At 33.8% G+C, this 113,114-nt stretch overlaps 5 protein-coding genes and 1 non-coding gene across 6 annotated transcripts; all 6 read right to left on the bottom strand.

Annotated features, from left to right (window-relative positions):
- Nucleotides 1-5,933: 5,933 nt before the first annotated feature.
- Nucleotides 5,934-6,005, bottom strand: Trnaw-cca. The gene has a single exon. It is a non-coding gene; the product is annotated as a tRNA-Trp (tRNA).
- Nucleotides 6,006-52,633: 46,628 nt separating this feature from the next.
- On the bottom strand, nucleotides 52,634-55,433 carry LOC124353820 (sarcoplasmic reticulum histidine-rich calcium-binding protein-like). The gene is made up of 2 exons (XM_046803875.1): nucleotides 55,390-55,433; nucleotides 52,634-54,992 (listed from the first exon to the last, which is right to left on the bottom strand). The coding sequence occupies exons 1-2, from the start codon at nucleotides 55,431-55,433 to the stop codon at nucleotides 52,634-52,636; spliced, it is 2,403 nt and encodes an 800-aa protein (XP_046659831.1).
- Nucleotides 55,434-57,957: 2,524 nt separating this feature from the next.
- LOC124353740 (sex-determining region Y protein-like) lies at nucleotides 57,958-69,710 on the bottom strand. The gene is made up of 4 exons (XM_046803761.1): nucleotides 69,526-69,710; nucleotides 58,576-59,741; nucleotides 58,346-58,485; nucleotides 57,958-58,278 (listed from the first exon to the last, which is right to left on the bottom strand). The coding sequence occupies exons 1-4, from the start codon at nucleotides 69,708-69,710 to the stop codon at nucleotides 57,958-57,960; spliced, it is 1,812 nt and encodes a 603-aa protein (XP_046659717.1).
- Nucleotides 69,711-72,530: 2,820 nt separating this feature from the next.
- LOC124353665 (filaggrin-2-like) lies at nucleotides 72,531-78,035 on the bottom strand. The gene is made up of 5 exons (XM_046803654.1): nucleotides 78,032-78,035; nucleotides 75,470-75,664; nucleotides 75,221-75,415; nucleotides 73,205-75,100; nucleotides 72,531-73,144 (listed from the first exon to the last, which is right to left on the bottom strand). The coding sequence occupies exons 1-5, from the start codon at nucleotides 78,033-78,035 to the stop codon at nucleotides 72,531-72,533; spliced, it is 2,904 nt and encodes a 967-aa protein (XP_046659610.1).
- A 1,004-nt stretch (nucleotides 78,036-79,039) lies between these two features.
- Nucleotides 79,040-89,482, bottom strand: LOC124353587 (histidine-rich glycoprotein-like). The gene is made up of 4 exons (XM_046803532.1): nucleotides 89,390-89,482; nucleotides 84,671-84,738; nucleotides 79,602-79,837; nucleotides 79,040-79,479 (listed from the first exon to the last, which is right to left on the bottom strand). Exons 1-4 carry the CDS (start codon nucleotides 89,480-89,482, stop codon nucleotides 79,040-79,042), a joined length of 837 nt encoding a protein of 278 aa, XP_046659488.1.
- Nucleotides 89,483-104,901: 15,419 nt separating this feature from the next.
- LOC124358722 (histidine-rich glycoprotein-like) lies at nucleotides 104,902-110,502 on the bottom strand. The gene is made up of 3 exons (XM_046811358.1): nucleotides 110,449-110,502; nucleotides 107,009-107,076; nucleotides 104,902-106,510 (listed from the first exon to the last, which is right to left on the bottom strand). The coding sequence occupies exons 1-3, from the start codon at nucleotides 110,470-110,472 to the stop codon at nucleotides 105,079-105,081; spliced, it is 1,524 nt and encodes a 507-aa protein (XP_046667314.1). The 5' UTR covers nucleotides 110,473-110,502; the 3' UTR covers nucleotides 104,902-105,078.
- Nucleotides 110,503-113,114: the final 2,612 nt, after the last annotated feature.

Genomic DNA, 113,114 nt, shown 5'->3' with positions numbered 1-113,114 from the left:
AAGCGAATTTTATATTTCCGACGACAGAATAGAATTGGCCTTTTAGCCACTATAAAGAAAATATCTCAAAAAGTGTATATTTATGGTCATTGTAATTTATTATGGTCTCAGTATTTGTTTATGCCTAAACAGGCTATATTTTTTTATTTACCTAATGTTTTACCGTGCATTTTACGAAACGTTAATAGTTATTCTGCTAATCGAGGCGATGACGAATCCAACAAATCAGAGATTACTATATACTTACTGTACAGCCTTTCCTGAATTATAAAAAGCGTAACCGACCCGACTTTGTTTTATTTATAAAGATTCAAAAACAAGAAAAAAAATAATTTGTGGTTAAAGTGGCTGGCTGGTGGTCAGCAGTTTGTGAAGACACAAAAAAATGTGCGTCAGACAACCTTTAAATAACATATGAACTTCTTGCTTGTCAAAGTTAGTAAAATGTTTCACTGAACTGCATGACTGTAATATTCACAGTATATAAAGCACACACAACTGTAGCAGCAGGTTCCAAGAAGGAGACGCCGTTAATTAGAGTCATGTAAAATGAGTAGGCACAGAATGAGAAACAAACACACAAGCAAATAATTGTAGTACTATAATTAACGGCTACTCCTTCCTGGATCTTGCTATTCTAGTAGCAGGAGCCAGGAGGAAGAAGCCGTTAGTTGTAATCCTGTAAGATGAGTAGCCACAAAATATGAAACAAACACACACAAGCACATAATTGTAGTACCAGTACTATAATTAACGGCTACTCCTTCCTGGATCTTGCTATTCTAGTAGCAGGAGCCAGGAGGAAGAAACCGTTAGTTGTAATCCTGTAAGATGAGTAGCCACAAAATATGAAACAAACACACAAGCACATAATTGTAGTACCAGTACTATAATTAACGGCTACTCCTTCCTGGATCTTGCTATTCTAGTAGCAGGAGCCAGGAGGAAGAAGCCGTTAGTTGTAATCCTGTAAGATGAGTAGCCACAAAATATGAAACAAACACACAAGCACATAATTGTAGTACCAGAACTATAATTAACGGCTACTCCTTCCTGGATCTTGCTATTCTAGTAGCAGGAGCCAGGAGGAAGAAGCCGTTAGTCGTAATCCTGTAAGATGAGTAGCCACAAAATATGAAACAAACACACAAGCACATAATTGTAGTACCAGAACTATAATTAACGGCTACTCCTTCCTGGATCTTGCTATTCTAGTAGCAGGAGCCAGGAGGAAGAAGCCGTTAGTCGTAATCCTGTAAGATGAGTAGCCACAAAATATGAAACAAACACACAAGCACATAATTGTAGGACCAGAACTATAATTAACGGCTACTCCTTCCTGGATCTTGCTATTCTAGTAGCAGGAGCCAGGAGGAAGAAGCCGTTAGTCGTAATCCTGTAAGATGAGTAGCCACAAAATATGAAACAAACACACAAGCACACAACTGTAGCAGCAGGATCCAGGAAGGAGTAGCTGTTAATTAGGAGTTCTGTAAGATCCACTTATAAGGAATCAGTTTAGTCCGTAGTGACCACGTGATCGAGCAATGAGGTAAGGTATAACGCCCGAGGAAGATCGGAGAAAGTGGGGTGAAAGGTCGTCCCTAGTTGTCGCTTGCACGGTCACCAGCCAGAGAAGACGTACGGCCGCTGACCTCTGGCCCTGTACACTACCGGGCAATGATGAATCACCAGGGTTTATTTCAAAATCACTTGTAATAATTTAACACTTCAACTATTTCAACTAGTCATTACATCATAATTTGGGAAAGTAATCATTAATTTTGTTTGTGACGAACATCTTGTGTGTGGTTGTTTGTACATCTTGACGTTCTACTCGAATGTTAACTGTCGTTAGTGATGTGTTGATTAACTGTCTAACTGGAAAAGATCAAATTACAGGCGTAGGTAACCTGTATATAAATTTATGATATAAGGAACAAACACTTTTACGTGTGAAAAAAGTCGGTAAAATATTAACAGTGCTGTTAAATTGAACTGTATCCTACACATAAAGTAGCTTCGGTGCGAAAGGATAATTCATTGTGAATGTTATAATAATAATAATGTATTTATTGCAGTAAAAGAATTGACAAAATTTTATTGCAAACTTTATTTCATGATATTGATTAAAAGAGTTAATAACTAAACGTATCTTAATTTAGTAATGGCACAGACAATTTCACACACTTATATTTGAACCTAAAATATATTTGTATTTTGCATGTATCGGTTATCAAAAAAGAAGAAATAAAATAATAATAAAATGCCAATTTCCATCTCAGCGGCCCATTGTAAACTCATCAACAGAGTAAAATGCCTTTGACAACAAAAAGTGTCTTACTCGAGATTTGAATTGTTTGGGTTCATTGATTCGATTGAGATCTCCAGGGAGCTTATTGATGATCTCCACTCCAAATTGTCTCGAGAAAGCAAGTGTTCGAACATAATCGTTCTATGCTGTTCATTTCAGAAGTTCTCTCTGCCTCTGGTCTCGTACTGGAGGACGTCCTTGCCCTGAACCAGTTCAAAGTACAGGGTGACATCGAAAATATAGAGGTTGGGTAAGGTCAAAAATAAAAATTCCCCGAAGGCAATTTCACACGACTCTCTGAGTTCTGATTTCCAAATTATTATTATAGTTTTCCTTTGTGTTCTAAATACTCTATCGAATTTTTATTCAGTATGTTGACTTCAGCTTCATTTCAGCTTTCGCTTCGTGCAGACCTAACGCTGTATCAGACCTAACTATTGGAATCTGGAGCCTACGTAAGTCTGAAGAGATCCAAGAAAAGACGGCAACAAAGAAAACCTAGACGAACATCGTTTCGACATCAGAGTCACCCAGGACTACAAATATAGTTTAATCTAGGTGAAGAGATAATCTCATTGTCTCATCTGGTGCACAACTGAGTGCTCTACAATGTTGTAGATATGATTGGATGTATTAAGCATTAGCATTAAACTGAATTACATAAAACAAATAAACTGTAATTGTAAGAAAGTTTATGAGATTCAATATTTCAAATAGTTGAATCAGTATTATCACTATCCACTGTCTTCATGCAAAAAAAATATTGTAAAACTGTAAAATGACTTATCTCACTCCAAAATATATACTTTACTTTAAAATCTTTCTTAGCCCTTGTTACAACTAGTATTACTGTACTTTTTTTATTTTGTATTCTTCTTTATATTATACTGTAAAATATTTACATTACATATTGAAATAATTTTTAATAACATAAAACTAACAATAATGTCGTCTTCAGAGCAGCATTTCCGGAGCTACTACAAATAAACTATAAATAAACAAAAACTTTGCCAATGATTGATAAATTTACTGCAGCTAAAACAAATGATGAAAATACACGACGGTGATTCTGAAGGACAGAATAAACAAAGTACAAAAATGTACATAGACGAACAATGGAAACATCTACACAATTGAGTACTATGTAGCCAGAACAAAAAGATAATTGTATGCTGTATACTTTTGTAAAATTGAAAGTACGGGTACCACTGAGAATTATTATTCACAGCCTAATCGATAAGTAGATAATTTATAACAATTAAACAAACTCTGAGTAGTTACTTTTAATGAAGTTTTCAAACGTGAGTGTCAATAAGGCCAGTATAAAAGACTATATTTGATACATTTTTTAATCTATTGTAATGTGTTCTATTGTATTCTCTATTGCATTGCATTCTTATTGTATTGTATTATACAGGGTGTCAATTAAGTCTGGAACCTCTTTTTTAATTTTTAAACCATAATAGAAAGAAATACCAAAGTTCACACGTGCTTACTGGTGATAGTAACGCACACATCTGCCCAATTACCGACCGGATAATCCCTTTGGGGGACGGTCCACAAGGAGTCAGACAAAATTCTTAAATAGCAGGCAGCATAGGTCAAGTTTGATATCAAATTAAAGGTCTTACTTAGCAGAGTACAATGCCGCAAACCGGACTTCTAAAGGTGGATTCATTCAGTATTTATAGCTATTTGAATTTTAAAACAATTGAACAATGTAAATTACTAAGTATTACAAGTAAACACCAATTTTTAAGTACCTGTGATCAAAGTAAGTGTTCAAAATGTTCCCCTTGAACATGAAGTCTGGTTTGCGGCATTGTACTCTGCTAAGTAAGACCTTTAATTTGATACCAAACTTGACCTATGCTGCCTGCTATTTAAGAATTTTGTCTGACTCCTTGTGGACCGTCCCCCAAAGGGATTATCCGGTCGGTAATTGGGCAGATGTATGCGTTACTATCACCAGTAAGCATGTGTGAACTTTGGTATTTTTTTTATATTGTGGTTTAAAAATTAAAAAAGAGGTTCCAGACTTAATTTACACCCTGTATATATATATATATATATATATATATATATATATATATATATATATATATATATATATATTACACTGTATTGTACTTTGTATTGTATGTATTTACAAAACTAGCCGATTACAAACTTATGATAAAGCTTTAAATTATAATGAAGCAGAAGTAGGCCTGTAAAAGGATTGGCAGCCCATGCATATTCAGTAATTGTACATCGTCGCATTACAAATCAAGCGTAATGACGGTGAACCTAAAGTTAGTGAAAATTGTTGTTGTTTACGATTATCTTATAAGGATATTGTGGTTATTTTGTAATTTGGACTAGTCTGACTAGACTTACAAAAGAGTAGGAATATTTTGCCTGGTTTACTTTATTAAATGGGTACATTTTTTGTATGTCCCCTATTTATTAATTAAAGTCAAACAACTTAAATTTAAACTTAAAAGTAGGTGCAAAACTTAATTGGCACGATTATTGAAATAAAATTTTAATTGACCAATAGCTGTTTCTCGCAGTTACAACAAAACGCATCTTCTAATGTATGACCTCTGATATATGAATCTGACGTGTATTTTATTTTCTGTATTCCCAAAATGCTGATACTCTATACGGGTTTGACTTATTTGAAAATAAACTTACTCGAAAAACCAATTGAAAAAAATTATTTGTATTCATTCAAATTAAATTACTAACAATGCTGAGGATTCCCGTATTTCCAGTAAGATTCTGATGTTCTAAAGAAAGCCCGTAGAAAAATATATAAATTTCAATATAATACGTTACATACTTCTTACTCGAAATATATTTGGGGAACAAATTTCATTATTTTTGGGTAAAAACATTTTCTTGCTCCTGATGTTTAGAACATGTTACTGCTCATTTATGGTACTTACAAATATCAAAAAAGGTTTTTTATTGGAAATGTTTGGTTTTGCTCAGTATATGTTTGTGTCTAAGAAAATTTTAGAATTTCGTTACAAATTCAGTTACTCACTAATAATGTTATAATAGTTGATAACAGACATCTAACAAAAATACGTAGATGTTATAAGCTTCAAGAAAAATTAAAGAGAACTCTATTCCTAGCTTACTAAAAGAATCTTAAGACTAATTTACTAATATGGACCCATCTTGTGTATTTATTTCACACGACAAATGTTTTTAAATTCAAATTATTTTAAAGCTTTTTAACCGTATAGTTAGGACAATAATTCTAGATAGTTATTTTTTAATGTCAGGTTTACTTTTTGTTTTATGATAATTTACAGGCATTATGGCTTGTATAAGTTTGACTATAAGTTTAAGCTACTTTTTTTACCGATGTTCATTTATTAGTTTCACTTTTAGAACAAAGGTTCTAAAGCTTCAAAAACGAATTGTAGGTTTTTGATTGGCTTTCAACATTTTTAGAGTTAAATTACATTTTCTAAAAGTTGTTCTTTTTGTAAATAATACAATATGGCCAAAAAGGGTAAAAATAAAATAATTTTGTAAAATAAAATTATTTTTATTGGTCAAGTTGTTATTATAAATCTTACATAACCTATAATATTGTATTACATAGTTACAAAAAGTAATGTGACCCCGACGTGATTTGAACACGCAACCTTCTGATCTGGAGTCAGACGCGCTACCGTTGCGCCACGAGGTCGCTGAAGAATACTGCGGCTCTCATACCTGTTGATGGAGTTTCTTTTCCTTTTTGTAAATAAATACAGTAAAGTAATACATGCATATGCAATGCACTCTATTCATTGATAGTTTTATTAAATGTATCGTTACTAAGGTGTGCGGTATGTTGTCTGAAAAAAATATATAATTTCTCGATCAGTTTGGACTGATATTTTCAGGCAATTCTCTCATAATCTACAAAGGATTGGTGGCTTGGCATTGTGTGTGGTTCAACTATTTGGGCGGCCGTGAACTTTGATAATAACTGTTCAAGTACATTATTTCGCAATAACCACTAATTTGTACAACTCGAAATCCCATTGATCAGTATAATGTTTAATCATTTATTATAATTGATTTTTTAACTATAATTGATTATTACACATCATCTTTCATTGAATTATTAATTTTATTATCTTTGGCCAAGCTTGTTGTTACAGTTACATTTATAATAATCCTTGAATATGTTTAAATAACTAATAAGCTACTAAACCTAGCTGTAAGAGGAGTTTTTATTGGAGATAAAATAATTGTCGACTTTATGAAAAGTGTTACAATTTTCACTTAAGACATGTATTAATAAACCCTACCATTTAACAAATTATTCCGCTTTTTCTATTCCTGAAAAACAGAAACATGGAAGCGAGACATAAGTAAGACAAAACAATATGTTTTATTTTTTTCCGTTATCACATTGGTAACTTCAGGATGTTATGTTATTTAAATATATATGAAAAACATAAACTTATAATCTTATAAAATTATAAGAATCAATATATGGATTGTAATTTAACACCTGTGTAATGTAACCTGTTATACAAATAAGAATAAATACTACAGATTTTAACTAACTACAGAATGGCTTCAGTTGCTATTTTAAAACTCGTGCCGAATTTGATGGAAACTGTAAAAATAAAATATCATCCGCGAAAACAGAAATAGATTACATAAAGATAAATAATTTGTAAAAGTCCAGAAGACGAAAGCTATTTGCAGTGTATAAATAGTCAACCTACTTTTTATTGAAGAAGGTGGAGAAATGATCCCTGAGGGAGGAATCAACCACTAGCACAGGTTTTTGTGGAAGTCGAAACTTTAGGGCACCAAAAGGGTTAAAAATATGAAAGGATATTTTTTTCTGATAATATTTTTCTTAGCTTTATACATTAAAAAACCTACCGTCAACCACGTAAATAAATGTCAAAGCTGCGTCAGATAACTACCGTATAGAGGTCCTTACTGTGCTTAAGTATCAATATGTTATCTACAATAGTTTAACTATATGTATGTTTGGCGATAGATTAAGGAAGTGTATTAAGGAAGGAAAAATACAATGTGTTGAAACAATTATTTTTTTGTATGTTTAACCATTTTAATACCATGGCATTTCGACCTTCATCTAAAATATTGCTGCTGGTGATCAATTTCTTTCTTAGGTAACATTCCTCTATTTATTTCAAGATAAACAAGATTGTGTTAGTAAATTGACTCTCAGCTCCTATTATCTTATACAATGCAATGTTACTTCTCTTGTGGTATTTACATAAGATTTAAGTTTATTTCAACACTTCATTCATTTTTTGACCTATCCTAATAAATTAAGTATTATTTTTGTCTTTTTACGCACTAGATTTTAGTTGTGCGGATACAATTTGTATTATTACATATCTTGGTTTATGCTCAGTTTTTGAGCACAGTTCTCATTTTAAAAGTTATGGAAATTGTTTTTTATTTTTACGAGTAACCTAGTATATAGCAAGATAACACCAAATTGCAACTCTATAAGCTAACTAAAACAGTTTTCTGATGTGTCTGACGAAGATAGCCTTGCTATCGAAAGGCCTCACAAAAATAAAAGTATTAAATATTGGTTTAATGTTTTAATGTAATTAAGTTAACTAAACAGTATAAGAATTTTCAGTTTTATTTATGTAAAACATACATTGGTAGATGAAAAATCTAGCAAGATAAGACCATATATCATTTGATATTGCGTGTTTATTTTTACCTAAAAACTCACACGGTAGAGTTAGAGCGAATAATGTTTGGAAATACGTTGTAGTAATAATGGCAAATAAAATCAAACTTTCCGAAGCGACTAATCTGAACATTTATTTACATAGGTCGTAATGTGTTGTCAGTCGCTTTCACTTTGTTTGTAATCACTGAATATGTAAAGAAGCCTAAAGGGATGCAGAGAACATAAGTATTCAATGCAGATTAGATCGTGGCCAAGGAAAACTACTTTACTATCACATTACGTGAGGTATTGTAATTACATCAGTACTTAGTTCCTGATAAATATTTCTACAATATTCTCCATTAATTGTATATAAATGCTTACGAATACGCAAGTATTGACTCATTTTCGGTGACCTGAGTTTTGAAAAATGGATAATAAATAAAAGTTAATTTAAAATAAGTATGGCTATATGATGAAGTACGGTAAAATATATTATACTTTTATGAAAAACAATCACTAAATAACACTAGTCAACAACAATAAGTCTTATTGCATCTATATTATTGCGCAACCACGCGTTATTTTATCGAACGCCTTCAATCGTGATAATACTAACAACTGTATTCCAGAGCGTACTACAGCGCCTTCGTTTCATTGCGGTTCCTCGCATCAATATCATTGTTGTTTGTAATAACACAAATCATGTAATTAAACATAATTCAGTAATTACATTATTTATGTTGTACTTTAAATATTCATTAATTTTATATATTTTGACTTTTAAACTGTAGTTTACTAGTGTTTCACGTTGAACAAAAGAAAACGGGCTTCAATATGTTATATGCCCTAACCCTGCAAGTATTCCTATAGACCCTAAACATTACACAACGATGTTTTATAACGACCCTCTAGAATTTTATTCTATTACGATGTTTTTCGTTTGTCACTATCAGTGTAATACTGTTATAAAGCTAAAAATACTTTCTAATCTTGTTAAAACAAGCATAAACTATCTGTCAGTAATTTTAGATATGACACTAATGCATCTCCCTCGAGGCATTGCATATCAAGTAACAGAATAAAATTCTAGAGAATCTGATCAGAAAGAGAGCTATCAAAATGTTATCGTTTCATTTGGAAAGATACTCTACAGGAGAAAGCTGAAGTTCGAAGTGCAGTTGTCCAGCTCCAAGTTCGTTATCTTTGTAGCAAAAATACACTTGATAGATTAACTGATAACGCCTTAAAATTGATTCTCAGTAATTATTATCGAAGTAAAACAATGTATGCAATTGTTTGAAAGTTAAATAGCTGTATTGAAAAAGTTATGTTGTAGATTATCAATAAACATTGAAAATTACTAAGTTCTCTGTTTAATTTGTTCAATTATTATGCATTTAATTTATAAATAGGTTTTTATAGTAAATACAAAGATATTAATAAGTGTTTTAAAAGTGTTGAAATTGAATCTTTTTTATTAATACACAGCATTGCATTGTAACATTAAGTTTATTATTACGAGTATGTATCTTGGAAGAATTTTTATACTTTCCCAAACCTAGATCCTTAGGTAGTTACATTGTAGTCTCAATATTTTTTACTATCTAAAGATAATAAATCATTGGTTTCATTTTACATAACACAGATGAGAAAGTCACTGAGGTGTGTTTTTATGGGAGTACAACTAAACATGTATACACCGTCCGTAACTGAGAAATCATTTACATTTAATACTACAGTTCAGTATTATCACATTAGATGATTTTTAAATGTTCAAATGTACCTTATGACAACATCTGTTGTAACTATAAAATTTCTCTAACATCTTCGGGAATCAATCAATGTTCATTTTACAAACTTCTAGCATTTCACTTTTCGATGCATATTTAATGGTTGGTACACAGCTGTTTTGGAAGTATTATTAACAAATACTTCCAGTTTTGTCAGATTTGTTCCTTATTGTTATTAGTTCCCTGTTTTCAATTTTAAAACAGAATTGTTTTTTAATGGTTTATATTATCACATTTGGAATGGTTCGCTGATTGCTATAATACTTTGAGTGATATATATTATTTTTCCTAGTTATGTTTGTTCTTATTATTTCTTGTCTAACGTCATTTCATTGTTTTATATACATATATGTTGTCAATGTTAGTAATGTTTGGCTTATTTGGTAAAAATTAAACATACTGTTTCTTCTTCTGCTGTGATAGGCATGGCTTAGCATGTATTTAACATTTGTTTGTAAAATGGTGTATACATATATAAATAAATAAATTTAAAAAAAATAAAAACATCAAGTAGATTATGTTAAAAGTATTAATTTATTTAATTTTAATTTTAATCGTTATAATTTAAGATGCTTGGTTTAGAATTGCTGCTTATTTTAGTCTAATAGATGTCAACTCTAAAACTTAAATTTTAAATGTCATAAAAATTAAAAATAAATATTTCTTTTTGTTCTTTGACAATTCAATTAAGTTTTACATAAATCACAGTCTCAGCGTAAGTTTTATTAATTTTATTAGCCACCACAAAATTGTTTTACAATTTACAATTTGTTAAAATTTTTTGTTATAATGAAATTGCTTAACTTGAAACAATAATATTTTAAAAGCAGCACTTTTCGGTTTTTAATGTTATTTAATATAATTTTAAACCCAATAGATCATCCAATCCGCTCAATACGTCTTAAGGTTTTTCCTTACCTAATGTCTACCGTGATGTGGGAACCTTCCCAGTGCACTTGCAGTATTATAATTGTATAACCAGTGACTCAATGCATGTCGGGAAGTATCGATGTGGGCGGTACACTTGCACTTCGCGCTAGCTTGGCCTACATTGACTATTCTCACCGGCAAAAACCTGCTGAGAGACTAGCCTTAGACCACCAACCGGTTCATATTGGTTGTAAAAACCGTGCGAAACCGAGCAATACCACTACCTTGCGGTGTAACCACTGACGTTCAACTTCGATAATCTAGTTCAGTAACCATCGCCCTCCTTCTGATCTGGAATTTCCCATTGTATAAGTGTAATCAGCAAACCTCAATTGAGGAAAAATTGTTGATCTTATACCTCAGGTCCTCTAAAAGTTTTACACTTGAAGGAATACCATCAATAGTGATACTTTTTTGGTGTTAAATAACAATAAAGCTTTACCACTTATGGTCTGTTATTTTTTACAAAAATGTACAGTACGGTAATTAAATCAATACAAACGGGATAACAATCATAACAGAAAAGTAAAGGAATAAAATCAAGGATGCTTCTCCTACAGTACTTGATCCATATTCGCACTCCCTCCCATACAGCCCTCGTAGATTTGGTGGCCATCTTATTCCAAGTAGAGAAATCCATATTTTAAAAGAAACATAACTCAACCTAATGACGTGTACCAAGAACAGTAATGGGTCAAGGATAGACCCCTGAGGGACGCCACGAATCATTCGAAATTTTCTTGAACGTTTTGAGACCTGTACGCACTGTAAGAAGTGTAATGATTTGATGAGCAAGACCCTGGCTCTTATTCTAACTTTATGAATTCATATAGCTGGCTCGGAGAACCAATAGTACTAATTCCTCAAGTATTCCTTAGTAGTAGTAGTAATTCCCTAAGTATTCCCCAGATCAGCCGCGAGAGGCCCAAACTTTAACCGTACGTTCTGAGATGAACACATTTCTCTCCAAGTTATCGTACATTACAAGAAGGCGACGGCCCTCTGCAGCACCCCCGGTTTGTCATCAGCCCAACCATGGCATATAAGCCACTTGAATCAGGAACTCCACTATCTCACTGAGTGTCAATAAACTAAAGGTCATCGTATCTTCTCGTCAAGGTCAAGGGAACTTATTGTGCCACAGATCAGTAAGGATATGATATTGAAGGTTTGTGATAAATGTGTTGCATAGATTGTAACGGTGCTTAATTCGACCACTTATGCGACCGTTCTTTGCAGACTTGCATTAGTTGCGCAGCAATATCCAAAGCGTAACGAACTGCAGTTAACGATACAGAAATATAATTACTATCCTCTTGTAATCCTTATTCTTCAACTAAGACTGTTGATTAAACCGTGGATGAATGTACAAAATTCTCAATCTGAGATTCCAAATTAATTTACTTGGGTGTATTCCGAGGTAAGAAGAGGCACATATGGACTTTCCATGAGTTCAAAACTGTCCATCTATTTGTGATTTGTAACGCCACCGACCACTCTAGTTCCCCATTATCGTAAATACGGGTATATCGAGCCCAACAAGATAATTTTTTTTAACCCACCCGGAACGGATAACTGTTCTAGCAACAGGTGTTGATGACTTCTACACGATTAAGAACCAGTAAAATATCAAACCGGGCATCAAAGCTGAAAATCAGACAGAGGAAGACTATAGAACATTGTTGCGCACTGTAACGCGTTTTCTTGACATCTTTGGGCAGACATCAGCCATCACCGTACCGAAGCTCAAACAGAAAAATCTAACACATATTTAGCATAAATACATAACACTGTTATACTGACAGAGGCGGAAATAGAGATGATAGAATTGCAAGCGCTGCGAGCGTTTCAATAAGGCCTTTGTTATCCAATCAAGATAAAAAGGAACTCCTTCATTCATAGTACGATCTCGATTCGACTTTAAAGTCCAAGCATAGTAATGTAATTCCGAGGAGCAGATGTCTAGGTAATAAACACAATGTTGATCACCAGTCATATAAGCTTGACACGTACCCCTGAAACCCATTTGGCACTCTGTTGTTCTACGTTGTAAAATGCATTATGCACTGTCAGGACTCACTGGCTGCCCTGGTGTATGAAACTCTTACCCACTAAAACCCATCGTTCCTGGCAGACTTACTTCTCAGAAGCATGGTTAGCATTTCTTCCAACAGGTGCCAAGTCAAGCCAAGCACAAGACTCCTTGTGTTTGCACTTTAAGTCCAGTTACGACGATTCAATGTTGCTACGATTTTTTGATCTTCAGAATCCTCTTTAAATAAGAGAAAACTTTATCTTACGAAGGTTGTAGACTTCTAAGCATCTTACGGATAATTCTGTTCGTCTAGAACCAGACGATATCTTCCTAAAGCCACCTACTGTCGTTTTCCCTTTTTCCGTGGCAAAAGGAGAGAAGGATTTTGAAATTCCACATTTTCATTCTGACCTGTTTGCCTTGTCTACCTTAGTGGCATGTAAACTCCATAGCCGGTGAGGTACAAGGTGGAATGTTTTTTTTTCTCTCCATGTGGCGATCCAGCCACTCTCTAAGGTCTCTAAGCATATCCAACCAGATGCAGATCAAAAATGAATCGTACTAATGGGAACCTTTTCCTGCATCACTGGATTTCAAAAAAGGCATCCAAATCCTCAAGGTTCGTAAAATTTGCTGGTACAGGATTTAAAGGCTGACTAACAAAGAGAGTCCATTGCTCCACCATTAACAAAAGTCGCTGAACCAAGTCTGCCACGCTCTTTTCCTTACAATTACGCAAGACGTCGTTCCGTAGTCAATAAAAAAGATCTGTGAGCCAAGGATGGTGAACATGCAGTTTTATTTATAGCTGATTGATGATCCTTTTGCATGGAAAAGGTCAGGTCTGAAGCAGATGTCTAGAAATGGAGAAGGTGTGCCGAAGGAGCGAGAGAGATATCTGCAGTGCAGCTCCGAAGAGCATGCAACGGGTATACCACGATCACTTTCATCTTCTTTTTACTTTCGAACGTTGCTCCCACGACTGTTCTGAAGTTGAAGACCCCCTATCACGATGTCAAACTCCTTGTTCCTGATTCTTGCACTGTAACCTGACGTAATGTGTATAATTCTGGCAAATGAAGACTTCGACTTTTCGTAATCGTTGTTCTTCATTTTCTGTTTTTAGACCGCGCATTCAACATGAAGACCTCTCGTACTGCAGATATCCTAATTATCAATTTTTCTGCTGTACAAGCTAACTTTTTTCCGAATATTTCAATGTACTCTTCCCCATATGCTCGAAACAGCCTTGTTTTAAGCTGAAAGCCTTTTTTGGGATTTTGGTGGAAATATATATTATTAGCTTCAACTTTAGCCATACATATTCACATCCAGTGGTAATAAAAATTGCTGTAATTGCAAATACTCAAAACTAACATTTTCCATGGAGGTCTAACCATTTCCTCGGTCAAAGAACCAAGTTTTTTTAAAGACTCATATGAAATCTTATCGATTTATATTTTGCTAAATAGTTTCATAAAATTAAACTTGCAAAAGCAGTGTCCACGCGATCTGTGAAGAAACTCAATGTTTTTAGTCTAGGTTCTGTGATCAACTTGCACTGTATAAGAAGACAATCTGGTATTTTAATCGATAGTACAAAAATGTAATTACCAAACGGGATAATTTTGGTGGTGGTCAAAATGGGATGGTATCAAAAGGGTTAACATGTAAAATTTAATATTTTTTCTCAGAACATATTTTCTTAGAACACACAACAAACCGTAAGACAAGTAAATCAATTTTAGATTGTTAACTAACCATATTCATACCCTTAAATTAACGACTTTTAGACTCTTTACCTATTGGTCTGACGATTAAGTCACTATTAGTTAAATATGTCTGATAGTTAAGTTTGAATTTTATACAGCCAGAATAAACAGAATCTGAGAAAACATTTTCGCTTAATATTTTTAACCTTTTTGATATCCTCCCATTTCGACCACGACCAAAACTAGCGCGGCTGATTTCTATCAAGTTATGTGCAAAACATTGCAATAGTCTCCTAGACTATTTTATCATCTACAACTCAGAAACAGTTTAAAAATCGGATCTACCTGCTGTAACAATTTTTTGGAAAATAAGTTGATAATAATATAATTTGATGATGTGATACTTTCTCAGTAATCTTACGCGTTAAGTTTTCTGGTCCAGAACGCGTCAAAAATGGCGTCAAAAACATAATATTAATCACACTATTAAAATATTTCATACTCACTACAGAGAGCCTGTTAAAGTCAACAAACTGTATTTTTTTGCCGACGCTCAAACACTGTCCTTTGTAATGGATTCTTCTTGAAGTAAGAACTCATTAAAAAAATTAACCTTATCAATAAAAAACACAAAGGCTTCAAAACGTGCTTTTACAACTACGTGTGTCAAACATATAACACTATATAGTGGTTAAGAGATTTTTGAATATGGTGTGTATAGTTTTTGTTTGAAACTATTTGTTTATTTGTTTTAATTTTCAAATTGAATAGGTCTAGGTCACTACTGTTGTACGTATCTCATGAATGAGTTGCCTTCATTCAGAGTCTGACTTTCCTCTTGACCTCAACAGGCCGGTCAGCCTATAAAATTACTCGACCCACAATAGTTCTCTGATCTAAACTAGTCTTAGCTTTACAAGAATATTAAAAAGCGTCGATATTTATTGTTATATTTAAAGTGTAACGCTACAAACCATTTTAGGACATTAAGAACACATAGAATACTTTGATTTTACACGACCATGTAATTAGGTGACTCCAAACATATTACACTATATAATAAAATAAAAATAAAAAAAGTTTATTTAGAAAGAATATTTTCGTAGTGAATGCACTGCTGCATTATTTTTGTGAATCAAAATATTCACCTGATTATTTAAGTATGATTCCATGATTGCAGATTTCTGCATCAAATAGTCGAGTTTTAAATTAGTTGAATACTCAATTTGTCAATATTGATAATTTTAAAAAAATCAGTATTACTGTATTTATTATGTTTGTGAGTATCTACGTAATATTTATAAGTCGAACAAAACATAAGTCAAAAATAGATATTTAAACGTGTGGTTTAGTTATTACTATTTAATAATTTCTGTGGTACACTTTTAAGTCTGACCTATCACGCGTGTTTCATGTTGTTCTAGACATATTTTGTATAATATTCTTATTATTCAATCAGTAAACAGTACAATTCTATTTTTAATATTTGTAGTTTGACCTACACCGTAGCGTAGGGGTAAGGTGCTGCTCTCTAACTGAGAGGTCACGGGTTCGATTCTCTGGGAGGTCAATAAATATTTGTAAGTAGGTTAGTACCGTTTTCCCTTAAAAACGTTTAGTATTCACATTTAAAATGTCATTAGCGTAGAAAGAATCCCCATAAAATAACCAAAACCAATTAAAATCGTAAGATTTGAGTTCACCACAATAGGTGCCAATAAATTACTTGAAGAAAACAGTGATGAATTAGGAACCGTAAGTGAATTAGCGCTGCCACATAAATTGGCCCAAGATATAAAACATGCTGATCGTAACACATGCCTATTCTAATAACAGTTATAGAGCCTATAGCTTATCGGCCGTGGGCGGAGTGAATGTATCCTAGGAGATGGAACCGCCTACATCCCACATTTTGTCTTCTGTCGCAGCTACGATTAGTGTTGTGGTTATATAACAGTGGCTTGATTCGCTTCAGAGGGGACCGGGTAGGTCCTATGCTGCGCATGTTAAATTTGCATATTTGGTGCACACTTTTCTCAGAAAGTACTAAAGCTACATACATGAGATTTATACCACATGTTATATGCTTATTGAACTACACTTTAAAGCAGGGATTTATCATTTTCATTTTTATTTTTCAAGTTATAATTTTTTGTGATGTTTTTTCAAAGAAAAATATTATAACTTAAAAAATAAAAATGAAAAAAATAAATCCCTGCTTTAAAGTGTAGTTCAATATGCATGTAACATGTGGTAAAAATTTCATCTATGTAGCTGTAGTACTTTCTGAGAAAAGTGTGCACCAAGTTTCAAAAATGGTGTTTTCGAGAATCGCAAATCAAAGTAGGCCTACTTTTAAAAACACATGTAATCATACCTTTATTGATTTAAAACAGACCAGCTCCATAACTTGGGTCATCTGGGTCTTCTTCTTTGTCTTCCAGCTTTCTTTTACTCGATCTTTTCTTCTGTCTTGCTTGTTTACTAATTTCAGATGCTGCTCAAAGCGAATCAAATAGCCTACACTTATCGGCTAGTTTCATTGCTGCTACTGTATTTTTCCCCACACTGATTCCACACTTTGCAAGCACTTGACACTTGGTTATCTGTCCAGAGTTGAAGGTAGCAACAGCATCATAAACCCCAAAGTGCAGAGTTTTCAAACCCACAAACCCGGTTTTAGGGAGTCAAAACCAAATGACGTGGTTGACGCTTTCATTAGGATTTTGAGTATGCCCATGAAGGCACCTTTCCAGTAGTGTAGGATCTGATAAGCTCTTGAAAACAGGCTTTATAAACTCCATAATAGGCTTAGGGATACTGGATCTATGAGTGTAATGTTCTCCAGTTGCAATGGACTTATTATATTTACTGCTGTGTTTTGAGTTGACGCAAACACATCACTGAATTTACGGGTATGGATAGACTAAACAATTTTTTTTTGTTACTTTCTAGTAGCCAAATAATCATGTGTTATATATCAAAATGTGCGTAAAGAACCAAGCTACAAGAAAAAAATATAAACAGAAAATTGATAAATTGTTTTTATTTCACCTACCCGGTCCCCTTTTAAGCGGTCGGTTGCTTATCCATTAAGGAGGTTTGTTTTCGGTTCACACCATCTCGATAAATTGACAACACAGTTTAAATCTTAAAATATTTTCATATATTAAAAATTTTAATTTTGTTTAAATTTTTTTCGATACAGAGTGAACTGAAAAGCCTCAGGTGGTACCTGGATTTTGGAGTAGGATTATATATTTTCCTAAGTTAGAGCCGTTAACTAGAGGTCTTTTGACTCTAGGTGCAGCCTCTTTCTACCGAACTATGTATCGTCTGGGGCTCTGGTAGGTTATTGTGGGTCCAGTTGCCCCGTGATGAGGCCTGGTTCAAAGAAAGGAGATTGATAAAATGATAAATAACACAAATTAAATTAAATTTACGCCAGGTACATCTCCACAATTCGAAAAAAACCTCCCTTCTTAGATAAAAACAAAACTTTGAAAAACAAAAATAATTACTCAAAATAAATTTTTAATTAGTTATAAACCAATCTGAATATCAAAATCAATTTTATGGTTACTATAAAGTAGGGGAAAATTCAGATAACACTTTTATGATTTATAGAATTTGGACATTTATTTTGAAACCATGATGTAAAGGATTGGCTGGGATAGAGTTGGTTACGTGAATTATAAATCAGGTTCCTTATAGACTTTCGCTCCCTCGACAAGTGAGGTTCAGCGTGAGAAAAGGTCAAATAATAAACAGAGTTGCAAATTTGAAACGCTGGGGTGACCCATAAACGCCAGCTGCGGTCTGTACCAGAGGCGTTGAGGCAGCTCTTCCAGTTACACAAGGCCCCGGGGCTGTCGCAGTGCCGAGCCCAGGAGGCCCCAAGCTCGACCTGTTCAGGTCACGATTACGCACAAATCTCCTTCATGAATATGAAATTTTCCTTTCGGCATACCATTGCCAAATAAGTTAAATCCTATTGGTTGACACTTTGTAAGCGTTAAGGTATTCACAGCTAGGCCGAGTATGATTATTTCGATTTATTAAACTGTACATTGCTTCCATATCCTTTCTTTGATATGTTGTTATAATTTGTCCAAAAAGTTAATCATCCGCATAATACATAGATGTGACTAACTTTAATATCATCGTACACAGAAATACAATAGAATACACCAATACGACTGGGTATGGAAGAACCCGACAAAACGCGATAGTTGGAGAGACTGCGCTCTGATCTTTTGATCCAACATTTTGTACAGTTCTTCCTTGGACCTAGAGAAACCTATGCACAGACTTTCAAGTCCCTAGGACTCTTTCTATCAAGAGTTGTCACGCAGACGGATTTACAGAGGGATAGACAGACGTACGGTTTGCTTTTTGACCTATTGACACAAAACTTAGGATTCTTCCTTACACCAAGAGAAACTTGTAAAAAAGTTTCAAGCGTGTAGAATCGATAGGTAAACCGCTTACAAAAAGATACAAAGATACGCCCTTGTACTGGGCGATTTTAGTTCACTCAAGGTGGGGTAAACACCCCTCCGCTGCTGTGATGCCGCCCTCTCCCAGTATCCCCACCACTGCTCGGCACTCGCCCGCTTGCTCTATCCCCTGACCTGGCCACTGCCACAGGATAACCTCACACCCATAAGCAAGCTCCCTGGATACGTCTATGGCTACATTAGTCTGTTAAATTAATATTTTAAGCTTGTATAGGCGTTATGCACACCAAACTACAATATATTTATTGTATAGGTAAGTAGCAAACAAAATGGGGCGAGCGAGACACGCTCCACACGGCTGTTAAAACAGAGACTTGGAGATGCCTGTTCCACAACCCACCACTGAAGGAGGGCCCCTCCTGCGCGTGGCTGCTAAGATATTTGCTTCTGCGCAGGTTTCTTTGCGAGCGGTTTATCTATAACAAGGTTTTTCACAGACGGATATAACAGGTGAACAGACAAATGGACAGATAAAGAGAGTTTTATATACCAAGATTCAAATCTAAATTACCTATCTATCAAGAATTCATATATATATATATATATATATATATATATATATATATATATATATATAAATGGACTGCACTTCAGCCTTTTGATTTCAAAATTAACATGGTTGTTCCTTGGACTAATAGTAACCCGTTGACTTAGTTTCAGGTCTTCAGGGCCTTCATATCAAAGACTTATCACACAGACAGAGAAACATACAGTTATATGGACAGTCCTTTGGCCTTCTGACACTCAAAATCAATCGCGTTTTCCTTAGACTAAGAAAAGACTGTTTTTCAAGTCTCTAAGACCTCTCTTTCAAGAGTTATTCGACAGACGGACGAGGACAAGTACCGTCAAGATTTTAAGAGGATCCCGTAGGATCCTTAATAATAAAACAGGGTTTCGCCATTTAATATAAACAAAGAAAGGTCAGATAGAAAGATGAGAGAGAGAAAGGTTAGAAAAAGAGCATAGAAAGACTAGAAAAGCCGTCGTGACAACGGCGTTGTAGTACTGGATAGGGCACTAACGACCACAACGTGAAAGTAATAGTACTATTAATTGGATAATTGTTACGCAACTCCATTGTCTTCCCCATTAGCGCCACTCCTGTTATAGGCTAATGGGTGGAAATGTAGAGCAATGGTGTGCGGCATTGCAATTATACTTTTAGGCACTAAATTCTTTTTGCTGTCACAAATTGGACTGCAACGGGTTAAATTTTGTTAGCTCGAACATATACCATTGTTTGTAAAATTCAATTTCTTGAACCATTATATGAGCTAGCTACAGTAGCCGCCATCTTGGTTTCATCCTCATAAGAACAATATTAAACCTCATGCAAGTTTACGACCTTATTTTTAGTCGTAGAATTCTGGGATATGCCTCATTTTAAAATATAACTAATCCGCATCCAAACTATTTTTTGCTTTTGTTCGATACTGTTATTAAGTGATTCTACCATTAAAAAAGTATAATTTTTACAAGGAAAAACTAAAGGGGTTTGGATGCGTATCAATAAGATCTTCGAATGAGATACATCCCATAAAGCTGCGATCATGAATAATGGTGTAAACGTGCTTGATTGAGGTTTAGCAATGTTCTTGTGCGACAAAACTCAAGTCATTTCTGACCTATAGTTTTGCCGCTGGCTTTTGCTTAGCTGTGGTATTGAATTTTAAGTTGAAAAAGGGCCATATATAAATTTCGATGTCATTAATATTTGAATTTACTTGTATATGAATCGATATTAATCAATGTAACTAGTGTGAAGCGATTTAATAAATAATTCATAAGCAGAAAATAAAAAGTAAAGATTTCGAATTTTCTACAGCTCCCTTACAGTCTAGTAAAGTTAGGATTCACCCCTGTAACCCAAAAAAAGTTGCACCATGTGACAATTTAATTATAGTCTTCTAGTAATAAAGAGTAAACAAGTCGCACTCGACCTAGAGTAATGGGTTTCAGTAGGAGAGGGCGAAAAGTGTTACTTAAAAACTTAAACTTAAAAAGTGTTTTCTAATATCACGAAAACCATGAGGTCTAAAGAGGAAATGTTTGAATAAATTAGTTTACATAACATGGAGAAGCCGATCCCCTTTTATGCCTTATCCTGTCCGTCCTCATGGGTCACTGACCTGTGCGAGGATCTTATCAAACAGAATAAGGGGGAGAGTCGACACAGTACAAGGTCGATGGTACTGATAACAAGTGCAAGGGTCGCAGACAGGATTCGAACCTGCGCTATCTTTAACTCATACTCAAAGTCAAAGTCTTAGACTGCTCGGCTATCGGCACTCCCAATTGGATTTGGGGGGGGGGGTAGATCCAAAGCATTTTTGTGCCAAAGTTGTTCTTCTTTTCCACAATGGCCAAACGGTGTAAAATGTCAGTCTGTAACAACTCTCCCTACGTCTTCTGTTTGATAAGATCTTCGCACAAGCCAGTGGCCCTTGAAGACGGGCAGAAAAGGCTTAAAAAGTGGAGAGGAATGGAGTAATGTCCAAAACTATTACCAGAATTTAGTGGGACCTCCAGGCTTGAAACGATCACTGGGACACAACCATTACGAATCTGACAACGAGCAGACCACGAGGAAGTGGGAGGAGTCCTTGTCCACTTAACTCACACTTCACGCCTGTTACCCAGGATCGTTACTTAATACTGGTCCGGCCGAGTTGTGCGCTAGTTAGTCTCATCCTCACCACAGTAACCTCCACGTAACCTTTGCACGCAACCACCAGCGCCACGTCCTGCCGCTCTACCAGTTATGTCAGTGGACCTGACGCCAAATATGCCGGTTTTGTTGCCTTGCACAACCCAGATCGTCCGCATCTTTAACGGCGGATTCGTTCAGGTTTGGGCGGAGCTGGTCCGGTCCTGCGTGATTTAATCCCCGACCACTTACATAACGTGCTCTGACCTGCCGCTTAATGTAATCTGTCATTACGTCCCGCCGCTTAGATTTTACGACGGACTTTACCCGTGTTAACCTCAACCTTCCACCAATCTTAACGAGGACTCCGGAGCTACTGTAGCTGTGCCTAGTGCTTCAAGGTTTTTTCGTGTTCGTGGCTAACAGGGGAAATAACATTCTAAGAGAATACTATAGGTTTTATATTATACTTTTTGAATCTCACACGAGCTGTGTCATGTTATTATACACGTTTTTTGGTGATAATAAGTGATCATATAAAATGGTGTAATAATTTGAAAATTATTAAAATCTTTAACGTTTCGGCCTCGCTGAGAACTATTAAAACGATTGAAAATGGCTCTCGCGGCAAGGAAAACATGACAGCATGACATTGTCTTGCTTTAAAGTTTGTCACTTTGTTACCACATTTATCTTTTCAACGTAAATGCTCGCAAATGAAACTTTTCACATGTGTGACGTACATTTATGCGTTCTAGAATCGGAAATAACTTACACATTCTCACTTAAAACATTAATACTTATAAACTTTATTATTTCACATTGAACTGACTTATCAACATGAATAATCATGAATAATCGGTATTGGTTGAGTTTTAAAAAGATTGTAAATACAATTTTGTTTACGGACAATAAAAAAACATTTTTTATAATTGCATGAGATATAACAAAACAAATTTAGGGCGTCTTATAACTACGCCCAATCAAAAACGAACTTTTTACATGAACTTATTACTATATGGTACATGAAAGATAACAAGAGAGAGTAACGTGTTTAAATTAGTAAAAAAAATAATATTCTTTAGATTTAAAAACAAATTTAAAAAAACCGTAGCTTCCTGAAATTATGTTTAAATAAAAAGCTATAATGATATTAAGTCACGAATGAATACAATGTATGTTACTCCCTGAAGCTATAAAGTGTGTACTTTTTGTACATACTGTAAAAGAGTCACAATTTTATCATCAGCTGATTTTATGTGGACATGATCACAAACCTGCCTAAATTTCTAACTTTAAATGCATGAATTTCTCGTGAAGTGACCAAAACAATAAAACATGAATGACAAATAAAAATACTTTTACACCCAAAATTGATTGCTCCACTTTAATATTATTAGAATGATTATTCTTATATCCAAAATCTAGGTCAGCTGCGGTAATCTCTTTATTGTTGTCTTTATTGTTGCTCTAAATTATTGAATTGAAATTCATATCCTTGAGTAATACTAAAGTTATTAGAGTAATCGTTACTGAACAATCGTTCCCTCAGATGTTCCCACAAACCGCCGAGATCTCTTGCAGGAACGTAACCTGGTACACGGTAACCTGATTGTTACATCACACACATACAACAGCTGATGACTGGCTCTGCCAAATCGGCCGCCTTCGTTTGTTTACCGTTACACAACTAAAACTTTCCGGCAATTCTCCTGAAAGGACTTTCCACTTTTCTATTTCGTTTCCTTCCATTGTACGTAGAGAGTGATTACTAATCCAGTATGGAGTGTATCATTACATATTCTTGGTTACAGTCGATTTCGAATATTGAATACCAAAATATACTTTACGATTAAAATAAATACATATAATTGAGGTTATGTTTGACTGTTATAAGAAAATAGACGACTTGTAATTTACTAAGCAAATCCTAAACTATGCTTATTGTACGTATGATTTATTTCTTCTTGGTATTTATGTAGAACAGTTCCAGTGCTTCACCACAAACACGTTTATATTCAATTTCAATTCTTTTTTGAATTTCAGATGTGAGTACTTTAACGCTATTGTATTTTTGCTAGACTTTGAATTATTTTCGATAGTATAAAATAAGACTGCGTATAAAGTTAAAAAAAAAAAAAAAAAAAAAAAAAAAAAAAAAAAAAACTGTTGACGTCCTTGAAAGGATATTAGGATTTCGGCTATTATTATCGTTATGTTATTTTTTTACAACATATCTATGAAAAATGGCTGAAATCCTACTATCCTTAAAGAATGTGTACTTATTTAAAAGACGGCTCGCACACAACCACGTAGTGTATTCTTTAAAAAAAAAAAGAAAACAACAGAATTTAGTTGCGGTATAAAATCTTGAATGATTATAAAATCATAATTTTAGATCGCATGAACCCAAGATGGTGGATAACAGGCCATAGTTTATATAGCAATCGCGCGCTGTATTGATTAGAACATTTTACATCTCTCGACTCTTATTTTGTTTTTAAACTCTAATATCCGATAAGCAGAAGGCATAAAGATAAGATAACCAGCTTTTTATAAAAGATACAATGCTCAAGGAACTATTCATTTCGCTTATCTGCGTTGAAATTTGTTGTTCAATTTAGTTTCTCAACGCAGTTTTCAAATAAAACAGAACTTGGACTAGATACCTTTATTATCATCATTGGTGACTTCAACATCGACGTTCTGGACCACGCTAACCCCCTGGCCCAGCGGCTTCGCGATATCTTATCTTCTTTCGGTTTTAACATGGTCCGTGAACTCACCAACACGAGTCTCTGCCGCGTCGAGTACGGCCATCGACAACGTCATCACAAACATCCCAGACGTTTCGGGTCTCTGTTCTGAACGCGGCCATCTCGGATCACTTCGCCCAGGAAGCCATAATTTACCCACTCCAAACCAAAATTTAAAACCCTCCCTCCGTGAAAATAAAACGAGATGTAAAGTCTGCAAACGTTGATCTTTTCAACAATTGTCTCAGGAAGGAGTCCCGTGGTCATTCCTGGATTCTTTCGATCAAGTGGAGGAAGCCTTCAATGCATTTTTAAAGCGAGTAATTTTCATTTAAATGTCACTTGTCCATTCAAAAATTTCAAAGAACGTTTTCAAAGGAGAAGAGATACCTGGATTACTCAGGATATTCTCAAATCAAGAGAAAGGCTTAAGTTTTATCATTCGATATATGTAGGGACCGAAAACGAACAATTCAAAACTTTTTTTCGAAATTTCAAGCAAAATTATCGAAAAGAAATAAGGATGGCCAAGGCACGAGATGTCGAAACCAAAACTGAGACAATCAGACAATTTTTCAAAAAGCGCTTGGGAAACATTATAAAAAACAGCACAAAACAACAAAACTTTTCCAAATTTTCAACTCCGACACTTAAAACAACAAATAAAATAATTGATGATCCGTTTGAAGTGGCAAGCGAATTTAACAAATTTTTTTCAACTGTGGCTGAACCAGACGACTCATTTTCGGATAGCCCTCGCGATGATCCATTGACGAGACCGATCTCGTCTATGGTTCTTATTCCTGTGAGTGAGGTGGAGGTGGCCCGTATCGTGCGGGATTTGAGACCGAAAAAATCCAGTGACACCAATGGCATGTCTGTGTGGTTGCTCAGGGGGTTGCTTCAAATACCTCTTGACTCCAATCACCCGACTGATCAATCTTTCATTTGCTCAAGGCGTATTCCCGTCGGCATTGAAGATTGCTAAAGTTATACCAATTTTCAAAAAGGACGATGCTTGCATTCCAAGCAACTATCGTCCAATTTCTATACTCCCAGTTTTCAGCAAAATTTTCGAAAAAGCTTTTCTCAAACAATTTGAAAAAATTTCTTGATCGTTACGAGATTCTATGTCCCGAACAATTTGGGTTCAGGAAAAACAAGTCGACAATCGACGCTGTAACGAATCTAATTTACAATGTTGTCGAGGGCCTAGAGAGGCGAGAGCACGTGCTAAGCATATTTCTCGACCTCTCTAAAGCTTTTGAACTGTGTGCATCATGCAACACTGTTGCACCAGTTGTGGTCAAGTGGTATTCGGGGACTGCCGCACGATTGGATCTCGTCTTATTTAAAAGATAGAGAGCAGTGCGTGCAGATTGCGAGTGGTCTTGTCAGACAAAGTCAAAATGCCCTACGGTTGTCCCCACAGGGATCAATATTAGGACCAGCCCTTTTTCTAATTTACGTCAACAGATTGAATTCTACAATCCAGAATGGAAAATTAATTCAATATGCTGACGATACGACTCTCTGCATCAGATCAAAATCAATAAACGAACTTGAAATGGAGTCATTCATTGAATTGAATTCATGCATCGAATATTTCTCCAGAATCAATCTGAAAACAAACAGTTCCAAATCAAACGTCATACATTTTTTGCCTTCGGCAACAAGGACAAGAGCTCCGACCCGCGGTGATGGTGGACGATTTCCTTCTGGAAGAAACAGACTCCATTAAGTTCCTTGGAATGTACCTTGATCGGGGGCTGGACATGGGACGATCACATTGAAAACGTTTGCTCTAAGATTGCTTCGGGAATTTATGTCCTGCGCAATCTTGCAAAATTTTGTTCGGTGGATGTATTAAAAATGGCCTATTTCGGTCTGATACATCCACATTTGACATATGGCTTGAGATTGTGGGGAAGCTGTTCCAAGTACAGATTTGAAAGAGTTTTCAGATCTCAAAAGAAAGCCGTAAGAATTCTTTCAAAATTAAACCCCAGAGAGTCGTGCAAATATGCCTTTAGGGAGCTTGGATTGCTGACCCTTCCCTGTCTCTATATTCCTCGAGGTGGCCTTGTACTGCCGACTTAAATGCGAGTTGGTACGGGGCAGGGATGTCCACCAATATGGGACTAGAGGCAGGAATAACTTTCGAGTCGAACAGCACAGAACGGCAGCTTTCGAACACTTACCATCTCAAGTTGGAGTCAGACTAATCAATAGGCTCCCTGAGGGCATCAAACAACTCAATGAAACAAAACAATTCAAAACTCGACTAAAAACATTTTCTTATGTCAAAGGCATTTTTACTCAACTGATGAGTTCATGATGGGCCGCTGGGATGAAAATTTTTGAAATTAACAATAACCACGAAATCCCCGGTTCTGATACATGCAATTGTAATATAATTCTTGTATGTAATTTACCTTGACCAACATCATTTATCTGATGTACTTATTTACTTTATATAGTTATGTTGACGCATGCCATGCAATATTTTAATTGTTTTCACGCAATAAAGAATATTATTATTATTATTATTATTATTATTATTAAAATTTTCTTGTTTCATAGATAGGGTGACAGACACAGGTTTTTAAGAAGTATTTGCTAAATAGTGTTATAAGAATTCCAGATACAGATGTTGTATTGATATAAATATAACATAGAATTCAAATTTAAATATCTAATGCGTGTGTCATTTTTCATTAGTTATTTTTAAGTTTAACCTTTTTAATTTTTAGTTAACCTTCAATAGACTTGAATTGTTCTGGAAAACAGTATATTACTAAGAAACGCTTGAAAAGATAGGATTTTTATTTATTTTTTTTTTTATTTATCTTTCAAACACATAATTGGTAAAATAATTGATTTACGTCAAAGTCTAATTAATTATATCATGATTGTTCCCTTTCATCATTAACAGTTTTCTTTCGAAATGATAATACCAGTTTCCAATGGTATACCCCAAGGTTGGTTTCATGACTTTTAAATGTAAATGTACCAGCGTAGAGCAAAGAAGAATTTTCACAAATTAAAACTATTACTAGTAAGAAACAATTACCTTTCAGATAATTTTGTTAAGAAAATAATTTAAGTTCGAATGTAAAGCATTGTTCATGACAATAAACTGAGGAATCAGATCGAATTTTTGTTTTTTTTTTATTTTAAAAGAATCTAGAGGACATTTCTGCTCACTTCACGCATTTCCTAATTTTACAATTAATAATTGTATTTTTCTGCTAATATTACATTTCCTAATAAATCCATGGAAACACTCTAAAAAGCATAAAACCTTAGTGATATTTAGTATTATAGAGGCCACACTATCCCATCTACTACTTATTATTACGCGATAAAAATATGTTACTAGAAGTACCAGATTTAAGTTACCCTTTACGAGCGTTCAACGTGATCTGAGGTCGAGAAATTACCGATCGGAAACTCCCCTGGCCATCAATCGCGTAATAATAAATAGTTGATAGAGACAGAGTGACCTCCGTATAATACCAAAATTCCATATTGGTTTATTGTTTGAACTGCATAAACTCATTACAAAGGTTCATTGCCCTTTGCATGCTTGTATTAAATAAACGAGTAATTAAATGTTCTTAAAGGTCAACGTATTTAGAAAATGAGAAGAATTCGATCCTTACGCAACTGAACGGTCTGATACATTCCTGAGCAGGGAAAGGTCCGACAGAAGAAATGGAACTGCATTATTTTAATTGCAGAACGGAACTGGACCAGTCAGTCCTGTGTCCTTGTGTCCACCAGTTGCGTCACGACACAGCACAGCCTGGTCAGTTTCCCGGTGTGACTCTGGTCGCGAACCTCTGACTGTGCTGGACACAGGAAACGTGTCCTGGTCTAGTTTCCTTCTATATCTCTACTTCCTGTTGTTTCATCAGAGAGGAAACTTTGTACAAGTGAGCACACGCCTTACTGAGCGAGTACACATCTAATTAGTAGAAAACACATTCCAGGTGAAATTCTATTAAATTAGATTACAACAGGCAAGTCAAGAATACATTGTCCGCATACGAATACCCAGGCAGTTCCATATAACCAATAATTTTATAAATATGCTATTCTCAATCAATCAATCAATCAATCATTTTTTATTGCAATAGACATGTATAACATGTATAGCAAACGTCACTATAATAACTAAAATTTTGTCCACTCTCCCCACATCAAGATCACACTCATACATACAATTCCGCATTCACTCATCGCACATCCATTCGCCAATTTCTCCACCTCCTCACCCAAAGTCAATCTCCCTGTTGGGTGGTCTCCCAGTTAAATGCCAAAAACTCGGCCACATTGTAAAATGCTTGTGACACTAAAAAGCTTTTCAACCGAGTTTTGACCGTCGGGGGCGATGGTGCATTTTTGATCCCATTGGGCAGCTTGTTGATGAAATGCACACCTGCTTGTGAGGGCAGGTGTTCATAAACCCCCGTTCTGTTAATTCTATATTATCCTACTGACGTCATGTGTTCTTTTACGGTAAGGCCACATAATAATAGTTAATTAGTCATAGTCTTATGCATAAGTTTAGGAAGGAATTGTAACAATTCATTTTGAAATACCCTGGGACAAGTAGAATCATAAGTAGACATCATAAGTAGAATTATTATCTTTTATTTAACGTTTTCTTCAAGAAAAGTGTAGTAGTTTATTTTTCTAATTTATTTATTCAAATACAGCTCTAAAGCTAAAACCACTCCAACAAAAGAAGAAAGACGAGTAATTTTCTTTGTTATTTTATTTTATTTAAAATTTTGGCTACATTACAATAGAAAAATGTCTGAATATTATAAGAGCTGAGGAAGGTATTTAAAGTAGAATTATTTAGGTACAGTTTAAAATCAGGTCCAAAGACAAACTCTTGAGTATAACGTTTACAACATTTTAAAGCATTAAAAAATTACAGAAGGGAGTATTTTATTTATAAAAAAACTTAATATTCTTAAAAAAATAATCCTAAGAAAACGATTATTTAAAATTCATCACTTCTTAGGTTATGTTTATTACAATTTCCTTAAGTCATACATAAGATAAAAACATGTCACTTTATAAAACCTTTTATGTTTAGGTCTAACAACTCTTAATACAGCTAAATAGAGTTAGCAAATATTTCGTATATTTCACAAATTTCTTACGTAAGTTACAGAAACTAGTTGGAAATTTTGCTAAATAACTATTCAACGAAAAAATCATTTATTATTACTGTTAATTTGTAATAAAAATTGTTACAAATTAACAATAAATTATAACAACAACAATTAACAATTTAACAACAATTAACAATTTATTATTTTATTGTTAATTTCTTATTTGTTACCTATTAAGTACATATTTTAACGATTTATTTTAAATACCCTGGAATAATATATACTACACCAATAAACACCAGAATTATTGCCTTTTATTAAAAGTGTTCTATAATAAAGGACAATATACTTTATTTAGGTAAAGTTCTAAAACTAAAATATTTTGAACAAAAGTAGATTAATGTTCTATCTAGAACAGTTTGTGGTTGGAGATTATAGTTTACACAGTCATCTAACTATTAATTAGGGAATTTAAAATAGCAATTTTAGATGGTTAAGGCTGGCAGCTATGTTAATAGTTAAATGATATTTCAATGTTTGTTGCCTTTGTACAAATTCTAATAATTTTCCCAAGTAAACAATATTGTGAAAGAACTTTTCATCATCCATTTATAAATGAAAGCGTATATCGTTATACCTATTATAATACATCGATATGTTATGTAATCAACTCGTAATTGGTTCCCAAATCAACAAGATTTACATTTTCATTTGAAATCTGTCAAAAGTTTGTGAGCAGAAATTAAATTTGACAGTCTTCGAGCAACGATATTTTTTGCGTTGTCAAAGTGATCGATAAATCACTCCAACGCTGGAAACTGTGACTGCTTTCTGATTAGAAGCAAACAAAGTTTTACATAATGGGAGTAAAAATGTTCTTAAATTACAATATTAGGAGGTTGTAACATGGCTAGGAATTGGACTTCGATGAATTAGAAACGCTAGCGGCTCAATCCTCCAGAGTCCAGCAATAATCTAATAGATTAGGTTAGATGTGATAGATTCGCTTCTGCTATGGCTGTCAAATTACTGGCCATTGGAGAGTGGCCAACAGGTCAGATGGAGAGAGGAACCATTAGCATACCAGGAGAGATTTTGACACAACATTTCAAACCATGAAACAATATACAGATTATGTTTGTTCAGGATCTGGAAATTACTTAATAATATGTAAATAGCTGTCAAATGAGAAGAAATAATCGTTCTGTCAAAACAGAATTTACTTTACTTTCTTTTAATGATGATTACCATGTTGATAATTTGAAAAGGGCTCGTCATGTTTTATATTTGTAAATAGCGCTTTGAACTTTGTGTGCTCCTGAATGGAACTTTTTTTCAACAACAAAATTGCAGGGTAAGTTTAGCTCCTAGGAAAAAGCGGAGAAGGAAAACAATATAAGTGCAACAAACATATTTACTACAATGCTTAACAACAACATTGCCTTTGCTGCAGTCTTCTGAATCAATTTTAATAACTAGATGTACTTTTTATATCCACAATAAATATTGCCTTTATGGGTATATCTTGTTTATTAAAGAGCATAGCACCTAGATGTAACATGCACATCAAGTAGGTCTTTTGCGTTATACGACCTCATTTCTTTAAACTTACCTGAAATAGTGATTTGATATAGCAAACAAATTTTCTGCACTATATTCTACACAAAAAACACTATATTTCAATAAAACACACACAACATAACTTAACCTAACGAACTTAATAAATGAATTCCGTAAACTGTTGGTGGCCAAAAGCAAACAATGTCTTTTGTTATTTGTTCGAACGCATCGATCTCTTTATATTGTTGCCGCCTTAAACCTAACCTAACCCAACCAAACCCAAACCAACCCGACCCACCCCAACCAAACCCAACCAAACCAACCCAACCTAACCCCTTGGTATCAATTTCCCTTACAAGACGCAACAAAGACATAATATTTCACCGTTCTCAACCACTGTACAACAGGACACTGCGACTGCATAGGTAGACCGGGACCAATTGTACCAGATAAAACCGGATTTTGCGATAAGATAAGGAACAATGATTACTGGTCGCCGCTCACTGATTATTGCTTACATACTTACATGTATTGATGTAATACAGGTCTAAAAATGTGTTCATAGCATTAATGCATCAGAGAAACAGTCTTATTAAACGTAGGAAACGTTTAAAGAAATGAGGTCGTATAACGCAAAAGAGCCAAATTCTTTACTAAACAATCGTTTTTAACAACATGCATGAAAGTAATACAGACAAACCTTGTATCTCTTCCTCTCTTCCTTTTTTACTTTAAATGAAATATTATTTACAGTATGTTCTTTGTTTAGTTAGAATAAATGCGATTATATACTATACTAGCAGTAAAAACTCTGGTTCGAGTGAAATATATTTAAGACGCTTATGTTGCGTTTACCTTCTTCCTACGGTCAAGAAATTATGTCAAAAAGTATATTTATGATCATTTTAAATTACTCCAATCTTAGTATTTTTGTTCCAAGACGATTTTGCCTCTTTCCTGATGAAGAAAACATACAAACCCATACATACACTTACCTCATTACTGATATCTAAAACGGTGGGAAAAAATAATTGGGTATTCCTTACACAATATACTCACTATAATGTCAACAAATTGAAAATAATAACAATGTTCACCGGAGAGATTTTCAAAACAAAAATAGACTTATTGTCCGTAATATGTCCAATGAAAAATTTACTTTAATGATGTCCATGTAACATCTCAGTACAATCGTTTGAACAATTTACGCGCGAAAACAAAGCAAACAAACAAAGGCACTTTAGCATTTACAATATTATTAGAATTTTACAGAAAGTAAATTTACCAAAACTTACTGCAATTTAGGGACAATACTTAAAAGTTATCCCTTTCTGGAATGTTTAAAAAGGACTCATTCGAAATTAAGAGTCGGCAGTTCTGGCGACCATGTTGATTTTAATCCCATAAGAACATGTTAAACCTCTAACACTGTTGCGACATTAATTTTTGGTCGTAGAATTACTGGTGGTCTCATTTTAAAGATATGATTAATATATTCCTAAACGCCTTATTGATGTGTATTTTTATTTATTTTTCGCAAAAAGCTCATTATGTTTTTACAGCTTACCGTTTAAATACTCAATAAGGAGGCTACATACTTTTTATAAGTACTAAAAGCATTTGGACGCGTATTAATTACTTCTTTAAAAGGATTCATCTTCCGAAATTCTAAGAAATAAAATCCACAGAAGGGTTTACTTCTGGCTGGTTTATACCATCCGGTTGAACTTGTACTGAGTACAAAAAAAAAACCGATGTGGCTCTTAAATCTAGGAAATCCTTTGTATGTCTAGAAGCGGTAAATCACTAACCTCAAATGTCAAGATGTTGGTGTACAAGGTTAGTCTAGTCTATAATAGGTCTAGTCTACTGCGGGAGATAACCTCTGTTGGAGATGGTGGGGCTCCCTAAATGATTGAAGGCAGTTGCTAGCCTACAATAAGGACGTCCTACCCCCAGCCCCTTTAACTGGAAAGGCAGGTACAGTCTCCTTTCTTCAAGGAGATGTAACTGAGATTAATGCCCAAAATCCTTCCTCATAGATCTTTACAGGTGGTAGTCCCTAACCGTAACCTTACCCATTCTGTCACTCCATATATACTGTCACTCCAGAAGCAGTGCAAAGGTCTTTTTAGGACCAAGTGTATATTCTAAGCTTCTTGTCATAACAGAATCAGGGCATAAAAGTGTTTGATGTTTTCAATTGATCTTGTGGTGTAGAATTCAAGGGCGTTTCAGTAGAGCCTAATCTTAATAATTTCTATTTTAACATAAACTGAAGTTTTTCCACAAGTTGCCAGTCATGATTTAATTTATGATTTAGAAAGGGCTCCACTTATTTATGGAGTATTAAAACTACAACGTCAACGAATTAATTGTGAGGCTAATCTGAAAGAAGCAGTTTAATTAATAGACGAAGCTGATTAAGTGTAACACCGAAAGCTGGGACCATGTTATAAACTATTGCGATTCCATCAACTCATCCATTACCAATATCTCTAAGAAAATTAATTCACACCTACCAACCTTCCGGCTACGTGAATCCATTTACTTCCTCGAGATTTTAGAAAACACTTAAATTTAGATCCGTTTATAACCACTAAGCGGATCTAAACACAGTAGTAATTAATATTTCCTTTAGATTCATGTAAAAATTATTATACGTGGTCTTATATTATGACGTCCATCATTTCAAACGAATTTATGTAAACACAAAGAATAGATTTAAGTTATAATGCCATATAAATACGTTTAAAATACATTTCTTAATAATTAATTTATTTTAATGTCACGTAATTAACGATTTACTTTTTTCCCATTACTAGTTATCGAGTGTATGTAAATCTGGAGTCCAAGCTACGAATCTTCGAAATATTTCGTATAAAACAGAATCATTTGTATACGTTTATCATAATATTGAATATTTAATTTTTTGTATTTATTTATGGTTTACAATTAAGTTACATACATTATTTATAATTTATATAACAATATTTATGAAACGCCTTGTATTTTATTTAGAACGTTACAGTTAAATTAAAGTTTCTTAATAGCATTTTGTCATATTTAAAAATATCTTTAATTTACAGTTCCACGGCATTGCACAATTTAAGAAACTAATTAATCTTAATATTTTATTTATCTACTTCTTAATTAAGTAATTAATTCAGATTTCATTAAGCCATAGGCTGCCTAGTGAAAATATTTACTTAAATAACATATTTAACATTTCAAATATTCTTCATATAAATTTCAATCGACGCTATTTAGTGCTTTACATGTTTTTAAAATTAAAGCACTTTAAAAAAAAAATTTATAAACGCCAACAATGCTTCAGTTGTATGGTCTACTCTAGCCTAAGATACAGGCTTTACTCGTACTTAAAAAATATTAATATTACAAATAAAGGAATGTTTGGAAATGTAGTCTTGCAGAATTCTTTGGAGTTCTAACCTTTTTAAGTATTATAACCCACTTTTATACTTCTGCATGATGTTTAAGAAATGTATAAGCCTTTTATGGAATAAATTTAAAATATTGTATCAATTTGGCATACTTGTCTATTTTAATGTACATTAAGAACATTAAGCCTAGTAATATTTTTAATCAATCTGTTTAGACTATAAGAAGTTCCTTATAATTTTACCTCCAACCTTTAAATTTGACCATTTATTTTGCTAAACACATTTTTCATATCCGCTTCGAACACTTTAAATTTGTTTTCAAGATTTAGAGATTTGAATTATTAATTCTCTTGAGTGGTAATTAACATACTACATTTTAAGAAATTTAAAAATTTGCATATTACGGATTGACGTCCTTCCAGTTTCATTTCCATCATCATTACTTCCTGCTCCACAACCAGCAGTAACTCTTCCCATTGAATACTTTTCCCCAAATTATCTTTTATCGCAATTGACATTTGGGTGAGTCATCCCCATCACAAAGTTGAATAAGTTAAATAGTTGATTAAAAGTTTTGACTTTTAGAGAATATTCCTAGATTATCGATTGACATGGAAACAGCAACCAGTTAGCACTGTGTGCTTTAAAGTTACGTCAGACATGCTTAACGAACTTCTATTATTCAGAATACTTAGAGTGGCCTACTATGAACTGATATAATTGCGTGGCTTCTGTGATACAAATTTGGGGCTACATACAACTTCCAGAATGTATTTAGGCTCCTAAAAAAATTTGTTCGATCTTTTCAAAATTAAAACCAAGATAGTTGTGTAAAAATCTTTCAGGGTATAAGATTATTGACTTTGCCTCTGCGATTTATAGGTGGATTTGTTATAGCAATTGAAGTGTGTTTAGAAATCAAGGATATTCATCGTCATGAGGATAAAGGGAGGCACTTAATATAACATATAACAAATGATTCTTAGCATTTGTCCTCACAAGTCGACAAGTCGATGTCAGAGTGATAAAAATAGTCTTCTGAGAGCATCAAACATGAAACCAACTCATCGATATTCACGGCTCGTCTCTAACGCTTGTTGGTGTAGAAATCTTACTGCTCGGTGGACGAGTTCCCGGTGCAAAATTACTTGATTTACAACTGATTGGGCTTGAACTCTGATTCTGATGTCAAGTGTGAGTGAAGAACAATCCATGTCACAGATTGCATATTTTGATTAGCACTAAGATGTTTAAATAATAGTTGTGATTCTTTCAATAAAGAATTATCAAGCACACATTGTTAGCAGCGCGTTAGCGAAGTTTATCACTCGAAGGGCTGGACATATGTAGATATCTGTCTATCTGGTTGTCTATTGGCCTGTTTGTCCACATGATATATAAAATAATTGATCTATAGACTTGAAATTATGCGTGAAGCCTCATTTATATACAAGGGAGACTGAGTAAATTATGGTATACGTCACGCCATCAAATGGGCTGAGCGTTAGCGAAACTTTAAAAAATTAATCTTGTGGGTAACCATGATGGCAACTAGAAAATAGCAGAATAAATACATTTTTAAACAAACTCAGTATACTCGTAAAAGGTTCTAAAACATGTAGCCTAACTTATCCAACACGTCCAACATCGTTTTATTATTTAAACACTGGTATAAAACCCAATTCAATGAACAAAATGTGAGTGCGTCAAGTGGGAAGATATCTCGAAAAATATTTCACATGTTAACTTTAAATTTTCTATGTGAAACTTAATTTCTATATAGATAAGAATGAGTTCTATAATGGTGAATGTATAAATTGGAATTTGGCTGAGCGTCGTTTATGTCTTATCACTCAGTAGAACTACACAGTTTCTTTTTTTTTAGCTGGAATATGTAAAAATTTCTTTTCTGTATCATTGTAGTTTTTCTGCTAACAATAAAATGAGCTATGACCTGAAATTTTGCATTGAAGCTCACAGAAGCCGGTAACAAAAAGCGTGGTGGGACGTACTCCTCCTACCTACGAAGACAGGTTAAGCAAACAAGGAAGTGACGAAGAGGACCACAACTCTCGCCCGAGGTACCAGAATTTGTCGCGCCACGCCGACCTGCCAGGACGACTTAGGACCCCAGAGCAGAAGAGACGCATCTCGGTGTCATATGCTGTCGGTGAAAGCGAGTCTCAGAGGATAAAAAACAGTTTCGAGAGAGGGTCTGGGGTCGAATTACAGGAAACTGCGTGGAGAGAGGGAGAGGATCATTTCGGGCGAAATGGCCATCTCAGAGGTTCACGGCCGATAGAGTTCCTTGTACCCGCCAAAATATCAAACTAAGGTCTCATACGGTACGGCTGCACCAGCGTAAAACAATAAATTCATACACATATTCATTACAATGATGCAGTAACGCTATAAATTAATGTCATATTTGATAATTTTACACTTAGTGGACTCATTCCTACCAAAGTGTTCATTGGTTTGGAACATAAATAAGAGAATGAATCTGTACAACTTTACAGTTAAACACACAGAACAAGTTGACTAAGACGCAGATGGAATGATGAGTCAACATGTAAATTTAGTAGTAGGTTCAAAAATTTGATAAGGTTCGGATACCCACAGATAAGGTTCGGAGAACCACAGATAAGGTTTGGATACCCACAGATAAGGTTTGGATACCCACAGATAAGGTTTGGATACCCACAGATAAGGTTCGGATACCCACAGATAAGGTTCAGAGAACCACAGTAAAAGTTGGAAATGCAATACTAAATTGGAACAGCACCATATGAATGACAATATTATGTTCTTCTGGATTATACCTTGTCTAGGAGCCGAACATTGAGTTACGCCGTATAAGCACAGAGCCTATTTCCCTCTAAATCGATAGCAGAATTTTTCCTAATGAAGAAACCGAACACCAGACACACTACTTTTGGTAGAGGTTGTTTGGTATCAATAAGGTAAAAAATATGAAAGTATTTTTTATTTTAGACTTCATTTTTCCAACTTGTTCATACATTTATAACCGACCACCATACAGGTACACATAAATAACATATCACCTTCACACACTACGTGTAAAGAGAATGAAAGTCTCCATGTAATAGTTAGTTGGTGCTGATATAACATTTTATATTAAGAGTGCCAAACTATAAAAAATACGATCTTAGAAAAAAATCACAATTTCATGTTTTTATCCCTTTGTGTACCCTTCCCATGTTGACCTCCAACAAAAAAGTATGGCTGACGGTCAAGTTCTTACTTAGGTAAAATATCTATCGCTTAAAATAAAAAACAAGGTACTTATACGATGCACATTGCCTCTTGTCTGCTGGACTATTATGAAGTCTAGCGGAATATATCTGGAAGTTCTCTCGGTTCTTGGCACACATACACGAGTTTGCCTTGTTCTTAATATGTATCCCTATTAATATGATGTCCCTAACTGAGCCTGATAAGGTTTCTATATTTATTTTCTATTCGTCCACTCTTTCTTGCCGATTGCAACATGAAAATATGTTCCCTACATGACAAAAGTTGTATACTGAGTAGAGAGGGAACATATCTCACAAATTCCTGAGCCAATCCTTCCTCTATAATCTGACCATAGTATCCTATTTCACTGCCCAATCTGCGGTTGACAAAAATTGCATTCGTTTTGTAAGAATACCACAACGCAGTGAATAACGCCATCGTGTGTCCGAATTACTTTCTTTTTGAGGTAACCTAAGTTATTGGGAAATCCGCTGTTAGAATATTTGCAGACCCCCTTAGAACTGTATATTATTTTATATATCTAATGTTTAAGTACCTTAAAAATCATGGCATCTAAACCAGAATTCAATGAAAATTGAACATCGAGTGTGTTTTAGAAAAATTGTAAACTTCGCTTTTTTCTGTAACGAAATCAGTTGTTACTAGAACTCATTAGATCCCTCTCAGCTTTGAGACACTACGTTTAAAAACTTAGAAATGTTATACTTTACAAAAATTGTTCGTTTGAAGATGCTTTAATGAAGGTCCAGGATTCTATAATTATCAATTCGTAGTGATTTTAGATAAAAAATAAATAAATAAATAGTCTCTTAATTTTTCCATGGTAACTTTCTTACATTTTCGAAACAAAAACAACATTTAGAAAATAAATACAGGTATGAAATATTCCATACACAAATTTGGCATCCCAACTACTCAAAAGAACCAGAAATTCCACATACGTTCAAAGATTTTTACTGCACTATGAATATTCCAAGAAATTTTTGCGTCAAATTTCGTTTATTCAATAAATTTGTTGCTTTCAGTTTTAAACTGTTGATATTCAATTTACTATTCCTCCTCGGTGTGTTAAGATAATATAGTTCAATAATTTTTTTCTTATTTTACTCAAAAATAAATAAGGATTTGAAGAATAAATTAATAAGATAATACGAAACTATCTTTTCATATCAAACCATTTTAAATTAATAACGACATAACTCATGTTATACAATATTCACTGAAGGAACAGTTACAGTTTTTAACGTGCAAAGAAGGTCCAGCCAGAAATGAAGTAGAAAGTAGGCTTGCAATAATTATAGGCCGTCAAATTACGTAATTTTTGGAAGTGACCGCAAACAAGGTTCGTTCTTGCGGAAGCCGTAATTATCCCTTGACGGAAATGACTGGGAGACATTTTATATTTGAGATGGATCGTTGCTAATTAATTGACGGGTTCAGCTTATATGATCTATATTTGTTGGTACTCTGATTGTTTTCGCTAATGCTACGTAATGTTGAAAATAACGTCCTCCCTGTATACGTACTTTATTGATTACAGTTATGTTTGCTGAGTAATACATTAATATTGTTCTTAATGTGTTACAACAACAATACATACATGTTTTTATGTATTGATTATTGTTGTAGCTTGAGCCACGTAATTTAGTGCAAACAGTAAGAAAATGCACTATTTTTTCCCGAAAAATTTTCAATTTTTTAAAGCATTTAGTTAAAAAGTTAATTATTTCCAGTCAAATTAAAAGTATAATAATTTTAAACACGATAAATCCGATGATGATAATTGCAGCATTATTGTTAGCTCATAAAAATAAAATTTCTTAATTATTGGAGTGTTTGTTCATAAATTAAGCATTGATATGATTGTCTTGCTGAACCAGTATTATATTAATATGATACAATAACTCAAAAATTGTTAAAAATAATTATTACATTAATTACAAGTAATATTTAAAAAAAACCCATTTCACTACACATTCGGAAATTGGGTTTCTTTACAGTATTAATAAATGTTTCTTAATTTTTTACGAATATAACCAGAGCTTTAAAATGTAAATCATTAGGTGTAACATTTACAGAATCCAAAATGGAAGCGTAAAAATAATTTTTAGTTTGAAACTAAAATATATTATGAATTGTATATTCGTAAACAGTGTTGTATCTATTTTTATTAGAAATTCAGAAATTTGGCGCTAAAAAATTTCAAATATTTTACAATTTTTTTGGACATTTGGTTTGTAAATATTCTCCAACGCAGATTTATTTGAACAATCCGCTGGGAAGGTGTTACCGTATGGGTAGGTATGCACGGCTGTGATGACATTTGGCCGAAAGGTCAGTGACGGATGGCCGGGTGGCCCGGTGGACAAGCTGTGGCATCTCAGGTGCTAGCGGGGAAGGCACGCGACTAGCTGAGCGGCCTGATATTGCGTCACCGGTCACCGGTCACCGATGTACCCCGGCCTAGTCTGTGAGGTAACCGGTGGGAGGGAGGACCGCCACTGACACCGTATATATACTTTCCGAACCGCTCTGTTGTATCTACAGTCCTTGTGTTGGGTGACAGGTGCATCGTATAACATGGCTTACTCTCTCAGGATCTTGGTAAGTACATTTTTATATTATTTGTTGTTTTTTTGTAAAAATACAGTCCTTTCAAAAAAATAAAATAATTTTTCAAATTTCAAATTTTTGAAAATTTACAACAGTTAGTAGTTAATAATATTATTAGTCACGAATAAAATAAAATTTATTTAATTTAAAATAAATACATCTTTATTTTGCAATTTTCAAAATGAAAAATATGAATTGAAATAACTATTACATTTAATTTCAAAATAAAATTACTTTTATTTTGTACTCAAGTTAATACTTTCAAAGTATGAGTACAGTATGTGTGTGTACATAATGTATGGTTGTACACAAATAATACATTTTATTTCTGTGTAGTTTCAATACAAAATAATGCTCCAGTTTTCTTTTTTGGATTCCATGAATTTTTCAAGACAATGTTATTTTATTTTTACATTTACTGTGTGTAATTGTTGGTTAAACTTCGTTATATACTTGATAGGTTGTATATGTTTTGATATATTATAAGGAATACTGAACAATGTATCAAATGTTCCAACGTTATCCCATTCATAATTAATAAATTTACTAATATTTTCTGTTAAATTTCCTTTCCTTGATTATTGTCATTCATCTGCTGTAGCCTAACAGTAACTCCGAAACGACACAAAATGTGATAATAATATTTTAGTTAGATTCTTTGTGGCTTACTTCCAATTAATGTTATATCTAATTGTTATTTACAGAAAGTACACGAAGTTCTTTTTTAACTTTTCATAATGTGCTTAATTTTCCCCTTGCATATCCGCGGTAGCATTTGGTTGTTGTTCTCTTCAAGTAACTACACATTAAAGGTATACCTTTAATAGTAGGTATACCTTTAATAGGTATACCTTTAATAGTAGGTATACCTTTAATAGGTATACCTTTAATAGTACCTGTTCAATCAGAACAGTAATTTTGTATACTTTGCTTAAAGTTTACAATTTAAGACGGCCAATTTGAATAAAAAAAACAGGTTTCCGGACATTTTACATTATTAATATTACAAAAACGTATAAATATTTTACTGTGGGCACTTCTTAAATTTGGAATTTGACAAGTTGGAATCGGCTAAACACGTTTATCTTATTGTCTTATAAGTGACTTAAAAGTTCTTACTTTTCTAATTACACCTAATTAACACACATAAACACAGATCTGTTTGCAAGTAACTATGTATTTCTATTGGAATTAAATTATCAAGGGGAGCACCTACCAGCTGTTCTTAATTTTACAAAATAAGAAATACCCTTAAAATTTCGAAAAGCTGTAAAGTAATCTATACATCATATGTTTTTTTTATTTCCCTTTATATTGACATTTTTTAAGAACGATGGGACAGCAAAGACATCCTGGTTATTAATATCATCTTTAATGAAAAGGTGAATAAAGATAGAATGTTCAGTCATTAGTCTATATATTTTATATTCTGCAGTTTTTATGTTAAAAGTTGCAAAAAGCACTGTTATGCTAATGCCCCCATGCTTTTCTATAGGTAGTGCTGGTGCTGGCCATGCTCGCCGTGGTCTCATGCATGCCCATGCCGGACCCTAGCGGATGGGGTGGTAAACAGTAAGTATTAGTTTTAAATAGTGAACAATTCGAAGTAAAAAATACAAAAGTTGATATCCTAAAGTATTGGACTGTATGATTTGAAATTTATAAAGATATGTATTCTATTATAAATATAATATTAAATACGTATAACGTATAATATATATATATATATATATATATATATATATATATATATATACAATATATAATTATATTGGTTAAATACTCAAATGATCTAATACTAACGTATAATTAATACCAGACAGCTGCAGAACATGTTTGTATCAAATATCTAATTAATTACGTTGTAGTTATTAGTGACAATTAATTATTGACAATTAATAATTAATTATTGTATAAGTAACAATCAGATATGGCGTATTCTGTTTATTTAATTGCAATAGTCACTTATCAAAATATGAAATGATGGAAATAGAGAGTAACATTGATGTAAGACTTATGCTTAGTATATACCTCGTCACTTACTCATTTTTTATATTGATGTACGTTCATGTGTTGGTCATCGATGCATAATAAACCACATCGATGATGATGTTGGTACTAAAATTAGTAGGAACAACGGTTTGTAACAGAAATATTAACAAGTGTGGCGGTTTACAATTAATGAATAATTTTGGGGTTGTTAATACAGTCAAACTACATTAGAGGTTTTCAGACCCAATGTTGGCAATAGTGGTTTTATTTTTTGTAATCTCGTTGTTGTAATAGATTTTCCAGGAAAAGATAAATTGAATCGGAGAGATGGCTTATCTTTAGCTATTATCAAGGACAGCCTTCTTTGCTATATTCGTGATATGTAAACATGTGTTATTTATGGTCACAGTGAGCATTACGTGATCCACGTGCCATATCACGTCCACCACGTCCACCATTACCACAAGGTGCCGGTCTACATCAAGGAACACCATTACTCCAAGGGCTGGGATTGGGACTGATCAGGTATGTCCTTATATTCCCTTAAATTTCTCATTTACCTACCAAAAGTTTTTTTAGTAATAAATGTTTGTGAAAGGAGTATTAGCAGCAATAAGCAAAAAGAATTTATTAGCCCAAAAATGTATGCTGTTGAATGTTAAGTAACAACAATCCCTAACAGTACATAACAAACATAATTTCTGGAAATTTTTAATAAAAATATTTTAGAATCCGGATCCTGGATCCGGATATAAATTCCTAATGTTCATGGAAAATCATTTTCGTTTCACCATTTCCGAATTAATAGAAGTGAACTGTCAGTGAAGTTATTAAATACCAGTACTTTAATGAAGGTAAAGGAGAAAATATTGTGAAAAATATTATGCTCCATGCTATATATTTAATCCCTTAATTCATGAAATTATTATCTTCTTGATCCATTACTTTACACACATTCACTAATGATACCACAAACATTCATGACGGCGCGCAAAGATGCAACCAAGGCAACCTAAGCCCAATCATTTCTCATTATCGCATTGCTTATCTCTGTAGTTCGTTAAGAATCGACACGAGTTTTAACGTCATTCATTGTACACAACAATCAACTGCCTCGTTTGTTTCAATCAAGCCTCTCTACTTTTCATTTCAATCAATTACTGTGTAAACATGTGACGAGAAAATACCACTATTATGTAGGTCAACCACATACACTACTTATTTAACATAATATCAGATCGAAAAGACAATGACTCCATAGAGTTTGTACTGTATATTATTCTCGTATAAGATAGCCTACTCATATAATATTTGTAATTAAACTTTTTATATATGTATTCATATTTATAATTCTTAATATTTTCAACGTTTTATGTTGTTCAAAATAGTTTTTTTAAGTTTACACATGAGTCGTTTTTCAAAGAAGCCAGTGGATTCATGCTGAGTAAATCATTTAAAGTAATTTCATATTACAACATAATAGTTGTTTGGTTGACTGAAGATTTATGATGACCGTTAGGTTGGTACAATCGGTGTGTGTAATAGTTTTTATTTTATTAGTTACAACCTTTAAGATACTTTTCTGACCACAGGAAGAAGGGAAAGAAGGGAAGGGTTGTTTTGATACTTCCACAAGGTGCTATAAGGTTTTAAGTAGTAGTACCATAGGCATGAATGAAGGAGACAGGATTTATTTCCGGACACGTTTTTCCATATTTCAGTGAAACAAAAAATAACACTACGTTTCGAGATCTGCATTCTGATATCTTCCTCAGGCGAATAAACTAACCTAACACATAACTAGCCAAATTTCCTACTTGGATGCCTACAATTCCTCGTGTAGTATAATTAAACATATTTTGTCTTCTGAGAAGTTATTGTAAAGGGTTATGACAATCTAAGTACGCAATTAATCCAAAATAATCCGGTAGCGTCATCTTAAAGTGATTTATGGTGTATAATATACACCAGTTTAGGATATTATTACAAGACTCTTATTATAAAAACGATCGATATGTTTCCTTATTGTCATTCAAATGCAAGTGCAAGGATCACAGTGAACTCTGGATTCACAGGATCGCAGGATTCTTTGTTCAAGGATCTATACGTATTAAAAATAGTTTGATGTGGTATAAACCAGAAATGTAGATGCTTGTTTTACTAAATTTGTCTCTGACGTTAACACATACAGTAATCAATATATATATATATATATATATATATATATATATATATATATATAAATGAAGAAATTAAAGACTTACTGGTTTTAGGAGCGAAAGGAGGTTACAAGGAAAGAAACAGAGTCCTATATTACTGTGGGTTTGAATAGTTAACTACCAACCTCAAAATTGTTCTTAAAGGCCTCATTGACATGGTTTTTAGATTATTTAATTTCACTTGAGTACATAAATATGCGAAGCTGTGTGTATTTTAAGCCTACATTTCTAATTTTGACGTAATTTTTGTTAGTATATTCATAAAACATTCTTTTTTAATTGTATACACTAAGTTAGCCAATTATCAAAAACCCGATTGAACCCCGGGTTTCTGAAACCCGATTGATGGTTCATACTAGAAAATGTTCTCTTTTAAAGAAAAACATACCCTTTTTAATCATTACGTTTTTTCTAAACCAAATTAACTACAATTGACCAGAAATTAAATATTTGATTTGTTGTAAAACATGTGAATGTACTTTCATTGTTATATGTGTATCAAATACTAAACTGTTAAGCCAATAAATATAAATGTTACGCTCGATATAAGTACTGATAAAACATGTTATATGTGATAGACGCTAGATATAATAAAAACATAAAGCAACGTTGTATTTAAATTCTAATCCTCAAATGAGGACAAAAACTTGGAGGTAATGAAACATTTTAAGCAAAAGATTTACTTCAATCTACACATCCCCGCACATAACTAGCTATTGGGATGATAGCACAAAAACACAGTTTAGATACATTTTTTATACATTTCCTTACTTTATACTAACCTTGAATCAAAACTGTTGTATGTAGCTTTGTGTATACATATTTTATTTATTATAGAAATCCTTGAAGCATATTTAGTTAATTCCTAGATGTCTTAGTCTCGTATGTGTCAAATGCTTTGATTGTTACATTGTTTCTCTTAGTTAGCCTACTGTTTTATCTTTATCCAACGAATATCATTGTACCACAACAGTAAATAGTTTTTTATCTCATTTAAGCCTCAGCGTCAGATATGCCGGCTTCAAAGTGCACTGGTCTTTTTTTATTTTCAAAGTACATGATTGGACCTCCCCGGGATTTGAACTCGTGATCTCTTGGTTAGAGAGCTGAGACTATAACCATTAGTCTACGGAGGAGGACAGTAAACAGTTTTTATCATACTGCATAAATATCATAAGTTTTTGATACATAAGCTAGTCCATAAAGTAATTTTTTGTTATTTTATAATAGAGATTTGAAAAATCAGCTGGGACTAAAATCAAGTATTTTAGTGGCTAACCTCAAAATTTTTGTTTCAGTTTAGATTAAATGAAAAAAACACAGCTGATTTTATATGTGTACTTTGACACTACGTAAGTATTAATTTAGTTTTCCAAATTATTCCAAAACAACCTGTTTTACTCCTAGTGGTGAAAACTACAATTATATGTATTTGAACCTACTGCTACTTTGTGTTCCTAAAAGTTGACGTCATCCTGCCCTAATCTCCTGTTACCTTCAACTTCTCGTCCTGCCCTCCGGCGTGGTGTGCTTCGTTACCAAACCCAACATTTACTCGCTATAGCTTTAATATTCTCGTTGTAATATACTTTGTGTCCCTAGAAGTTGACGTCATCCTGCACTGATCTCCTGTTACCTTTAACTTCTCGACAACGTACAAAAGTCCTGCCCTCCGGCGTGGTGTGCTTCTTTACCAAACTCTACATTCACTCGCTATAGCTTTAATATTCTCGTTGTAATATACTTTGTGTCCCTAGAAGTTGACGTCATCCTGCACTGATCTCCTGTTACCTTCAACTTCTCGACAACGTACAAAAGTCCTGCCCTCCGGCGTGGTGTGCTTCGTTACCAAACTCTACATTCACTCGCTATAGCTTTAATATTCTCGTTGTAATATACTTTGTGTCCCTAGAAGTTGACGTCATCCTGCACTGATCTCCTGTTACCTTCAACTTCTCGACAACGTACAAAAGTCCTGCCCTCCGGCGTGGTGTGCTTCGTTACCAAACTCTACATTCACTCGCTATAGCTTTAATTTCTCGTTGTAATATACTTTGTAAGTCTTTGTTAAATATATTTTTGTATATTTTGTACAATCAGTGTTTGATTTCGAGAAATTCCTTTCAGCTTAGATTATAATATTGTTATTTTAATTACTAGAAGCGCAGACTGGGTAATACTGAGGACCTTGACATCTAGATGACGATGTGGAGTAGTTGTAGTATAGAAAGAAAAGGGTCTTTTTCGTTTAAGGGCCAGCACCTTACAAACATACTATACCTGACTGACAGTGAATTTAATCGTTTTTTTTTTTTTTTTTTTTTTTTTTTTTTTTTTTTTTTTTTTTTTTGTATTAGTTTGTAGGGCAGTAGTCCGGGTACTACTTCTAGTATAAACTCGTCTTATCTTATCAGTGATAAACGCGCGCCGCTTATCTTTTGCCTGTAATAAAACCTGCGTTAGTCCTGTGAATTATACTTACTTTTTCTTGTTCAATAAAGCGTGGTGAGTTGATCTGGACTTGGACTTTGCAAGCTCAAGTTAACTTTTTTTCTAAAAGAGCAAGCATCGCGTGATCTGAGTTTTGAATAGGCAAGCTAGGGTCTTTTGTGCTGGCCCTTAAACGAAAAAGACCCAAAGAAAATGTAACTTCTGGAAGGAAAAACGGTGTCCCTCAAAAGTTGGTGCTATGAGTCCAAGGAGTAAGCAAAATATTGTGTGGTTTATTTACAGAACATAGAGCTCTAATAAACAAACTGTATATCGATTAATTCACAACATGCGATAAGAACACACCAGTGCGGTTACGAACCGCCTGCATGTGATAGCAGGTGTACTTTCTCCTCCACATCCCGCTACCATTAGGTGAACAAATGCACGACCGTTTACCACCTTGATCTACTGATACTGGCTGACCAGCTGTTACATGCTGTCGTGTATTGGGTTACGTTATACAACGTGCTAGAGTGGCAGTGTATCTCTCATTCAGTATTTTATGACATGACCGTATGTATCTTCTAGATTTACGGTACTTACGTATTATATCGACCACACCCCTACATTTCTCCAAACACAAAAATTCAACAAAAACAAACATTACCAAACAAAAACTAAACTCTTTATTGAAAAAAACACACAAAAGTTGTTTTTATTCTTGATCACGCTCCGCCGATTGTAGGACTGTAGGTCCACGCCTAGTTTGACGAGGGTGGCTGACGTCACTTTTCTGCAGGGTAGGACAGTTAGTCCACAGGTGTCGGCGTATATCATAACATCTACAGTAAGTTTGTATTAGTTATTCCTTATATTGGACCATCGTTTGTATAATACTGAATATACCAGTAGACACGTTACTCGTACTACACGTTAATTGAAATTGATGGTTTATTGTTTTATTAACATTGTTAATAGTTAAAATAACCATTTAGTTCATGTCTAATATATCATTTTTAAAGTTGTACCAAATTAAATTAAATAGATACGAAGACAAAATATTTTATTACCTTACCTTAAAGTAGTGGCTCTTCGCATATAATCCAAACAGTAAACAAACCATCTGCCTACACAACATACTAATACTTAAATAGTGACCTTGTGCCGCTAACGATACGTTGTAAATATCACTCGAACAGGAATTCGATGAACTGCTAAAAAATTTGTCTAGTTTCATTCAAACTTCCAATTGCTATTCATCGCTATATCCCACTGCGAAAAAAATTTAACGTTATTTCAAATAGTGATCCCTGAACGACAGGAGATAACATGTTTAATTACTAGCAGTTATAAGGACTTCGAACGCTCCAAATTCTTAAATTTATTCTTAAACCCTATTAGTTTTATTCCCCTTTAAAATAAACCGTTAACCGTTAAAAGTTTTAAAATTTGGTGTTTGGTTAAATAAAAAAGCTCTAGTTAATATTGTTTTGTTTTCTCGAATAAGGTACATATAAACTTCTGAAAAGCCTACTTCTGTCAAAAGTCAAATAAACTATGCATTTTATATAACTATATAAAAGTTATATAGTACATTCCTTTGATGTCTGCATACAGTACTCATCATGCATACTCAATATTTAAAAGTGTACAGTTAAAAGCAGACTTTTAATAAAACTTTTAGTTTTCTTATCTAAATATTTGTCTTACTTGTGCTCAACAGTGATCGCAAAAAAAGTTTGAAATAAGAAGTGTTGTTATTATCAAGCGTACTCTATGCTTTCACGACTAAATGTAAGGTAATTTAAGATTGTGCTACTATAAAACAATGTTTACACAGAACAATTGACTAAAGTTAACAGGCTCTTATAGTATTATATAAATGACTTGTTCTTTTTACCTGATTTTTTGTGCATTCTTAGGATATTTTATCGTTGCCCTCCTAGTCGGAGCGAAAACGTATCCAATAAAGCAAAGACCACTATAATCGTTACTGACATTCTTAAATTAGAAATGGCGTAACTAACCTGACTTTATTTTATGTATATAATTTCGTTTCATTCTTTTTGCTGCTGTCTTATGTAGTGTACTGAAAACTATTTAGCAGATATCATTTTTAAATCTCGAAACATACATTCAAGTGCTGCAGTGTGAGTACGACGATCCCTTGTCAACCCCTCGTCAAAAGAAACCCGTGAGTCGGACAGTGGGTCCCAGGCCGGGACCGTGGACCCACTGTCCACCCCTTAAGAAGTGGGTATGAAATGCTTCCTGCAGTTTTACGACGTGGACCTACAGTCTGTTTACCCACTCCGCCACCCAAAAATGCGAGTGCCTCCGGCCATCAGCGATAAATAAATTGAATTGTAATGGAAAGGCAATTATGTACCGTGTAAAAAAACTTAATAAATCATCAATACCCCTATTATCGTTATCGCTGGAGCGGCCGGTCGCTGAACCTTGACCAGGGGGAAGGGACAGGTATTACGATAAGATAACACCGGACGTCTATTGTGGGCAGTTAGTTACCTTAACAACAACCATGCTTCTAAATTACCAAATACTTTGATGTTTTAAAATAATAGTAGTGTGGCCGATACAATACGTAAGTACCAGATTTACTAATTTAAAAAAGTTACAATAATTTATTTAGACCTAAGAGTAAATAAGTAAATATTGATAACAGTGAGACTTAATACCTGGTATTGGTGAACAGCTTGAGCTTAGTCGTGTAATAACAGTATTGAAGCTCAAGCACTTTTACGACCTTATTTTCAATTATAAAACAGTAGGAATTGCCACATTTTAAAGATATAAAAAATAAAAACCCAACCGCTTTTGGATTTTCCCATATTTTAATAGTATGTTCAGAAAAAAATATTTTGCACTTTATACTTTATATATTTATAAAGCATACATTTTACAGACAAAACAAAAATTTGTTGAGATGCGTATTAATTTAAATGAGATATCACCTATACAGCTCATTAATAATTAAGGGCGTAAATATGCATGAGGTTGAACATTGGAAAAAGATTGTCCACCACAGCCAGCTCTAAAATACCTTCAGTTGTTACAGTGCACAGATAGCAGCGTGGTCCTATCGAAGAGGTTTTAACGTTTGATTTTATATTACTTGCCCATTTATGCACCGAGCATTTTCAAACTCTACACAATTAATAAAATAGATTTTTAAAGTATTCTGTAAAAATTAAAGCTCCCTAACAATTGTAGAAACAAAATGGTGACATATTGAAAATTTTACCATTTAGCTTCCTATAGAAATGTATTTCTTGAATTACCTGACTTGATTACTACGTTAAAGGTTTAAAGAACAGCTGTTTAATAACGCTCATTGTTGAAAACAGCTGTTTGATTAAAGAATATTGCTTGTGCTATAAAAACATACCCTAGCCTCCTCCATTACAGTTTTACTGATATTGAAGTTCGAGAAATGGCTTTTAATGTTGAACAAAAAGTGAAGTGTTGTGCGTGGGCTATTGCTTTTGGTAAAATTACAGAAGCAATTAGACAATTTCAGGTTGCCTACCTAGGAGTTGAACCACCTAGCAATCCAACAATAACTAAGTGGAAAAATCTTCTATTAGAAACTGGAAGTGTCGTAAAAACGTACTCTAGAGGATCAAATGAGGAAAGAGAAGTACTAGTATGCGCATCAATGCTCTGCTCTCCAGGTAAACCGAAATCACTAAGGGAGGTCGAACTTGAAACTGGTATTACAAAGCCTTCAGTAAAGAGGTTTTTTTATACTTACGAAAAAAAAATAAATTTTACAAAAGTCATCTTCTATAATCCACAATGTTCATGAAGATGATGCGGACAGGAGAGTGGAATTTTGTTCTCGTACCATTGGGTTTGATGAGCTAGATCCTTTTGGCATACTCAAATTGTTTTTTCAGACGAGTCCACTTTCTACCAATGGTAGCCCTACTGTAAATAGGCATAATTGTAATTATTACAACACCGGTAATCCACACATTCTTGAACAGACCACTCAAATCAAAAGGAATTACTGTTTGGGCAGCTGTCATTTGTAATGGGTGCTACCTTACGACATTTCAGACAGTACAATGACTGGAACAGGTATGAATAGGTTTTAAATGGACAAGTCGCCTCATTTTACGGTTCTAGAAATACATCATCTATGCAGTTATCAGTGAACCAAACAGATAAAGTCAGATATTTTCCATCCAAAACAAAAATAGATTATCATGTCTATATCACATTTATATCTGTGGTAAAACATCTAGTATTTCTTTCAATGACTAATTGCAGTAGGAGAAAAATGCAGTACCTGTTTATGTCATCACGGTCTACAAATTCGATCCCTATAGTATTGTGGACGATAACCCCAAACTAATATGTCCCACACAGTTTCGTTTAACCATTTCAAACTTGGTGCATGGATATTCTTTTCGTGTCTAATACTTTTATTGGATGTTTAGTCAAGGTAAATTAATAAGCGATTTAGTTTGTATAAAATATATTAAATCAATACAAAATCGTTCCTAGGTACAAATACATATAAAATTGTTGATTATAATAGCAAAGGTTCAGACCCAACATTTAAATAATTGTGTCATATCACAAAAACCACTTACGGTCTATAGTCTTAACGTTAGTGTATTAAAATATATAAAATTGTACTAACACTTCATTATTTCTTTAAATATACTTATATCCAATACCTTGATTTCGTTGCATTTTACTCTCTCCTTTGGTATACTAATATGTAATTTTCAGCTTTGTAAATTATACATTGTTAATAAATTTTCACCTTTTTAACGTTTTAAATGCCTCATATAGCTTAAGCGTTATATATTTATTAACGCATAATTAACAAATTAATATTTAACAAAAATTAATGATTGAGGTACTTAAAATGTATTTATGACAGCACGACAATGATATTCTACATGTAAACATTCATCCTCCTGTAACTTTACTAGTATAAGAAAAACTTTAATGGGTACAGAGTAATAAAGACAACGAAACTATAACAGCTGTACCATAATTATTAAATACTTGAATGTATGGTTAAAAATTATAGGGATTACATATATACTCGTTCTGCTGGAATAGTACCTTTTTAGCGTTTTGTAATCATACGGCCGCTATCTTGTAACCTTATACGATTTAAAATAACTCGTATACGCCAGTAATCATAACACTTCTGTTCGATTTGTTTTATCTGATATAAAAACATTACAAAATATTGAATAACCACCGAAAAGTATAATCAAAAATAATATTTATATCATAAAATATTTTTAAATTTTGCACTGCATTGCGCCATGACAGTTAAGTTATACTTGTTCGAGAATTATGGTGGAGAAGATATGTAAATACTCTCATATATTTCCGATATGCAATTATGATAAGAGAAATTTGTAATAAAGTACTATTTATAAATTACGATGGAACACTATTCAAAAAGTTTTCTTTTATATGAAATGTAGATAGTTTCAATATTAATTACTAATTCAATCTAAATTATAATTTCTGTTATGGTTACTCGTTTATAAAACGAAAATAATGTTATGGAGCATTTTTGATGTTGTACAAGAAAGTTATATTTTGTTGTATTTATTAGATAATATTAATGAAACTCTCTTGAAAAACTGAAACTTGAAAAATCAAAGTCAAAGTTTCCAAACTCTTTAGATGGTACTGAAAGTTCACTTGACTGCTTAGCTGGTTCTTCGTAAGAGTAGTCATCTTCTCGTGAGTGTGAGTGTTCTTCTTCTCTGCTGTCCTCATATTCGTAGCTTGCTGAGCGTACTGAACTGTCTTCTTCTGAATAATGTCTTTTCGATTTGTGTTCTGTATTCCCTTTGTGATACTTAGAGGGTTCAATGGATTTAGGGGTGCTTTCTGTAGGAAACAAAAGTTTGTCAAACCCAAACGAACCAAATTTGAAGAACGGAAAGTTGTCAGGCATTTGTCTTTTAACCCTTCTTCTCTTATTTGCTCTCGATGTGTTCGAAGGAGGTAATTTTTTGTGGACAGACCTCTCTTTTTGTCGAGAAACTATTTGAAAGTGTTCCGTCCCGTCGTAAAGTCCTCCATGATCATCGACGGTAGAATGTTTGTGACCATGGTTACTATAGCTGTTATGTTTGTGGTGTTGCTCAGAACCACCACTATGTTCATGGTGATGACTTTTATGGCCGGAATGTTTGTGACCGTGATCAGCGTTTCCTTGATGTTTGTGTGAGTGGTCTGCATGACCGTGATGTTTGTGATGATTTACAGAATGTACGGTATGCTTGTGATGATGTTCTCCGTGACCGTGATGTTTGTGACTGTGGCCATGCTCTCCATGATGCTTGTGGTCATGCGTTCCCTGAAGTGAATGTTTATGTTCGTGCCCTCCAGTTCCATGGTGGTCGTGACTGTGCTTTCCCTTTCCATCATGCTTGTGCTGGTGTTCGGCCTCTACATGGTGTTTATGTCCGTGCTCCGTATGGCCATGGTGAGAGTGTTCATGCTTGCCATATCCTTCATGTTTGTGGCTATGCTCGGAATGACCGTGATGCGAATGCTCGTGTTTTGATTCTCCTTCATGTTTATGCCCATGATCTGCAAGCCCATGATGTTTGTGATTATGTTGAGAATGACCACTATGCTTATGAGAATGCTCAGCCATTCCGTGATGATTGTGATTATGCTTCGATACTCCGTGATGCCCATGTTTATGATTGGCTAAACCATGATGTTTATGCTCGTGTTTACTTTCTCCATGGTGTTTATGATAGTGCTCGCTATTACCGTGGTGTTTGTGTTCATGCTTATTTTCACTGTGATGTTTATGATCATGGGAAGCACTACCATGATGTTCGTGTTTATGGTCACTTTGGCCATGATGTTTATGAGCGTGTTCAGCGTGCCCTTGGTGTTTATGCTGATGGAAACCAGAGAAAAGATGTTTGTGGCCGTGCTTTGCCTCCCCTTGATGTTTGTGGCTGTGATCGGCATGTAAATGATGTTTGTGGTTATGCACTGAATGTCCGTCATGATTGTGACCGTGCTCGGCATGACCTTCGTGTTTATGATTATGTTCAGCATGAGCATGATGTTTGTGATGATGTTCACTATGGGCATCATGCTTATGAATATGCTTATTTTCTCCTTCGTGTTTATGTTTATGCTCAGTATGGCCGTGATGCTTATGTTCGTGATTGTTGTGCCCTTGATGTTTATGATCGTGTAAGTTATGACCCTCATGCTTGTGATGATGATCTTGGTGACCAATGTGTTTATGGGCATGTTCCGTTTGACCATGATGTTTATGGCCATGGTCATGATGACCCTTATGTTCATGGTTATGAGCCGCAATGCCGTGATGCTTATGATTGTGTTGGCTATGACCGTAATGTTGATGCTTGTGGGCACTTTCTCCATGATGTTTGTGTTTATGTTCAGCTTCCCCATGATGTTGATGATGATGTTCCCCAACCCCATGATGCTTGTGCTTGTGCTCACTGATCCCTTGATGTTTGTGATGATTCTCGGATTGACCTACGTGTTTGTGTTTATGCTCCGTATGTCCTTGGTGATGATGAAGGTGCTTCTCCTCACCCTCGTGTTTGTGTTCGTGTTTGCCATGACCTTCATGTTTATGGCTGTGATCTTGATGCCCATGGTGTTGGTGGCTATGTTTACCTTCACCCTTGTGTTTGTGACTGTGTTTCCCATGACCTTCGTGGTGGTGATCATGTTTTGTTTCACCATGATGGTGATGTTTATTACTCGACTGGCCCGTGTGTTTGTGGATGTGTTCAACTACTCCTGAGTGCTTGTGGTGGTGAAAAACCTCTCCCAATTTCTTAGTTTGTTGGTGACTATGTGCGTGAGAATGTTGAAATGCTGGTTGATCCAAGTAAGACTCCTCAGCAAATTGATCCTGCTGATTGAGCAATGGAGGGCGGAGATGGTACGGCGCTACCCTTCTGAGTCTGAAACAGAGTAAAAGAAACCAGTAGATGAAAGACTTGTAGAAACAAAATGCACTAACTTATAGTAAAGTGGCATTTGTGATCAATAATGATTGAACTCAAAGTAGAACTTTTGTTTCGAAAAAAAATATTAGGCATTTGTAACACTTTAGCGTGGACGACAAGTTAAACCAAGACCAAGATGAGTTTCTTTGCCCGATTTCTACCTCTGCAGATAGGAGTTAGAGAGTCTGGTCGGGCCGAGACAAGGAATATGGATGGAGACATTCCTCTATATACCTTGGACAAGATAGACTCCTTTGTAAACCCACAAGCGCTCGAGGATTTGAGCTCATATCTCTGTCTTTACAACAGCATCCCAATGTACTTTACAATTAAAGTACAAATGATCACTTACAAGGATTGAGCATATAATCTTTTGAGGAGTTTCTTCATGGACATTTTATCATGTCTCTCCAAAAGTTTAATGCAAACTGTCCAAGTCAATTTGCAAAATTTTATTGATTTCTCGAAAATCAAACCGATGACCTCTCTGTTTGAGTGTACCAGCCTTACCCTACACTACCGGAAAAGGCCTGTGGTACTTCGCCTACCTTCTCACGTAAGAAGTCGGATGATTTATCCTGAATTCTATATTGCAAGTATTTGTGTTCAACATACCATTACTCTGTTCTTGTTATGTTCTTTCTCACCATCTAATGGTTATCCCATTTGTTATGTCGCCATAATAACTTTCATGCTTTATTACAACTACTTTATTAAAATCGAGTAAAATTAAATTTACTTTTATTTTTACTTTATCCTACTGCTTTAAATGAAAATAGGCTTATAAATTTAAATTTGGTTTGTCATTTTAATTAAATGTTGCTCTAGTTATCACTATTATTTCATTGTCTTATTTATTAGGATCGGCCAAATTCGAAAATTCAATTAAGCTTTAAGAAGTGATTTTAGATATTTGGTAAAAGTTTAAGAGAAATAATCACAAATTATGGGCCACACGTAAAGTTATCATATATGTTGCATGAGAAATTTTCTTAAGCTAAAAATCTTTATGTAATTTTGTATGATTGCACTTTTTGGTCAATATAGTATAGATAGTAAAATTGTAATTGTAAATGTTGTAACTAACATTAGTGGTTTTCCTAGTACCTTGCAGGGTAAAATAATAACCGTAAAATAATAAAATAGTAAAATAGCAAAATAATATGTAGTAAAATAATAACCGGGTTCAACTCCCGAGGGGCAATGCTTTTTACAATCTAAAAATAATAATTTATTCTCATTTTGAAGTAGAAATAGTGTAGGTTCCTCATAAAACAGGCCATCCTCATAAAATCTCAAATAAAAAATTTAAGAAACCAAGGATAATATATTGATACAACGGTGTATCGAAGAATCCAACAGAGCGTTGCGAAGTCTTATCAACCAATCCAACAAAGTAACTTCGTCACATGAGTTACTATTTCACATGATACTGTGTCACATGACTCGCAACAAACTTATTTATTCTGCAATTCTCTCGTTCCTATCATAGTTCAGGATTGAGTGGTTAGGCATAAGTGGTTACCTTTACAGCCAACATAAATATTTTGGCTCTCAAAAATAATTCGCTTCTTCCTTAGAGCACGAGGAACCTATGTACCAAGTCTCTCGGACCTTTTTCTACCAAGAGTGAGAGCACACTACGATTTTAAGAAGGTCCTCTCGGATCCTTAATATACACTAAACTCTCGTAAATAATCTCAGAGTAAATAAAATTAAAGCTGTGCTCTACTTCAAATTTTACATTATCAATCCAAACTACAAGTAAATGTGCAACCAGACCTAAACCAAAGTGATATTGTTAACACTACCACTAGTACCATAAAGTACAGTGAACCGAAAACAAATATTTTTATTAAATAAGATAGTGCATTCAAGTAATGTCTGGTGAAACTACTTAATTGATAATACAGTAGTGCTACCTTGTATAAAACCAATCTAAATTATAGATTGTAATACTACATTGGTAAAAGTTTGTTAATTTTTATGGTACAATTAGTGCAATACAGTGTTTTGCATTCTTACAATGTACGTGAACAAATTTATCAATATTATTTTACAGAACTTTGCTTTCAACTTGTATGTTTAATTTAGTATATTACAAACATTTTTGAACTTTTAACTTCCTCATACTGTTTGGTGTTGGTTTTATATTTAGATTATTGATTTTTATTATTGATTTATAACGAATAAATATTTATATCTTAACATTTAATCTTACAAATTTCAACCTGTACGAATATTTATTTGTATAAATTTAAGCCTTTTTCTTGTGCTTAAAGCTGACTTTCTTTTGGCTTTTATAAAATAACCTCGAAAAGTAATACATTAATTAGAAATGACAATGAATATTTGAGTTGAATTATTGAGTGTTATTGTGTTACAAATAATTGTAATTGTAAACCTATGAAGTTTCAAATTCTCCTAAATCTAAATCTTATCTTTCTAAATCACTATTTGAAACCTAATTTTAAATGGTACCATACTTACTTTTCTTAAATTTTATAGACTAGAAACCTATAGTGTTATAATTACAGTACTAACCTGACATATATGATTATAGGTTATTGCTCTAGATTTCGTTCAGTAGTATTTGCTTCTTCTTCGAACGCTGCAAAATCTGCATCCTCGAATGAAAAAGAAAATTCTGATGAATTGAATTTAAAATTTTCAAAGCTTGTAGGATTTTCTTTAGATGACTCAGGTTTGCCTCCTTTGTCTGTACTTGTATAATCACTTCTTGTAACAGGAATTACAGCTTTGTATTGTGTACGGATATCCTCTCTTTGAGAATGGTTTGTTCGTTTGGAGTGAGTTTGTGGAACTCTTAACGCGGATTCTTCATACTGCTGTCTATCGCCTTTACCTATAAAAAGTTGTGCAGAGTTTGGAGACCTAGACTTATTTGTGTTCGTAATCTTTACAGACTGAACTTGAGTTTCGAAGAATTCTGTATCATCATCTTGTCCTCCAGGATTAGTTCCATGCTTATGTTTATGCTTAGTATGGCCACTGTGTTTGTGGGAATGGTGACCACTACCGGTATGCTTATGGCTATGTTCTGAATGACCATGATGCTTATGGTCGTGACCAGTGTGGCCATGGTGTTTATGAGAATGATGTCCCTCGGCATGGTGTTTGTGTTCATGACCATGCTGGCCTTGATGATTGTGGGTATGAGATCCATGACCAATATGCTTATGGTGGTGATCAGAATGTCCTTGATGTTTATGACTATGTTCTGCAGTTCCATGATGAGAATGATGATGTTTTCCTTCACCTTGATGATGATGGGAGTGTTTGCCTACGCCCTGATGCTTGTGACCATGTTGTCCGTGACCACTATGTTTATGGGTATGATCGCCAATCCCATGATGTTTGTGGTCATGACTGCCATGACCTTCATGTTTGTGTCCGTGCTCAGCATGTAAATGATGGTTGTGTGAGTGTGTTCCATCTCCAGTGTGCTTGTGTTGGTGGTCGTTATAACCACTGTGTTTGTGTTCATGTTTCGTCTCACCTTGATGTTTATGTTCATGCTGACCGTGACCGTGATGAGTGTGGGTGTGTTTTCCTTCTCCGTGATGTTTGTGTTGGTGTTGAGAGTGTCCATGATGTTTATGTGCGTGTTCTGAATGTCCATGATGTTTGTGAGAATGCTCAGCGTGCCCTTGGTGTTTGTGACCGTGGTTACCATGACCTTCGTGTTTATGGCCGTGCATTGCCTCCCCATGGTGTTTATGCTGATGTTCACCGTGACCATGATGATTATGTGCATGTTTAGCATTACCATGATGATTGTGCCCATGCTCGGCTCGTCCTTGATGTTTATGAGTGTGCTCTGAATGAGCATGGTGCTTGTGCTGATGAGAGTTTTGGCCTTGGTGTTTATGAGCATGTTTCTGTTCACCGTGGTGCTTGTGTTGATGCTCTGCATGACCGTGGTGTTTGTGGTCATGCTCGCTGTGACCAGTATGTTTATGATGATGTTGATTATGACCTTCATGTTTGTGTGAGTGGTCACTGTGTCCTAAATGTTTATGGTGATGTTCCGAATGGCCTTCATGTTTGTGACTGTGATCTGAATGGCCTTGATGTTTGTGTTGGTGCTCTCCGTGACCTTCGTGTTTGTGTTTATGCTCAGCAACTCCGTGGTGTTGATGCTTGTGGCTTCCTTCACCAAGATGTTTATGCTTATGCTCTGCTTGACCGTGGTGTTTGTGATGATGCTCGGAATGCCCGTGATGAGAATGCTTGTGGTCTGATTGCCCATGATGCTTATGTGAGTGTGCCGCCTTTCCGTGATGCTCATGCTTATGCTCACTTTTACCATGGTGATCGTGACTGTGCTTGGCTTGTCCAGAGTGTTTGTGGGAATGCTCAGAATGGCCGTGATGTTTATGATCGTGAGCTGAATGACCGTGATGTTTATGACTGTGCTCGCCTTCACCATGGTGCAAATGACTATGTTTCCCGTGACCGTGATGTTCATGTTTGTGCTTGCTCTCTCCATTATGCGCGTGCTTGTGTGAAGCATGCCCTTCATGTTTGTGCACGTGGTCCACGTGACCTTCGTGCTTATGATGGTGTATAACCTCGCCAACTTTATGCGCGTGAGAGCTTAATGGTTGGGCATTTGCTATGTTTGACATCCATGGCCTTCGTACACTAGGAAGGATTCGGAATGGTCCAGCTCTTCTGTTCCTGAAACACATTACATGGTCCTGTAACAAATGTTTTTTGGCATTAATTAAAATCAATTAAGTGAATAAACAACCAAAAAAGTTGTAATTTATAATTTATTTACCAAGTATTGGGTTTAATTATTTTTTTAGACCTTTATAACTACTTTAGCATTAATTACAGTCTGGTTAGCAGATACGAGTTGTGTCAATTCTATTTCAATTTGATGTACATTATTGAGTAAAAATAGTAAAATACGAGTTAAAACTCAAATAAGTATATTTAATATTGTTAACAAAATTTAATATCTTACCGTAGTATATTATATATTAACATCATTGTTTTATATAAACTTTTAGTCGGTCTTATTTTGGACTATATAATTTATTCATTCATTATTATCTATTAAAATAGTCTTTTCCAGAACTTACATAATGTAACTACACCAAAGAACTCAATACTAGGAACGATATCGCTTAGAAGACAAACTGTTATTTAATGTTACTAAGGTTTTAACAAATGCTCCACTAATACCCCAGAAGCCTAGAGCCAGTTAGCGCTGTATCAACACACAAACTGGTATTTATTGAAATCTGAAGAGGAATTTCACCTAAGAATGAAATCAATCGTCAGTCGTTAGATTCGGTAGAGGTCGATATAGAAGGCTATCAACACGGTTAAAAAATATTACATGATGCATTCTTACTTAGATTATATTTTTCTTAGCTTGACACACTAAAATACATATAGATAAATTTTACGTGAGCGCCATTTAACTATATAAAAACCTTTAAAATGAAACATTCAGCCTTTTTATCTAGTTGTCTGATTCGTTTAACCCTTTTGATACCCTTCCATTTCTACCTCCACCAAAACTACCGTTACTGACGATTAATTTCTTTCTTACGTGAAATTCCTCTTCGGGTTTCAAGAAAACTAGGTTGCTTGTTTATGTAGACCAAAAATTAACTCGGGGCCTATACTTTAAGAGTTAGCGTTGATATTCCAGTTTTGTTGATTGCTTATCACTCCATTCGTCATTTCGAAATCCTACACGCATTCAAAGAAGTACCAGAAACGGTAAACTGGAACTTTCTGATGCGTGTAGAAATTAAGTTAAAGCATGATATATAGTTAAATTAATTACAATACTACTTTTGTAAAATTTATAAAATGACCTTTTACTGTTCTAAATTTATTTTAATTCTAATTAATTAAAAAAATAAAGTAAATTCTGATTCAAATTGAAACCAACCAACAGTGAGACACTAAAATAGCTGTTTAAGAAACTGTTACGATACTCCACATCAAGAAGCATTATACAGAAACAGAGAATTCAGTTTCTATTTCTTTCGGCCATTATTTCGCAGCTACAATTATCAGATAGTTGTAATCTTCAAAGAAAATCCGGGCACTGCCCCCTAAATCAAGCTTACAATTTCTTCCCTATTGTTAAATTTTGCAGTTTTTTTATAAATACCTATGTTCATTAAAAAAGAACCAATTTTAGATGAGTAAGACGTATTTACAAGAAAAAAATCCATCAGTCCCAAATTAAATAAGCCAACTTCAATTTATTTTCTCTTTATATAAATTATATCCTGTCTTATTAGCTGAGCGTTAGCGAAGCGTATCCCTTAAGGAACATAAAAATACTGTATGTGTCTGTCTGTCACCCGAACAAAATGTTCAGAACAAATAGACGTATAGACTTAAAATGTTGCATGAAGCTCAATTTCTATACAAGTAACATCGGTTTGATGTCAATCCATGGGATTTGTTTGAGCGTTAGCCAACATTTTTACATTGAACTGGTTAACAACATGGTTAACATGGTTAACAACGAGAAGCAACAAGAAAATCGCAGAATAGATTTGTAATCAGTTGAATACAATTATATGACATTTTAACATGTGATATAGTATTGAATGAATGTAAGCAGTAACTTGAAATTGACTTGCAACCTCAGCGAAGCCTGTTACGTGACACATAACGTGGCGTACTTTATAATAATACATTATGATATACCATATAACAATAGGTATACCATATTTAATTTTATGGAATCAGTCTTGTTGGTATTATGAATTATTGTATAACTATGACATTTTGTAAATGATATGTAAGTCCAATGTAAACCAACAATTCATTGGCCATTAAAATGTAAAAGTTAAGCGTAAATTTCATTTTGTGTTTGATAATTATTTTATAATTCATTATTGATAGAATTATTTAATAATATTATAATTGGTTGAGCATAACTATAGCCTATAACTCTTGGGGTGACCAGAATTTTATTTCAATCCGTCTTTCTGTCCCCACGATATCTTGAAGACGAACAAACTAAAATTGTGCATGAAGCTCCATTTATACTTGAGGAATACTGGGTTTCATTATTTCCATACAAGTATATGGGTTAACCATCATGTCCAACAAGAAAACAGCATAACAAATTAATTTGAAAACAAATTTAATACACCCATTCTCTAAGTTTAAACATGTGCCATATTAAAACATGCAGCCTAACTGCTCCATCATCATTTTATATTGAGTTGGTGTACAGACTTTTATCATTATTACCGGTATTAAACTCAGTTTATTGAAAATATCTGAATGTATCTTGTGGCAAGATGTATCGAGATAGATGTCATATGAGGACTTTAAATTTTGCATGACAATTTATTTATATAAGAATGAATATTATGATTCGTTATGATTGTGTCAACTTCCGATGTATCTGTCCACAGGACATCTCAGAAATGAAATTAGTTATAGATTTGAAATTGTGTATGCATCTTAAGAGAAATCTGGTACGCGATACGTGGTGAAGCGTACTTCTACCTTGTAGCCTATGTGTTAAAGTAATATGAAAATTTCAGTAAAGTTCTTTCCACGTTTTCTCATTTGCATAAAGTGCGTATGTATAAAAACATTTGCTATTATATATTGTACTATATTTTTCTATATTGTTTAAAACACTATGCTTGGTAGTCGCTAAGTGTAATTTCAATCTTAAAACATTTAAGTAGAATATAACAGAGACGTAACTCAGTGGTTAATCGTTCCACAAAAATCTAAACCTAAACCAAATGAGTTGTCTTAGGTAGGACGTCAAACGGAATTCGCGAAAGTGTATTTCTTTTAATTTGCTATCATATGCATGATAATAGACGATTAATATTGTTACATGGGGGTATCTAAAGGGGGCTGAGGGAGCTTCAGGCCCGCACAAATTTTGAAGACAAATATTAAGATTGAACCCAGCAGTTTTTTAAAGCTAGAACACACTTCTGGGGTCAACAATTTCAAGACGGAAGGATCATGAGTTCCTGTTTTTGGAGGGTATTTAATATTTCGTAGAACTTCCAGTGTGTCAGCCCCCTCCCCCTAAATAATTTTCTGTATACGTCACTGATATCTGAGCATTCATTGACTCTTCATATTAAATAATGAGAATCTCAACCTGTGAACTTGTGAGCCTATCGTTGATATTTGCAATACATAGTAATCGGTTGGAACCGAAAGAATTACTTTGTTTACACATATTCCTTGTATCAAATAGTAATATTCTTATATATAAAAACTGTATATATATATATATAAAGGCGTCAGAAAATACATAAACCCTTTTTAATCCCATAATTTAGGTTACGTGTATGTTTCCCAACAAGAAATATTTGTAATTTGCTCCATGTAAGAAAGAAATCGATTTTTATAATAATTATAGTTTTTTATGTAATAAGATTTAGTGTTTGGAAAAACAAACTTCCAGCACAATTCTTTTCGTTTCTATATAATTAAAAAACTTGTAAAACTGTATCTGGATATTGCAGTCTCAATCATCCAGCCTGTATTTTACTTTGGATACTCTGAACACACACAACTGCCGCCACTTCACGTGTTTATAATTGAAGGCGTTAAAACACAACTTGTTTTTAATCGACAATACCTATTAGCGAAAATTTTACATTGTCCAAGATATTTTACAGTGATATCGGTGACCGGTTTTACGGTGATGCTGAAAATTACTTAAAAATTTTACATAAATGCAATGGATCGTGTTTTTTTTTAATTATTAATGAGGCCTACGTAAAAATACGTTAGTAAGTTGTACTTTTAAGAAAGTGTCTTGAACTGTTTTAATAAGCGAGTTTTTTTTATGTAAACTTCTTTATTAAATATGAAAATATCTTTTTCTACCTCACTACGAACTTTCCTTGATTTGATGCATACGAATTAACAATTATTAGGTAAACGTAACCAAGGTCATGGTAGTTAGATAAATCTTTTCACAGACAAAACTAAACCAATTTTGATCATTTCTGGATCCTATTACAATGGCATAATATAGGGATGAAATGACAATGATTCAAGCATCAGTACTTTATTATTTACATTGTTTAATTGAAAATTCAATTTATCTTTGAACAGCTGCATTTCCGGCTCGGTAGTCAGTTTGAGGTTAGGTTTGCAAGTATTGTACTCTAGTAAGTAAAGACCTTACACGTAACTTACTCCTATGCTTACATTTAAAATCTTCTTCTGACGCCTTGTGGGCTGTACCCCTGAGGAAGGAGCGTAACTGGATATGTGTAAATTAGATTTGTTTGTCAAGTAAGTCTGAACCAGAGATAGGATAGACCTATTTTAAATCTTGTAAAAAATATTTAAACATCCCGGGACTTTTTGGACACCTTGTATATTGCAGAGTGTCTATGGGGCAGGTGCAATGTTCGGCCAAAGCAGCCAACACGTTCAATATTAAACTCCCTACAAGTAAAGGAATCAATTTTTACACAGTAGACTATCAATGATACAGGTTAACTTTCTTTATTTAATGCGTATTAATAAAACATGGTTATGTTGAGAATAATGAATAAGTTTATAGCTGTTAATTGATTGATTTTTATTAGGTGATTAGGTGTATCGTCATTCCTTTGTGCTGGTTTTAATTAGTTGACACTAGAGGGAACGAAATAATTAAATGTCTGTCTGTCCGTACAATATCTTGAGAGTGAAGTGATTACATTTTGCAAGCTAAATTTCGACATAGGTAAAGATCTAGCTCGATAATGGTATATGTCACTCCATGGAATTCGACTGAGCGTAAGTGAATATTTTTACATTTTTGTCTTGTGGGTAACCATGATGCCAACTATAAAATTTCAGAATAGATACTTTTTTAGAAACAGTATAATCATATAATATTTTAACATATAGCTATAAACTTGAAATTTGAATGCAATCTCAGCAACGAGTGGTGTGGCATACCCATACTACGTAATAACAAAAAGTTATAATAAGCTGGCTTTGATTATTATGTAACTTTCTTACATTGAGATGTCACCCTTTGGAATTTTAGGAATTCGAATAAATTAATAATAATGTTGAATCAATAGAAATGAACACGTTTTTATGAGTCCACTAATACTACTGAGTTTATCATTCAATGATAACTTATTCCACATTAACTTAGAGATAAATATTTTTCTCAGCTAACAGTAAAACGAACTTTACACCGTTCCCAAGCCTTAAAATTGCCTGGTCTTGGAACTCAAATGCTCTTATGATCCCACAATACTATTGAAGCCCCAGGCTTTGTATTTTACTTTTCCTATTGTCCCTTCGCCCTCATCGACTGTGATGCTCAGGCTTTTCCCGATTCCTCATAGTTTTCAAAATACTCTGGATCTTGAGTTCTATTCACTCTGTCTGGCCTGTTGGACCACTGCCCCCCTTCGGTCTCACGATTCTCCCACTTCCGGTATCTCTTGTTTCTGTCCCGTTATCTCACCGTTTTTCAGTCACTGTCCAAAAGTCCCTTTTCCGTATTGAAAGGCATTAAGTAGAGACAGTCTCTGGGTTCTCAGTCTGTTATCACTTATGCTTGGTTGCCTAGACAGTTGATTCTCTCTCTAGGATTGGTCAATTTCTATGCTCTCTGTTCTGAATTCCTCATTGGTACCGAGGAAATGCCTAAAGGGTATCGGGTTCATGGGTATCTGAAAACTCAGGCTGTAAAATCAAATCTTTGATTTGCAATCAGCAATATATCATTCATAAAATAAACTCAATTGAGACTATGAATCTCCCTACAGCGTGAGCATGCATTCTTTCCATTCATCTAAAGATTGCCCATACTGCTGGGTCTCCTTTACCTTTCCAGTTCATTCGGCTACAATATCACCTAATATTTTAGTTTATAAATTTTTTTTTAACAAGTACACACAACAATTAGTTTCAATCGACGCAATGCACAGCGAAACATGCACTGGCCGTTATCGCTGGAGCGGCCGGTCGCTGAACCTTGACCAGGGGGTAAGGGACAGGTATTGCGATAAGATAACACCGGACGTCTATTATGGGCAGTTACCTTCACAACAACCATGCTTCTAAATTACCAAATATGTTGATGTTTTAAAATAATAATAGTGTGGTCGATATAATACGTAAGTAACCAATTTTCTAAACTAAAGATTCTCCCGGCCTCTAAAATGTTTGTAAATATCTGATACCGTCCATTCTCTTGACTCTTAGCGATCTCGTTTGCCTCAGAGGCTATCCAAATCTCGCATACTATATGGAAATTTGTACCTTTGTGACTGGAACTCAGGAACCTACGTACCTCATTTCTAGTGAATTTAAGAACGATTTCCCGAGTTCCTAAAGACCAACCTCAATCAAGGAGGGTTTTATTACGTTATTAGTAGCTAAATTAAATAGATGTCATTTGGAAGTACTTGGTCTTAGCACTTTTAATGACATTATTGTGTTCTTTTCCCTTTTGATCAGTGAACATATCGGACTTGATCTACATGCCCCCCAACTTTAGCACACTACTGTAGCATTTGTTACATAGGCAATTTTATGTACTAAATATTAATGTAAAAATTATATGCGAAAATATTTTAGAATATAATTAGCGATGTCAAAATGAAGGTAAATTAAATTATGTAATTTATCAAGAAAGAGTGGGGATGTAAGATGAGCAGGATTAGGAGAGCAGGTTTTCTGGTCGTCTACTTTGTTAACGGGTTTACAATGAGAGTTGACTTTTGTTCTTTTTAGCCTTGTGATTGGATAGTTGGAGGCCAATCAAAGGCTTTTAGTTAGCTGGTTAGTGGAAGGGGTCGGTATAAAAACCCCCGACGCCCTTCTCGGCATATTTTTGAGTATTCTTTTGCGGTTAATTGTTAATGGTTTGCGTTTTTCTTTTGACTCTACCAGTCTGCGTGGGAAATTGGGGAAATTGCTTAAGTAGCTCTTTTATAGTCGATTTACGATTTTCAGATTGGGGTTTTGTTGTCAACTAATGTTAGCTTTCTTTTAAAGGGATGTTGTATAATATTTCATTCAAAAGGAAAATAAGAATATTTGAATTCACTTAACAATTAACACTAATTTACAAGAGAGTACATCGTTGGAAGTTTTTTTAAGTAAAATCTTTAATTTTAACATTATTGGCAAAAATGGCAAAAAGTTCTCAACGCTCCTTGAAATAATGAATATAAACTCTCTTGCAAGTTTTCCTCTTTATAAGTTTTCCTCTTTATATGAACAACTTCTCCGGCGTTTCTACACATTTCTGTATAATATATTATAAGACGTAATTACTTAATTACAGACCTTTCACTATATAAACGCGGGTAACATATAATAAATTTACTCAAATTTTAACAAATAATTTAAACCGTTGATGGTGGATGTCATTTAACGAATCCAGCCTTTTACACACGACATCGGCAAGACATGTACGGCTACGTTAATGTTTAGCGTACAAATGATTGAAGGCGTGACTCTTTCAACTTCTCTGATGTATTGAACATACTATAGTTTAGTCGCCAACGACTATAAATTGCTCCTTAATTCTTTATAAATGCTTTAATAAGTGGCAAGGAGAAATATTAAAATAGGAAAGTAAATTAAAAGTAGGAAGATTGCACATTCTTTAAGATCATGCCTTTGGAATCACACGTGTAATATAAGTGAAAGACCAAACCTTGGAGCGTCATAATTTCTTTTTTAATTGTTTTTAAGTTGGCAACAACGTAAACTAAAACTAACAAGGAACACACACAGTTATCTCGTTTCTAATGTTCTTTCATAATATCCCACATGGTGCAATGCATAGTACATGGTGTTGTATGTCTCATACAACTGTAGTGGTAATTTCTCTAGCTTCGATCTAGGATCTGAGAAAATCAGATTCTTTACGAAGAGATCATGCACGATGATATGACTATGTGTTGTATTTGCACCACCACTCTACTTTAGGGACATAATGCCTTGGAACGTTTATGAATAATGTCAGATAAGAAAGAACTTTGGAAAGGCACAGTCAATTTAAGCATCCGCCAAACCAAAGAGATAACCACAACATTATTGCTTATCTGATCTGAAAAAATCTGATCCTTTACGGAGAGATCGTGCACTAAGATAAGACTATGTGTTGTATTTTCACCACCACTGTACTTCAGGGAACTGCCTTGGAACTTCTAGGAATAATGTCGGATAAGAGAGAACTTTGGAAAGGCACAATCAGTTTAAGCATCCGCATAACCGAAGAGATAACAACAAGATTATTGCTTACATCTAAATAGCTTATTGCACGTAACAGAACGGTCTGAAAGGGTGCTTTACTGGACAGTTTGCCTAGTCCTTGTGTCAACTTATTCGAATTATTCGTCATCAAAAACAGTTTATGTCCAGATCCCACTATCTGAGAGGAGGAAATAGATACATGTTAATGAACTGGAATATTTCCCTGAATCAAAGTCTTTCAAACAAAACAGTACCTTCTACTCAGTCTGACATTGACATCGAGCGTCAAAGTCTTCAAAACCTTTTATTAGGAACTAGTGGTTACCCGCGGCTTCGCACGCAATTTTGTACGCTTTGCAAATGTACGTATAAGCACTTCTGGTTAGAGTGAATTATATTCCCGACGCCAATGTTGAGTTTACATTGTTGCCAGGAGCAAAATCCTTTGTCCAAAAGGGTACGAGTATTTATGGCCATTGTAATTTACTCCGATTTTATTATTGTTTACCATAATTTAGCCAGAAATAGAGGCTGACTCAAACCCCGTAGTTATATCGATACGACATGACTTTAGTTTACGTCAAAATTAATTTAATTATGATGTCCCTGTTATAGAATCGACTTCCCGAACCAAGGGGAAATGAGAATGTGAAGATAGATAACAGGGGTGCTTGTAAATATATTGTCCATCTATGTTGAACTTACTTCTCATCTTGTTTAAGTGTCGTCACCAAATTTATGAGGGTCGTATTAAACACCAAGTGCAGTTTATAAGGAGGTTTAACTGCTGCACAGGAGTTATATTTTATTTTTGTTGCTTATGAAGGAAGTTAATAAATACTTAGAATGTCTTTAATGGTGGTAGTGGACCAAGGGTATAAATCTTAAGACATGTGGAAAGAAGATAAAAAGTGAAAGGATAGTAGGGTTTCGGATATTTATCTTCGTTATATGTTACAAAGTATAACAGTACGTTTCGAGGATTGAAATCTACTGTCTTCATCAGGTGTCAAAATGTCCTGACATTGAATGACTTCGTTAGTTCGGATGTGGCGTGCTGTTGGTGCTCTAAGCAGTGACATTGCTTGGGTCTTTCTCTCCAGTCTGGTCTTCGTGGCGTTCGTCAGGCATCACTTTTTAACTCTTATAACTTTGGATGGCAGTCCATTGCCACATTTTCAGTCTTTTAATGCCTTAGGAAATTTTTACACCTGATGAAGTGGGTAGATTTCAATCCTCAAAACGTAATTATACCTTTGTATACCATATGTTTTCAGTTTGGTTCCCACTGGTGCGCACTGCTGGTCGGAAGCGTTCGTGATCAGACCTCCTGGATATCACCTCACGTAATGGATAACTATTCCTGAAGGTCCGATCACGGATGTCTCTTGGTGGCCGTCTTCTGCACGAGAATCCTCCAGATAAATCTAGATCATGTAGAGCGATCATGTGCGGGGAATCGCTTTACAAACTTAGAGCCGTATGTTGCTTTGTGCGGGCCAGCAAAGTCAGGAAGACAAAACAGAAATCCATGCTTTACGCGATAAATTGGTTCATCTTTCAATTCTTCTCCATACTTTTTAGCATCACACAGAAACATTTAAAATTGGCTAAACGTTAGCGAAGTACGGTACGGTAACTGAAGTTACTCGAGATGGGTAATGAATAGGGGCATCGGTGAAGGACATTTTACTCCATTTGTCTGCATCCAATAAATAGCGTAAATTACTCCGGCGTAAATTTATGAGGTACGAAAGAAGGTAATAGGATGCTTATGATGTGACCGATAATCATAGCTTTTTAAAAAACCTAAAAGCACTTTTAAAAAATGTTGCTGTCTTTTTCGCTGTTCCAGCAACTCCTCACAGTTTTGTCCCTGATCATGTAACATTGAGCATGTTGAGATCGCTGGATTGCGATGTTTCTTTGGCGATTGCTTTAGGTTCGCTATGATGTGGCTCCTCAAGATATGTCTAGGCATCGCCATCTCTGGTTTGATTAATGGCAGATTGCAAAACTTTTGTAAAGTTATTATGTAAGGTCTTTGCTGCACTCCCGCTCACGGATTTCTACGTGTAACAAATTCCAATTTGATCTAAGAGTTTTTTTTTATTTTTATTGGTTTTCAGGAACAAAATCCCAATCTTTATTGTACTTTATCGTTTGAATACTCAAAAAGCGTACACTTAGAAGATAATCGAAAAAGCGTTTGAATGAGTATTAATTATATCTTTAAACTAAAACTTCTCCCATAACAATCAAATAAGATAAAAAAAGTGCATGGGGGAAAAACATTGTTAACATATTTCCCCATTAATATCTTGTGGGAGAAATCTGAACGCCGTTTTCATACAATCGGCTCTTAACTTATAGATCCAAACCACATATGTTTCGGCCAGAAGGAATTTCCAGATAGTAGCCAGCGGCTTGTAAACTCCTTTAGGTTTTGGATTTGTATGGGTTAAACGTAGTAGTAACTTGTCACTTTAATTAAATAACACGCCCTTTACAAGCGCTGCTATCGCATACTATATATCAAGATTCTAGATTCCAGAAAATCTTAAACAATTTATTGATAGACAGGAAGCCATAGGACAAACTCTATCTTGATCAAGGCAAACCAGATCTAGATATTGTTGGTTAGATTTTCCAGATACTGGAAGATCAAGAGGGTATTTTGTTAATCAATTTTCTAGTGTGTTCGTTTCTAATATATAAGTTAAGCAATACCTTGGCAGCTTTAAATACCAGTATTAGCCTGGGCTTTCACAACATAAATCGTTCCAGAGGTGGTGTAGTGTACACCCGGAGGCTTTCAAGAATTGTAGTAGTCAGTGCTCGTGAGTTTAGAATTGTGACATACTATGAAACATAAAAGGAAATCTAACTAATTGTTGTGAATTATTCAAAAGATATCAACCAAAAGATTGGGAGTGCCGATGGCCGAGCGGTCTAAGTCGTTGGACTTTGGGTCCTGAGTTAGAGATAACGCAGGTTCAAATCCTGTGACCATTGCACTTTTTATCATTCGACCTTGTACTGTATCGACTCTCCCCCTTATTCTGTTTGATAAGATCCTCGCACAGGCCAGTGGCCCATGAGGGCGGACAGAATAAGGCTTAAATGGGGATCGGCCTCTCCTTAAAAAAAATTTAAACCGAGCATAACTTGTCCGGATTTTAAGACCTGTACAAGTCCAAAATCAGGCTCCATATTATCGTCCTAAAATATCATTCAGCTGTATGACCCACCAGTTCGATTTATTTGCGAATGGTTACTTACATACTAGTACATAATACATATTGTTACGCTCAATTTTTTCTAACGCTAAACATATAGTAGTATGTTATAATACTAGGTGTTAATAAATTTTAAATTGCCAATTCCTTCTTGTTTTAACGTTTTATTATAAAATATCATTACAAACAAAAACATATTTTTACCAATAACAATACATGATGACATAAACCTTAAATATCTTGTACTTATAAAATAGTTGGTAGATTTGTAAGACAGAGCATACAAATATAATTCATGATAGATATTGACTGTTTTTTAATAAAAAGGTTTGTGGCACTAAACATGTTTCTCTGATAATAGTAATCGTATTTTTATTTACACTAATGACTATAGTTATCAATTGTATTTGTACCAGCACAATCAACATGAAAAACACAGACAGAATACATTGTAATTATATAATAATCTTATACAAAAAAGGTTAAAAATTCTGGAAATACATTATACCAATTCCAAAATGTACGACTGTTCATTCAAATTAACAATATGTGTACACACACACGCTCGCGCGCGCGCGCGCACGCACGCACGCACACGCACAGACACACACACACACACACACACACACACACACACACACACACACACACACACACACACACACACACAATATTATTATTACTTTGAACGAATAGTCATGAATTTTGGAATTGTTAAAATTTCTATAAAATTAATAAACATATAGTGTATGATATATGCCTCTTGAACATAAAATGTTTATTCCATACATACCAATTATCTTATATTTATCTTATAATCGTTGGTCAAAATTACATTCATAACATAAACATTATAATAATTCCTATACATCTTCGGCTCTCAAAGCTGTCTTGATTACGAGTATAGTAGCGGACCCGCAATAGGACTTTTTTACTTTGTGTAAAAAAATCAACAATAAGAAATAATTTGAAATACAAAATGAGACAATAATTTCAAATTATCCCTGAGTATTTTTCAATCGCTAACCATTTATGGATGACCAGTATTGATTCCCTTCTCTGCAATAGCTTCAGCAATGTAGTCATCAGCAAAGGATATTTTATCGGCAATTTCTTGTTTATCTGATCCACTATGTTCAATATCATCATTGTGATCATCATCAGTTGAATGTTTATGTTTGTGCTCAGTATGAGCATTGTGTTTATGTGCATGCTCTGCATGCCCGTGATGTTTATGAGCATGCTCTGCTTTACCATCATGTTTATGACTATGCTCGGCCTGGCCATTATGCTTGTGAGTGTGTTTTGTATGTCCATGGTGTTTGTGCTCATGGTCAGCATGTCCATGGTGTTTGTGTCCATGTTCAGCATGACCTTCATGTTTATGACCGTGTTCTGTTTGACCATGATGTTTATGGCTGTGTTTAGCTTCTCCATGATGCTTATGATGATGATCAGAACTCCCATGGTGTTTATGACCATGTTCTGCATGACCTTCATGTTTATGATTATGATCTGATTGTCCATCATGTTTATGATCATGTTCTGTTTGTCCATGATGTTTATGACGATGTTCTGCATGACCGTGATGTTTATGACCATGTTCTGCATGACCGTGATGTTTATGGTCATGTTCTGCGTGGCCTTCATGCTTGTGATCATGTTCTGCCTCTCCGTGATGCTTGTGATGATGGTCAGCAATACCTTGATGTTTGTGTCCATGTTCCGCGTGCCCGTGATGTTTGTGATCATGTTTTGCTTGACCATGATGTTTATGGCTATGTTCAGCTTCTCCATGATGCTTATGATGATGGTCAGTATGCCCATGGTGTTCGTGTCCATGTTCCGCGTGACCATGATGTTCGTGTCCATGTTCCGCGTGACCATGATGTTTGTGAGCATGTTCGGCGTGGCCAGCATGTTCGTGTCCATGTTCCGCGTGACCATGATGTTTGTGAGCATGTTCGGCGTGGCCAGCATGTTTATGGCTATGTTCAGCTTCTCCATGATGCTTATGATGATGGTCAGTATGCCCATGGTGTTTGTGTCCATGTTCCGCGTGACCATGATGTTTGTGAGCATGTTCGGCGTGGCCAGTATGTTTATGACTGTGTTTGGCTTCTCCATGATGCTTGTGATAATGGTCAGAATGCCCATGGTGTTTGTGTCCATGTTCCGCGTGACCATGATGTTTGTGAGTATGGTCTGCTTGACCATGATGTTTATGACTATGTTCAGCTTCTCCATGATGCTTATGATGATGTTCAGTATGCCCATCGTGTTTGTGATTATGTTTTGCATGACCATGGTGTTTGTGATCATGTCCATATTCACCGTGATGTTTATGACCATGCTCTGCTTGTCCATGGTGTTTGTGTCCATGTTTATACTCACCGTGATGCTTATGATCATGCTCTGCTTGTCCATGGTGTTTGTGTCCATGTTTATACTCACCGTGATGCTTATGATCGTGTTCGGCATGACCATGGTGTTTATGACCGTGTTCATATTCACCATGATGTTTATGATCATGCTCGGCGTGTCCTTGGTGTTTGTGACCATGTTCATATTCACCATGATGTTTGTGATTATGCTCTGCATTTCCATGATGTTTATGGTCGTGTTCATAATCACCATGATGTTTGTGTTCATGTTCGGCATGTCCATGATGTTTGTGACCATGCTCTGCTTGTCCATGGTGTTTGTGTCCATGTTTATACTCACCGTGATGCTTATGATCGTGTTCGGCATGACCATGGTGTTTATGACCGTGTTCATATTCACCATGATGTTTATGATCGTGGTCGGCGTGCCCTTGGTGTTTATGACCATGTTCGTATTTACCATGGTGTCCATGATCATGTTCCGCCTGGCCATGATGTGTATGGTCATGACCAGCGTGTCCGTGATGTTTATGACTGTGTTTAGCCTCTCCATGATGTTTGTGAAGATGATCAGCATGTCCATGGTGTTTATGTCCATGTTCGTACTCTCCCTGATGTTTGTGGCTATGTCCTGCATGTCCGTGGTGCTTATGGCCATGTTTGTATTCACCATGGTGTTTATGACTATGTTCGGCAATCCCATGATGTTTGTGACCATGCTCTGCTTGTCCCTCGTGTTTGTGGTTATGCTTGTATTCACCATGGTGTTTGTGATCGTGTTCTGCATGACCAAGATGTTTATGATCGTGTTTGTAATCCCCATGATGTTTATGATCATGTTCTGAATGTCCCTGGTGCTTATGTCCATGTTCGTACTCACCTTGATGTTTATGACTATGTTCAGCAATCCCATGATGTTTGTGACCATGTTCAGCATGTCCGTCATGCTTGTGATGATGTTCGGCATGACCGTGGTGCTTATGGCCATGTTTATACCCTCCATGATGTTTATGATCATGTTCAGCATGCCCATGGTGTTTATGATCATGTTCTTGTTTTCCGTGATGTTCGTGTTCATGATCTGCTTGTCCATGATGCTTATGACCATGTTCATATTCACCGTGATGTTTATGACCATGTTCTGCATGGCCGTGATGTTTGTGGTCGTGTTTCGTATGCCCATGATGTTTGTGATCATGCTGACCTTGACCATGATGTTTATGACCATGCTCATACTCTCCATGATGTTTATGATCATGTTCAGCATGCCCATGGTGTTTATGACCATGTTTGTATTCCCCATGGTGTTTGTGATTATGTTTGTAATCACCATGATGTTTATGGTCGTGTTCGGCTTGGCCATGATGTTTGTGTCCATGCGTATAATCTCCATGATGCGTGTGCCCGTGTTCTGCATGTCCATGATGTTTATGACCGTGTTGGTGTTCCCCATGATGTTTATGGTGATGGTCAGCATGACCATGATGTTTATGATCATGTTTGGCATGTCCGCCATGTTTATGCTCGTGTTCTGCATGTCCGTCATGTTTGTGGCCGTGTTTGTATTGTCCTATATGTTTGTGACTATGCTCTGTGTGACCATGATGTTTGTGTTTGTGTTTTGCGTGGCCTGAATGTTTATGAGAATGTTCCGCATGACCATGATGCTTATGTTGATGTTCACCGTGGCCCTGATGTTTGTGACCATGTTCAGCATGACCGTGATGTTTGTGACCATGTTCAGCATGGCCATGATGCTTATGATCGTGTTCAGCGTTTCCTGAATGCTTATGTATATGGTCTACATGTCCAAAATGTTTATGATGATGTATTATCTGTCCAGGGAAAGCATTTGCACTTCTTTTTGTTCTTGTGTTGTTGTATACAAACAGGTGTTGGTTTTTTTCTTGTTCCAATATTGCTGGTGTTCTTTTCCTGAAACAATTAATGTTCGTTTGTTACAATCTTATAAATTTCAACACTCCACTGATCAATTCTACATGAACAAATCTTGTTTCAATAGTTCCAACGTATTTTCTAACCAAACTTCATTTTAAGTGAGCCATCATTCTTTTGAGTGAAACAATTAAAAAATTATTGAAGGCTTAAATTTTAAATTCAAAGTAGCTACAGTTTAATTTAAATAGTATTTTTCTTTAGCTATTGCTCATGGAATTCGTAATGCCCAGTTTTGTACAGAATGTATTGTAGCATAAAAAACATTGACTTGTATACATTATACTCTACTAGCTTATTATGACTTATTAGTAGCTTATTAGTAATTAATTGGTACCAACTCAGATTGCTACCATTACTAACGATAATCATTACAACAATAAAGTCATATACTACTAAAGCAAGCAATCAATCAAGTTATTACTAAAAACATAAAACCAGCTTCTTCCATAAGCAATGCTTTTACTTCGCTTTAAAATCTTTTTAAATATAAAATATAATACAAACAAATGTCGTAAGAAACATTACATAATATATAACCAATGTTGAAAGCTGAACTCGTAATGTGTTTCATCTACTTAATATCTGCTTATATTCTATCCATTACTATTTAAATCTAATACATCAGATTAAAATAAAGATAATTGGTTGTAAAGTATACAACACTTTAATTTACGTAAATTAAGTAAAAATATCTCTTTATTCATTATCTTATCAACATGTATACGTAAAAGAGTAAAAGGTTAAAATAAATCTCTAATGGTCTAACGTACGTGCAGGGATATTTAAAAGCCACTAGAACGGCGCAAATCACTTAAAGTTCACTTAAATGATGGGCCTCAAACATTGCATTAGAAACGTTAATTTAAGGTTTAAAATCAACCTTTTTAAACTTTGATGATTTTTAAACTATTCAGGATGACGAAGAGATATCGGGAGTCGATGAAAAATCTTAAATTCAAGCATGTGACAAATCGCGTATCATGTTTAAGAAATGGAAAAACACCTGTACAAAAGTTTTTTATTAAAAGGTGTATAAAATTATGTGATTATCCTAAATCATTTTTTTTAAGGTAGTGGGACTTTTTAAACTACGTTCGGAACAAAAAGTTTAGATACCCGAATTTGAAAGTTACCCATAAACTAGAGCGGTAACACTGCCTGGGCAGTCTCGCAGTTTGCTTTTTCAAAGGAACAGTCGCCGGCCGCGGTAAATTAACACAACCTGCTCAAATAAATCTCTGCTAAAAGTTACTGTATACGTTTTAAATAGTGTTTAAAAAAGCCAATTTTGGGACACCCTGTCAAATATGAGTATAAGTTAGTTAAGTTGGCAATTTAGTAACAAAATTTTCATATGAGTTTAAAATACGCACTTAAAAACAGTAAACCTGCAACTATTTTGCATACAAACTTGGTCTTAATCAAACCACAAGTTGAGAGGTTATGAATTTTCACAGTTGCTGTTTGTTTGAAAAGCGCAATATACGGTACCCTTCGTCGTTGTTATGTAAATAAACATAAGAAATGGAAAGTTATTGTTTATCATTTATTTATATATCTAAACTCAGAAATAGACAAGCTAAATTTTAAATATAACTCCCTTTATTGTACCTCTACTAGTTAGTTTGTGCTTAACATCCAAACTCGGGTACTTGTTGATCAAAGTCGAATTGTTTACTTTTATATTGCCAACGCTCAACCACAAAATGCACAAAACTGCTTGTTTTTAAGTATAAATTTTATTGTTATTCATCATATTTTACCTATCTAGGTCCATAAATTCATTTTTGGATTTAAACCGGAAACGGACTTTTAGCATAGTGTAACTGTTTGTGCTTTGTCTGTATCACTATAATAATCTAATCACTATAATAATAATCACTGTAATACACTATACCCTATTTAGGTAGTATTGCATGTTAAAAAGTTGTTTCTATATCATGAATGATCATATTTTTTACACTGTTTAGCGACAAAAAATAAACATTTTTCATCGACTTCTCAGAGATACCTTGTGAAGTTTTTCAAAAACATGTGACAATTCTAAATTTGTGAGCATAGAATTGTTTTTTTTAGAATTGAACGTTTAAAAACACTTTAGTCCAACACTTCCGGACACAACAATAGGACTTTTTAAAAACACTGGTAAGGTCAGCAACTAACGGGAATTTTAAAGAATCATAAATACCCATCTTAAAGAAAGTGGTGTGTCATTTAACTATTGTGGGACGTGAGCAATATTAAAAAAACTAATGAAGATTATAACCTACTGAATTTTTTAACGATTTTTAATTACGTACACTGTATGTAGAACTAATTGTAGAGTTAATAATAAACCCAAAAGCTTTAGAAAATTTGCAATAGGATTTATTAATCACTTTTCCAAAAGTGGAAGGTAGGCTTTGTATCTTCTAATGGTAATATTAATAATAATAATTAATACGTATGTCTTATAAAAGCATAAAATACCACAACTCAACGTTGTTTACAAAAAGTTGACCACATGACAAAGTGTAGGAGTATGAGTGAATATTGTAGTTTGTTAGTTACGTAAGTCATGTAAACACAACACATTCCTTTGTCTCTCTTAATTAACTGTTTAATTTACAAGATAAAATAGAAAGTAATTAGTTAAATTTATTAGGTAGCTTATAGGCTGCTTGAACAAAAAATGGAGAGGTTAAAGAAAATTAAGAGTTAACAGTAATCGGTATTATGTAAGCCATCAAATATAGTAATCTAAAAACTGAGAATTCCAAATCTGTTTAGAAACAGTGGAAACTCACATAGGACTTGTTTAAAAAGATTGATGAGTACTTTGTGGATGTAGCTTAATTAGGATGGATATAATTCTAGTCTTTACTTGTAAAGACTGCTCGATTATTGAAGAATGTGTCGTGACAAAAGTTAATGTTAAAATTATCTTTCAAACGCACTTCTGAGACAGGCCTATTCCAGAATTATAAATTAATTATTATTTTAATTTAAATGTAAACATATACTTGTATTTAAGAAGTTTGTTCATGTATGGTAGAGATTACATTAATAATGTTCCTATGTCTATGTGAATATTTTCTAGATATTACAGCACTTATAAATATAAACTTAAAGTTTAATCTTTGGTATCCTATAACATCACTACAGAGAAATTATTTGTTGTAAATTAAGTAAAATGATAAAAAATCATAGAAGAGCTTTAATGTTCGTGGCCATGTTTGTGATCATAATGCCCATGATGTTTGTGCCCATGATCATGATGTCCATGATGCTTATGATCGTGGTCATGGTGTCCGTGATGTTTGTGACCATGATCATGATGCCCATGATGTTTATGGCCGTGTCCGTGTTCACCATGGTGCTTGTGACCATGTTTATGAGAACCGTGATGTTTGTGGCCGTGGTCGTGGTGTCCGTGATGTTTATGGTCGTGTCCATGAGAGCCATGATGTTTATGGTGGTGATCTCCGTGTCCGTGATGCTTATGAGAATGATGTGCTTCTCCGTGATGTTTGTGTCCGTGGTCGTGATGTCCATGGTGCTTATGGTCGTGGTCATGGTGCCCGTGATGTTTGTGTCCATGGGAATGATGACCGTGATGTTTATGCCCGTGTTCGTGGTGGCCATGGTGTTCGTGTTTGTGATCGCTATGGCCGTGATGTTTGTGACCGTGCTTGGCCTTGCCGTGATGTTTGTGTTTATGCTCTCCATGCAAATGATGCTTTGTGGGAGTGGTGTGCGTCTCCGTGGTGTTTGTGTCCCGTGCTCCGCATGTCCGTGGTGCTTGTGCGAATGCTTGTGTCCTCCGTGATGCTTGTGGCTGTGTTTCTTGTGACCGCTGTGTTTGTGAACGTGAGCAACATGCCCGGTATGTTTGTGGTGATGTTCTACTTTTCCGTGCAACACGTGGTCTTCTGATTTCTTTTTCAAAAATACAGTGTGATAGTGTCTCGGACTATCTACCACCTTGGGCACATAGTACAGTACAACACTCCTTCTGAAACAAACAAGCGAATTCTTTATTAGAAATTTAATTTTTGAAATTGACAATTATAAGGAATAATATTGTAAATAAAAATTATATTTTATAAAAAGTAATAAATGTAAAATATATAATATAAAAATAAATTGCGCAGTATTAAAAGAAGCGAAGGAGTGCGTCTGCTTTTATGTGCGATTTACAAGATGGCATAAAATAATGGTAACTACACACTATTATTTTGAACACTTGCTGCTGAGGAAACAAGCGTTAAAGTACACAAGCGATATAAGTAACACAATAGTTCATACGCTATGATAATGCTACATATAATTAATAATTATCAATTTATTTATGTCGAATTAGTTTCTAAATGAAGGATTATAAATATAACAATAAATTTATTTCAAATAAATTTGGATGCGTTTAGTGAACAGTTATTTTCTCATTTTTTTATTAATTTAATACATGATCCCAATTTATTTAGAATCGTCTTGGAATTAACTTTACATTAAATAATTTAATCTAAGAATAAAATACAGAATAAAAATGTATAATGCCAAAAAAATGGCGTTATAAATATATCTACAAGTAATTAAGTTTAGTGAAAAAGTTTATATCTACCAGTGTTTCATTCAGTACTTTATAACCTTAATAACGGTTTCCTATTCAGAACATTCCATATCCGTTAACAAGTAATTCTTAAATACCTAGGACAGTTTTGTCTTAAGTACGTAATATATTTTAAATTACTGATATTGTGGTCTAGAAACTTCCCATTCTTGGTCTATGTTATTGAGGTATATATATATATATATATATATATATATATATATATATATATATATATATATATATATATATATATATATATTTTCAGATATATATAAATAAGGCAAAGTGTGACTTGTCCTCCCTCGACTCCATCTGAATAAGTCTGACACCTCTCCAGTTGTATGGCCCTGTACCACTTGTACATTTCATAAAAATACAATTTTATTTTTGTGATATCTAAATGTTTATTTAAAAGAATATTTTTAATTAAGCCGTATGATTCAAATACGTGAGTCAATTTGAATGCTGAATTTAGTTCCAATTCACATTCCGCTTAGTGCTCGGTCTGAAATCTGATCGCTGCCACAGATTGACTCTGGAATCTGCAATCATGTAAGTCTAAAGAGATAAAAAAAAGTCGGTGACGAAGAACCTTAAACCATCATCAGAGATTCCTAGGCTACAAAATCAAGTGTAGCTGATTTTTTTGTCTTTTCAGAAGTACACGATTCCAAATTCCAGGAGTCCAGTCTGTGGCAGCGTCAAATTTCAGATCGTGAACTAATCTAAAGTCAATATTCACAACATGCACTGTTACGAATCAGATGGAGGGTGGAGCACTTAATATCAATACCGAAATATCGCCCGAGCTCGGATTTGCTCTTAAGGTTCTTAGTCAGTTTGGAGGATGTGTGTTAGTGTGGGAGTACGTTTAAGGTGATCCTCGTGGTAGATAGAAGTATAACCGAAAGCATCTCTCATTTGGTTCGTAATTATTTATATTATAATTCTTCCTAATATCTATTGACGTTTATCAATTTTAATTATTTCTTTTCTAAATTTGTCGAAACATTGTAGTAAACATCTTTGGTTAATTTAGTAAAGTCTTGCTGTAGTCTGAATTTAAAGTGAGAAGAGTTTGAGCTTTAAAAGTTTATTTACTAACTTGTTAATTTATTTTATTAGAGCTATTGTAAGATTTTTTATTTAGGTAAATGTCCCCGTTTTGTTAAATTTAAATGAAAAATATTATTGTTAGTTGTACGAATCAAATATGTGAATCAATGTGAATGTGGAATTTAGCTCTAGTTTACCTTTCGCTTAGTGCAGAGCCTGAATCTGACGCTGTCATAGAAAACTGCCACAGTTTTTTTTTTTTTTTAATCGTGTCTTTTAGTTTATTTGGCCTTCGAAGTTTTATTTAATATTTAATTTGCTATAAACATTTAACTAAAATTAATGTTGTTATATTAAACATATTTTTTATTTAAGTGGACTTGTAGTTTTAAACATTAATTTATGGAAAAAATTATGCTCTGATATTGTTTACCGTGTATGTAATTCGTGTAATCAATTTTAGATATAATTGAGAATTGTTAAAATCGTAACTACATCTTTTGCTATTTCTTAATGCAAATTCAAAAATTTCACAATCTTTAAAATTGTTAAAATTTGTTTTTTTTTTATAATTCATTATATTACAGGTATTAATCAAAGAATAGTAAAATATTCTTAATATAATGGTTCCACTTCTATGAACTTACTAAGACATTTATCTTTAAACATAATATATACTTCTAAGTTTTGCAAATATCATAGTTATATTAATTGTGTTTTAACAAATTGTAGTTTGTGGCTATTTTATAAATTTTATTATATTGCAGCAAATGTTTTCTACCTGGGATGGCCCAGTAGTTTCTGAGTTTGGCTGATAAAATGCTCATTCCATAGGTCTTTCACAAGCATAGACATTTCTCTTTTGCCTAATAGATCTAGTACAGCTGTTGGAACAGGGACTACAAAAGAAAATTTAGTTTCTAAACAATAGAATATACGTTCATGGGTATAATACAATGAATAGGATATGGAATGTTAAAAATGTGATAAATTACATTAAACTGATGGAAAATTGTTTGGTGGAATTGCTGTTTGTTAGGCCCTGATTTGCTGCTGGGATATGATAATTAGAGAATCTGCTCTATGGCTGAGGTGGGTGTATGAACATTTACAGGCATTATTATTGTAATAATTACCTCTGATAAAGAAATTTATTTTGTATCCAGCTACATTGAATTTATCCTTTAACTTAAATTACAAACGACAAATAATTGGTTAGATACATTTAAAAATATTGAACTTGTTACTTTATACATTTGACTGCATTCACACATGCACTTACTTATAAAATGTTATACACATATTTCTCATGATTCACCTTAATTTAATTAATTAATTCACCTTATTTCCCTAGGTGAATTATTATTTGCATTGTAATGCAATTTTGGCACAACTAATTTCAAAATCATATCCGTATTTAAAGACCAGAAGTTAGAAGAATAGTGTAAATTTAGATTAAAGGAGAAGATGACAGTTATTGTTTCCTAATACATTTTTGTTTGGGAATCTAAAATCTATGTCACGCAACGTGCTAATCGTCACTTTATGTGTATTTAAAAATGTATGTTTTCGTCTACTATTTTTTTACTGTTGTAAGAAAAAAATAACTATATAATATATTATGTACTTATGGAAAGCGTACATTCCAACGTAATTTATTCATTAATATTAACTTTGTTATAATTAAAGTATCGTCATTTGAATAAACTTTTCGTTCCTAAATATTTGTACTATAATTACTTACTTTTTATAATATTTATTCATTATTACAACACTTAATAGTAATTAAATTATATCATTATAACTATTTTTAATTTGCTATTATAGTATCTTATAAAGATAGTAACATTATTTATTGAAGCATTATAAACTACAAATAATATGCGTGACCCATACTTACTTGAGACGAGAAGCAGTAAAGCGGCCTTCATCGTTACAGCATCTAAGCACTGAAGCATGTACATGATTGGTTGGTCATATTGCAGCTGCCTTATCGGAGCTTAGAAGCCGATTGCGAAGCGATTATGCCTAGTTTCAACAAGCACATAAATCCTTTGAAGCTTTAGCTTTGAGGCTCTGTCAGAAACGCAGCCGTCACAATTAACTATTAAGCAATTAATTGATATTTCATCGTTCAAGAATTATTTTACTCGCTTTCTACTGCATTAGGTTTTCTTCACACTGAGTCATCTATAGACTCTCCCCTAAAGCTTAAAATCATGTAAAAAATAAGCTAAAGCAAGCTACTATATGCATATAATTTGTATTGACACACAACTTAACTATACTTTACATCCTTTTCCTCTCCTACTGCTATCGATTGAATGATAAATACAAAAGACGATTGCATCAAAATATTACCACATATTGCATAAATAATTTGATTCCTCATTCATTTTTCTATAAAGTCATATTGATATCAATTTCTCAAAAACAAAACTACCTTTATAAGGTGCTATCTCTAATACTAAGAATAGTAATCATTAATTTTTGTATCAAAGCTTTACCTAAGAAATTGAGTACATGAATTTGTACTTATTTCTATGCAGAAATATTTTATATATTAGTTTAATAGTTAGTTATGTTTATCAAAATACTTTTACATTATACAGGTGTGTACTGTATGGATGTTAATAAAAAAAATAAGTAAGAAGTTACAATAAATTGTTTTTTTCTATTTCCACACTGGTTTAAACGCGGTATTACAAAGAGATGTGTCACAGCCTCCTGCAATTGAATAAATTTTTCGTTACTATCATATTGAAGCTACTGAGTTCATTTCTAAATTTACATATTATACATTAAAACTGAAATAAAATATTTGTATTAATTCCATTTAATACAATTATGAACAAATTATGTTGTTATGATTTATACTCTATGATAATTTATATTTTATGAAACTCAGCATATAGGTTACATCCTAGACTCCTAAAACACACTAAATTTATATTATTTATGATCACTACGTTTATTGTTGGTATTTATAGTACCAAAAAAGATATAGCTTTAAAATTGTATGATTTCTACAAAATTAATATGTTAAGGATTAGTTATTTACTTTCAGTATTTAATCTGAGAGTGATTATATCGCATACTACAACTATGATCATATTTACACATGCAATAACCAACAAACCCAGAATGCAAGTACAGTAATTGGTTGCAATTAACACTTACTGTCCGCCATCGGCCTGGATCAGGCGTAGAGCTCCTACAGTGCATACACATAGTAGAGCTCCGAGTACCTGGAACATATGATGTGAACGTCAGCAGGGTTCATATATATTCTACATTCAGTCTACAGACTGTCTGCCATCGGCCTGGATCACGCGTAGAACTCGCACAGTGCATGCACATTATTACAGCTCCGAGTATCTGGAACATATGATGTGAACGTAGCAGTGTTCATATATATTCAAGATTGAGTCTACAGACGGTCTGCCATCGGCCTGGATCAGGCGTAGAACTTGCACAGTGCATGCACATAGTAGAGCTCCGAGTATCTGGAACATATTATGTGAACGTCAGTAGTGTTCATATATATTCAAGATTGAGTATACAGACTGTCTGCCATCGGCCTGGATCAGGCGTAAAGCTCGCACAGTGCATGCACATAGTAGAGCTCCGAGTATCTGGAACATATTATGTGAACGTCAGTAGTGTTCATATATATTCAAGATTGAGTCTAAAGACTGTCTGCCATCGGCCTGGATCAGGCGTAAAGCTCCCACAGTGCATGCACATAGTAGAGCTGCCAGTATTTGGATAATATTAGAGGAGCTCAGCAGTATTCATTTGAAAAAATCGCGGCATAAATACATACATCGGCATTTAGTAAACAAACTGATTACAATCATATTACATGAAAAATGTAAATTAGTAACACGTGTAACTATAGACTAGAATTTTTTATAAAGCATTACCGCAGTCTTGTTTATGCGACACGTGATATGGCCTAGTAATATCTCAAATATGTTTTTATGCGTCAATTCTCAAATTTAAGAAATACAATCTATATTAGTATGTACGTAAACTTACACACCAGCAACATACAATATTTCTAACTAGGGCAATAAGAATCCAGTCAGATTAAAGCTTAGTAAGTTATAGATTTTGTTAGTACAACTTGACAAGTCTACAAAATAATTTTTAGTAGAATGTATGGCCGATCGTATTTTTTTTATTTAGTAAGTAATGTGATAAATAATAACTTTAAAATTAAATTAGAGTAATTACTAATTTTTTGTTACATTAAATTCATAACAAAACCTTTTTAGAGTCAATTTGCTGTTAACAACTGTCCAATATTTACTATACACATACATTTTCGTAAGTTAGTTTATATTATTTTATAGTACTATGAGGTATTTGTGAAAAGAATCTATGATAAATACGATGTTAAAGGATATTTTATCATTGTCAGTCCATTTGGAAGCTATACATAGTTTATAATCTTGTTCGAACAATCATATATACTTTTTATTTGGTTGCTTTAATATTTTAGTGGTTTAAGTATTATATTATTATTATAAGTATTATTTATAATAATATATATTATAACGTGTGTGTGTGTGTGTGTGTGTGTGTGTGTGTGTGTGTGTGTGTGTGTGTGTACATATACATACATATATATGTAACATTTCAGGGAATATTGTATTAGCATTTTTGTATATATATATATATATATATATATATGTCTTGTCTTACCAAACAAGATATTCAGAACATGTTAGTATCCATATAATTAGATTAGATCAATCCTTTTCAAAAACCAATTCTTACTATACTTCACATATTCTATTTAGAAACATATTATGTAACAATTTTCAGTATTTAAATTTATTTGAATCAGGTACTATTGCAAATTTTAAATATAATGTCACAGAACTGTTGTTACAAATTGAAGTCCAAGGATCCGAAACTTTCATTCACTCAGAGTGGGGACCAACCTGAACTTGACCTTAACCTGACGGACATAACTATATTTAAGAAAATCGTAGATAAGCTCTTCTATACAGAATGGACTCGGTTTTCTCCCCATAACATTTAATTTATCTTTAGTAGCCCCGATGTTCTCACCATAACATTGAATTTATCTTTAGGAGCCCCAACTTTCTCACCATAACATTTAATTTGTCTTTAGTAGCCCCAATTTTCTCCCCATAACATTTAATTTATCTTTAGTAGCCCCAATGTTCTCACCATAACATTGAATTTGTCTTTAGTAGCCCCAATTTTGTCACCATAACATTGAATTTGTCTTTAGGAGCCCCAGTTTTCTCACCATAACATTGAATTTGTGTTTAGTAGCCCCAGTTTTCTCACCCTTACATTTAATTTGCCTTTAGGAGGCCCCGGGAACTCCCCTATGGTTTTTATATTATTTATGAAACTGGTAGTGTTTGTAATACGACAAAAAGGCAATAGTATCCACGTCATTACGTATTTCACCGCGAACTAGATCGTTTGTATTTTATGACGTTGTCCCACTTTCATATTCACACAGTGTTGCGTCTACGTTTATGTGTCATTAAGTTTGATTTCATATTAATACCAGTGAGACCACATAATGGCGTAAGACAATTTCTTCTCATAGTATCTATGCCTTGGCATAGGCACACACATAAGGCATGAGTGCTTGCCTTAGCACTCAAAATCTAGGCGAGCAGAAACGATATTTTGAGAATAAGTCTACATTGATAAACACAAGTATTTGGCGTTGTTTATATTTTTACAAAAGCACTATTATAATGGAAATAGTTTTTCATTATTAAAAATAATTTATGATTCAAAAGTTATTATTTATTTCATTATTGTCGGTTAAAGGTTAATTTACTACTATTTTATCGAAATGTATCATTATATTTAATTTATAATATTATACTATAAGAATTTATTTTTTAAATCTTCTAAAATTAAAAATAACGTTTTAATCAAATAAAAAGGTAATTAAATCGTCATCTTTTAATAAAACTTATATTATTTCTAATTTATACGACTCTTCATCAGTTTGTTTGACAGATTCTTGTAACTTCTTAAAAAGTTGTTTCAATTTAAGTTTTTCAAATGTTCTGGAACCTTATAAATACTCTAATTATTAGTAATTTTAGAGATAGTATCAAGGATGGTTAGGAAGATAGTACTTCATGAGGCTTTATCAAAATAGTGCGTACCGAAATCTATATAACATTGTACTTTATCATTATAGCATCTAATCTGTAGCTTTGTAAAAAGTTAACGCATTGCTAGTTAATTGATGTGGGGCAGTATATGAGAAACTACTCATTAGAAAACTATTCAACTTAAAAATGGCGTTCTCTTAATTTGAGAAATTTATTTAATCAAAGTTGTTTTCTTTTTCAGGTAATCGTGGATCAAAAATAAGTGAATAGATGATTGAGATGTAAGATAATCTTTAAGCCTTATATCTCACTAAAGAGGAATTAAATGGCAACGGTAACCTCGAGAGTCCTATCACGGTGGAATCCGAACCAAAGAAATCTCAGATATGACTGGAGATACTACCAAGTTGACAAGGATTACGAAAATACAAACCCAAAAACCTCCAACTGATTTTATCTGTCACCGATAGGGTTTAATGCAAACGTTGCTCAGGGGATCCGATTTCAATACTATTAGTCAGTCTATAACATAAACAAATCTTGAAATCAAACTCGTTATTGGATACAGAACTATGACGTCACCCCAGTCCGAGTGGATCTAAAAATAATATAGGTAACGCATTTAAATGGTATAATAAGATGTGACATTTTTATTGGTTTTTCACTATTAAGGAGCATATTTTTTCTATTTGAATATATGTCAATAAATTGTGAATTATCATTCAATATTGGACTTGGAAATTAAATAAGATTCGAAAGAAATTTTTAAAATACAACATTAATACAATTTAATATATTATGTAATTCACACACGTTAAACAGTTTAACATTAGCGAAATATAGGAAGAAACGTTTTATTTTGAAGGAAACATGGGTATTGAAAATATTGGAAGTGTTTGGATATTTTGTAAAACATTTTAATAACAAAAAGGTAAACAAAGATACGTTTGCACAAGTATACTTTTAAACAAGGACAAATCAACAAGTTGAGAAAAATGATAGATAGCACTGCTACATATAATAAATAAATAAATATGGAGACAAACTCAGAAAATCCATATGACGTTTTAACATTTAACCTAGACTTTTATTATTTAAACACTACTATGAAACCCAACTTAATGAATAAAAATGTGAATGTTTCATATAGCAAGATATTTTGAGAAAACCTATTGAAATATCTGTAGTTTCAATTTTGCACGAAACTTTACTTCTACATAGAAATGAATGATTTCTATGATTGAGCATACTCATGGATACATAGGATTTAGCTTAGCATGACTCAGTACACTGACACAGTTTCTCTTTTGTCTGTCTATCTATCCGCAGCATATCTTAATAATGAAATGGTTTTTACTGGAAATTGTGTACGTATCCCCAACTAAGCCTGTTATGCGACACGTGATGTGGTATAATGTAATTATTACAACGAGCGCACAAAATCCTCTTTTGTGTTACGGACCCTATATCGTGCGCATTTAAATTGCTTGTACTATTTGGGTCTTCAAATTTTTCAGATTTTAAGTGGCCATTGTATTTTTTACTGTACACTGTATACCTTTTAATCCAGGAACTACTTACAATCCAGATTTTTTCTATATGGATTATACAGACGCATTTTGGGTTTTGATCAGGATATAAGCGTTTTGTCCGGGTTTAAAATTGCTTTGTGTAATAAAGTCGAATTATTGCATAACGATGAGTAATGTCATCATTAATTGTGTATTTTATACCAATAGGAAACAAGCGGCGGCTTATTAAATTACTGTTATACCCGTTTGCCTGTAAACCTAGTTGAAGACGCAAGTTCAACAGAGCTGTAGTGCAAGTTGAGTATCATATCTTTGGAAGGCGTTAAGAATCCCATTGCGTATCTTAATGTTATTATCATATTATTTATTATAAAATTAAAACATTTAAATAAAATACTTTTCACTATATTAATGGTTACTATTTTACTACGTAAAATACTATGATAATGATTAATGATTTTCACTAAGTAAATGGTTAAAATCCGTCCATTAGAAGTCACTTTTCTGGCCTGGATCTTGTCCACGAAGCAATGTACTCGTATGCTGACATGAAGTCTGGTGTCCATTTAACATTGTGCTTTTGTTCTCTGCAGTCTGGTGTCCGTTTGACCTTGTGCTTTTATTCTCTGTAGTCTGGTGTCCGTTTAACCTTGTGCTTTTATTCTCTGTAGTTTGGACTCCGTTTAACCTTATACTTTTATTCTCTGTAGTTTGGAGTCCGTTTGACCTTATGCTTTTATTCTCTGTAGTCTGATGTCCGTTTAACCTTTTATTCTCTGCTATACATTTCTTTCTTTGCCCCATTTATCAGATAAAATTTGTAGTAATTAAAACCCTGATTTGTTTTTTTCCTAATTCAAAATTTCATTTACAATTATCCTCGAGTTATATTTACATTGGAATATCTTTAATACGTATCCAACTTTTCAAAATTAATTAGAAAAGGTAGATGATTGTTATTTTGTATTCCCAAATCCGTATTATACCAGCAAAGGAACGGTTGAGACAAGTTTAAAAATCTAAATGTTTTTACTGTCACTGAATAATGCATTAACAACATTAAGTATCCAGATTCATAAAAAGGTTAGGAATTACCTCCCTCGAATGAATTTCTTATTTAGTGAGTAAAATGTTTGTTTTGCTACACAATATGTAGTTTGACCTAAGCATCGCAACACAATTAGGCAGATACTATAAATATATGAGTTTAAATTAGACATCTTTCATATTTTAAGTTGGTATATTTAGCTAATGAGAGATATAATCATTATAAAACCCATACATTTCGAAACTTTGTTGTTTATAATCACTCAGTTTATAGGCTGAGCATTAGTGAAGTCTGTCTGTCACTCGAGGGACTGGACAAATTTAATTTTTTTCAGTCCGTATAATATCTGGAGAATGAATTAACCTATTGATTTTAAAATTTGCATAAAGGTCCATTTATATATTATAGGTTACACCGAATTCAATGATGGTGCATGTTACTCAAAGGGATTTTCTGAGCGTTAGTGAACGTTGTTTCATTGGTTTTATGGGTAACCATGATGGCAACGAGAAAATCGCAGAATAAATAACTTTGTAAATGAACTGAGTACAATCCTATGGCATTGCACATGTGATATAGTAACACATGTAGGTACACTCGTATGTAGTAGTTCTCAGTGAAGCCTGTTACGTGTCATGTGGTGTACCGTACCTTGTAAGTAATGCACCTGCACTATTTTTTAAAAACAACCACTAGATGTATTAGCCGACAATCTATAAGCTGTACCTAGTGTATTTCTCTTGAAGAAAGCTCCGTAGAAGTGCTTTAATATACCGATCTCTAAATGCAAAGACCGATAACCAAAGACAACCTAGAGAGTCGCACTGCACTTATGGCCCAAAAGCTGAACGCCAATTTGCATTGTATAAGTACACAACCTATAATAATTTGTATAGAAATATATAGAGAATTTCCCCTTAAGGAAAGTGATAGATTGCCAGGCACGCTAGTTTTGGGGGAGTTCGAAATGGGAGGGTATCTAAAGGGTTAAAATATAAAATGACAATTCTCAGACCATATGTTTTTTGCTTGACACATAAAAACCAATAGAGTCAATAGAGTTAAACACTTAAATAAATGATACATCACTGTCAGGTAACTGGCGTATATATTTATGGCGTATATATACGCCATTAAAGTGGCAACTTTCAGTTTCTTTGTCTTGTTGTCTAACGATGACATAACTATCATTTACGTGTCTGATGATCAGTTTTATAAGTGTCTGTTTTAAAACTGTATCAAGATAGTTAACACTTTGTATAATCCAAGACAAATTTATCGTTTCGTATTTTTAACCCTTTTAATGCCTTTTTATTTTGACCTCCACCAAAATTTGCGCAACTGACGATCAATTTCTTTCTTAGGAAACATTCTTCTATCGATTTCAAGAAAAATCAGGTTGTGTGCTTATACAGTGCGAATTTGGTCTCGGTTTCTAGAATAGAAACAGTGGAATTTTAATCACATGGATACATAGTCTTATATATATATATATATATATATATATATATATATATATATATTAGTTAAGATGTCAATGCCACATTTCTTCCTTTGAACAGCGGTTAACACAGGAACAATGTTTATAGCTATAAAATTGGTTTAGGTGAAATAAAATCCGATTCAATACCTTTAGGAATAATCAGAGTACGATGTGCCATCATCAAATGTAAACATCGATCATCAAAGTTGTTTCTGGAACACATAATCATCATTCTAAATCTGAATTCACCTATAAGATATACAGTACTGTATTAAAACTGCATAATATGAATTGAAAAATTATTTTATTTTAGTTTTTACAATTAAAAATATAGTATATAATGACCAAATGTTTTACCATTATAGGCGAAATTTTTAGGAGACAATTTAATGAATTAATTACCTCTAAATTCTGGGCTTTTGAAGTTACATCTTACATTAAATCGCGTTATCTTTACTTATAATCGTTTATATATTAACGAAATATTAATATCTGCATCTAAATATTTTAATTGTAACTACCCCAAGAAGATGCCAAGAGTTATTGTTTTGAAGTAAATAAAGGTATAATCAATAAATACAATTCCTTGGATGTATGTAAACATAAAATATTTTAATAACAAACATCTTTTACAAATACATGTAAAATTCTGCTAAACACTTAAAATTGACTAAACTAAAGTTAAATGAGAACTTAAATCAATAATTAAAAAATAGTTATTGCTAGAACACAATTAAATGATAAGTCATTAAATATCATATCTTGTCAATAGAATATTTAAGATACTAATGTAAACAAACATGGCTTCAGGCGTGACTTTAGTAGGGCGTCACTAAACCCAAGAAAGAGATTGTTCTATTGTACGAAATTAACTAAACTATTGGTTGTAATCCTACCTCTGGCTTGGGATCAGCGGAGATTGTAACTACTTCAGCTTGAACCTTAGTAGGGATAACTACATGCTTTCCAACAGCGCTATTAAAAATGTGTATGTTAGCGTAGGACATAGCAGCCTTTGAATTATGATGGACTGTGCTGTCTCCTCCGTGTTTGCCACTTGGTGGACTCCCTGCTCCGTGGTGTTTGTGTCCGTGTTCGGCATGCCCAGTGTGTTTGTGACCATGGCCCAGCTCTCCTCCGTGATGGTGAGAGTGTTGGGCAAACTCGTGGTGCTTGTGGCCATGTTCAAACTCACCACCATGGTGTCGGCCATGATCGGCTTTTCCGTAATGTTTATGGTCCTGGCTAGTATTTCCTTCATGTTTGTGCTCATGCTCCGCGTGACCTTGATGTTTGTGTTCATGAGAGGCATTTCCATGATGCTTGTGTTCATGATCAGCCTTTCCTTCGTGTTTGTGCTCATGCTTTGCATATCCATGATGCTTGTGTTCATGGTCAAATTTCCCTTCATGATTATGCTCATGCTCCGCATTGCCATTATGTTTGTGGCCGTGCTCGACATCACCTTGATGCTTGTGTTCATGTTCGACATGGCTGTCGTGTTTGTGTACATGTTGGGCGGGACCGTCGTGCTTGTGTACATGCTCCACTTTCCCAGAATGGTAATGGTGATGAATGAAAGCCACGCTCGCTTTTAGATCTTCTAAATTTGTTTGCCTCTCTGTCATATGAATTATGCTATACGATTCCTGGCTCCTTTTGTCGTCAATTGGAAGAGAGATTTTCGTAGGCCTGAAATATAAAAAAAATCTATAACATCTTTCTGTAATAGTTTTATACTTGGAATTAATCAAGAATTTTTCATTATTATACAGGTTTATAAAATAAAATCGTTAATAATGGAACTTAAAATAAACTGCGTGTACAATTTCTAAATCAATAGCTCTATTCTGATTCTATTTTTATTTCTAACATACTATTGTAAAATTAGGTGTGATTAATCATACTGTTAAAGATAATCATGCATCACACACGAACGTTTTGATAACCTCAGTAATTTACCATGGCATGAGAAATTATATGTCTATTACATGTCTAAATACCATTTAAATGCTTTAGTCATATTTGGAAGGTATAGCAAATATTCGCATGAATTGCATTCAAACATCGATAAAATTTAAAAAAAAAAACTGTCATTTGATTTAACACATTTTTAGCACTAATAACGTGACATATTTTTAAATAATGCTGTGATAAAATGTTTCAACAGAGTAAAAAAACAAGAATTGAAATGTAATAAAACGCCTTTAACATTATTTTATGCCACCGAAAGGGTTATGTACTGACTTGAGGAATTAAAAAATAAACTCTAAGGCAGAGGGACAAGTACAATATACGTGCTACTAAAGAGATGGTTTCATTTTTTAGTAATGCACGTGGCAATTGACACTTATTTATTGGTTCATTTATAATTTACTAGTTATGGACATAAAAGCCTACGTATTATCGAATCCAAAATTTTATAATTCCAAAATAGCATTACCAATTTTGTACTGTCCACATCTTTGTCGACATGTTTTGAAATTAAATGTAATCCAACGTAACTTTGTTGGAAATAATACATATCTGTAATTTGAAATTCTCAAAGTCTTTCATTGTTGAAGAAGATTACTAACTGGTCCTTCAATTTAATACAATGGTAAATCATTAATCAGGACGCTAAAAAAGAAATTTGGTAACTAAACACAAATTGTTAATATGTCTGAAAATTATAACATTACACTTGTGATAATGATTCAAGCACAGGTATGGCAGCTTAACTGTAACTAGTTGTATCACGTATAGTACTTATGCTTGCACTCAAATACTTACTCTGCAGAATCGGTCGCTGCCTCTTTTAAACAAAATAATACGAGTATTATAGTTAGACCTGGTGTCGCCTAGAAAGAAGAAAATACATTTTCTAAATTTGTATTACAATAATTTTTAAGGATCTTAATAATGAATAATTGTTTTCCAAAATAATCTAACTTTAGAAATTACTAACAGTTACTAATTACTAAAAAAAAAGAAACACACACTAATATTATCTTATTCTCAAATTCCAAAATTAAACTAAAACGTTTCTTAGGACATACGAAGTATAGAATAAATTGGAGAAGAAAGATCGGCCATAGCACATCCGTTTACTTTAAAGTGAGTACAGATTTTTAAACGTAAAATTATTAAGTTAAATCCAAAATAAAATGTGTTGATTCTCATGATACTTTTTTATGAAGAAAAACAAATATATTTTAATACTCGTAAATAAATTATTTACACCTTTCCCAAAATCGAACGTTACTACTTTGTTCTTTATATTTTATGTATTATTAATTTATATCATTATCATCATGATCATTATTTGTGATCATCATTAGTATTTTACAAATACATTAGACAAAAAATTTAAACTTGTACATCTTCGTAATTTTAAATCATGAGTTTTTATTTAAGTATATGTTTACATTATCATGTATGAGAACCTCTTTGTATTCGGTTATGTAGGTCTGATGTTTTTTATTGAAAGCAAATGTCTCACATAAATAAAATCTAAAACATGAGCAAGTAATAATTGATTTTAAATGAAGGAATATATCGTATTGTTTATCGTAATAATAGAAATAACCATATATCATCAAATTTCAAATAGATATAATACTATATATGATGGTTGATATATTTTTCGCTGATATAATTTCCATTGTCAACAGGTTAGGTTAGGTTAGGTTAGGTTTGTATTTATAAACATAAGAATTTGAAATGTTGTAAAAATATTATTATTATTATTATTATTATTATTACACTGACATCATAGCTATATGTAACTATAATTCAAAACAACGGTTTTTATCAATAAGGCTTGTAATGCTCGAGTAGGCTACGTATAACTTTAACAGTTGGTTCGACAGAACTAGGAAGAAACTAAAAAGACTAAATCTGTTGGTATTTACTATTAAAGCTATTTTTGTTAAAGTTGCCTTGTGGTAATCGAGATTTCAGCTTTGCATTCCTCTTAAGCACATTTGGGCAAACACTGTTGTAAAAGGTGGGTGTAAAAGAACTACTAGTTTAATTTTACAGCCGTTAATGGATGTTAAATATAAGCCAACAAAATGTTCAATACTTTGTTGGTATATTTACTGGCGTATTACTTCAACTAAAAATCTAACCCGAAGAAAGCTTTCACCTCAGTTATTATTTCTTATGTATGCTTTTGTACATGAAACCCATTGCATTGTCTAGTATTTAGAAACAAATTAGGGTACTGTGTAAAAACTGCAACATTAAGCACATTTTTGAAATCGGTTTAAATTAAACCATTCTAAAACTTTAAATCAATACAAAATGTATTTCTACCTTAGTGTAAGAATTTGAATATGTGCGCCCGTTTAAAAATACAAGATTCATGTTTTTAGGAGGTAACATATATGGAAGTAAATCAGAATAAAGTTGAACTTTGCTCGTGTATTTTATAGACTTTAGAACATAATTTTGAGTTTGAAAATTATTTCATGATATGAATAGAGTTGATGGGCAAAATTAAGGCATATTTTTAAGAAAATTTAAAAATTGTATGTATTTTAAACATATTATTTAGGCCTCATATGAAAATTGTTAACATATGTATCAAATATGAAACCATATAAAACATATATGTATCAAATATGAAACAATATAAAACATAAAGAAGTACTTACCATATTGAGACTAATGTCTCTAACGCTCTCTGAACAAGAGTCCAGCGATCGTCTGTAGCAGACAACTATATTATCTCTATTTATACAATTTACACGGTAGTAACTTCTAGCCTGTCGCCATCTTAATTTCTAAGCACCGGAAGTAAGGAGAAAGGGGGTCTCCTGCTTTTATATAATTTTATATGCGACTTTTCACTTGAAGTCTTGAACTGTACATATCGTCTCGTAGCAAACTCAACTATGCCACTGAAAATACATCAGACCGGAAGTAAGCGCCGGAAATAGACGCTTGTTGACTTAAGTAGAGACTGAAATACTATTGACCATAAGTTATTTCAGGATTGTATGTTACACCATTTAAATATATATATATGCCCATGGCGTCTCTGTTATTAGGCTTGATTATAAGTGCGAAGCCGCGTGTAACTGCTATCCTTATAAAAAAATATTAATCGCTTGATGTTACAAAAGCACAACACAAAAACGACTTCACCAAGTCGGCTAATGTTTTATATACCTTATAAAAAAAATAATTGGAAAAGTTTCATAAAATTTGAAGTCTTATTCAAAAATATACATATAATTGTAAGTTTTAGAAAATATTAATTATTTAGTGCTGATAGTGTTTCATCGGCAGCGTAGCAGTTTGCTCGTTCCAACGTTAATCTGCAGAGGCTGCTCAATCAAATCTATGTTAGAAAATCAAATGATTAAAATAGCGGGTTTCACAATTTCACGCCTAAGAAAATAACTTTATGAGCTCTATTACATGACCAACGCGGAAGTTTTTGAACTACCCGGTCAAAAACCAAAAATTAAGGTAGTAATTTAATAATAACTATTTTCGTATAATTATAAAATGACATTCCCCCAACAGTACTCTTTTAACTATCTTTTTTAATAAAATTTAGTCTTAATCTTACCACAAGTTTCCGTGTCATGAATTTTAAAAATTTAAGTTTGGTTTAAAAGCTCCAACATCCGTCACTAATTCTCATTGTAAGCAACATATAAACTGCAAATAATTATATTCGTCAGAAGAGATTCAAAAAAATCATCGATGAAGAAGCTCAAAATAATTCTTTACATATTTCGATGTCAGAGACACCTCATTGTCTCATCTGATGCACACAAAACTGCCAATTAGTTTGTGGTTAACTTTCAAACTCGGCTATTTATACATCTTGATCCGACAATAAAGACTACTATAATAAGTATCACATGAAAATTTATTACATGGTTACACACGGGTAGTTAAAATTAATTAGGAGCAATATTTATTTTCCGATCGTTCCAAATAGTTTGAGTCACGCAATTTTAAATATGTATACCAGTTTTTAAGAGCATTTTTATATAGTGTATACTTTGTTTGTTCACATTGTGTTTGTGCGTGTGTGTGTGTGTGTGTACTGTCACATTTTGGATTGAGAGGAACATATTAAATTTTACTTCAATACCGAACAAGCAGCCTTAGTCTTCAATTATTTTTAAAGGTGTTTGCCTGTAAAACTAAGTATAGACACAAGCAATACAGAAGTGTATTGCGAGTTAACATGAACACTTTTGAAGGCGTTGAGTTTTTCATATCATCTGTATTACTAAAATAGTTTATTTTTTTAAGGTGATTTTAGATATCTAAAACTATTGTTCGACATATTTGGTTTTATTCTAAATCTCGATCCTGATGGGTTTGTAAGAGACCCGACTATTAGCCAATAGTAAATTTATATTGTATGAAAACACAATCTGCCTTTTTAAATCAATAGAGACATTTTGCTAAAATACAAATCAATTATCACCTGCGCTTATTTTGGAGAAGTCGAAATGTGGGAGTATCAAAAGGAGTCAAAATATGAAACGAAAATTTTTCTCAGATTTCATTTTTCCTAGCTTGATACACCTAAAAGGCACAAAAATAATAGTAATATCATTGTCAGACAACAAGTAAAGAAAATGAGAGTCTTAGATGTATGTATATGGTTGGCTGATACTGAATTGACTATTACGTGTCTGACAGTTTGTTAAAATTTTTTTTAAGTATCATTTCGTATTTTAACCCTTCTGATATCCGACAATATTAACCTCCGCCAAAAGTAGCGCTGTTGACACTCAGTTTCTTTCTTGTAAGGAAATGTCCATAAATTTTAATAAATCCAGGCTGTATGCATATACAATACATGTACAATGCATGTATTGTATCTCGACGATCCCAAAACATTCAAAGCTCGACTAAAACGCCTCTTGGTGTCAAAGGCATTTTACTCCGTTGAAGAGTTCATGATGGGCCGCTGGGATGAAAATCCTTGAAATTATCAACAAACAATTTCCCAGTCCTGATGTCCAGTTACCATGAAATTCCAAATACTTGTTAACTGCCTTGTTTATTGACTCTCACATTTAAGTATTGTGTGTTTAATACTTCAAATGTTGACGCATGCAATGCAATTGTGAAATTGTTGATGCAATAAAGAATATTATTATTATTATGTACAATACAAACCACCCCGGCTCCTGGACTGTACCAGACTCTGTCCCATGAAATTCCAAAGTTGAAAAGTTGTTATTTTAGTTTATGCAGCTGATAACTAGAACATGTGGAGTAGTTATTACTCAATGAATAGACTAATACCAGCCATTCTATTTACTGTGGTTTCATTCATTCTCATTTACATTTCATTAATTTTTTTTAACCTTCTATTATAAAAACGCACAATTCAACCAGCAAGCTAAAAATATCACAAACAATACTAAAAAAAATCACAGCAACAAATATCATAGCGACAAAAATCACAGCGACAAAAATCACAGCAACAAACAACATAAATTATTTTTGACAATAACGAACAAAAAACAATTATTAGTTTATGCTTTAGTTATGAGGCTATCCAGGAATAACGGACATTAGGCAATCTGCTTGTTGACGATACTATAACGCATCTGCTACATAGCTGTAGTACAATAGATCATCCTGAATGTTTGTATTGTACAATAAAATACGAAGTTGGCTTTTGGGAATCCCAAAGAGTTTTTAAAGTGCAAAAAAGAAATGTAAAAGCAATAGATATGTAAGAGAAGGGATAACGACCAGACCTTTCTAAAAACAATATTCTTACCCTTCCAAGCATTTACATCTATGAAGTGCTCTCTTTTTTAAGGTCAACCATCAGCTGTTTCAGGATTCCATTGATCAGCACTTTTACTACAACCGTCATAGGATGATATGGTTTTCCCTATGAATAGACTGATTAGACGTGAGAAAGGTAGTGACTATTCCGCTATACAGCTGTACGATTAGACTTTTTTTATTTGTTATGATTCGTGTTATTCTTGTTGTATTATTACGGCATACTGTAGACAATTTCAATGTTATATTACATGAAATTATGACAACTTACATAAAACTAACATTATTTACAAAACACGAGTACATAAATATTATATTGTATTCTATAGGCTACCAACCAAACCATGTTTTACAAAACGTTTAATACAATAGGTAGTTAAAGTAAACTTTAATCTAGGGTTATGTCGGACTAAAACATTTTATTTTAGAAACAAACCCCGTATAATTTAACGTAATGGGGGAACTATTTAAGAATGAGAAAACCCAGAAAAAAATGTTTAACACGCCTTTCAGAGGGCGTATCTAAGGGTAGTTTCAAGATTACATTGAAACCATAGCAAATTTTTATTGCTCCGGATTTATAATTTCTAAATTCATTTGATTATTTTTTACACGCATAGTTTTATAAGCGGCGATGGACATCTTATTTTCAGATTTCATTAATAATTTCAAGATTGGTAAACAATAATTATTTGAAATGTTTGTTTACTACAGCTAGTCCTAAATCCCATTTTGACGCATTACTACAGTACAATTGTTGCCTGATTTGTTTCTTATTTTTCTAATAACCATGTTTAGTTCGATTTTGGAACTGGTGTTTACAGTAACGTTACAATTTCCCTTAAAACTTTAAAATAGTTGTTTGCCTTATGTGATGTTTGTTGCTGTTATGTGATTTGTTTTTTATTTTTTAGATAGAAAAAATTATGAAACAAGTTGCGAAATCACAAAGATTATGATTGTTATTGAATACAGTTGTAAAAACTGTCCACGAAATTGGATTCTTAGCAATTGAGGATTACCTTCATACGAATACATTTTATATTTACTAACCAGTGTGTTTGCTGAATCACAAAAGTGGATTTTACATAGTGGTAGCATCAAATTATTTCTTTATCAATCTTGGAATCTGAATACATTTTGGGATATACGAATGTATTATATTTCGGTAATAATCAACTAGCGGAGGTTTTAAATGTTTTTTAGAAATAAGAAATGCTGGGGCTTTTGATATTTAACCGGTACACTCATTTAAAATAATAACAAAAGCTTATTCATTTTCATGAATGTAAAATACATTCAGTTAATAATCAAGTGTAATAAGTTGTATTTTTATTATAAAGGTAGTTTTTTTATCAAAAAGTGTATGTTTTGGTTAAAATATTAAACAATGGTTGGTATCACCAACTCAGAGAGCACAAAAATGTAAACAGTACCACACTCGACAAAGTGGTTGAATGTAGTTCATACTTGTTACTAGATAATTGAAACAGTGTGGTTGAGAAGGGTATAACAATAAAATTATTCTCTTCCTGAATTCAAATATACATTTGCTTAAGCAAATCCAATATACCAAAGCCAATTTCTTTCTCTTGAACTTAAATTCTATATTTGTGAGCGTCGGATCCAAGGATAAAAAATAGACTTTTTATAAAGGCTACATCTTTTAAACGTACTCTTGTGGGGTTTAAAAAATTGAAAACATGTTCGTATTGAACTTTACCACCAGGTTTAGCCACTTTATGTTGCGAATTCAAATACGATAAAAAAATTATTTACTAAAAACGTAATATTAGCAATTTTCTAAGATGATTTTTATGAACCAATTGCCAAACTATATCCGATTTCTTATTGAATCTTTATGTGCACCTACACTGTATAGCAAAATAGTTACAGCGTCCATAGCTAATTGTTAGTAAACCAAAATGTGCCGGTGTGCGTTCGATCTATTAATAATAGAATTAAAATGTTCTATAGCAAATATCAGAGTATTCCTGGGTTAGGACTGTACCACAATCTGTTCCACGTACCACGTACACTGCGACACGAATCATGCCTACCATACCGCCGCCGTATCTTACCGATAGAGTAGTAGTGATGGAGTCCGATGCAGTCCAGGTGTCGTTACATCATGTCCATTATTATAATGATGACGACATCGTCCTTATGTGGTGTCCTATAGGATTGATTTAAGAAAAAATTGCCAACAGAGATACCGAATTACCTAAGTAAATCCTTAGAAGTGGATCAAGATTGTCAGAATGTCAATGTCACCAATAAACAAGGTAGGAGTAAGCAAAGCTATGTGTCGTGTAACAATGTTCGCTAAGGTTGAAGTAACATTTCCATGCTATAGCTACGTATGTTACTGTTACAAGTTACAAGATCATATAAATGTATTCAATTTACAAGTCGGGTTACAATTTTTTTATTCTTTGAGTTTCTCGTTGCCATTATGGTTACCCATAAGACCAATGTAAAAATGTTAAGTAACGATGTGCCAGATGCTATGTAGTGACATGCATCATTATCGAACACTGAATCCTAAAATACGTGACCTGGACTACCACAAATTAAGAATTGTCTGCAAAACCTTCTTCTATTCAGAGATCAATAGAAGATTGATCAGCAGGGACCAAGGAATTGCACCACAATAAAGCCAGACTTCCCATAGCCAAACTTTTGGACACTTTCACAAAAAAAAAACATCCACAAGGCAGAAAAACTTACTCTACGATACCCTAGAAACAAACCTCTACGTCCACTCGTGTTTCACTTCAAACTTGTTTTAAGAAGAGACCGATCCACTTTTAATCGTATTTCTGTCCGTCCTCATGGGCCACTGGCCTGTGCGACGATCTTATCAAACAGGATAAGGAGGAGAGATAATACAGTACAAGATCGATGGTACTGATAAACCTTGCTAAGAGCACACACAGGATGACTGGGTTATCTCTAACGCAGATCTAAAGTCTGATATCAGACCGTGCGGTCATCGGCTCTTCCAACTTTATCAAATTCTGCACTCAAATTGATATAACACAGCTTACACCACTAAAATATTGGAATTTTAGTGACTCACGGTGTCAACCTGTTAGCAACATCTGACTAAGCTACGTGAAGCCTAACGTAATGTCGATTGTGCTACTAACAAGATAACACAACTACGACGCAATCTTGAATACCATCAAAGCAACCATGATGTGAATCGATTTAATTCGCTTTCCGGAGAAGCTTAGCCAAAATCGTACTTTTAGAGACAACTGACGACCACTGGCATAATAATGATGGGTGGAAAATAGGCTGGCTGAAATGATCTTCATACTCTTATCCGATTTTGCAGGTGATCCAAGAAATTCGATTTATATATACACATCATCCGACCTCTAAAAACCAAGCCCTTGTCAAAATCGATATTGCTCATTGTGAATATCGGGTTTATTGAATTGTTTTTTTGTTTATTTTAATCTTTAAAAAACTCAAAAAGGTATTTAAGAAAATTGTTTCCACCTCGTTATTCTAAAACTTAAGAGGCCCATTGAAAAAAGAAATGAGTATGTGATTTAGAGATCCTAAAACGTATTTTAAAATAGAGACCACCCAGAATCCTCCAAAAGACCCATATTTCGGCATGTGTGCGGTGGGTAGTCATGGTGAGGAGGAGAAAGCGTGTATAAAAGTGTGAACTAATACAATCACATGAATAAGATACGGGTTGCATAGTCGGTCAGTGTGATCCAACTGTTACAGTGTTACAGTGTGCTACATGGTAACAGTCGTAACACTCCATCGGACACGGGGGCCACAATCCTTCATAGCGACGTCTCGTCACGTTCTTTATACGGCCCATATTGTGACATCATTGTGTTTTGGAATTAAGTAAGAGTGAGAAGAAATTGAAATTTATTTTACAGAGTAATCTTAAAATATCCCTTCTGACTCAGTCGGAAGAATGGTAGTTTTCACATGAGACCATGTCATCTCGAAATGTCAAACTGAAGACTCATCATCATTTTAGATGTCTGATTCGCACAATACTGATGGTATGATAACCCTTAATAATGGCATGTAACACTTTCAAACATTTAGATAGTCCATAATCTTGAAACCTTACTAAACAAAAATATGTTACCATATACATTTCTTTGTAAAAACGTGAATAATTAATTTGAAATTATGTTTGTAAACATATTCGCTTATAACGGTTTAGTTGTACACTTCATGCATACAGTAATTTTCTCGTTGTCACAATTTTTCATAAGACCAATGAAAATAATCGCTATAGTTTCAGGCTATAGCTACGTATGTTATTGTAACAAGTTAAAAAAATCATATAAATGTATTCAGTCTGTTTACAATTTATTTATTCTTTGAGTTTCTCGTTGTTATTATGGTTACCCATAAGACAAATGTAAAAACGTTCACTAATGCTCAGCCAAATCTTACAAAATGATATGCACCATCATCGAAATCGACGTTGCTTGTTTATAAATGAAGGTTTATACAAAATTTCAACTTTATATGTATGTTTGTTATCGAGATATCGTGCGGAAAACATACATTAGTTAATTTTTTCAGCTTGAGTGACAACCATAACATTCAGCCAATAAAAAGTCCTAATTATCTTTAATACCATATTGGTCAAAAAGGTAGTTCGTTAAAAAAGAGAACTATGAAACACATTAATAACTGAAATTAGGTACACTAAAATAAGATTTGATCAGCATCTGACAAAAACGACAGTTTTAATAGTATTAAATGAAATTTCGCAAATCCTTTACTTGTGCAAATAAATACAGAGTTTATTTTCATACAGCCTTTATAAATACAGTAGGCATAGATACACTAAGAATTAAATAATTAAGAATCTAAAGTAAATACTTACGATGTATATGTGTACATTAGAAAATAAATTACAGTCCTCACTCTATTTTGAACACTTGGATTAAGTGTGATAAGGGCAGCGATTAGAAGACAGGGCACCAACACAACAGAGGTCAATTTTCAGGTAACAACAGGTGTGGCCAGATGGATTTTCCAAGGTATTGGTCGCCACACACCTAAACAATCTCGCGAACGATTTAAGAAGGCTTACAATGTGCTTTCTTTGTCCATCGTTATGTTATGTGTTTTTTTTTAAGTTTTTTATATAATTTTTTACGATGCTATGAAAACCGAATAACCTAGTACAGCATCTGATAAAAGTAGCGTTGTGACCGAAATTGTTAGTGCATTAGAATTGAAAGAAGCGAACACAGATTTGTAAGTAAGCCGTCTTTTTATCTTTTAAATCAGCTCTATTCCATTATGCATAAGCTTCACCAATTAAATATGGTAAGAAATGTTGTACTTTAGAGAAAAGCAAGGTATGTGGAATATTTTAAAACAGAGATGTGTGTTAAAACGTTTTAATAACAAAAAACTTAAACAATAATATATGTAAACTCCAATTACACACATACAAAAGTACAAAAATATGGGTGAATCAGTCACTTTTAACAATAAATAAGGTAACAATGTAAGCAAACACGAGGTCAAGCGTCACAGCGCCAACAATAAATAAGTTACTACATTTCCAATGACTCGAGACGAACGTAGCGGTAGTCAAGAAAGGACGAGTTGACCTGAGACACTACTCAAGGGTGTTGGATAAGCTGGACTATCGGTTGTTGTTGGATCCCTACCACGGGTTCAGCGGGAATCGCGACCACTTGAGCTTGAGCTTCAGCGGGGATAGCGAACACCTGACCGGCAGCGTTGTCGAAAAGGCGAGCGTCAGCGAAATAGGAAACATCATCGAAGTCGTGGTGACCTCCGCTGCCGCCTCCGTGTCCACCATCATCGGGGGTAGAGTGATGGTGTCCGTGAGCTGCACTGCCGGAGTGATGGTGAGAATGGCTAGCGTGTCCGGAGTGATGGTGACCGTGACTCGCCGACCCGTGATGTTTGTGTCCGTGTCCGAGACTGCCTCCGTGGTGATGAGAATGCCCTGCGGATCCATGGTGTTTGTGCCCATGTCCGAAATCACCTCCGTGATGATGGGAATGACCGGCAGATCCGTGATGTTTATGTCCGTGACCGAACTCTCCACCGTGTTGATGTGAGTGGGCAGCAGATCCGTGGTGCTTGTGTCCGTGACCGAAATCTCCTCCGTGGTGATGTCCGTGTTCGGCGTGTCCACTGTGTTTGTGACCATGACCGAATTCTCCACCGTGATGATGACCGTGTTCGGCATGTCCACTGTGTTTGTGACCGTGGCCAAACTCTCCTCCGTGATGATGGTCATGAGATGCAGATCCGTGATGTTTGTGTCCGTGTCCGATTTCTCCTCCGTGATGATGTCCGTGTTCGGCATGTCCAGTGTGTTTGTGACCGTGGCCAAACTCTCCTCCGTGGTGGTGAGAATGTTGGGCAGATCCGTGGTGTTTGTGGCCATGACCGAATTCTCCACCGTGGTGATGTCCGTGCTCGGCATGCCCAGTGTGCTTGTGACCGTGGCCAAACTCTCCTCCGTGATGGTGAGAATGTTGGGCAGACCCATGGTGCTTATGACCGTGTCCAAACTCACCTCCGTGATGATGTGCGTGCTCGGCTTGTCCGTGATGTTTGTGATCATGTGATGCGTGTCCATGATGCTTGTGATCGTGACCTGCATGACCGTGATGTTTATGTTCATGAGAGGCATGTCCGTGATGCTTGTGTCCGTGTCCGAACTCTCCTCCGTGGTGGTGTCCATGCTCCGCATGACCCTGATGCTTATGTCCGTGCTGAGCATGACCGGTGTGCTTGTGTGAATGCTCAGCGTGGCCGTGATGTTTGTGTCCGTGCTCGGCGTGACCTTCATGTTTATGATCGTGCTCAGCATGTCCGTGATGTTTGTGACCATGCTGTGCATGACCCTCATGTTTGTGTACATGATCCACATGTCCAGAGTGGTAATGATGATGGGTAACAGCCTCGCTTGTCTTCAGATCTCCTTCTACTTCGTCTTGCCTTTCCGCTTCATGAACTATATTATATGAGGTCTGGCTTGTTTTGTCTTCCACGGGAAGAGGAATAATCACAGGCCTAGAAAATTAAATATTGTTTTTAAGAAGTTTAGAACAATGAAATTTCCTTCAATTTAAATAACAATGTATTATGTGTTATACTTGAAAATTATATCTTCAAGCAAACCACAAATTACTTATACTTGCTCTGTCTAGATTAATAAGACTAAGATGCAATTCAAAATAGATTTGTAAATTATACTGATATTAGCGTAGTTACTTGATTGACAGGTTCTTAAACTTCAATACCTTTGGGATTAGTAATCATGCCCTTAGTTAATCGTTGCTGTTATTGGGGTATACAGTTTTTGTCCATTTTCACAGTGGTCCAAATCCTTAAACCATTTCGAATATGTCACGGGAAGGAAAATAGTTTTCATACAATCAGACACGTACATAAAGAGCTATGTTACTTCTTAAATTCATTTCAAATAATAATATATATGGAACAGAATGACTAACCTCAATCGGTTAATCACTACACATAGTTCGTACATTTGAAGCTGCAAATACTTACGCTATAGGTTCGGTAGCTGCCTCTTTTAAGCAAATTAATGCAACCAATACTGCCAAAGCTGGTGCTCCCTAAAAAGAATACAGTTTGAAATCAATATTGTGATTAACATAATAATAGTATATGAATATCCTAGTTTGTTATTGTCGCTTACTGGCTTAACAGTACTTTATTTTCAACCCTTAATGTAGAGTCAATTAAAAAAAATTAAACGGTTAAGATTAGTAATGTTTAATTCCTCAAAGTTACTTGTCTCTGGTGAAAAATGTTGCTAGATTTTTAGGTTTGTTTTACGGTTTCTAAAATATAACCGGTTTCTGAAATATATTATAATTTCAAAAGCTACAATTTTGAACCTCAATGTTCGTTTTTTAACCCTGACGTCTTTGAGTAGTGGGCATTTAGAGACTTTAACGGCTGGTTGTATGGAAGCAAACAACAGTTTCTAAAGCTTATGGGTCTTTTTACTAAAGGAAATTTTTGTGTCAAATGATCAAGATACGTAAAATTGATTGAAGTTTTAGCATTTTGCGCAAAAAATCTAATCCATTACAGTTACATTAATATTTCTTTCAATTTATGGTTTGTTTGTGTTATGTAGCGTAATTTCCGTGTTGAAATCTCTTTCCTATACATACTGTTGGAGTGTTCACAGAACACAAAGGTAGTATATCAATTTTGTTTTGGAAACTGTTCACTTAAACTTAAGGTTATTTGGCTACTTTTAAATATAATTCTCTTTGATTTAGCACGATTGGAATTTTAAAGTTTCCGAAAACTTTCTAGTTGCGATGATTTACAGTAAACAATACACTGTTTACAACTTCACTTTCTGTTACACCGCATTTATATCTGCAGAACATTGTCGACGGCTTCGGCTTGGAAACTAAGCGACGTAATATTTCGACTAAAAACCGAACCAGAAGAACAATCGCACAGTTGTAGGAACTGAGATAGAATTGCAGTGGTCATCGGCAGTGCCGGTACTTGAGGGCATTATGTTTTGTCCCTCTCGTCTATTGTTTGCGCACAGGTGTTAAACGGTAGAGGCAATTTGAGACGTAAAAACTGCAATAATCTCGCTGGACATCCGTGGCTGGAACATGCCTGGCTTTCCCACAGGGCTATTCTCGTGTAAGTACAAAAACCGTAACAATATCGTCAGAAAAATGGAAAGCATTACGTCATTACGTAATGGGCCGTTTCCTACAGACGCGGGATGCGATATTTCCGTCTTTAGGAGAGTTTACGCGCTACCCGAAAATTATGTCTCATTAGCTACTTTTAATGTGTGGCCGAAAGTGTCTGTCGACAGTGTTACTACCTGTCACTAAAACGTAACGATATTTTCGAAAACAAAAAAGTTTTGAAATTTATATTTTAGTTTTTGTCAGTACGTTGAAACTAAGAAAAATACTCGTTAAAACTGCACGTTACAAACTCAACCCGATCCCCAACAATCTTACAACAATCCCCAAACAATTTTGAACCTCTACGAAATTTGTGTTCGAAACTTATAGCACAGTGGCTCAGAATTTACCCATTATACGATCAATATATTGTGACTTCGATATTGAAGATACACGATTATTAAAACAGTAGTGTTTAGTAGTATGTAGAAATTGAAAAAAACTCCGTACTTTGTATTTTATTAAACTTTCCTCAATCCTGGATTGTTACAACTCTTAAACAGAGAAAAATAATGCAGTCTACAATGCACATAATCTTTTATAAGCATAGAAGAGAATACTACGAATACATATTTCCTCTACTGAAATTGACGTGTATACTCGTACATATACAATTAAAAAGTGATATTGCACTCGAAATCAGTTAGGACATCTTTATTTTCTTGAAGTGTGCTTTATGTTAAACACAATCAATAAGTGTTTTAAATTTCCAAACGTTGTAATATATGTTAGTTTATTAAAGTATTAAATGTATAAACGAGCTATAAATGTAAACCACAATTTATTTACTGGTTCTTTATATTGTCCTACCACTTTATAACACCTTTAGATTACTGACAGGATCTAACGTTATTTCTTTTTCGACGGATTTACGCTCACACTTTTTAATATGGAAAAAAGTCAGGGTGCTCAAGTATCTGTTTCCTGCCAGTCCTCATGGGCCACTGGCCTGTGCGAGGATGCTTATCAAGCAGGATAAGGGGGAGAGTCGATACAGTACAAGGTTAACTCAACAGTACTGATAAAAAGTGCAAAGGACGGTATTTGAATCTGCCCTATCTCTAACTTATCCCAACCAGACTCAATGATTGGTTTTATTATACTTTGTGTAAAAGAGTTTGAACAAGAATGAAATTTTTCATTTCATTATTACGTATTACTAATTGGTTTATTTAATTCTTTTGTAGGCTTAGACGTTAGGTATTTTTAACTCTTTTCCCGACCCATTAAGAATTTTTACTCTACCTAAACAAGGTACGAGTGCGCGGAACAGGCTTCGCTTAGATTTAATGCAAAATTTCAAGTCTATAGCTCATTTTATTATTGACAAATAAAACTACAGACCCTCATACGAAAAGAAAGTTTTCAATAATAAAACTTCCGCCGAGTCACCATAAAATGGTGTTGGATGTGTTGTTGGGATAATAATGCTAAATAGGGATGATTATGTTAAAATCTCTTATGAGTAAACTGTTTGTTTTTACAAATTCAATTATTATCCTTTTTTCTCGTTACTATTTTAGTTACCCAAAAAGACCAATGTAAAAGTATTCGCTAACTATCAGCCCAATCTCACGGAGTGGTATTCTCCATAATCGAACTAAGTGTTCCTCATATAGAAATGAAGCCTCATACACAACTTCATATGGGTCAGTTTGTTTTTAAGATACCGTGTGGACAGAGTGAAATTAAATGTTTCCAGCCACATTAGTCATAGGCTTCATTGATATTCAGACAACCAGTAGCAAAGACAAATATTTTCTCGAATTTACTGTACACAATTATTTAAATACAATATTGTAAATTGTTTTATATTTAAGTATAATTTTAACAGTTAGTAAACTTTACTTTTCGGGTGTAAATATAATGTACGACTGTGTTTTCTATCTTTAAACGGATTTTTATAAGAGTTATTTTTGGTTTTCTTTCAATCAATTCAAAAAATATTTGTTGCAAACACGAATTTGGAATTTGGAACACACAATATGATAACATTTAAATTACTAATATTTTTTGGAAATTGTGTTTTTAGAAAAAGTAAAAAACTCGTCGGAATAAATTTTGAATTATTTTAATTATTACATTTAACTTGCTATAGTTGAAAACTGGTAATTCTCAATTGTAAAAATACCCAAACAAATTCAAAAAGGCTGAAAACAAAACTTTTTGTTATAGTTAATGGTTGAAGTAAAAATACTTTAAGATTTTTGTAAAATGTCTAAAAAGAAGGAGAAGAAATAAAGCAGTACTTACCATGGTGAGAGAGGTAATCCGCATGTCGCTGTCGTGGTCCACTCCTTGCTCACCCCACCGCTGGACTGTGGCTGCCATAACTGCGTTATCTCTATATATACAAATCACACGGTGATACCGTCGCGCCTGTCGCCATCTTAATTTCAGGGCGCCGGAAAAAACAGGCCTTTCCTTTCTCCCGCTGTGGAACTGCCAGTTGTATGTAGCCCCGTGCGCTAGGGGTTGTGTTGCTTATGAAACTCCCGGTCAAAGTCGAGAAATAGAGAATATACCTTGGAAATAAATATTATATATTTATAACCAAAAGCAATATTCTTGTGAAAAATATAATTAAACGTTTTGGCTACTTATGAGATGATGAGGGGGTTGTTTGATAATTCAACAACTTATCTTGTACTACGTTATTCCCTGAAATTTTTATCCTATAAATATTAATGTATGATTTTGTATTATCTAACTGCTTAGTATTATTATTATCGGCTCAATTTTTTTTTCTAGAATACAGAACGTTCCTGGACACATTTTTTAAGTCCACGAGAAGTTTTGAGCATTTAAGTAAGAATTTCAAAATATTTTTTAATCAAGACCAGGGAATGACGGTTGGACATAAGGTTATAAATCGTATACAGTATGTATATTAATTATGTCTTCAAGTATGATAAGTTTTACATTTATTTTTACATTTTTTTTTACATTAGGCTATTAAAAAAATATATTCTTATTAAATTTATTTTAAGAAAATTATTTCCGTATTAATTAAATCGTTTCAGAAAATTAGATTTTGATAAGCACACCAAACATATTATTCTCTTCAAACAATTTTCATATACTTATTGTAAGAATGTCGTACACTTGTTTTCTGTGGGTTAGATGTGAAGGTACCTCCAACTACTCGTACATCTTTAAGTTCCTACAATTATTTACGGACTTATTAAAAAGATAATTCTTTATGTTATTATAAAATTAACTAACAGAGTGAGGAGTAAGTATTTCACTAAAAAATAACAGAAATTAAAACCAATTTCACGACTTTAAAGCTTTTTATTGGGGAAAAACCTTAAATTTCTACATAGCCGGATTTTAATGTACTAGATAGATATGTACACATCGAAATGTACATCTGCACTGATTATGTTTGATAAGACTCCACATAGCCTTTTAGCTATAAAAAAATACCGACCTACCGATAAAGTAATAACAGTAAAACATTTTTTTATTTTTAGAAATGTAGCCTCGAGAAGTGTTTGATGTAAATATACAATAATAAACCTTTTAACACTTTTTATATATTTTATTTTTACAATGTACATTTTGAGTTCAATGACCTGATGATAAATTCATTGAATTCAAAATGTACATTGTACAAATCAAATATATAAAAATTTTAGAATGTTTATTATTGTATATTTAGTGAAATATTTTACTAAACTGGGGAAGTAATACCAGCAGAATCAAAAAATGACTATAAGATCCTTATAATATACGGCATATTGTTATCCAGCAATCATTATTATTATCATTATCATCGATAAATAATGACTTCCTCATTTCCGCCATCGCTTCTCAAAGTAACACCTCCTCCTCATATCTCACACGTCTACCTGAAGTAGTTTCGCACTAAACTACAATGTGAGTTACTGACATATGAACACTTTTAAAAACGTGTACAGTACTCTATAGTTTTGTGGAATATTTTAAGGCAGCACTAACTAACAGTTTGGAAACATATTCAAACTACAAAACACAAACTGTTATGCCATAACTTGGTTAAAACTGTCAAGAGAACAACAGGCATAAAGTCTAACATAGTATTTTATTTATAAATAAACGTGTTCTTAGTCAATTTTTGTAAATATTGTTCAATATTTACTTGAGATATGTTCTCGGTAAATTATTTTGATCTCTCACTCTCCGAATGTCAATAAACTCTAATAGGAAATGCATTTAGTGATGTTCAAAAATACTCGCATAGAAACATATACTTTGTTCATGATTTTGAAATACAGTACTATGACATTATTCTGAAAGTACTCCACTTGATCAACACTCGATTCAAACCTATTGCAGTTATATTGATTAAGTGGACAGACTTTAGGCTAAGTAATAATATTTTTTAATACTTCAAAAAGTGTTGTATTTCGATTTATTTTCTTTACAAAATCATGACTCACAAAAAAAGTTTTCTCTAACTACGTTAGCAAGTACTAGCTGAAAGCAACGGGCATCGTGTTTTGTTACTTCTTGTCCGTATTTACTTGTTTTTTTTTATTTAAAAAATCATAGTTAGAAAATCAACCAAGTTAAACCACACTTCTTATTGATAAAATACGTCAATAAACTGTTTATTCTATTTTACAAGTTGCATTCCAAAATGGTGGCCATTTACATTTATTAAAGTAATTGACTAAAAAATATTAATTTTTAAACAAGCTAAAAACACACTTTTTGTAGAAACTTTTATAACAACCAAAAGGCATTTTAAGTGAAATCGAATAGCAAATTACTGACTTATTGTAAGTTTAGTCCGATCGCTTTTGGATAAACAAGGAAGAACCGAATTGACCAATAATGGAAAAATAAGATCTAATAAACTTTACATTAAACTTTGGTATTCCATTCCAGAATTATAATTTTACTAATGCTTTTTTATATAATAAAAAAAATTA

This window comes from Homalodisca vitripennis, chromosome 1, assembly GCF_021130785.1.
Source record: "Homalodisca vitripennis isolate AUS2020 chromosome 1, UT_GWSS_2.1, whole genome shotgun sequence".
Classification (NCBI taxonomy): Eukaryota; Metazoa; Arthropoda; class Insecta; order Hemiptera; family Cicadellidae; genus Homalodisca; species Homalodisca vitripennis.
Note: the sequence above shows the minus strand (reverse complement) of the source record. Positions and strands in the feature narration are given on the sequence as shown.

Coding starts and splice junctions, on each gene's coding strand:
- LOC124353820 (XM_046803875.1), bottom strand. CDS start 55,433: ATGTCCATGAAGAAACTCCTCAAAAGATTATATGCTCAATCCTT. Junction 54,993..55,389: donor AGATTATATGCTCAATCCTT/GTAAGTGATCAT, acceptor ACTCTGTTTCAG/ACTCAGAAGGGTAGCGCCGT.
- LOC124353740 (XM_046803761.1), bottom strand. CDS start 69,710: ATGATCGCTCTACATGATCTAGATTTATCTGGAGGATTCTCGTGCAGA. Junction 58,486..58,575: donor TCATCACGGTCACGGTCAGC/ATGAACATAAAC, acceptor GAGATGGAACAC/ACTCACACAACCATCATTTA. Junction 58,279..58,345: donor ATGGTCACAAGCATCAGGGC/GTAGGCAAACAC, acceptor ATGGAACTGCAG/AACATAGTCATAAACATCAA.
- LOC124353665 (XM_046803654.1), bottom strand. Junction 75,416..75,469: donor TCATGGTCACACAGAGCATA/GTCACAAACATA, acceptor ACGGACATGCAG/AACACGAGCATAAACATGGC. Junction 73,145..73,204: donor ACATGGACACAAACATCAAG/GTATTGCTGACC, acceptor ACAAGCATGAAG/GCCACGCAGAACATGACCAT.
- LOC124353587 (XM_046803532.1), bottom strand. CDS start 89,482: ATGGGATTCTTAACGCCTTCCAAAGATATGATACTCAACTTGCACTAC. Junction 84,739..89,389: donor CTAGGTTTACAGGCAAACGG/GTATAACAGTAA, acceptor CATATGTTCCAG/GTACTCGGAGCTCTACTATG. Junction 79,480..79,601: donor CCACGGACATGCGGAGCACG/GGACACAAACAC, acceptor ATAGCGATCACA/AACACGAACACCATGGCCAC.
- LOC124358722 (XM_046811358.1), bottom strand. CDS start 110,472: ATGCGGATTACCTCTCTCACCATG. Junction 107,077..110,448: donor GGATTACCTCTCTCACCATG/GTAAGTACTGCT, acceptor TATTCTTTTTAG/GGAGCACCAGCTTTGGCAGT. Junction 106,511..107,008: donor GCAGCTACCGAACCTATAGC/GTAAGTATTTGC, acceptor TTAATTTTCTAG/GCCTGTGATTATTCCTCTTC.